The sequence below is a fragment of the Pipistrellus kuhlii genome, unplaced genomic scaffold (genome assembly GCF_014108245.1).
Source record: "Pipistrellus kuhlii isolate mPipKuh1 unplaced genomic scaffold, mPipKuh1.p scaffold_m20_p_1, whole genome shotgun sequence".
Lineage (NCBI taxonomy): Eukaryota > Metazoa > Chordata > Mammalia > Chiroptera > Vespertilionidae > Pipistrellus > Pipistrellus kuhlii.
The window spans coordinates 133610541-133754719 of record NW_023425404.1 but is presented as its reverse complement, the minus strand read 5'-3'; the positions used below and the strand labels follow the sequence as shown (position 1 = coordinate 133754719).

The following is a 144179-nucleotide window of genomic DNA, read 5'->3' as shown; positions in this document are numbered from 1 at the left end:
TGAAATAGATCAAGATGGAAGACGATGAAATCTTTATATTTCTTATCTCTAGGTAATGGGATATTAGCAGTGATTACTTTTACTGGAAATAAAATAGCATAATGTAGTATACAAGCCAAGGCAAGATTTGTAATTATCAACTATGTTGAATGATATTGAAAGGTTAATATGAGGACAAGTGACTGACAAAGAGCATTTTTAAGTAATAAATAGCTTCCATGGAAGCCAGACTATAGCAAAGAAGTATAAACAGTTCCTTAGAGAATTTTTACTGGGAAAGGCAATAGAAAAATGGATGATGATGGAAGACAAATGTAAGTTCAAGGGAGTTTTCTTAGTTTAAGATGGGAATTTTCCAGTTTGTCTGTGTATTGCTGGAAAGGATAGAGAAGGATATTGCATTTTCAAGTATTAGAAAGCAATTGATTGTATTACATTATACTTTAAAAATTAGAGTAAGCTATCATGTACTGAATATGCAGATAATTACTTAAAGTTATACTATCCTAAACAGATTTTAAAAATTATAAAATAATAAATATGCAAACATGGAGACCATACTGAATAGAATTTAATCATTTCTTACTATTTCTAGATATTACAGTGCTTTTGATAGTATTGTCATGAATTGCTATGATTTTGTCAGGTACTCTAAAGTATTAGGTTTTATTAACTTAATAGTTTTATAGATTCTGGGTGAAAGGAAAAGATTTTATTTATGTACAATAGAAAAGTAAACTGGTAGCAATCTACCACAAATTTTTACTTTTAGACTATAAGTTTCTAAAGTATAAAAACCATGCCTTCTTTTTCAAAGGTGTCATTGACACATACTGTGTGCTCAATATGTATATGTCCAATGCATAAATAGTTAAATAGTTGGATGAATCCTATTGATGAATTTGTTTAGAAAAAGCAAATCTTTATTGAAAGAATATTTCTAATATTGCCTAGGTATAAAGTTTTAATTTTTTAAAAATACATGTAATTTTCAGAAATTATTATTTATAACTAGAATTGGAATAATACTAATATAAATGTATTTGCTATCATAGTATTTAAAAACACTTAAAATAAATATCACTTTTAAGGCAAATGTTTTAAAGCATGATATCCTGGGTTTAGATTCTAGACAGCTGTATGGGCTTAGGCAAGTTATTTAGCCTTTTTGTGTGTGTGGTTTTTTTCTTTTTTCTTTTCTTTGTAAAATACTGAAAATAGTGCCTACCTCCAAGAATTTGTGTGAGGATTTAAAAGCCCTTAATATCTGTAAAGTGCTTATAATAATACATAATACTTGCATGGTAAGTCCTCAGAAAATGATTATCATGGCTATTCAAAAAAGATTTCTTTTATTTTAGGACTTAAGTCATACTTTCCAAACAGTTCTTGGTGCTGGTAAAAGTTTATTTTCATTGGAATATACAAAAAACAAAAACAAAAACAAAAACAAAAAACAAAACAAAAACACACACACAAACAAAAACCTGGTATATTAAATTTTTCTAACAAATAATGCAAATGATAAACATGCTTTTTCTTTTTATTTGTCAGCTTGATCTAAATTTAAAACTTTGTTGTAATATTATTAGTGATATATTTTATTTGTCCCATAATGTTATTTATTTTTTAATTTTCCTTATAGAAAATTAATTACAAATACAGAGATTTTATATAAGAAACAATAGCTTTAGATAGTCTTTGTATTTTAAGTATTTAATGTTTGCCTGAAAATAATTGTTTGATTTTCTTTTTTAGATCTTCAAATGAAATATCTCACGAAGAGTGCAAGGTATTGTAAAAAATATATTACCAAAGAAAATAGGAATCTCCTTTTGTTGTAGAGACATTTTAATGGAAAAAGTAATTTGGAAAACAGTAGTTATTCATAAAAGTACTTTTTTAAATAAAAATAAATCCTTTTAAGAATAACTATTATTTTGCTTTTAGGGAAAGGTGGATGTTGATCACCTCTGTACACTTACTGTATATTATAAATATTTGGGGCCATTTTGAAAAACAGTATTCTTTATTTTTAGGTCAAAGAGAAAATGAACTCTGTGGATGACCTTGATTGCTTAACTCAGTCATCTGAAGCAATTTCAGAGCATTGCCTGTCACCTTACTCCAATTATGAGAATTTCATGTTGCTAATTAAACAACTTTGTAAGGATTGTAAAGGTAGCACCATTATATAAATTTAAAGCCTTTTTATATAAACTGTGGTAATATATGGTACATTGTCTAGTTCTGCACCACAGAGAATGTATTATTGAGACATTTATCTGGGAAATATGCTTCATATTAAAATGAGAGTGATTCTATGCATGCAGCCAAAGAGCTATGATGATTTCCACTGACTTTTCTCAGTGAGAACAGTGGCATGTAGCATGTTTCTTGATTTTGCTTCTGTCTGACACCTTCACCCAAGGCTTCAAAGAATTCCCTCATAGAATACTGGAATAAACTCAGAACTGTTTTTCCTACTATTTCACTTTCTGGAATCTTGGTCTACATTGCAACCATAATTATTACATATTTTAAACACTTGGATCTCATCATGTTTAAAACTCAGCTATTACTTCTCTTTACTCCATGGGTATTGGAGAGAATGGTGGTGTTCAAGTTTACTATATGCTGGATGATTTTCTGGATACTTGTTCTTGTTACTTACTGACTGAAATCTCAGACCTTCATTGTGAATTTGCCTATTTCTCTTTAAAGTTTTATCAATTATTGCTTCATGTATTTTGAAACTGCTATTAGTTTGCATGATCATTTAGGATTGCTTTGCTGCTTGTAAATTTAAAATTATGCAGTGACCTTGATAATTGCTGATACTATTTTTACTCAGAAACCTTCTTTGTTTGGTATTATTATAGCCACTGTAGCTAGGCTAAGCTAAGCTTTTGTCAGGTGTTAGTGTTGTATATCTTATTTCTATGCTTTTAAAAAAGTTGTCTTTTTAAAAATAGGTTTTTATTGATTTTAGAGAAGGAGGAGGGAGAGAGAGAGAGAAACATCAATGATGAGAGTCATTGATTGGCTGCCTTCTGCATGCCCCCTACTTGGGATAGATCCTGCAACCTGGGCATGTGCACTGACCAGGAATCACACTGTGACCTCCTTTTAAAGTTCATTTCTTACAGGTGGCATATAGTTGTGCCCTGCTTTTTTATCCAGTCGGACAATTTGTCCTTTACTTGAGGTTTTTATACCATTTTCATTTGATGTGATTATTATTAGTTGTTTTGAGTCTGTCATCATGCTGTTAGATTTCTCTTTGTCCCATCTACTTGTTCCCTTAAGTTTTTGGCTTGTTTTAGATTAATCAATTTATTTTTATGATTTAGTCGCATTTTTTAGCTTTTAGCTGTAATAGTTTTGCTATATTAGTGTTTGCTTCAGGATTGGTTAAAGGTAAATGACTTTAAGTTATCACAGTGCACCTTGAAGTAATATTATATCACATTATATATAATTTAACAAATTTATTATACAACAGTTTACTTCCATTTCTTCTCTCCTAGCAGACTCTTCCTAGATATGTGGGATTATAGTTTCATTAAGTTGTAGAAAGTTTGTGGCCATTGTTTCTTCAAATATTTTTTCTTGTCCTTTCTGCTTCTTTAGGGATTTATATATTAGCCATTTGAAATTTTCTCACAAGTCACTGATGTCCAATTTACTAATATCTTTATTTTGTGATGTCTAATATGCATGCATCCCCATTGAGTGTATTTTTTATATCTGACATAATGTATCTCTATAAGTGCTATTTGACTTAAAAAATAACTTTCATGCCTCTAGGTATCTTTTGAGCTTAATTTTGGGATATAGTTGAGTTACTTGTAAATAGTTTGATCCTCTTCAGTCTTGCTCTTATGATTTGTTAGGTTAATCCAGAGCAGTGCTCACAGAAGGCTAATTCCTCCCCGCTACTAAGGCAAGACTATCCTGCCTACTCTGCTCATTGTCCTGTGAGTTCTGAGGTTTTACAGCCTGGCTAATGGGAAGAGACAGTATTCCTGGTGCTAGGTGAGCATCAGGCACTGTTTCCCTCTCCTCTTTTCAAATGCGTTTTCCCTGGTCTCCTCCCATGTATGCCTCACTGCTAATTACTCAGCAGAATACCCTCTGTAGATCTCAGGGTTCTCTTTTTGTTCTTCCCACTCTTCTCCATTTTTCCAACCTGTGATCTCTATCAGGCTTGGTTTCACCAGACCCCCAGAGTTCTCAACTAACTCAAGGAGTCTGGTGGACTCTAGCTCAGTTTTTTCTGTGTTGTGGCCTGGGAATTCTTTCAATGGAGTGAACTGGGATACACATTAGGCCAATTTCATTTGTTTCAGGACCCGTTGTCCTTCATTGTCTGAAGTCCGTTGTCTTAAAAATACATTTTTAATGTTTTTGTCTATTTTGTTTTTGCTTGTTTCAGGTAGGAAGGAAATCAGAACTTGTGACTCTTTCTTGCTAGAAGCAGATTTTAGTAGAATTTTGTTTGGCACATGCAGACAGTTTAGAATGCTTTCCTTCTTCCTTTGTCTAATTGCTTCCTGCTCATTCTGTGTTTGACATTGTAGCCATCTCTTCTTCAGGGAAATCTTCCCTGGGCCTAATGCTGATCAAGTTCTGTTATGTGACCATATAACTTTTTTTTTTTTTTTTTTACATATAGTATCCATCTGAATTTATAATTATCATTTTATTTGTCTTGCTCTTCTACAAAACTTTAGGCCAAATTAGAGCCAGGTCTCTTATTTGTTTTATCTACAGAGCTTAGTGTCTTCCACACTATATGTACTCAATATATATTTGTTCAATGTGTGAACATGTGTGAGAATGTATAGTACTCTTTATACACAAAAAATTGCTCATATATTTCATTTGTATCTTTGTTTTCTCTTTGATGCAGATTCAGATAACTTATATAAAATCCAGAATGCAGTTCTTTCATATGAAAGATCAATAGAACTTGGGAAAAATCAATGTGAATTACTTATAGAAAAGGTGAAAACAATGGAAAATAGGATTAATGGACTATTCAAGAAGCTATCAGAAGCAAGAGCAATAAAATCACAGTTAGAGCATCAAAAAGTGGAATTAGAAGGAAAACTCTGCAGTTTGAGGTATTAAACACTTGGTTGTAAAGAAATATTTGAATATTTTTATTCTACAGATATGTACACATTTTATAATTGCTAACACATTTGGGGATTTTATAGGGAAGAACACTTCTTTAGTATTGTGGAGTATAAAATTCTTGGAAATAATGTACCAAGTTCTTAACAGTGCATACTTCTAGTAATGTTAATGCAAATTCTTTCAAATCATCATTTGAATGATTATATAGCAGTCTACCATATAAAAATCTTATTTATTTAACAAATTGAATTTTGGTTGTTTTTCATTCTGTATTATATTTAAGGATTCCAGGAATGTTTTTTTTATATAAATCTGTTCCTACATTTTTTATTATATACTCTGAATTAATTATTTTCTATTTTTAAATTATAATTTACATTGAATATTATTTTGTATTAGTTGCAGATGTACAGCATAGTGGTTATAGAATCATACACTTTACAAAGTGTTCTTCCTGGTATTTTCAGTTACCATACATTGTCATTACAATATTATTGACTATATTTCTTCTGCTGTACTTTATGAATAAATTATTTGATAGAGTATTACTTGATTAAAGTATGAGAACTTTTTGAAAAGGCCTTTATTCTATATTTCTAAATTGTTCTCAAGAAAGTTCATATTACCGTATTTTTCGGACCAAAAGATGCACTTTTTTCCCCCAAAAGTGGGGGGAAAAAGTCCCTGCGTCTTATGGTCCAAATATAGCCTACACATATACTTTAAAAAAAAAGTTTTTTTACTTGCCCGGCTCTGTGCGGTCTCTGTGTGCTTGCCCGGCTCTAAAATGGTTCTAAATGCTGCTGTTTACTTTACAGGGTTGATTACATGTGTTTATGACTGTTATGTTGGGTTTTAATGCACATAAAATATTTTAGGACACTATTTGTTTCAGAATCTTTTTTTCTTCATTTCCCTTCTCTAAAAACTGGTGCGTCTTATGGTCCGGAGTGTCTTATGGTCCGAAAAATACGGTAATCTAAATTCCCACCAATAGAATATGAAATAGCCATTTTTTTTAAGCTTTATTTATTTATTTATTTATTTAATATATTTTATTGATTTTTTTTGCCCCCCTCTCTCCCTCCCACACATCCCCTCCCTCCCCAGAGTTTTGTGTCCATTGGTTGTATTTATATGCATGTATAAAAGTCCTTCGGTTGATCTATTATCTCCCCCAGATCTTCCTTCCCTCCCCGCTGTAATTTGACAGTCTACTTGTTGATATACTGTCTCTATATCTATCTTTTGGTTCATCAGTTTATAATGCTCTTTATTATCCACAAATGAGTGAGGTCATGTGGTGTTTCTCTTTCATTGATTGGCTTATTTCACTCAGCATGATGTTCTCCAATTCCATCCAGGTTGCTGCAAATGATGAGAATTCCTTCTTTTTTATGGCAGCATAGTATTCCATTGTGTAGATGTACCATAGTTTTTGGATCCAATCATCTGCTGACAGACACTTAGGCTGTTTCCAAATTCTGGCTATTGTAGATTGTGCTGCTATGAACATAGGGGTGCATATATCCTTTCTGATTGGTGTTTCTAGTTTCTTGGGATATATTCCTAGAAGTGGGATTACTGGGTCAAATGGGAGTTCCATTTTCAGTTTTTTGAGGAAACTCCACACTGTTCTCCACAGTGGTTGCACCAGTCTGCATTCCCACCAGCAGTGCATGAGGGTTCCTTTTTCTCCACAACCTCGCCAACACTTGTCGTTTGTTGATTTGTTGATGTTGGCCATTCTGACAGGTGTGAGATGGTACCGCATTGTTGTTTTGATTTGCATCTCTTGGACAATTAGTGACTTTGAGCATGTTTTCATGTGCCTTTTGGCCTTCCTTCTGTCTTCTTTTGAAAATGTTCTATTTAGGTCCATTGCCCATTTTTTAATTGGATTATTTATCTTCCTTTTACTTAGTTGTATAAGCTGTTTGTAGATGTTGGAGATTAAACCTTTATCAGTGGTATCATTTGTAAATATGTTCTCCCACACTGTGGGCTTTCTTGTTGTTTTGTTGATGGTTTCTTTTGCCGTAAAAAAGCTTTTTATTTTGATGTAGTCCCATTTGTTTATTTTCTCTTTAGCTTCCATTGCCCTAGGGGTAGTATCAGTGAAGAAGTTCTTTTGGCATACGTCTGAGATTTTGCTGCCTGTGGATGCTTCTAGTATTTTTATGGTTTCCCGTCTGATGTTTAAGTCCTGTATCCATTTTGAGTTTATTTTTGTGAATGGTGTAAGTTGGTGATCTAGTTTCATTCTTTTGCATGTGTCTGTCCAATTTTCCCAACACCATTTATTGAAGAAACTGTCTTGACTTCCTTGTATATTCGTGCCTCCTTTGTCAAATATTAATTGAGCATAGTGATTTGGGTTGATATCTGGGTTCTCGATTCGATTCCATTGATCTATATGTCTGTTCTTGTGCCAGTACCAGGCTGTTTTGAGAACAGTGGCTTTGTAATATAGTTTGAAGTCTGGTATTGAGATCCCTCCTACTTTACTCTTCTTTCTCAGGATTGCTGTGGCTATTCGGGGTCTTTTATTGTTCCAAATGAACTTTTGGAGAGTTCTTTCTAGGTCAGTGAAATATGTCGTTGGCCATTTTTTTAAGCTTTAATCTTATAGAATGAAAAGTAAAACAGAAAGTGGTAACTAATTAGTTTATTCAGCATCTTTGTAATAGATAAAATTAATTCCAAAGTCTGTCTTTATTATTGACTTACTGGGGTAACATTGAATAATAAAATTATATAGGTTTACAGTGTACAATTCTATAACACACCAACCATATAGTGTATGTTCACTACCCTAAGTTTTTTTCCATCACCATTTATTTCCCCTATAGATAAATATGTGTCTATGAGGGTTTGTTTTTTGTTTAATCCCTTCACATTTTTTTTTTTTACCAAACCCTCCAACTCCTCTTTCCTCTGACAACTGTCAGTTTTCTATCTATGAATCTGTTTCTATTTTGTTATTAGTTTATTTTGTTCATTAGATTCCACATATGAGTGAAATTCCCTCTGCAAAGGATTTTAAAGTGACTTAGAAAATAGATAATAATGAACAACATGAATTGAAGTGTTACAAAAGAAGAAACATAAAAAGTGTAGGGTAACAGATATTTGACTCCTTCAACTAGTTCTGGATTACAGTAGTATATGGATATGTCTTGTATAAAAGATATCTGCAGATGCTGAATTACACTGTAAATTATTTTTAGGAGTACCTGTAATATTTGTGAAGGTAAAACTTTATTTCTAGTAAATTTATAAATTCATTTATAAATAACAATTTCTGTTTCTAATTAGTAACTAAATCACCTGTCTTAATGGAGGAATGAATAGGATTGTGGAGAAAAAGAAAATTTCAATTCTATCTTCACTGAATAATTCCCCAAAATTTCTTTTCAACAATATTTACTAGAGTTACTATTAAGTAAATTTCTTAAGTAGCAGAATATTTTTTTTCATTGCTGCCTTTCAGGTATAGAGGTTGAATAAGAAATTTAAAAAAAAAATGAGGAACAAAGGAAAAAAATGGAGAACATAAAATTTTTATAAGGATAATAAACTAACATATATAGAAGATCATAAAATGAACTTTTTGTTTTCTAACCAAATGAATTTTAAGATAAGTGTATTTAACTGCAGATTTACTTTAAAAGAAGAAAAAGAGAAAAGACAAAAAGCTGATCAATTATATGAAAAATATAGGGAACAATTAATAAAAAAAGAAGAGCAATATATTAAAGAGACTGAAATGAAAAGAGAACTTGAAACCACTCTTAGAACACTAGAGATGGAATTGCAGATCGTGAGGAAGAATTTAAGTCAGGTAAATTTACCTTTGGTAAATATTTTTATTTCAAATAGTATTTCATCAATATTTATAATATGCCTTTGATTTAATGTACATTGCTAGGTTTAAAGCAAACCAAAAATGTAAACACATTCAAAATATGAACTGTGACATTTATAACTATTATTGGCATCTAGTAAGTGCTCTGTATACATTTTCTAAATGGAAAAATAGAAAATAAATTGACATTACCATGAACATAAATGTTAATTTTTTCTTTTAATTTTATTTAATAGATATTTTTTATTGTTGATATTATTACAGATGTCTCCCATTGATCCCTTTTTTATCTCCCACTCCCAGCCCCTTCCCCTTCTCCCCACCAGGTCTTCACCACCCTATTGCCAGTGTCCATGAGCTACGCATTTAAGTATATACGTTCTTTGGTTTATTTCTTCTCATATCTAAACCCCATATCAGGGTATATCAGGCTGTTCCATGCCTCCACGTTTTGGGTCTTATTTTAATGGTCAATTCATTTTGTTCATTAGACTCCACAATAAGTTAAATCATGTGATATTTATCTTTCTCAGATTGGTTTATTTCACTTGGCATAATATTCTCCAGGTCCACCCATGACAGAAATTTTTTTAATGTTAATATAGAAGCTAAATTGCCTTGAGACTGTGATGAAACTATTCAAATGTTTATAAAGATTTTTTTCACAATACTGTATTTGTGCTCAAAGAATAAATTTAGCTATCACTTACATTACAATTAGAGTTTTTCATGGAAAATAAAGATTCTTGTGCCTACTTACTTTGACAGTTTTTATTAAGATTTTGTTCTTAAACTTTGGATTTTATTTATTGATATGACATAAAAAAAACCTAAATGAAATGTATCTCTCTAGGTTATAGGAGAGCGAAACGACATTCTGAGGCAACTTTATCAAGAACAGAATGCCAGGAAATTACAAGATGAAAATCTGGCTGAGCTCCTTTGCAAACAAAAAGAGTTAGAAAAAACTAATAAGGAATTGGATTCTGAGGTATTTTATTTAGTCATTTTCAAATGCCTATATGTATGTATTTGTGTGTATATTGATATATATTTAAAAACCAGTACTATACATATGAAAAGTATAGAGGATATTAAAAGCACATTTATATATGTGTATATATAGAGGTGGCATTTGAGTCCATTGGATAAGTCGATATTCTTAATTCAAATTCATTTGTCTCCAACAGTTAAGTAGTGACATTCACAATGGCCTTATCCAAAGTGAAGGCTTTTAATGTTTTCCATGGGAATCAATGAACTTCCCATGATCTCAAAAGTATTGCTACTAACAACAGATGTTCCATTTTTTGTTAGTGATTTCATTTCCTAGAGAGGTTAGTTGCTTTTTCCATTGATGGTAAGAAAGAAAGCATAGCCTGTTCAGAGATTATATTTTCTTAGCATACTCTAAACCCCACATCAAGGTATATCTGTTCCATGCCTCCACGTTTGGGTCTTATTTTAATGGTCATTCTTCTACTTTTGAGAAAAGTGACAGTTTGTTCTAAGTAATATCCCATTTTAATATAAGGAGCTTAAAAAGACAATGACATACCATAATATATACTAAGTGTAACTTATTGATAAATGTTTGATTCCTAATATTTTCCCATTTCACATTTATTACTACTTTAAATACCATGAAGAGAAGATAAAAGTTATTGCAGTAACAAATAGTCTCATGATTTTCTAAGAAGAGCTCTATAAGTTTTATCTTAGTCATCATTTGTTTTTTGAAACGTAGGACTTTTTTGTGTTTATATACTCACACTGGAGAAGTAGTTGTGGATTGGTGCAAGAGCACGAATTGTGGAGTCAGAAGACCTGGGAAATCCTAGAATTGCTTATCTTTTTAACCACTCCATTTCAGATTGTGAAAACTGAAAGAGTTCATTGATGTATATAGAAAGTGCTTTAGACAATGCTTAGATTATCAGTTATTAGTAGACTTAGTTTTTATAACTGACTCTGAAAGTATTAGAGAAGTAGAATATTTCTGGAATATTCTCAGGAAAAAAGAATAGGAAAATTAATCTATTCTAATATAAGCAGGGTTAATACTCTTACTGTGGAATAGCTATATATTCAGATGGAAAACTCAATTTTTAAGTATATTTAGAGTGAATATTTTATTTAATGCATTTTGGTTTGGGATGATTCAGAGAAAGGCCCTTTCAATTCTGAAACTCTAAAAAATTCACTTGTGACTTCCTTTTACTTTCAAGAATTCATCATCTTATATTATATTTTTGAACTTTTGGGAATTTATGCTTATACAAAGTTAGAGGTTTAGATCTAACTTTATTTTTTTCAGAAGAATATCCACTTACTGCAAGTCTTTTATTATATAAACATACATATTATTATTTAATTATAGAGGATATTATGCTATGCCATTTCATTGAGTGCCAGCTACAAGTTTTGTTTGTTTTTTAACTTAGGTTTCTTTTCATTTGTTTTTAACTTTTATTTTAAAACTTTTTTCGATTACAGTATATTTTCAATATTATTTTGTATTAGTTTCAGGTGTACAGATAGTGGTTAAATAATCATAAACTTTAAAAATTGTCTCCCTCCCTCCAATATTCCCAGTATGCACCTGCCACCACACATAATTATGACAATATTATTGACTATATTCCATATGCTGTATTTTACTTCCACATGACTATTTTGTTCTTCTCAATCCCTTTACCTTCACCGTTTTCACTCAGTGCACTAACCCTACTTTCCTCTGGCAACCATCAGTGTGCTCTCTGTATGAGTCTGCTTCTCTATGTATGTGTTTGGGGAGGGTTCTTTTATATTGTTCTTTATATTTCACATATAAGTGAAATCACATGGTATTTGTCTTTCTCTGCCTAATTTCAATGAGCATAATACCTTCTAGGTCTATTCATGTTGCTGAAAATGGTATTTCATCCTTTTTTATGACTGAGTAATATGCAATTTTATCCACTTGTCTATTGATGGGCACTTCAGCTGCTTCCATAGCTTGGCTATTGTAAATAACACTGCAATGAATGTAGGGGTGAATTTGTTCTTTAAAATATGTGTTTTGAGTTTCTTTGACTTTAGAGCCAGAAGTGAAATTTCTGGGTTAAAAGGCAATTCCATTTTTAATTCTTTCTTTAACCTCCATTTTGTTTTTCATAGTGGCTGCACCAATTTTCATTCCCATCAACATTGCATGGGGGTTCCATTTTCTCCACATCCTCACCAACATTGGCTGTCTGTTGATTTATTGATGATAGTCATTCTGACAGATGTGAGGTGATATCTCATTGTGGTTTTAATTTGCATTTTTCTGATGATTATTGATGTTGAGCATCTTTGCCATCTGTATGTCCTCTTTGCAGAAGTGTCTATTCATGTACTCTGCTCATTTTTAAATTATATTTTTTGGTGTTGAGAAGTATCAGTTCTTTATAATAAACTTTGGATATTAACCCCTTATCAGATGTATAATTGCTGAATATTATCTCCCATTTAGTAGGCTGTCTCTTCATTTTATTGATGGTTTCCTTTGCTGTGCAAAAACTTTTTAGTGTGATGTAATATCATTTATTTTTTTTTCTTTTGCTCCCCTTCCCTGGGGAGATATATCAAGTACAAATACAATTATAATGCTTTTAGGGTATTAATTTTCATGGGCAGCTCTCTCTTGTATTTTCATTATAATTAATTTGTCACAGTTTTATTATCTTTATAATGCACTTATTTTTTAAACTCTTTCTTTCACTCTGCCATTTGTATTATATGTATTTTATAATATTTACCTTAGGAAAGTAGAGAATTATGCATAATTCCTTATATTATAATAATTAAGAGACTTTTTTTCCCTACTAAGTCATATTTTTAGTGATATCACCATTACCATGATAAGGCAAGTAGATAAAACCAGGCTTAATGGAATATTTTAGAAAGTTACCTTATTTTTTTAATCTTAATGTTTGTGAATGGATATAAAATCTGTATATATTTCATGGATTTTAGAATAACTTGAACATGAAGGTCATTATACAAACCTCTTGAAGTAAATATTTTCTTCATTTTATCTTAATTTTGAAAATGTTATCAAAGCATGGAAATATTCAGATTATTATGATATGTACTTCCACCATAGAGAATTAAGAAAATTATTGAGATCTACCATTGGATTAAAAAACTCTATTGACATATAATTCACATCATATAATTTGCCATTTTAAAATGAACATTTCAGTATCTTAGTATATTCAGAGAGGTGCAGCTACCATTTCAATCAATTATAGAACATTTTCATCACCCCCAAGAGAAACCCCACATCTATTAGCTGACACTCTCAGCTTCTAATCTCCCCCTGTCTGAGGCAATATCCAATCTAATTTCTGTCTCTATAGATTTGCCTATTCTGGATATTTTATGTAAATGGAATCACACAATATGACTGGCTTCTTTCATGTAACATTATGTTTCAAGTTTCAACCATATTATAGAACAACTAGAGGCCCGGTGCACAAAATTCGTGCGAGAGGGGAGTTCCTCAGCCCAGCCTGCACCCTCTCCAATCTGGGACCGCTAGAGGGATGTCTGACTGCCCATTTAGGCCCAATCATGGTAGGATCTGGCCTAAACTGGCAGTCAGACATCCCTCTCACAATCCAGGACTGCTGGCTCCCAACTGCCTACCTTTCTGATTGCCCCTAACTGCTTCTGCCTGCCAGCCTGATCACCTCCTAACCACTCCCTTGCCAGCCTGATTGATGTCTAACTGCTCCCCTGCCAGTCTGTTTGCCCCTAACTGTCCTCCCCTGTATGCTTGGTCCCCCCTAACTGCTCTACCCTGCAGGCCCAGGTTCCCCCCTCCTCCCCCTGTCACCCCCAACTTCCCTAATCTGCTGGCTTGATCACCCCCAACTGCCTTCCCTTGAAGGCCTAGTCCCTCTCAACTGTCCTCCCCTGCTGGCCTGATCACCCACAACTGCCCTCCCTTGCAGGCCTGGTCCCTACAACTGCGCTCCCCTGCTGGCCATCTTGTGGTGGCCATCTTGTGTCCACATGGGGCAGGATCTTTGACCATATGAGGGCAGAAATCTTATGTGTTGGAGTGATGATCAATTTGCATATCATTCTTTTATTAGTTAGGAGGATTAGATAGGATAGAGGTCTGGTGCATGGGCGGGCCCCAGTTGGTTTGCCTTGAAGGGTGTCCCAGATCAGAGTGGGAGTTCCCTTGGGGCATGGGGAGGCCTGAGTCAGGGCCTGTGGTGGTTTGCAGGCCATCCATGGCCCCTGGTGACCCAAGTTGAGGCTCTAGTATCTGAGATTTATTTATCTTCTATAATTGAAACTTTGTAGCCTTGAGTGGAGGCCTAAGCTGGCCAGGCTGTGCTGAAAGCTTGGCTTCCTCCATTGCTGGGGGCAACTCAAGCCTCCTGCTCTCTCCAGCTGCATGGCTGCAACCATTTTTGTTGGGATTTATTTATCTTCTAAAATTGAAACTTTGTAGCCTTTAGTGGAGGCCTGGGCCTACCAGGTTGTGTGGAAAGCTTGGCTTCCTCCATTTCTAGGGAAACCCAAGCCTCCTGCTTGTTTCATGGCTGCAGCCATCTTGGTTGGGGTTAGTTTGCATACCCACTCCTGATTGGATACTGGGCATGGCTTGTGGCTATAGCCGAGTGATGGTTAATTTGCATATTACTCTTTTATTAGATAGGATACTTCATTGTGTGGCTAAACTACTTAACCATTAATCAGTTGATGGAACTGTGCTATTCTCACTTTTTGGCTATTACTAATTATGCCATGAACTTTAGTGTACAAGTCATCATGTGAACATATGTTTCTGCTTTCCTACCATTGGATTTAGTTTGGCTGATTTCAGCATCTCTCAGCCTTTCCTCATGCTGTCCATCTGCCTTTTCAGTTTCTACTCCTCTTGCCTAATCCTACACCTAGTTGGACCCTGGCTCCCAATCTCTCCTTCTTCATGATGTATTCTCTTACTGTTCTAACTCTCCATTAATCTCATTCTTTTCAACACTTGTCATTCTTCTGTGCAGAACACTTTAGTCCCTAATTTTACATTTTTTATTTTTTTCATGACAGATAATCTTGTCTTTCTAAGTATAAATTTGTCTATGAGGCATATTATTTGCTATGATGGTTCCTATCATTATAGAAATTGAAAATGTAGCTTATCTATTGTTAGGATAAAATTAAATGCCTATACCACATCATTACTTTTTCTTGGAGACATTGATATATAATAATTAAGCTTTTATTCTCAATATATTTTAAGCAATTAAATATAAATACAATAGAGAATTATTTAATCAGAAGCTCACTTTTTTTGCCCTCACTTTAAGGAAAAAATAAAAATAAAAACAGAAATCAGCCTTCTTTTACTATGCAACCAGAACTGGGATTTATAGATTTATAGCACCTTGCCAAAAGTAAAGCTCTGGAAATGGCTTTTTTGATATGTTGTAGCATAGCACCTTAATATACTCATCAGAGTACTTGCTAAAGTAGCCCATCATAAGCATTTACTGGGAATGAATGGATTTGGAACTTTGCTTTAGCAATAGAATCCATTATATCTATGCCAGGGGCTTTACCCTACCTGTTAGGTCATGTAAGTGAGGTACTCAGTCCCAGAGGTGCTGTTTGCATTGTAGCTAGTAATGATTGTCCAATGAGTAGTACAGAGAGGACATAAGTTATACATTGTTATAAGCAGAAAAGTACTGTTGGCTAGTGGAATTGGTAATAAGATTTTGAAGTACTGGGGATATATTCTGGGCTTTATGTTCCCCATTTTCTGCCATTGTCAATAGTATGAAGAATGATTTCAAGCTTATCTTGTAAAAATTTGATTGGCATCCTTGTTGAAAAGCACTTGGTCATAAATGCGACAGTTAATTTATGGATTCTTCCTTCTAATTTGTTAATCTATATGTCTGTCATTATGCCAGTAATCAAATTTTATGAGACCTCTTTCCCAGTCTTTTTATATATTACAAGTTGTTTTATGTAATAATAGAAAGTCAGTGTAGTGGAATGTCTTTACACCTGTGGAGACTTTTTGCTTCTTTGTAGAATCCTGTGGCCAACTTATATCTTGCTGACTCTGAAATGAGAGAAAGTAGGCTTACAAATATAACTACATTTCTCCCTCTACTCCCCCATTCAAACCTTTAAATTCAACCCAGTGTCTCTACTTCCCTTCCATTTCCAGCAAATCTTGATTGCTGACTTAAGCAGCCATTTACTTCATTAAGTTTTAACTCATATTTCATAGACTTGCCTATATATTTTACTGCCTAGGAAGGAGAAGATAAAATCCGGACTGTCAGCTTTCCTCTTTGGTAATCTCTCTAATCTATCATTTTGCCATTAACAAGTAGAACATCTTTTGACCTTTTTCTTTTGTATGATACTGGTGCCAATCTTGTCCCCTGGCATGGATCCTATATTTTCAGAAGCCACAGTTCCTGTATCTGCTTCTTTTACTTAAATAAAGATGCATAGCTCTACTTTATAGCTTAATTCATAGTTAGTGGGATATATATTTTATCCTATCCAAAGAAAAAATTTCAAGGTTACAGCTATTAAAAACCAGATAGTATTCCATTTATCAGAGACAAATAATAGATTGGTCATTTGAATTACACAATTTCAAAGCCCAGTTGTGTGCTATAGAGAAATATTGAGGTGTAACATAAAGATGAGATGGTTTCACTTTCCTTTACTAACAAGCCTGAGGGTAAGGTAGAGAAATTATATTTAAATAGTGCCAAAGGGCCCTACTACATTTGTTTCACCACTGAGATTAAAAATGATTCCATAATGTTTTCTGTTTCCTCACTGAGAAAAGGAAGATGAAGATGGAGTACTAGGTTGATTAATAAAGATTCAAAGCTGCCTGTTTCTTTTAGGATTTTTGTTAATTAAAATAAGATAAAAGGTATGATATTGGTTATTAAACTGACTATTTCTAGTGTTTTTCCACTATTACACTTCAAGTCTATGTCTCCTTGCCAGTATTCTTTAATTCTGGAAGATGAAAAAAAACTTCAAAGATATATATCTTCATATTTGTAATTGAAGGGGAACCCTAGAAAAACTTCTGTCTTTCTTCTAGTTAATCACTTCTCTATAGCATTGTTTGTCACTAATAAATTAATAAATTAATAAATCTCAATATTCATTAGATTCTTCTTCAATGACTACTGGCAGACCTTGGAAATATTGCAGGTTTGGTTCAAGGTTAACGTAATAAAGCAAGTGTCATAATAAAGCGAGTCACTCAAACTTTTGGTTTCCCAGTGCATATAAAAGTTATGTTTACACTATATTATAGTCTATTACGTATGCAACAGCATTACATCTAAGGAAACAATGTAGATACCGTAATTAAAAATGCTTTATTGCTAAGAAATGCCATTATCTAAGCCTATAGGGAAATGGCACCTATAGAGTTGTTGGAAGCTCGGTTGCCACAAACCTTCCACTTGGAAAAGAACTCAATATCTTCAAAACACAATAAAACAAGGCGTGCCTGTAATTTCTACTGTATGCGTTATGTTTCTTATTATCTTTCTTCTTCTTCTTCTTTTTAAATCCAAACAGCTTATCTGTTTCCCTAAAAAACTTCCTGAAATGTAGTGGTTTCAGTAAATAACAGTTATTTTGTTTAGAAACCTACACTTAGGAAAGGTGTGGTCAGGACTGCTGTGTCTCTGTTCCCCTAGCTTCTATCTGGACAGCTCAACAGCTGGTGGCTGGAATCATTTGAATGGTGGTTCACTAACATGTCTGGTTGCTGATGATGACCATTGGCTGGGAAGACAGTGGGGACAATGGGGACAGATGGCTAGAACATCTTCCCTGGAACAGCCTAGGCTCTCACTGTGGCTGAGCTTCTTCACAATATCCCAGGCACCTCACTCCCATCTGCACGTCATTAAGATGGTGAAATCTTGGACTGCAGTCTGTGCCTGATGCCACAGTAACTGAGACTTGTGGTGGTCAGCCTGAGATAGTGATCCAGGCAGAAGCTGTGTTGCCTTTTCTAACTCAGCCTTGAAATTCACACAGCATCACTTTCACAGTGTTTTGTTCATTAGGAGCAAGTCACTAAGCTTGACCCATATTCTACCTTGGTTCATGAAATGAATATTTTAAAAGGTAGGGCACATTGAAAAACCAGCATAATCTATGCACTGGCCACATTTTAAAATATTTCTTCCACATGAAAAATACTTTCATCTCTACCCATCCCTGTCCCCAACATGTCTTAATTACTAGGGCATCAGGCACAGGCTCCAGTCCAAGATTTTACCATCTAAATGAAGTGGGGATGATGTGCCTGGGATGTGGGTTTTTAAAAAATACGTATGTTTTTTTTATTGATTTTGAGAGAGAGAGAGAGAGAGAGAGAGAGAGAGAGAGAGAGAGAGAGAACACACGAGATATGGAGAGAGAAACATCAACTGGGTGCCTCCTGCTCAGCCCCTACCAGGGATTGAGCTCACAATCTGGGCATATACCCTGATCAATAATCCAATTGGCAACCTCTAGGTGTGTGGGAAGACCAACTGACCCACATCAGCCAGGGATGGGATGTGTGTGTTTGTTTGTTTTTAAGTGCCTTTGAATACATTTTTTTCTTTTTAAATATGCAGACTTGGGAACCAAAAAGACAAGTTATTTACCATCCACATGACCAACATTCTGCTAAATTACTAAAGATGGTTATTTAGAAGTAGAAAATGGGAGGCACATTAGACCATAGAAATTCTGATATATAGTTTGTATGCTGCTATTTCTTTGAGTAGGACTTAGTCCAACCATATTGGGATGCTTCTCCACAAACCTTTTCTGTACCCTCTGAGTCCTGCATTCTGTCCTGTTTATAAGAAATGTCCTGTGTTAGCCTGCTCTTCCATGTAGAACATCTAAGACCCACAGGCCTCTGTGGTGTACTGTTTGGTCTTCTATAATCCAAGTTAGCAAGAAGGGTTTTTGCTACTACAATTCTTTTAAGGTTTTGAGTTTCTTGTGAATTTTATTGGGGTTTATGCCATTAGAAAAATTACCCTCACAAATCATTTTGTGATGAGTTCTTCACCTTGGGCTTCCTGGAATACCACCTTTAAAATTTTTCCTTTCTTCCTCCCTCCCTTCACTGTTCCTCCCTCCCTCCCTCCCTCCCTCCCTCCCTCCCTCCCTCCCTCCCTCCCTCCCTTCCTTCCTTTCTTCCTTCCTTCCTTTCTTCCTTCCTTTCCTTTTTAAAATTTATTTTTCAATTATACTTTATATTCAATATGATCATCTATGCTCATATGCCTTTACATTTCTTATATTCTGACTAGAGGCCTGGTGCATGAAATTCATGCACTGGGGGGGAGGGATCCCTCAGCCTAGCCTGCACCCTCTTGCAGTCCAGAAGCCCTTGAGGGATGTCTGACCAATGGCTTAGGCCCACTCATTGTGGCAGTTGGACATCCTTAGTACTGCTGGGGAAGAGAGAGAGGCTCTGCCACCACTGCTGTACTGGCCCGCTATAAGCCTGGCTTCTGGCTGAGCAGTGCTCCCCCTGTGGGAGCACACTGACCACCAGGGGGCAGCTCCTGCTTTGTGCATCTTCCCCTTGGTGGTCAGTGCGCATCATAGTGATTGGTTGTTCTGCCATTTGGTCGATTTGCATATTAGCCTTTTATTATATAGGATGATCCTTAAAGGAAATTGAGGCACCAACTTAAATCTTTCTGAGATCTTAAGGGTTTTATAGTATGGGCTTCATCCTTAGACCATGTTTTCCTGGATGAACATGGATTTGATCATAGCCCAGAAACCATTTCTTTATTTTAGCATTATTTGACAATTGATCATGTCGGGGAGGCTATAAATGAGAAACGAACAACTTCTGATCTTTTATATTTAATAGTCTTTCCTTAGCTTATCTTTCTCATCTATTTTTCTTTTAGCTGCTTCATGTGAGCATCCCCTTTCAACCTCATTTCAGTGTCATTTTGTTCATTTGCCTAGAAGCCCTTGCTGGCAGCCTCCTCAAATGACAAGAAGCTGGGGTCTAGAATTATATAAAGGCTTATTCATTCATGTGTTCATCAGTTGCAACAGGCTTTTGGCTGGGATGTTAGCTAGGCAGGCTCAGCTCTCTGTGATCTGACTGCTTCATTCTTCACAAAATGATGGCTGAATTCTTACAGTGAGCTTTCCTACAGAGAGAAAGACAGATTGAAGCTATATCACCAGGCATAGAAGTGACATAGCAGTTCCACCACATTGTATTCACTACAAACCAGTTACTTACTAAAGCCATCACCTATTCCATGGAGACGTGCCAAATCATTTGTAGACATGTTTTCAAAAGTCCACACTACTTACTTTGTGTTACCAAATAATCGTTATATCTAAAATAAATAGTTCTTCCTAAGTCATTACTACTGACATTCCAGCTAGTTTGTTGTTTTTGTTGTTTAATATGTTCTCTTATTTTCTGGGAAATAACAAAGAATTACAAGATAGCACTATTAAATTAAGCTGTGGTTTTTATTTGTTTATAGAAAACATAGGGCTCATCTCACTAAACTTTCACAGTGAAAGATGTGATTTCTCCTTAATCCATTTGAATCATTTCTTTTCGGAATGCAATTCAAATTGGAAGCAAACATTTGTAGTTAAAGAAAAGGCTGTGTCATTAGCATCCATATTTATAAGATTAATTATTGGAATCTGACTTTGAAAGTCTTATTTTGGGAGGCCTGTGTTAACTGAGGCCTAAATACCTCAATATGATGTCCTTAAAACTTGTTTAAAATTATGAAGAGTTAAGAGGGGGAAGAGGTTAGAGACTTTGTACTAAAAGGTGACATATAGTCATCTTGTGGAGGAAGACAATCATAGAAAAAAGATTACAAATTTAAGTACAGATGTTGTGTGGCAAAGGCAACAATGGTAAAAAAAATATATTTTGTGTAACTCCTGGCGGGTTTAACTTTGTTCTTAATTCTGAAAAATTCAATGTTTCACATTCTAGAATTCCTCTATAGTACAGATAACATATTATTTAACTGAATTCATTTCAAACTTTTACACTGGTGTTGTTAGACTATTCTCAGTCTACTTCATAATGAAACTATATTATTTTATTCATGCAGAATGATGATCTTATAGCAAAACTGAAAACTACATCTTCAAAATGTATAAGTCTGGATGGAAAAAATAAACTTCTTCAACAAGAGTTATTATCTATGAAAGCAATAGAAAAGAAATGTGAAAAACTAGAGAACAAAAAACAGAAGTTGAAACAAGAAATAGTAAACCTCAAAAGACATATGGAAATGAACATGGTAGAACTCAGTGAAGTACTGTTGTATAAACAGAAAATTGAAGAAAGAGCAAGAAGGGATGTAGAAGACAAATTAGAACAAGTCAATCAAATTTTACAGGTTAATTTGTTGATCTTTAATGTGCTTTAATTCATTTCACTGCAAATTACATTTTGGATATATACAGTGTTTTTGCATTTCCTCTGCTTCCTTTAATAGCAATTTATTTCTGGAAGGAGGGTGGCACTTATTTTTCCTTTTAAATATTTTAGTTTCCAACATTATTATTACAAATTTGACCTTTCCAAATGATTCTTACTAGAGGATTATTTTATTTTTAAGACTAGTTTATGTAAAATGAGACTATTAAGAAGAAAAGGGAAAAAACATGATTTCAAAATTATTCCATACTCTTGAATTAAGTTATGTTGTTTAACTTTTAAAAATTTTAAATTATTCTATTATTCCTTAAACTATCAGATTACATGAATACTAATAAAATGATTACCTTTATAACTCAGATTTAATTCAGTTGACCTTGATGATAGATATTTTAAATTCAGCTTTTTTTTTTCATACTCAAAGCTGATCTTTGTTGACTCAAAACTAAAGAAAACAGATATAATTGTTTAGGTTATACGTACTTTAAAAATTTATCCCTTTTACTTGCTTTAGATACAAATAGCATCTAAAGAACTCTCAGAGCAGTTAATAGAATATCGTAATGCTTCAATAAGAAGTGATTTGGAACTCAGAAATAAAGACCTGGAATCACAACTCTCCAAAGTGCGAATTGTTTTAAATGATAGCAGAAGCGAATTGGAAAAATATGAGCAACTTTACTTAGAAGAATTGAAATGCAGGAAGTCATTGGAAAATGAACTAATTGAGTAAGTCAAATGCAGAATCAGAGATAATAAATGTAACTCATTTATTAGCCTCTAAACTTAAAGCATAATTTTCATCATTCCAGATTCATGAGATTAGTAGGACATGGAAGCTAACTAAATAGTATAACTTTGGAAAATGATATTAGTAAACAAACTTACCTTTCAAATGTTCTTTTTTTTTTCCTTTTTAAAAAAATATATATTTTATTGATGTTTGTACAGAGAGGAAGGGAGAGAGATAGAGAGTCAGAAACATCAATGAGAGTCATCGATCAGCTGCCTCCTGCACACCCCCCACTGAGGATATGCCCACCACCAAGGTACATGCCCTTGACTGGAATCGAACCCGGAGCCCTTCAGTCCCCAAGCCGACGCTCTATCCATTGAGCGAAACCAGTCCTGGCTCAAATGTTCTTGCAGGAGAGTTTCATCTCTCCCCCTTTTTGCTTTGATGTGCCTTTATTCCCCCCCCCCCTTTAATATTTTCACATAGTTAATCTGATCTGCTAGTCTTTAAGCTGAGTGTCTTGAAGCTCTAAAATGTAGACAGCGATACTATTATAAAATTGCTTGTCAGAATTCCCCTAAACTGAAATATTTAAAGATAACAACTTAAACACAAAAGGTTAAGTTACTCCAACACATTCCGGTACTTGGTAAATTTATTTTCTAAATTGTGATCTTTGTTATTATCACTAGAGGGCACCTTTAGACAAACTATCCTTCATAATTTTTCTACTTTACCTAAAGACATACATGTTAAATAGGGGAAGATTAACGTAAGGGTGAAGGGCAGTACAACTGACAAGGTGGATAAAAATAATGGAAGATGGAAAGGGCAGGTCCCACCTCCAATGCCTTGGTAACAAGGTTATAAGCTGATGGACTAGAGCTGTTTTAGTTCATGTTTTAGTTCACTAGCTAGATTAAGTGTTAGTGTCACCCTTAACTGTTGGCCTGCCTACCTGATCACCCCTAATTGTTCTTCCTCAGAGGTTGCTAAAAAGTATGCCTTGGTGTGAAATGGTTAGTATCTCCTTGTACTACCTGTATTGTACACGGTCGGCGGAAGCAAATAGTTGACGGTGTCTTTAGGGGATTTTTCATTTTTTAAAAAATCTCTAAACTGGTTTACTAAACATGTCCAAGGGCAGCCTCAAGAATCCTGTAAGGACCACCTTTCCAGAAGGCAACAAGTATTCCCTGATAAGCCCTCTGCCTCACTGAGAGCCATCTCTCTCCCTGCCCTACTTAAATTACTTGTTAGTTAGGAATCCCTTCCCCCCACTCCCTGAAAGCATCAGTAATTCTTTAGGACAGTTTAGAACCTATACTTGCATATATTAGTAGTAGGTCTAATATATTGACATATTTTCAATGTTAAAATACTGTTTAATGTGAAATTCCATTTACTATTATGGCGACTTAAAAACATGCAAGTCATTTTGGGAAAAATAAAATACTAAGCTTTTTTTTTTGGTTTGTTTATAATTTTCATAGGACTCAGGAGAAGCTAACAGAAGTCAGAACTGAACTTCTGCTACAGAAAGGGGAGAACAGATTTTTGAGTAGCACTCGTAATATGATGCCAGTCCTGGAGACACCATGTGCAGGAGATAGTAGTGTGCCCAATAGTTTTGTGCCCAATAGATATTCTTCTCCAAGAGAAAACTTGGAGCTTCCAACCTCAAGGCCATGCACTTCAACTTATGTAGTTAAGGTTAGTTTTATTATCATTTTTCCCCTTGGGTTTTAGTGAAATTCTGAGTTCTTAATTGGCTAGGGCACACTAATCAAAAGTCTTAATTATTTGTGCTCATATAGAAAGGAGACAGAAAATTGCAATCTTTTTTAAGGCCCTGGATCTCTCATTTGCAAGATATACCTATCATTAATATTATTCAATAAGTATGAATAAAATAACACATTTTAGATTTCCTGAAAAGTTGCATTAAAGTTGAATTCTAGAAATTAAATATTATTGTCTAGTAACAAATGGTATACTTGGAGATGCTTTGGGTAAGTTGCTGATGGTTGACAATAATTTTTCAGTTTTTTAGAACACAGACTTCTCTGCCCCTAAGCATAAGTGAATGATTAACATCTAAATACTTAACCACATATGGATGTTTGCTATTTAAATGAAATGGACATACATCCTTTTAATGAGTTAAATAAACTTGTAGCACTAAAAGGATTATTTTCTGTCTTTAGGTGAAAATGTCATCTTCTCAGAACATTCTTAATTTCTATTTACTTTGGCATTTTAACTTCAGTTTTTATAAAATGTCTTGTTGAGCAACTGTATATTCCCTAAATAGTTAAATTTAGTACATATTTGAATTTGAATTTTTAACTTACTTTTAATATTTGAATTTTTAAAATGAAGGTTACTTATGTATGCATATCTTGACAGTCCTTGACTGATTCGTGGCAATGATAGGAAGTCTTGAAATAGCAACAAGCTCTTATTGTGTATCATTGTTATTAAAATACTAGAGGCCTGGTGCATGAAAATTTGTGCAGTTGGGTGGGGAGGGGCATTCCTCAGCCCAGCCTGCATCCTCTCACAATCCAGGATCCCTTTAGGTAGGGTCCCGAGGCCTGGCCTGAGGTCAGGTCCTATGGGGGCTTTCCTTCCTCTGGCTGCAGGCAGCTGGCCCCACCCTTGCCGCTGCCACCACTTGCCAGCTGTGCAGAACTGCCCCCTCCCCTTCCCTTCCCTGCCAATAGTTGCCTCCCTTTGCAGGAAACAGGCATGGGGTGCAATGGCTTGACTGGCCTGGGCCTCCCTCTGCAGGGCAATCGCTGGCTGGCTGCACCTCTGCCACAGTCTCACTGGCTGGTGGCCTCGGCCTCCCTCTTTCTTTTCTTTTTTTTTCTTCTTTTTTAAGTAAGAGTAATGTTTACTGAGCGAAACAGAACTGAGTGCTATGAAGGGTTTACTAGGATGGAAATGCACTGCACCCCAACCCTGCCCCCCGCCCCAGCACCCAAAAACTACAGTACTTAGAAGTCACATGCAACAATCATAACAAACCATAGCATATTTATACTGTATCACATCAAGTGATTATAGAAATGTATTTATATATTGCTTGTATAAAATATTTATTTGGAAAATGTATTTTTTTAAAAAGTAAGTATAAAAAACACATGCAGTTGAAAGCCCTGCCAGGACAGCCAGTCTGTAAAGATTCAATGAGTACGTGCTTTGGAATGGTGCCCATGCCTTGTGCCCACAGCAACTCCAGCAGGGCCGGCAAGGGTGTGCCCCACTCTGGGCAGGACTGAGCTGGACCACAGTGGGTAGATACAGCAGGGCCTGGCACTGTGCCCTTATCCAGCCTTATATCAGGGTCAGGGCTGGGGGCAGGCAGATTGCAATTTCACTCTGAGTTCCATCCTCAGCTTAATTTTGGTTGCAACTCATGGCTTTTCCTGGCTGCTTGGAGATCGTTGGGGTGGGTGCCCTGGTGCAGAGGCCGGAGAAGTGTCCACAGCTGTCTGGTTGGGTGTCTCTCTGGCCCAGAACCTCTCTCTGCCTCCTGCAAGCCTGACCCCGGGCAGAGCAGGCCCCACTCAGGACTACTTTGGTCTCAGCACTTGGTCCTGGGTTTCATCAGCCTGAGTTTTTTCCTCTGGTATGGATGATCTGAGTTTCACAAAAAAACCTGGCCAATGCTAGCTGTGCTGAGCTTCACTGAACAGTTTTTCATGCAGCAAGGAAGAGCCGTCTGGGACCCTCGGCCTCCTCCCTTTCCCCGTCTCCTCCTCCTCCTCTTCCTCCTCCCAGCCCATGGTCACTTCTTCTCCAGCTGCTCCAGCAGTGGGTTACGTTCTGGAGTCGGGTGCCAGTTGAGCATCAGGATGAGCTGCTACCGCTCCTGTTTCAGCTCCTCCATCTGGGTTTTTGACTCCGCATTCATGAGCTCCAGCCCCTGAGATTCCCGCTGCAGAAACTCCCTTCCTTTATTCTTCTTGTTCCGCATGGGGCTGCCACCACTTTGTTTTCCCTCCACCTTCCCGCACCTTTTCCTCCGCTCCTCTTCCTCACTTTTCTCAGGTTGAGGCCTCTGGCCCAGTTTCACCTCCAGGAAGTGTAAGCGGACAATCATGTTCCCAAAGTTATCAATGTTAGCTCCTCTGCAGTCAGGGCTGAGCTGGGGAGTCTGGTCAGGGGGCCAAGTCCTGGCAGAGAGCCCGCAGTCATGGAAGGGTCTGGGATCTGCCCAGGCACCCTAGCAGGAGGAATGGCAGTCCAGCCCTGCAGAAGCCTCGGTGGAGGTGGAGGGGCGGGGAGTGGAGGGAGGTTGCGACCCTGTGGCCTGAGCCAGGCTGCAGGTGCTGTGCCTGCTCAGGAGCTGCCTTGGCACCAGCCCTGCCTTGCAGCATCTACACCACCAGCACCTCCCTTCCCAGGCACTGAGCATCCCTCCCGCAAGCTCTGGCCTGGGTCTCCCTCTTTGAGGCAATGGATTGCGGGGCTCTGCTTGCCTGCCTCATTGTCCCTAACTGCTTGCTGGGGGGGCAGCCTGAACCCGGCAAGAGGCCTTCTGTCTACCTGATCGCCCCTAACCACTTGCCTGCCTACCTGTTCACCCTTAACTGTTGGCCTGCCTACCTGATCACCCCTAATTGATCACCTGCCTGCCTGATGGCTCCTTACCACCTGCTGGGGGCGGGGCCAGCTGGGGAGGATTTGTGGTGGTTCTGGTCTCTGGTCGTTCTGGCTGTTATAGTCCTTGAGCTTTTATTATATAGGATTCCTTCTTCATTTTATTATTGAGTTCTTCAGCTCCAGAATTTGTTTGTTTGTTTTTTGTAGTTCTCATCTGTTTGGTAAAGTACCCCTTCTGTTCATTAATTTTATTCCTGAGCTCATTGAACTGAGTTTTGAGTTTTCTTGTATCTTGTTGAGTTTCTTCATGATTGCTATTTAGATTTTTCTATTCATTTAGATCACAATCATCCATTATTTGAAGTTTCTTTCTGGAGAGTTGTCATTTCCTTTCTGTGTTAGTGTCACCATGGCAGTGCATTGATGAATGGTGGCACATTTGAATAGATGAACACTTTTCTTACTGAGGAATGTTGTGATTTTCATAATTCAGATTTGATAATTTGAGGTCTTAATTTTGTTTTCTTGTAGATGATGCTATAGCACAGACTTTGTTTTTTCTTACCTGTACTATTTAAGCTTGGAGAATGGAATATCTTGAGTCATGGTGTGGGAGGCTTAGCCTTGTACTTGGGGAGACCAAGGGAGGTAGCTGCCAATGCTGTATCCGGGTCTCAGGGCACCACCACGATGGTAAGAGGGTGTGGCCAGTTGAGGGGAGCCACTTTGTGAGCCCACTGAGACACTACCTCATTCCCTTTGGCCACTAGCAGCACTGTGCTATATGGAGGCTGGAGATGTGGCTCTGCTGTTGCTACCAGCCTGTGGTGGTGTGAGCACAGCTGCAACTGAGAGGAGTCTGGTTTTGAGGAGGAGAGAGGGAAGGCTGCTGGGCAGTGGTGTGGGGACTGCACTCTGACTCCCCCACTGTCACTGTGTTTGCTGGGGCTGTAAGTTCAGTTTTGACCTTGGAGAACCACAGTAGGGGCCTGTCCCTATACTTCTCTAGTTCCTGCCTTTCCTGCACATTCCAGATGTCCACTTTTGAGGTTGAACAAAGGAAACTTTGTTGGGTTCCAGATGTCCACTAGTTGTAGATCTTAGGGGAGATACAGAAGGACTGTTTCACTTTGCTATGATGCTGATGTCACACATTGAAATACCCATTTCAATTAATAAACATTGGTTTATGTTTTTAAAAATATATATTTTCTTGATTTTTCACAGAGAAGAAGGGAGAGGTATAGAGAGCTAGAAACGTCGATGAGAGAGAAACATAGACCAGCTGCCTCCTGCACACCCCCTACCAGGGCTGTGCCCACAACTAATGTACATGCCCTTGACTGGAATCGAACTGGGACCTTTCAGTCTGCAGGCTGATGCTCTATCCACCTAGCCAAACTGGTTCTGGCGGTTTATGGTTTTGATGATGTTTTTATAGTCTTCTTAATGCAGAGAAAGATAGCTTAGGCCTGTGCTAAATGAGGCTTCAATTTTGTTTTTTCATTTGGCTTCCTCAAAATACATCATAGAAGAGCAAAGCTAAGAATTTTTGGACAGCTTTTTGGCCAAATAGGGTGTGAGTACTTCCAAATTTGTGAAACTGGAATACTGGATACCAAAAGAAGATGTTAAATACTTCTATAAATTGTTAAGGAAAGCTATGATGCAAACTTAAAATATTATTGTTAGTTCTCACCAGAAAAATCAGATGTTTTATTTTATAAGATGAAGACTAAAGAATATGTAAATGCAGAAGCAATGCAAGAGAATATTTTTGTGGAATTTTTTTCCTTGAATTCATATCATATTTTGGGAGGAAAGAGGTGTTTTCTTTTAATATATATACTACTAACAAAAGGATAATATACTAATTAGTCTGGACATCTGGATGTTCTTCTAATCTAGACAAAGCTACTGTGGCAGGGCCAAGTCAGAGGTGGTTAGGGGCAACCAGGCCAGCAGGGGAGGACAGTTGTGGGGGTGTGGGGACCAGGCTGGCAGGGGAGTGGAGTTGGGGGGGACCAGGTTGGCCGGGGAGGGCAGTTGAGGGTGACCAGGCTGACAGAGGAGGGCAGATAGGGGTGACCAGGCTGGCAGGCAGAGGCAGTTAGGGTGATCATGCATGCAGGGGAGCAGTTAGAGACATCAGGCAGTTAGGCAGGTGAACAGTTAGGAGATTGCAAGAGGAATTCCAGGTTAGTGAGAGTGCAGAGTGGGCTGAGGAACACCCCCCCCCATGTTCATATTTCGTGCATCAGGCCTCTAGTTTCTATACAAATTGAAAAAAAAATAGTTGATTTTAAACTTAACATTGTAGTTTTAGGTATACATAGTTAATTTTCTTGTGGGGCATTGGTTCACCAAATCATGCTAGACTTAATAAGAGAAAGTAGGAAACATCAACTGGTAGGAGCAAACCCACAACCCACATATTCCCTGACCAGGAATCAAACCTGCAGTCTTTTGGTCAAAGGGTTGATGCTGTAACTCAAGCATGTCAAACTCAAAGGCTAACATGGGCCAAGTAAACAAGGTTAAATTTGTGGGGGCCGCAAAGAAAACAAAAGCTTCAATTTTCATAGAAAAATATTTCAATAGTTTTATTTTGATAGAGGTATGCTGAATACAAAGAGCTGAAATAAGTGAGTAATCGTTAACATAAAATAATAAAACATTTTAATAAAAATTAATACTTTTTCTTGAATATTAACTTACCAAGACACTGAATAACTGCACAAATTAATAAACCTAGGTTTCTTGTTCTCTGAAAGTGAAATATTTCCTATTGCAAACACCAAACAAGTCAGTAAAAGATTAAAGATGTGACAATTGGCTGCTAAAATATTCTCTGCTAGTATTAGTGGAGAGAAGTGGTGTGCTTACTTGTAAGGTGCTTAAGGGAAATGAATGCAACACAATTTTAGTAATCAGTCATTAGCAAATGCTGTAATTTATTATTAGTAATTATGTATAACAGAATATAGTAAAAATTAAGTTACAAAATTTTTCTTAAAACTTTTCTTACATACTGTTATATTGGCTGGGCTGCAAAAATACTCATTGTGGGCTGCATGTAGCCTACAGGCTGTGAGTTTGTCATGGCTTGTTCTAGTCACTAAAAGTAGTATTTAAAAGATAAACTGTCCCTTATTTAACTTAAATAGTAAAAATAATATTTGACCTATTTCAGATGTGGCAGGAGTTTGAAGAAATACTAACAAGAGAACTAAAAGAAGGTATGTCATAAAAATTTATTAATAATTTTTGATATTGATTTTTGAAATAAACTAAAAATAGTAAATGGCATATGTTTCCATGTTTGGAGAATATATACTTCATTAAATATTTCCTTATTCATGGTGAATGAAAAATATGAAAGCATAAATATAAGGAAGACTATACTTATTTCATATGCAATCATCACATTCCACAGCTTTTAAAACATCTCAGAAGTCCATGTATCTCTTTTCATGTTTGGCTATTCTCTTCCTTTCTTTCTTTCTTTCTTTCTTTTCTTTTTTAAATATATTTTATTGAATTTTTACAGAGAGGAAGAGAGAGGGATAGAGAGGTAGAAACTTCAATGAGAGAGAACCATCGACCAGCTGCCTCCTGCACACTCTCCACTGGGAATGTGCCTGCAACCAATGTACATGCCCCTGACCAGAATCGAACCTGGGACCTTTCAGTCCGCAGACTGACACTCTACCACTGAGCCAAACCGGTTTCGGCTCCCTTCCTTTCTTCTGTCATGCCTATGCACTATTTACATACATACCAAAACTACGGTCAGAAAACTGGGCTTCATACACTTCTCATGTGATATAAGGCCAAATAACCGGACACATATATAGTAATATTTAGTTAAGCATTACAATTCATATAACTGTTACCAGAGGGGTGATATTTAAAACTCCAGTCATTGACTTTGTCATTCTTTTACTTTAATCCTCATGAAAAACTCCAAATTCCTTTGCATGCAGTAAAAACACTGAAATCCACTTAGTTCTTGCCAAATAATTCAGCCTCATCTTTACTACTTACTCTACTCTGCCCTTTTGCTCTACTCTCTAGCTAAACTAGACAGTTCTAGTTCCTCAAATGCTGGCATACTTTTTTTTTTCTTTTTTTTTTTTTTTTTCCCCTTCAGGTATCACACTGCCACCAAAAAGCCAACAATACTGACACAAAACTGGGATGTTTTCTCTATGTGCTTCAATAGTGCCCTGTGTTCCATTGGCTAGTGGAAATTGCCTTTTCATTTTTTTTTTCAGTCTATAGTACACTAGAGGCCCAGTGCACAGATTTGTGCACCAGTGGGGTCCGTTGGCCTGGACTGTGCTCTCTCGCAATCCAGGACCCCTTGAAGGATACCAGATAGCCTGTTTTAGCCCTATCCCTGCAGGCCTGATCCAGACAAGGGAGAGCCCTGTGCATTGAGCATCTGCTCCCTGGTGGTCAGTGAGCATCATAGCAACCAGTCAACCAGTCGTTTGGTCGTTAGGTCACTTAGGCATTTATATATATATATATAGATGATTGTTCAGGGATGGGCTGTGTCCTCTTCATCTTGTAACTACCTTAGTGCATGGTGTTGAATAAATGAATGAAGAATGAGAGAACCAGAAACTCTGATACTTAGCCATGATACCAATTAATTCAGTGTGTAATCCGTGCAATTCATAGTATGCTTGTGTTATGCATAGTACTCAGATATAGATGTTTTTTATTCTTCTTAACACTTATACTTAGTTGTAGTTTAGATAAAGAATATAATTTCTTTTCTTTCTAGATGCTGTTGAGTTTGAAACGGAATCCTATAGAGCTAGTTCTCTTGGAGCAATTGATCAGTCAAATTCATGTCGAGACCTATTTTTGAAAACATCACGAAAATATACAGAGATCTTGAAGAAAAATTACACGATCTGAAACATACAGGAAAAAATTATTTACTGAACTCACATTTTGTTTTCCATTATACACATGATGTGAAATCTTTATTAAAGAATAAAATTTAGATCTTATGTGTATGATGAAAGTGTATATAGTGTTTTTTTATGGGCATCTAACTAAATTTTAAGCAGATTTTATAAATGAAAGCCAGCACTATTGAGTTATACATATTCAAATTGGCCAAATACCAGTTGTTTAAACAACACCCAAATAACCAACTTGTCATTCATACTTTAGTGATGCTTGTTGATAGATTTTTTTTTATATATTCCAATTTTGTCACAATATTTGGTCCTAAGTCTAAGACAAAATTTTGATATCTGTTGCTATGGCTAATAATTGAATGTATAATAATTGGATATATATAATGCCAAAAATATTTCCCATGGGAAATAGTTTGCCTAAGAATTTTCCACTTTTCTATTGATTTATTGATTTTTGATTTATTTTTTAGAAACAGTCTTAAAATTACAGAAAGTTCCTACTTTAATACAAAGGACTCCTTTGCCCTAACCACTTGAGAGTAAATTGCTGACATTATGCCACCATCCCTTATTTCTTTAGTATATTCCACTTGCCTGCCATACCACTTTCACAATCAGAAAATTAACACAAATGCATTCTATTAGTTAATCCTCATATTATTCCTTAAAAAATAGTTTTATTGATTTCAGAGAGGAAGGGAGAGGGAGAGAGAGATAGAAACATTAAAGATGAGAGAGAATCATTGATTGGCTGCCTGCTTGCATGCCCCCTACAGGGGATCAAGCCCACAACCTGACAAAAAAATTCTTCATATGAACCCAATCCTTAGACATATCTGGGCATTACTGGCAGCAAAATGGCCAATTTCCTAAATTTTCTATTCACTTAACAGTGCAGGTTTAAATTAGAATTAATAACACTTAGACAACTATGATATGTATATGCATAATGAGGGATTTACATCTTATTTGACAGGTTTTTTGAATAGAGAATAGTTTACAGTGTATTTGAAAAAAAAGATTTTACAGATTTTATCATACATTTAATATTTGGTGTAAGTTTTGTCATCTGAAGAATGTCAGACAATTTTGAAATAGCCTAAAAGCTCAATGTGTCATTATTTGCTATACAAAGAAATTTAACTTGGGGTATAAACTTTTGAAAAACAATTTAGTATTGTTCAAGTAACTTCATTGCTAGAAAATTTATATGGGACCCTACAATGTATATTCTAGTATAGGTTCTGTCTGAGGTAAATACCTGTAAGCAAGAACACCTATACTAATAAAAGGGTAATATGCTAATTAGACCAGATGTCTTCTGGACATCCATCCTGACATCCTCCAGACAAAGCTTGGTGGTGGGAGCTGAGGCAGAGGTGGTTAGGTTTGATCAGGCTGGCAGAGGAGAGCAATTAGGGGTGACCAGGCCAGCAGGGGAGGGCAGTTAGGGGCTACTAGGCCAGCAGGCAAAGGCGGTTAGGGGTGATTAGGCAAGCAGGCAGTGGTGGTTAGGAGTGATCAGGCAGGCAGGTGAGCAGTTAGTAGCCAGAGGTCCCAGATTGTTAGAGGGATGTCCTAGATTGTAGAGGGTGCAGGCTAAGCTGAGGGATATCCACTCTTCCATGCATGAATTTCGTGCACCTGGCCTCTAGTCCTACTTAATAAAAGAGTAATATGCAAATTAACCACCACTCTGCTACACCCACAAGCCATGCCCCCCAGTCACGCCCACCAGCCAATCAGAGTGAGTATGCAAATAAACCCAACCAAGATGGCTACAGCCACAGAGAGCAGGAGGAAGGCTTGGGTTTTCCAAGTAAGGGAGGAAGCTAAGTTTTGGGCCTGCCCTTGCCCACCTAAGCCTCCACTCAAGGCTACAGAGTTTCAATTATAAAAGGTAAACAAATCCGAACAGAAATGGCAGCAGCCATGGAGCTGGAAAGAGTGGGAGGCTAAGGTTGCCCCTGGCAATGGCAGAAGCCAAGCTTTCCACACACCTTGGCTGGCCCAGGCCTCCACCTCCAGGCTACAAAGTTTCAGATGTAGAAGGTTAATAAATCCCAGATACCAGGGCCTCCGCTTTTAAGTTCTCTTACCTTCTGGGCCATATTTCTCATCCTTAAATCTATGCCCAGAACTGAGTATTAATAATGAACAGGACTACTGACATCCTGCTTGGCTTGGGTTAGACTGTGCTCTGACAACCAGAATGCTGGTGTCCATATTCTAGTGCACATGTGTCAAACACAAGGCCCGCGGGCCAAATCTGTCCCGCCAGGCCTTACAATGTGGCCCGCACCGCGCTGTCATCACTGCACTCTGCTGCGTTTCCATCACAATGACAGTTTATGACTGTTCAGTAAACCATTCGGCCCGCGATTTAGGCTGGATTTTAGATTTTGGCCCCTTCTCTGATTGAGTTCGACACCCCTATTCTAGTGGAATGATCTATGGAAGTCAGTCAATTATTGTGCCTCCTGGAAGAAAACACTCTGTAAAGTTGGTGACAGTGTGGTACAGGGCATAGGAAGACAGAATTCTACCTATTTCTGAGCAATGATGAATGCCATTTCATTTGCCATCTCACACACATGCAGCTGTGAGGACAACCTGGAAACAACACCCACGATCCACATACTCATTCAGGATGCTGGTACTAGATGGCTGAGACAGAAGAGATAAGTAATGATGAATCACGTGAGACACACTAAATTTTCTAAAAGCTTGTAAAAGAGGTCCAGAGGTCTGGCAGAACACAAAAGAATGAACCAGAATGATCTAAAAAATATTTTAATCAATGTGCACCATACATACAAGGCTTGGAGAACATCAGCCAAAGTTTGACTTCCTTCACTTTATTGAGAATTATCTCAGGACTTAGCACCATCCCAACCATATAATGTGTGTAGCACAAATATTCATTGAATTAGACTGTGAGATTTGAAGATCAAGGTTATTGTAATGCAAAAATTTCACATTTGGATCTCTATAAAGGCACAGGATATGGCGTCCATGAAGTGGGAAAAATAAAAGAGCTGTTTTTCCCCCATGGTTTTTAATAATCCTTTTTATTACCTTTCTGTTCTTTTTGTCTTGTTGTAAAATACTTCCTTTATCTAGAGTCTTTAGATATTGCCTACTTTATCTTCCCTTTATTACAGCTGAAGACATTTCTTTGTCTAGATTATGAGGTCTCTGATAAAATCAAAAATCTAGAAAGTCAGTGGAGAAGTTGAGGTAATGAAAAGTGTAAAACAAACCTTTAATTTGTATAATATTAATATTTGCCCATGTTGGGTCACCTGTGCCAATCATTCTGGCCAGAAGATAACAGATGTTCTAAGATTTTTATTCAGAACAACAGGATGTTTTGTTTGGTGTTTTCAAAACTGCAGAAAGATCTTCCGAAAAGTTCCAGTGCTATTGTGGAATATCAGACTATAGACTCCAAATTTTAAATAAGACTATTGTTTCCTAAAGTCTTCAGGAGAGAGGGAACTGGTCAATAGTCCAAATCTTGGAGTCCCTCATATCTAACTTCTTAATGCCTAAAACTTTTATTTTTACTTTTTACAGAGACATAACCAAATAATGTCTTTGAGAGTTGCCTTGTGTCTGGTGGAAACAGGCCTGTGATACCTAGGAAGATGAGAGAAGACTCCATGACACTTGGTACAAGGAGGAAGGGATCTCTGTAGACATAGCTGGCCAACTTCGTGAGGTTATTTGCAAAGGACACCGATAGCATATCTCTGAAAAAGATAAAAATGTTGGTTGAGTTAAACACTACAGAGTTATTACTGTCCTGTGCCTTTAACTTTCTCAAATTATTAAAAGTGGTTCTGTTTCACTATGATTTTTCCCCCCACAATTACATCATTATTGGCTTAAATAAAGTTAAACCAGGTTTTAAATGCAGGGTCTCCTGTGAGTTCTTATTAATTTTGCTTGTTAAGAAATATTTAGACTGTACAGGGTTTATCAATTATATTAAAGCATTGATGCCTTCAAGAGGAATATCTATAAACCTATTTAGGACTAACGTTATGCAGAACATGGCTAGGGAAATATAGTTTAAACAGCTTTTAATTGCAAAATTTTATTTCCTTTGAAACCTGGACACATGCTGATGGAAATAATTTTCAAGACTTTTATAAATCATATGTAGTTCCCTGGTGAGGGTGGTATCAGTGAGGTTGGTAGGCAAATACATTGTATAAATATGGATTGAACACATAACACTGTGATAACAAACAACCCCAAATGTGACTCACTTAAATGGAAAGAGTGTATTTGTCCCTTCAGTAACATGTGCTTCTGAAGTAAAGAGTTGTCTGGTCATTATAGCTATTTAGGGACATGAGCTAGGGGAGCTGCTATCAACTGAACAGAGTTGGTAACTGTCTCAGTTGGAAATAAGATATCTCTTGAAGATCTCAACCTGATAATCAAATGTTCAGACCAGAAGTACCAGGATCCCTTCCCTCTCAGTTCATAGATCAGAATTAGGTTTAGAACTCGACTGAACTGCTAGGGGCCAGAAAGTGTGATCATTTTATTGTACCCAGGGAATTAATAGGAATGTTTGTTCTGTCAGAATTAATGATGACCACAGTCAGTGATAATTCATTCTAAGGAAATGGAAATGTAAAGGCTTTAAAGGAGAAAAAGATAATAAAGCAAAAGAATAAGTGTGAAGGATTTACACTCTCATTATTTGATATTTACCATAATGCTATAATAATCAAGTTAGTATAGTATTGGCCTAATACACACACATAGTTCAATGGAACAAAAGTGAGAGTCCAAAAAGGGACACACGTCTGAGTGGACTATTGCTGTTAATAAAGATAACCTAGAAATTCAATGGGATTTTGAAAGTCTTTCAAAAAATAGTGCTAAAGTACCTATTGGTAAAGAGAAAAATATTAATCTGATTATAATTTCACACTTATACAAAATCAAATCAAAATGTATCCTAAATTTACATGCAAGAGTTAGAATAATATCAACCAGATATAATTCTATTAATTCAAAGATTGTAGCTCTCTCCATACATGCAAAGAATCAGAGAGAATAGATTTGAGTACCAGTAAGAGTTCTACCTTTATCAAAAGCTATGACTGGAGAGGCATTGACCAGACACCAGGACATCAGGAAATGAGTCAATTGCCTACTGGTTCTATAATTGGATCTGTCACATCCCCATGCAACAATAATACCTAGGAATAATGATTAGAGCTGATCTGACTCAGGAATCTAGAGGCCTGGAAAGAGGTAATCATAGAACATTTAGACAATTAAAGATGATCATTAAGTGAGGGAGTGACCAAAAAATAAATCTTTTGCTCAAAATGAGCCTGCAATACAAATTTCCGTGAAAACAACAAGATAAAACCTTGCTTCTTAAGACAGTCAGTAAAATCAACATTTTGAATAATTATTCCATGTACAATTTATTTTATGCAAACATTTTGAAAATGTTGTTTAGATAATGTTTAGAAGGATAAATAAAAGTAAAATTTCTTTTAAAAAGGATTATGAACAAAACCAGTCAAAAATTCAGAAAGGCTAGGTATCAATCATAATTATCAATTAAAATCTCAAGTATAAATTATAGTCATTTAACTGGAAAGTGCAATAATTAAATACATTCTATAATAACAAGAGTCTTACACCTGAAACTTAAACATAATAATATTGAATTTAAACTATAATTTAACAATAACAAAAAAACATAACTCAGGGGGCAGGTTAATGAACTAAGAATATACAATAGAGAAATTCACACAGAATAATTAAGAGATATGGATAGATTGAGAGATTTCAAAATCCACTCAAAATATTTCCAAAAGAAGAAAATGTACAAAAAATACTTGACAAAGTTTCCAAATTTGAATATATTCATTTCTTTTCAGGTTGAAAATGTGCCCTGAATATGAAGTTGGTTTAATCAAATATAAATGAATGTTTACTCAGAAAGTGTAGTGAAATGTTATATCATCAAAGGTTAAAAAATACTAAATTATAATCTTTACAAAATAAGATTGCTTTCTAGTAAAAAATATATATGACTCTTGGAAAAAGTCTACTAATTAATAGTAATAGAATATAGCAATCAATGGTACAATATCTTAAAATTTAAAGGCAGGGTGAAGTGAAACTGTCAAAGAATAATTTTGTTCCCAGTTTCAGAATTTTTCAGAGTGAAAGTAAAATAAAGATATTTTCAAGTATATAAAGACTAATAAATCTATAACAAAGAGATCTTCAGTGAATACTATTAAAGTAGAAAATATGAATACAGAGACATCTAATTAGATACAAGAACATAATGTATACAAAAATTGATACTATATTTTGGTAATTGATATTATATATTTAATAAAACAATATTAACATTTTATGGACTTTTTATATAAAGTTCAAATGGGAGAAAAGGACATACCTTGAATGTATTACTTTTATTTATCATTGCAATTGAAATGACAAACAGCCAAAACCGGTTTGGCTCAGTGGTAGAGCGTCAGTCTGCGGACTGAAAGGTCCCGGGTTCGATTCCGGTCGGGGGCATGTACCTTGGTTGCGGGCACATCCCCGGTAGGGGGTGTGCAAGAGGCAGCTGGTCGATGTTTCTGGCTCTCTATCTCTCTCCCTGCCTCTCTGTAAAAAAATCAATAAAATATATTTTAAAAAAAATAAGAAAGAAAAAAGAAATGACAAACAAAGCAATAATACAAGAATTGATGATTCACATGTAGAATTTGGAAAAAAATAAAATCATTTTTATCAACAGAAAACATTATTATCTATACCAAAAATATGAGAAAATAGAAACTTGCAAAATCAATATAATTGTCTATTGGCATATTAAATTAAGAGCATTCTAGACACCAATAAAAACAATCTAGAGAATACAATAAAAATTATGATTTTAATCACAGGAGAAGTCAACACTATTATGTACCTGGATATAAAAACGAAACAAAATTAATTTATAAGCAAAGGTAACAGAAGAATATTAGATTATATTAATGACCCTAATACTTTGCTCCTGCCTGTTTACATTCTTCACCAGGTGACTTTTTTGTGATCCTTTTTATTAAAGGTTTAGTATTAATTTTTACACCCATTTGAAATCAACTTGGTCATGAGCCTTGCTTTGGTCAACAGGAGAAGGCAGAAATGACAGTTTGGTGATTCCAAACCTAGGCATCAAGAGGATTTGCATATTTCTGGTTCTCTTGAACATCTGCTTTTACCATTAGAAAAATATAACTAGGCAAGATTGCTGGTCCTGAAGGAGAATAGGATATATGTCAAGCAGATGCTCTGAATAAGCAGAACCCTCAGCTGTGTGATATACATTGTCATATAAATATACATCAATTTATTTACCCATTCTTTTGTTGATGGACATTTAGGGATAGCTACCTCTTACCCCTCACGGTGGGGTCCCTCCCATTATGGCTATTAGAAATAAAGCTTCTATGAAGTTTTGTATATAAATTTTGTGTGGATATATTTTCCAAAGTATTTCATTTGGGTTTTCTTTATTATTTTCCTGATGGCTTTAAATGTTGAGCATTTTTGTGTATCTTTTTTGAGTGAAGTCTTTGTATAAAATTTGGTAATTTCTTGTTTGAATTTGAGTTGTTTGGTGTTTGACTTTGTTGTTGTTGTTTTATTTTTGTTAATCCTCACTTGAGGATATTTTCCCTATTAATTTTTTAGAGAGGGTGGAAGTGGGGATGGTGGTGGGAGAGACAGAGAGAGACAGACAGAAACTAGAGACATTGATATGAAAGAGAGAGACATCATCAATTGGTTGCCTCACTTAAAGACCCCTGATCTGCACCAGGGATTGAACCTGAAACCCAGATATGTGTTCTTGACTGGGCATTAAACCACAGTGCGACCCTAAGGTGCTCAGGCTGAGGCTCTAACCATTGAAAGACACCAGCCAGGGCGAGTTGCTTGTCTTCTTATTAGATACCTGTAAGCTTTCTTTAAGCCCGTGTAAGATATATGGATTCTGAATATTTTCTTACAGAATTTCATTTTGCATTTAAATTTTAATGCTTTTGCAAAGTGAAAATGTTGATTTTCATGAAGTACAATAATCTGAATTTTCTTTTATGATTTTTGTTTTTTTGTGTATTGCTAAGAAAATTTTGCTTTCCAAAGTTGATGATTTTATTTATATTTTCTTCTAAAATTTTATAATTGTACCTGTTACATTTATATCCAAACAAATCCTATCATATTTGGATTCTCTCTTTTTGCTTATGCATTTAGAGTTGCTTCCAGACAAATAACTGGGGTTACTGAAAGGCTCATATTATTTGTTTCACTTTTCTTGGGGATCATTCTGGTTGTTGTTGACAAGAGAAAACTTCTGAGATGTCCTAAATTAAAAGAACAATGGCAGGAGAGTAAGAGAAAGAGACAAGAACAACCAGTTAATAGATATGAACCAACTAACAATTAACTGCTCACATTCCTGAATGTGTGTTGGAGAATCGCTGTCCATGTGGCTATCTAATAAAGGTATCAAATTCCCAGAGACCACTGCATACTGCTTATACAAGGGCTTTCAGCCCATGATCAATAAAAAAAATACCGTGTTTCCCCGAAAATAAGACATCCTCCGAAAATAAGACCCAGCACATGGAAAGATAAGACATCCCCTGAAAAAAAGATCTAGTGCAATTTTGGGAGAAAAAATAAATATAAGACACTGTCTTATTTTCGGGGAAACAGGGTAGTTAATACTTCTACCTTATGGACTGTGCAACTATCCTAGAACTGCCTCCACAGCTTCTGTCCAAGCCCCTAATCTGTAGCCAATGTAAATTCTTTCAGAACAACTTACATCTTTCTTCCTAAAGCCATCCTATATAATAAAAATGTAATATGTAGGATGGGTAAAGCCAGCAAGCAGGTGGAGCCTGGCCAGCCATGGCAAATGCCAACAGGCAGAGGGAGGGATGGTGATGGGTGATAGGGTGGTGGTGGGGGTGGGTGGCAGCGACTAGCAGCAGGGCGATGGGGGCCGGCACTATCCTCTGATTGTCTGCCTGGTCGCCTCCTGCAGAGGGAGGCCACTGGCAGCCATAGGGCAATTCAGGGAGCGACCAGCCACTAGCTCCCCCAGATAGGCCCGCCAGGGTAGCCTCCTGCAGAGGGAGGCCAGCATGATAGCAGGCAATTCGGTGCAGGGCTGGCTGCTTGCTGTCTCCAGATTGGCCTGCCAGGGTCACTTCCCACAGAGGGAGGCCACTGGCTGGGGTGGTGCAATGAGCAGAGCTGGCCGCTGGCTGCCAGCACAGTCTCCTGATCAGCCCTTCAGGTCGCCTCTCTCAGAGGGCGGCCTGATTGCAGTTTAGGCCCACTCCTCATGGACATCCCCTGAGGGCTCCTGGACTGCGAAAGGGTGCAGGCTGGGCTGAGGGACACCACCACCACCTCCCCTCCCTCCACTCAGTGCACGAATTTCCATGCACCGGCCTCTAATCATGTATAAAAGAGCCCTTCCACTCCAGGGCAGCAAGCCTTTGTTTCCCCATCAGCCCCGCTGTGGTGGTTCTCCCTGCAGCCCAGAACCTGGTACTTTCCCTAGAAAGCCCAGGGCTCAGAAAACCCCGTTTTAGAAGAGCCTTCAGCTGTGAAAGCTTTTGTTTAACATTGTCTAATGTCTAGACACATTTGTCAAACATATGGATCTTTTTGAGAGAGGTTAAGTCTGGATCTTTTTACTCTTACTTGGTTGGGGATGGAAGTCTATATATTTTCAATGTATCTTTCTCACTTCTCTCTGCTTAATAATTATCTGGTTCATTTAATATTCCCTTCCCCCCATCGCTAGGAATCATCGTGAAAATGACTTATTCTTCTTAAATAATAATAATATAGAGCTATTCCATTTTTTCTGCATGTTCTCATTAGGTTGCTTATGTCATTAAATGATACAACAAATAGAATAATAAAATCAATGCTCCTTTAGCACACAGTTATGGATTATTAGAATATATGCCAACATCCCATGGAGCAAAGTGTGATCTGCAAATCTTCAATAACTTAGTCTCATTAACCTCTGTAATTTTTCTTTTGTCAAACCACTATGCTATCAGTCGCCCTAGGATGGATTTCTCATTGACTCCATTCCTATAATAACAACATTAACTCAAATTATTTCTGTCTTTTGGTTGAAATGGGATAAAATCATAATGCTTTACATTTTTACACAACTATAAATCATCCTTATTCATTACCAGCTTGCATAACACTTTTATTGGCTATAATACTTTTAAATTAAACCTCATCAAAAAAATTCTATGAGGTACAAAGTAATGACTCCATTGCGCAAACACAGACAAGACTTTTAGAAGTTAAGTGGCTTGCTCAAGTTCACACAGTTATTCAATAATTGAGGTAGAATTTATCCAAAGGATTCTAATTCCCAGTCTGGACTCATAATAACAATTTTTAAAAAGGCTTTTAGTCAAACAGGTCTAATTTAAAATATCTCTTCTGCCATTCAGTAGAATATGATTCTGACCAAAATAATGTATTTAAGTCACAGTTTCTACTCCTGGAAAAAAAAAAAAAAAAAAAAAAAGCAGGAATAGTATGTAGCATTGCAGGGTTGTTTCAGGGACTAAATAAGGTAACATGAAGTGAAAGTGTCTAACAATATGTCTGGCATAGTGTAGGCATTGGCTAAACAGAATTGTGCTGAAGGTCTTTTATTTGTTTCTTAAATTGATTCTCCATTCCTCTGCTCTCAAGTCAGGGGCCTGAGGTCTCTTTAGAAAAAAATAACAACCAGTGCGTGAATTAGGCTGATGTTGGAAAGTTTAGGAGATCAAAGGGAAACTAGTAAGTCAGCCTGGGTATTTATTCTGGTTTCCTCTTTCTCTTTCTGAAAGTATCCTGACCCCTCAAAATAGCTTTGATTTATGGGTCAAGACTGTTAATTTAATAATCAGACCCCTGAGTTGAGAGGAGTGATTAAAATCCTAGTTCCAAGAATTATTGTGAGGACCAAAAGATATAATTGAATAGATAAAATATATGTTTTCTAGTAAAAAGTTGGAATAATTTTATTATGGGGAAGGAATCTAAAACATTATGTCTTAGGAACAATTTTTAATTTAGAAAAAGATACACATGCTTACACACACATGTGTAAATACATACATACTTATACATGCATATATTTATATATCTGAATATGTATGTATGCATCTAACTATGCATAAAACAGAGAGAATCTTTGGAAAATGTTCTTGAGGTAAATCTATGCAAAAGAATACCACTCAGCCATATGAAAAATGCAATGCTGCCATTTGTGAAAACATGGATGGACCTTGAGAATATCATGGTAAGCGAAATAAAACATAGAAAGTCAAGAGCCATGTAACTGCACTCATATGTGGGATTTAAAATGGAAAGCAACAAATGGACAAACAGAAAATTTCAGACACAGATAATAGAAGGTTAACAGAGAAAAAGGGGAGTGGGGGGAGTTAGTAATGGGTAAAGGGTAAAAAACATGATGATGGAAGGAGATTTGACTTTGGGTGGTGGGTACAGATGATGTATTATAGAATTGTACATTTTAAAAAAAGTAATAAAAGCCAAAGTTAGAGCCAACAAGCATTTATTTGATATCAATAAGAATTGCAATTTGGGAAGCACCGATTCTAGCAAAAACCCAAATAGAGTTCTGATGAAATGAAGGCAAGGAGTATTTATGAGAAAGGGAAGGGAAACAATTGCATAGGTGGAAGGAGTTTCTATTGGTGCTAATAAGCCAAGAAAGATATTTTTATGCAAGTAAGTTAGCTTTATAGAATGGTATTAATTCTAGAGAATTTCCTTAACATTTAGTCTTTATTTATATCATTTTTTACATCCTAAAAACTATCTTTAGTTAAACTGTTTGCTTGTCAACTTTGAAAATTAATTATAGTTTTTCTTTTATTCTTAATCAAATGAGAAAGCAATAAATACAAAATGATTATTTCATTTCTGTATGCTTATTCAGTATAAAGCTATGGAAAAGGCTAGTAATTTATTTTAAAAATAATTAGTTTAATGTCTTAAGCTACTATTAAATAATACAAATGTAATTGTACATTTTTAAAAAATATATATTTTATTGATTTTTTACAGAGAGGGAGAGGCATAGAGAGTTAGAAACATCGATGAGAAAGAATCATCGATCAGCTGCCTCTTGCACACACCCTACTGGGGAGGTGCCCGCAACCAAGGTACATGCCCTTGACCAGAATCGAACCCGGGACCCTTCAGTCCGCAGGCCGATGCTCTAACCACTGAGCCAAACCAGTTTCGGCCATTTTTTGGTTTTATTTGATATTGTAAAATCATCAGTCCTTTCTCTCTCTTCCTTCCTTCCTTCCTTCTTTCCTCCCTCCCTATCTCTCCCTTCCCCCCAATCCCTCCTTTCCTTCCTTTCTTCACTCTTTGTTATCACCAAAAATATTTTTCCCATTAGTTTTTAGGGAGTGGACGTGAAGGGAAGGAGGAAGATGGAGGGAGATGGGGGGGGGGGGGAAGACATTGATGTGAGAGAGAGAAATCAATTGGTTACCTCCTGCATGCAACCCAGGTAAGTGCCCTTGATCAGGAATTGAACTGGCAACCCTTTGGTGTTTGGACTGGTGCTCTAACCCTGAGAAACACTGGCCAGGGCTCATCATTTATTTTTAAAATGTGCTGAATAATTCTATTATTATGATACATTAGAAATTAGTTTCTTGTTTTCATTTATTCGAAGAAACAGCCAATCAATTGCCATTTCTAGTTAGAGTTTGCTGTCATTTGTAGGAGATGAGTGCCCTCTTCTGGTTCTGTAATAAACTGTCCAGCAAATAATGCTTTATTTAGCTGATAATTCCCTCTGTATAGTGTGATTAGTTTTCCTTTGTAGTCAGGGGCATTTAATAAAATCATGCCCATTTTGCTGTGTTTTATCCCCTTTGCCAGAGCAGCATAATCACTTTAACTTCTAAACAATTTCCACTTCTTGTTCTTAATCTTGTTAGTCTTTCTCCAAGGGCACAGTACAAAAGTTTGTCTCTAATGTTTTTATTCCTTGGCTTAGGGAAACATGGTTCAAGCATCAGACTATGAGCAAGAATGTGATATTCTTTTTCAATTAGTTTGAAAGAAAAAAAGAAGAGGAAGAAAGGTGGCAAAGGAGAGAAGATTTCCTAACTAACAACTTAAGGTAGTTTTAATTACGTGGAGAATATAATAGAAGGATACTAAGACTATGCCTTCTCATTACTCTCTCTCTCTCTCCTCTCTCAAATGCCTAAAAATATTTAATTATTTTTGACCAATGGTTTGTTCATCTATTTTAGTATATTTTTTGCCATGGTAATGTTGACTTCACCTTCCTCAGTTTGCACTTAAAAGGGGAAAAACACACCCACACAAAAGCAAACCAAGTATATACAATAGATGGTGAGAGAATAATGGTTTTTTTGTTTGTTTTTAATTAGGAAGCCTTTCACTTTTCTTGTAATTTTTAGAATTGCCATGAATTCCTCCTCAGTTGCTTGCAGTTGGTCAACAGAATCATCACCAGTTTTGACATGATTGGGATACACTATCAACACATTGTGAAATAGGAGGTAAGAATTACAATTTTAGCAACATATCTTTTGAACACATGCATTCCACATGGGAGGCTCACTTTACTTTAATCTTTAGTTATCAGGTCAAGCCAGAAAGTAAATAAAATTTCTATGTTTAGCTCTAATATCTGGAATTTAAATTCACCAATTAATGGTTTCTGGGTTTGTGTAGGTAAAATTATCTTATAATTCAAAATAGAAAGTATTGTCACATGACGGTGGGCTGGGGTTTCTTGCTCAGCAAAATAATCAACCATGGCAATCAAAGCCATCAGGTGGTTTCCGTTTCTAGTTTTCTCTTTGCTCACATAAAGACATTAGTTCCAGCAGAACCAGTGTAGTCAAGAAGGAAGAGAGGAACTTATTTGCAATTCAATTTTAGGTAATCGCTGTTAAAATTTTAATTTGCCCCATATTTTTTCTCATCAATATTCTTTGAGCCCATCTTGATAAAGTTATTACGTTCTGATTTGTTCTCTCAGGGTAGACAATTGAGATGATTATTCTGATAACTCAGATGTAAAGGGAGGGCTTTTCAGAAATAAAACAAAACAGAACAGACTGGGATTACCTCCTAGTTTCACTATAAACCAAGATTAAGTAGGTATTATTTCCTTCATTTAATTAACAGAAAAGCACTGGGGAAAGTCACTATATATGAAATGAGAATTCAACAGCCTCTGTGCTCTTTAATATTTTAATTAATGGAGATGAAGAGTTCTGAACTGCTTAGGCTTTTAGAAGAATGTTTTGAACGTCAGCAGGAAGAGCAGCAGTAGATGGCACTAGAAGACCATAAGTCCGAGAGGCAAACCCAGGCCTTCCCTCCTTGTCTTTCCTCCTTCAATCCCACAATTCTTGTGAAGGAAGGACTGTCAGGGGGTTGAGGAGAGGAAAAGGGAATCACAGCACGGCGGCAGTGGTGGGACACTGACTCCGGGCCTAAATTTTCTGGAAGGAATCCTGGAATGTGTCGGAGGGGAGGGCACATGACCAATTTACTACCAAGGTTCTGTTCAAGCCACATCAACTGTCCCAACAGTTTGAATAAAAAAAAAAAAACAAGGAAATTTCACCCTGACTTCTGCAGGGGTTCCTGCTGTTTCTTTGCTACTACTGGTAATTAAGGTCTTGCTGTTTAGAGAAAGCTTAATGAACATATTTGTCATTAAGATAATTATTACAATTTTTTCCCCTCAGGCAACCCAAAATCACTTCAGAAATACACATTTCTCTCTCTCTCTCTCTTTTTTTTTTTTCAACAAAGCTGACACGATGTGAGACATTGAAACATTTCTTTAAACCTGAAATGGAGTCCACTTTACAGCCACTGACTTGTTTTGTATTCCCTAGACCCTTCAGGCTGAGCCTTGCCTACACAGAATTCCCCTGCCCCAGCCAGACTAAGCCCATAGCCAGGACTCACCCATAACAGTTGCAACTTTACAGCTCATTCCAGCCCTGCTTTTTCCCACAGCTCTCCTAATCCTCTTTCACATGACCAGGAAGACCGCCTTCAAATCCAACAGAGGATTTTCTGACATTTTTTTCAAGGCTATAAAAACTATTTCCGGATCCAATAGTGGGGAAATGATATGTGGATGTTTGGAGAAATCAGTGGTTATCATTTCTCCTTCTAGCTAACTACTAAGAGGGGTCTTAAAAAAAATCCAACTCAGTATTCTGTAAAAAATATACCTAAAGGAGCATTGCATTTCCAAATGTTATTCAGAAATGGCAAATAAATTCAACAAAATCAGTTCTAAGGATAAATTGTTATTGAATCTGGAATCAGATATTCTATTTTAAAATGTTTAACGACTCAAAGAAATCATGTAGAATATTTCAGCTTTATTTTCTCACTTATAGGATTTATTTGTTTTATCTTATTTTATTTTTGATGTATAATTTATCACAAGCATTGTTTGAAGCAAGAGCAATGGAATGACGGTTCAACTGAGAATTAAACTCAATGCAGATGACACTGCATCGTGGTTTTACAGAGCCATTCCTGCAGCAGATCTAAGCTAAAAAAAAAAAAAAAAAAAAAAAAAAAGTGCTATGTAAGGGAATTGAAACAGGTGTGTCTCTCAAGAACTGTGACTTTAGAAGCCCAGATCAACTTTGGCATTAATTTTTCAGGTATGAACATTGCATTGAAGAGGAAGGATCCTATGCAGTTATTGCGGAGCCTGAAGAATCATCAACTTAGCTTCAGAAGCCTTCAAAGCTGCTCTTGCAATGTTTGAACTCTATTTTGGGTAAGTCAACAAGTGTGGCAAATGGGGACTTTCTACATTATTCTGCTAAGACATCTGCTAAGGAAAGAGTAAATGAGATCATTGGGCTTGGGTAAGTATTCACGGGCATATTTGCCAAGACTTTTTCAGTTGCAAATTGCAAAACTCAAATCAAATCAATTGAGTCAATACATAATATTTCCTGTTGTATGTAACTGCCTGTGGCTCTGACATAAACCACCTTTGGACTCCAAGTCTTGAAAATTACCTGGATCCATAGATTTACTCGTCTCTGATTGTTTTATTCTTCAGACAAATAGAACAAGCTCTCCTCCCCACCTCCAATAAGTCCAAAGGAGAAGTCCCAAGAATGCCTCTGATTGGCCTGGTTTAGATAATGTTTTTCCTAAACCAACTTCTATATTTGGGGGATTACATGTTGTTTGTGAAGGTCTGGGCCATAAGTGTACCCTTTTAACTTGGGGAGACAGAAAGAGGGACTCTTTATTTGAAAGGAAAAAAGATTCTCTAGTCAGACAGAAATAATTTATGTCTATCACACTGGCATCCTCACCTTACTGTAGCTTACCACCCCCAGGCTGGGGCATTCTTACTGATCACCCTTCTCTTTCACTCTTCTCCAGCATTCTTGCTATTCCTTGACTACTAAAGGTTATTTCAGGGCAAGGCCTTTAGAGTGCTGTTACTTTCTGCTTCTCTTTCCCAGATCTCACAGTTGATTTTTCTGGAATTTCAAGTCTTTCCATTTATGATTATGATGATTAAAAATGCCACATTGTCAATAGGTTTTTAAAAAAACGTATTTTATGTGGACCAGATAATAAAATGGCGTGAACTATTTGAAATCAAGTAAGCCTTGACAAAAATATATATTATGGCTGCTGTGATTTCACATCAAGCCTTAACAGTAAGAATCAGGCATTTATTCTTGCTATCATTTTCCAGGCCTGGTAGAGGAAGACACCCACCTCCAAATGAGTATGTGTCTCCTTATTTCAGGAAGGAGAGCCCTGGCAGAAAGAGTTCAGCTGGCATACTCTGCCTGCTCCCCACAGAGCCCGAGAATGCAGAGGGCCTTTCTGAATGGTGGGAGTTTCTGCTGTGTCTGCTCTGTGTGCCTCCTAGGCAGCTGATGGAGATGCATGAGCAGCACCAAACCACTATCCTGTTATCCTTAGGTATTTTCAAGAACTAAACTATGGAAAATAGTTATTAGTTTACTTGTATGTTCTCTGTTTCCTTCCTGTAAAATACTTAATTCATGGAAATAAAGTCTGTCTAACTTAATTCTGTATCTACCAGCACCTATAATAGTATCTGTCATAAGTTGATAAATGTTTGTTGGGTTAATGACTATGAATGACTGACCAAAATATTCAGTTTTCATCACCTTTTTAAATTTTATTTTTTAAAATTATTCTTTATTGTTGAAAGTATTACATATGCCACCTTTACTCCCCATTGACCCCATCCATTCAATCCCCTATCCATCCACCCACCCATGCCCCAGGTCTTCAGTACCCTATTGTCTGTGTCCATGGGTTATGCATACATGCATACAAGTTCTTTGATTGAATACCTCTCACCCACCCACCCTTCTCCACCTTCCCTCTGAGATTCAGCACTCTGTTCCAAGATTCAAGTCTCTGAACCCATTGTTCATTAGATTCCACATATGAGTGTGATCATATACTCTCCAGGTCCCTCCATACTATCTCAAAGGGTAAGAGATCCCTTTTTTTGTTTGTTTGTTTTATAAATATATTTTATTGATTTTTTTTAATTTATTTTATTTTTTTTAACTTTATTTTTTACAGAGAGGAAGAGAGAGGGATAGAGAGTTAGAAACATTGATGAGAGAGAATCATTGATCAGCTGCCTCTTATACACCCCCTACTGGGTATGTGCCCACAACCAAGGTACATGCCCATGACCGGAATGGAACCTGGCACCTTTCAATCCACAGGCCAACGCTCTATCCACTGGGCCAAACCGGTTTCGGTGAGATCCTTCTTTTTTACAGCTGCATAGTATTTCATGGTATAAGTGTACCAGTTTTTTAATCCACTCATCTAGTGATGGGCCCTTGGGCTATTTCCAGATCTTAGCTATTGTACATTGTGCTGCTATAAACATAGGGGTGCATACATCCTTTCTGGTTGGTCCTTCAGATTTCTTAGGATATATTGCTAGAAGTGGGATCATTGGGTCAAATGGCAGGTCCATATTTAATTTTTTGAAGGAACTCCATACTGTTTTCTATAATGGTTGCACCAGTCTGCATTCCCACCAGGAGTGTACTAGGGTTCCCTTTTCTCTACATCCTTGCCAACACTTGTAAATTTGTTGATTTGTTGATGAAAGCCATTCTGACAGGTGTGAGGTGGTATCTCATTGATGTTTTGATTTGCATCTCTCAGATGATTAGTGACTTTGAGCATTTTTTCATGTCTGTTGGCCATCTGTATGTCCTCTTGGAAAAGGATCTATTTAGGTCCATTGCCCATTTTTTAATTGGATTGTTTGCCTTACTTTTGTTAAATTGTAATAGTTCCTTATATATTTTGTATATTAAGCCCTTATCAGATATATCATTTCCAAATATGTTCTCCCATACAGTGGACTTTTTTGTTGTTGTTGATGATTTATTTTGCTGTGCAAAAGCTTTTTATTTTGATGTAACCCCATTTGTTTCTCTTCTCCTTCATTTCCCTTGTCCTAGGAGATGTATTAGTAAACACACTGCTACAAGAGATGTCTGAGATTTTTCTGTCTATGGTTTCTTGTAGGATTTTTATGGCTTCATGGCTTACATTTAAGTCTTTTATCCATTTTGAGTTTATTCTTCTGTATGCTGTAAGTTGGTGGTCTACTTTAATTTTTTTGCATATATCTGTCCAATTTTCCCAACACCATTTATTGAAGAGACTGTCTTCATTTTGTATGCTGTTGTTTCCTTTGTCTAGTATTAATTGAGCTTTAATGGCATGGGTTGATTTCTGGGCTCTCTGTTTTGTTTCATTAGTTTATATGTCTATTCTTATGCCAGTACCAGGCTCTTTTGATTATGGTGGCTTTGTAATATAATTTAAAATCTGGTATTATTATAGCTTTTTTATACACCAATAATGAGTTCTAAGAAAGGGAAACTAAACAAACATTCCCATTTACCATTGCAACAACAAAAAAATTAAGATACTTAGGAATAAACTTAACCAAGGAGGCAAAAGACATGTACTTCGAAAACTACAGGACGTTGAAAAAAGAGATAGAAGAAGATTCGAAAACTACAGGACTTTGAAAAAAGAGATAGAAGAAGATATAAACAAGTGGAAGAATATGCCGTGTTCATGGGTTGGTAGAATCAACATTATTAAAATGTCTGTACTACCCTAAGCAATCTATAGATTCAACGCAATCCCTATTAAAATACCAACAGCATATTTCACAGAGCTAGAACAAATACTCCAAAAATTTATATGGAATTTAAAAAAGACCAAAATATCTGCAGCAATTTTGAGAAAGAAAAACAATGTTGGAGGAAACACCTTTATTTTTTACTTCTAAAGCCTGGAGATAATTGGCTAAACTTGCCATTGCAGATTACTTGGATTTCAAATAGAGTGTGAGTGAAGTGTATCAGAGTAGAGAGGAAAAAAAGCGAGATGGAGAAAGAAAAAAAGGGGCGGAGGGAGAAGAAGGGAGAAGGAGGAAAAGAGAAGAAGAAGAAAGAAGTAAGAAGAGAAGAAGAAGAGAGGAGGAGGAGGAGGGAGGAGGAGGAGGAGGAGGAGGAGGAGGAGAGAGGAGGAGGAGGAGAAGGAGGAGAATGGAGGAGGGAGGAGGAGAAGGAGGAGATGAGGAGCAGGAGGCGGAGATGCTCAGGAGGGGAGAAGGAGGAGGAGAGTGAGAGGAGGAGGAGGAGGATGAGATGGATGAGGAGTAGGGAGGGAGGAGGACGGCAGAAGGAGGAGACGGAGGAGAAGGGAGGAGAATGAGGAGAAGGAGCGAAGACGATGGGAGTGGAGGATGAGGGAGCCGGACGGATCGGCTGAGGCGGGGAGGATCGAGGAGGAGAGGAGGGGATGATGGCAGGCGATGCGGCGTAGAGGTAGGAGGCGAATGAGGCTGAAGTGAGGAGAGGAGGACGAAGGAGGAGAATGTCGGCGCTGAGCGAGTGCTGATCTTCGGATGAGGCGTCTTATTTTTGACTTGCTGCAGCGCCGACTCCTACGTCACTCCTAACCCGCTATGATTAACTCGACCTCCTACTCCTCTCTCCTCTCCTCCTTCCTCCTCCTCTTCCTCCTCCTTCTCCTCCTTCTTCTTGTTCTGATCTGAGGGTATTTTTTCCATTGATTTTTAGAGAAAGTGGAAGGGAGAAAGGAAGGGGGAAGGAGAGAGGGAGAAACATTAATGTGAAATACATTTTTTGGTTACCTCTACAACACAGGTGCATGCCCTTGACTGAGAATTGAACCTGAGACCCTTCGGTGTGTGGGGGGGTGTATGTGTGTGTGTGTGTGTGTGTGTGTGTGTGTGTGGTGGTGGTGGGTGTTGGTGATCTAACTGCTGAATAACATGGGTTGGGGCAGCAATATTATTCTTTTTAAAAAATATATATATTTTATTGATTTTTTACGGAGAGGAAGGGAGAGGGATAGAGAGTTAGAAACATTGATGAGAGAGAAACACCGACCAGCTGCCTCCTGCACACCCCCCACCGGGGATGTGCCCACAACCAATGTACATGCCCTTGACCAGAATCGAACCTGGGACCTTTCAGTCCTCAGACCAACACTCTACCACTGAGCCAAACTGGTTTCGGCAGCAATATTATTCTTAATGTGGAGTATTTCTTATAAAACTAATGTGTTTGTTCAACTATTCCCAAAATAGTCAGAAACCCCAGGAAAGATTAATTGATGTCATAGTAGATCTCTTGGTACAAAAATAATTTCTATTTAATATTTTGTGATGATGGCAAAACTGGTATTTTGAAAATGACCTTGTCTATATTTCATAATGAGAAATCACTTAATCACTTAAGTTATTATATATATTTACATAGAGTGAAATATAAGAGAGAGCATTATCAGTGCCTTTTTATCTGTTTCTGTACCTAAATTTATTGTTGGAAGACATTCTTTTTATTGGTCACTCATGTTTCTATCTGTGACTATAGAGGTGTGGCAAAAGTAGGTTTACAGTTGTGATTATGTTAAACCGTTTATTCTGATATTATTTATTAATTATTGTATTTATTTTCCATACAAACCACTATAAGCCTACTTTGCCCCACTCTTTGTTTTCAAGGCTATTTCTATAGAAAATAATCTTAGACAGTGGAGCAGAGGGCAAGGTGTTGTGTCTGCTCGGTATAATGAAAATAATGTCTCCCTGTGGACAAAGATTGGGCAGATTTCCTTGCAGCCCATTAAAAAAGATTGAGGCTTCCACAATTCAGGATTTCTCAGCAGTGACACAAATTTGCTGAGGGGAAAATATGCTCCTGGGCTGCCCTGCATCGCCCCTATGCCAACTGGGGGGTGAGAAACCTCGGTGTAAATATGAAATTCATGCTGCTTGCTGCAAAGATGACAATACAGTCCTTCATCTCTGATCCAGTCTCTAATCTTTTCAGCCAGCATTTGTGAAAATGTGGCAGGCTAACTTGCTCGCTTCACATAAAATAACAGATCCAGCCCATTATATATATATATTTATTTCTTTTTTTACTGATTAAGGTATTAAATATGTATCCCCATTATAATTTTTGACATTTATTTTTAATGTCAGCTTTCAGTCACTGCTTGCTAATGTAGTGATGATAGCCTTACCTAGAGTTAGTCACTGATTCATTCTGTCTCCTCTTTGGCATGTTTCATGCCATTCTTGTTCCATCCAGATGTCTATATGGTTAACTAGCTTCAAAGATCTAACTCTGTGATCACTGATTTTAATTAATAAAATACTTTTTCTAAGCTTTATCTCTCCCTATTTAAGTATATATGACATATGATATTATTCTTTTATGAGGAAGATGATAGTGGTGGAAGTGATCTTTCTGAATATCACAGGGTTTTTAAACCTGTACTGTCAGAGAATATCTTTGTTATATATAAAGTACTTGTAATAGACCACAGCGTTGCATCTATCACCAGTAAACTCTCCCTCTTCTCAAAAACCTCTAGAATTTTGAATTTATACAGTTTAATAATTTAATGCTTAATATTGAGTGGATTATGGTTGCATCTCCCTTTTTGCCATTTGATCAATAGTTATTCAGATGTTTCATTGATCAATAGTTATTCAGATGTTTCATTTACAAGGTTTGGTATTATTGTAGTTGTTAATATTTCTGTTTTTTCCTTCTCAATTGTTTTTATGATAAGTATTTATAACTTATTATCCTGCTTTCCTCTTTCTGCAGACTTCTCACAACCAGTTTCCTAATAGATTTTTCACAGATGATACTATTATTTAACAAGTACCATAATCTTAGTAGAGAACATTTTTATTAACTCAAATAATTCAATCATACTGTTTTGCTGATAATATTTTCTTATGCTCAGCAATTGCAACCAATAAACTCTTTTCCGTTCTTATAATTAAGACTTTAAAAAGATTTCCTTACAAATATAAATGATTTCTTCCATTTAGAATACTATATTTGAGATCCATGCCAAGGTGGTTGACTCAGTGGTTGAGTGTTGATCTATGAACCAGAAGGTCATGGTTTGTTTCCTGGGTTTGGGTTCAATCCCCAGTAGGCATAATGCAGGAAGCAGCCAATCAATGATTCTCTCTCATCACTGATGTCTTTATCTCTCTTTCCCTCTCCCTTCCTCTCTCTGAAAAAAAAAAAAAAAAAATATATATATATATATATATATATATTTAAAAAATCAGGCATTGTACATCTTTTGTTGTTCTATATATCTATATCTATATCTATATCTATATCTATATCTATATCTATATCTATATCTATATCTATATCTATATCTATATCTATATCTATATCATCTATATCTATATCATCTATATCTATATCTATATCATCTATATCTATATATCTATACTAGAGGCCCAGCAACAAAATTTGTGCACAGGTATGGTCCCTCGGTCTGGCCTACCATCAGGGCCATCTTTCCTGGCTGCCTGAAGTTGGCCCCACCCTGGCTGCCACCCACTCCTGGTTCCCCATTTGCCATCTGGTGATGGCTGGGGAAAGGGACCAAGAGGTTGCTCTTCCCCCCTGCTTACCTCCCCCCCCACCCAGGCAGGTCACCCTCTAGTTCTCATTATTTTTCTGGTAATGTAGTCATGTGTGTGTTTTCTTTAATTAGTCAGAACTTTTGGGCTTCCAGTGACAGAATTCTAAATTGATTTAATTTAAGAAAATCAATTGATATTTTTACTAAAAATAATGATGAATAACAAAGGAAGAAATGAACGTTCCAAAAAGAGAGCCAGAGACTCAAATGCCATCATATAGCCTCTGCCCACCAATCCCTCATATTTGAAAGTGGCCTCTTTCTGAGGACCAACTTTTTTATATAGCAGGGAACTTGAACATAAAAAGTTTTGGACTTACTCCATCTGTCTCTATTACCAGAGATAAAAAGGCTCTTTCCCACTAGTTCTCATCTTATCTAATAAAATAGAAATATGCAAATTAACCTGTCACTCCACAACAAAATGGTGGCTCCCATAGCCACAAGATGGCGGCACCCTTGACTCAAAAATAAAAAGTGCATCTTGTATCCTCACACACAAATATATATATATGGTATAGGAGTAAACTGAGGATTTCTTTTTATTTTTCTCATTGAAGACATTTTCCTTTTAATTCTCCACATATAAACAACATAAACGTTGAAATCTAAGCTGAACCTAACACTTCAAACATTACATAAAGGTATTTTTAGTATCAAAAATTAATATTGCATTAAATAAATATATATATATATAATCCTCACCCAAAGATATTTTTACATTGATTTTTAGGGAGAGTGGAAGGAAGTGAGGGAGGAGGAAGTAGAGAAAAGGAGATCGAGGAGGAGAAGAAGGAGAAAGAGAGAGAGAGAGAGAGAGACATCAATGTGAGAGGGACACATTGATTGGTTGCCTCCCACATGTGCCCTGACCAAGGCCAGGGATCAAACCTGCAACACAACCGAGGTACCTGCTCTTGACTGGGAATGGAACCTACAACTCTTCCATCTGAGGGCTGACTCTCTAAGTACTGACAAAACTGGTCAGGGCTAGTTTCATATTTTTTGTAAATTTTCAAAAATTTAGGAAATATACCTTGAATTTTATATTTTCTTTTACTACACACTCTCTGTTTTTTATTTACCTGTCCATTCATTAGTATTTTCATCAAAGGGTGGGCATGACAGATACAACTTTATTTTGGTTCCTTTGTTACTTACTACAAGCTCCAATAAAAGATTTGGATCTTGAGTCTATTGGATCTAATTAATGTTTATGAAAAAACTATGTATTTCTATTTTTCATTTACCTGATTAGAATTTAAAATTGAAGGTAGGCAGAAATTTAGGAGCATGGGTTATAATGACAGATGTCCCTATTCCCAAGAATTCAATGACTTCATAGTAGTATGTATGAGTTTGTTAATGTTGCTATAACAAAATACCACAGACTGGGTGTGTTAAACAATAGAAATTTATTTTATTATGGTCCTGGAGGCTAGAAGTTAAAGATCAAGGCATCAGCAGGGTTATTTGATCTGAGACATGCCTCCTTGGCTTGTAGTTGGCTACATTCTTCTTCCCGTCTTCACCTGGTTTTTATTCTATGCATGTCTGTATTCGAATATCCTTCTCTTATAAGGACATCAGTTATATTGGATTAGGACCCACTCCAATGGCCTCATTTTAACTTGATTTCCTTTTTAGAGATCCTATCCTCAAATGCAGTCACATCTTAAGGTAATGTTATTAGGACTGCAACATGAATTTTGGAATAAACAATTAAACCCATATTATAGTATAACACAGATTCAAGTCTCAGATAAAATGAAACCTCCTCAGAAAGACACCTTTACTGCCTGGCCAGCATGACTCAGTGGTTATGCTTTGACCTATGACCCAGGAGGTCACAGTTCAATTCCTGGTCAGTACACATGCCAGTTTTGTGGGTTTGATCCCCAGTATGGGATGTGCAGGAAGCAGCTGATCAATTATTCTTTCTCATTATTGATGTTTCTATAAAAATGTATTTAAAAGAAAAAACAAAAGACACATTTATTTTCTTTTTAATCAAGTTTTAATTTCCTCAGCACTGAAATTATTTTGTATATTTATTTGATTATTTGTTTATACAGCCTATTTTACAAAAGGACTGAAACTCTGTGGGACTTGTCCACAACTGTATACTCAGCACCTAGATTAGTGATGGCACAAACATTCAATAAATAATTGTCAAAATAAATCACATTACTCATAAGACAAAGATTCAAAATACAGTTATTTTGGCAATGTTTGACAAAATAATTTCTGTTTCAATCTTGTTGTTGTATAAAATACACATTTAAAACAAATAACTTTTTCAAATGTTTATAAAAGAGTTTATGAAAGTCTTTCAAATATTCTAGCAAATTTTAAAGTGGAAAATGCACCATATTTTCAAACTAGTAGAAAATATAATAATTCTGATAATTTTAGTATATGTGGATTTGTAAATGACTGCAATAGGAAGTTCACATCTGACTTTACAGCGACATGGTACTTAACTGAAATTTATAACAAGTCTCATTTTTCTTAGTAATAACACAAAAAGAATTTAATCATCATTCTCAATTTCTATTTAAAAGTTTTTCATTATAAGCATAACATGAATTTTACTCAGTGCATGTTGGAATCATATAAAAGGAGAAAAATTCTTTGAAAATTAGCTTTTATGAAAGAATTGTTAAAGAGCAGGCAGACAGCACGACCTCCCAGCACTATTGTGCCTTTGATTTGTTCCACTGAGTTCAAAATTATAGATTTGAAAGTCAAGGGGTAAAAATTCAAGAGGTTGGCCCACAGTAACCTAAACACCAATGGTAGCATTAGAAATGGTGTCCTGACTAAAGCTATAATTAATCACCTTGTAGTTTAACTATTATGTTCTCACAAACACGGAATACTGTTCCTTGGGCAGCACTCTGAACCAACAGATTGCAAATACTATTATGAATTTCACCAAATATTTTGGGCTAAATATGGTTTCTGGGATTCAAATTCTGTGTTCTTTAGAGGCTGACGATAAAGTGAATAATTTCACTTCACTTTTTATCATTCTGTTTCTTTGCCTTATAAGACATCTCTTTCTCTCTGGCTTACCTACACCTTATGCACATTCAAAACACTTGTCTTTGCCAGCAATCTTTTGGTTGCAAATGGCAGAAACCCAACTCAAAATGGCTGAAGCAGAAGAGTATATAATGGATGATTTAACTGGAAGAGACAAGAATGACTGAAACCAGCAGCTCAAATGATGTTGTTAAGACCTGCTCTATCTCTCAACTCTGCTTATTTCTTTGTGGTAAACATGACATGGCTCTGAGTGGTGACTTCCAGAAGTGCCAGATTTTCCAGACTAATGGAAAATCAATCCCAACAATTATGATGCTTATAATATTAGTGAGAAGAACAATTTTCCCCTCCCTAGATTTCTGCACAAAATAGGTAGAACTGGATCTCATTGGCTCTGGTTTGTTATAGATTGGACCAATCATTCTAAAATACATGACCCAGTCCTACAAAAAGCATATAGACTAAAAGTAGAATAAGGTAGATGTCAAATGGAAAACCACAGTGCTGTTACTATAAAGAGAAGAAATAGGTGTCACAACCCACTAGTGTCCACTAAATTGTTCATTACTATTGAGTATATGGTGATATAAAACTTTTAAATGATCTGCACTCTAATACTAATGTTTTTGGAATCATGTAACCTATTAATTACCATGTTTGGAATTCCCTTTATTTTGTGCATTGCTTTATATTAGAGTTTATTGTGAACTTAACCTTCTATATTATGAGCATATCACCACCTCAATCTCTACAATATCTAGGATCACTAGAATTCAATACTATTCAATAACTCTTAAACTAATGACTTTTTAAACAATTCTTTATGTTATTATTTAAGATAGGGCAAAATGAGAGACCATATGAAGTTCAAATCAGTCTCCACTTTGTTAACAAGCAATGCTGAACACTATTTGGATCAGCTCCTCCTTTTTTGAAAGAGTTAAAAAAAATAAATGGTGGGAATAGCTCTGGCCATGGTCTCTGTTTCTTAGATATTCTAAATCAACATTGTGGGTAGTTTAATGCATATTTTAGGGAACTGACAGATGATGGGTACAAATCTAAATGAGTTCATAAATACAGAGAATGACATTTACTCCTTTATTTCTTTCTCATGCAGATTATGAATCACCTTGCCTTGTCAAGACAAAAAATTTGATTGTAATGAACTAATTGGGTTTCTCCTATAATTTATCCTGTTATTAAGATTGGGCTATTTCAGTGTTTTTTTTTTTGTTTTTTTTTCAATAGGTGATTGTGACACTTAAGTTTATTATACCCACTAGAGGCATGATGTACAAAATTCATGCAAGAGTAGGCCTTCACAGCCCTGGCTGCCTCAGCCGCCCTCTCAGCCCCGGCTTCGTCTGGAAGGTCATAAAGAAGGTCATCTGGATGGTTGTCCCCCTGTTCTGCCATTCGGTCGATTTGCATATTATGCTTTTATTATTATAGATAAGTTCTACCATCATCTTCTAACCTATGAAGCTTACGACTACTTGTTGATAGTTTTGTTGTCATTTGACATTGTGTTTGACAACTGAAGAATACTGAAGACTATTGTAATAATAGCTACTATGATTACAACATTTAAAAAGTTCTAACAGGCTTCAGGAGATGCTAAAACTATCTGGGGGAAGAAACTTATTTCAAAGTAGTAAGAGGGAAGAGAGAAACAAAAAGCTTGGCAAATTGTTGGCTTGCTCAGCACTCATTTCTATGGAGTGTTGATGGAAAATGAATTCCAATAAGAAAATGAGTACCAGCATTGTTTGGTATGTATCTTATATAGTTTATCATAGCTTGGGTCATGTTTTTTTTCTTTCCTTCCAGTTAGCAATACAACAAGGAACCAAAGGGGGAGAAGAACCACTCTGGATCTCAATGGTTGGGAAATGCTTCCATATTCTCACCCTTTGTTGACTTTCTCCTATTATGGAAGTAACACACTTTATAAGAATATGTCTCAATTTGGGGGATTATAGACAAAAAAGATGAAATATTCATCTTACATACCTTAGCATTCTTTCACATTTCTAACATATAAGACAGGGGACAGATATAAGACAAGAGGACATTTGTACTGACTTGGCTCCTTACAGGAGACTGGATATTTGTATCTTTTATTCTAATTATTGATTATCTATTAGATAGAGCACATCCAATTTTCTTTGGAAGTCTTTTTATTCTTCATTAGATATGGTCTCATTTGGGACTTTTTATCAAGGACACATATCTTTCCCTGGGTAAAAAGATGGGTACCTGACCCAATCTAGGTCAGTCATGGACAACTTCTAGAATTTTAAAATGTGTAAAAGATAATTCAAGGTCTGAAAATAGTCAAAGCTAATTCATTTTGATATAAGAATACTGAGAAAAAGAAACTGTTCACTAGTCCCTGGTATTTATATATCAGGAAATGCTTTGGCCTTCGTCCTTTCACACTTGATGGTTCAACTGCTTTGGGACACCTTCTATCAGCAATAAATAAAAATTTCAAACATAGTTTCTGATAATCTGCAACCCTTTCACTCATTCTACTTATTATGCCTTTTCTTCATCACCTCATACTTTAAGGCTTAGCGCAAATGATGCCCACTATAAAAACTTCTTAACTTTGGTTTTCTCCAGAATGCATTATTTCTGAAACCTTTTGTGTTGCACCATTTTAAAATCTTCCTCTCTGTAGCTTGCACAATATATAATACATGCCTCTTTTATATGGTGAATTCTTTTCAGGGTAGGTAATGCATTCTTTTATTTTTTTTTCGTAACCTGTATGTATATCTCACGGAGATGTGCATGTAGTAAGAACACAGAAAGGCTCTATTGTTGTTTTTTTGTGGAATCTTTCTGGTGGAATGAGTATATGAGTTGTGTGACTCCAGTGACAGGTGGCTATTTTCCCAGATTGTTCCTTAAAATGAAATCAGACACAAATATAAAGTAAACATATCTACCCCTTTCATCATTATAACCAACATTTCATTTTGCATTTGCAAAGCTGTGTGGGTTATCTAAATATACACGATTGTGAAGTCAGAAAAATGAGTAAGCATTGGCTCAGGACAGAGAGGAAGACGTTTAGAATATTTAATTTTCAATGTGAGTAGCTAGTATTTTTTCAGAGTTCTACAGATGCCAAAGAATAAAATGTATGAGGTTTAACTGGCCTCATTCTATCTGGTGATATTTTATTTATAATTTATACCCTGTCTACTTTCAGAATATGAATTTTGAGGTTTCTTAAAATAAAAACATACCTAATAGAACCGACGAAAGCTAAAAAAAGAACACCACAAATCACTTAACTTGGGAAAGAAGTTTTTCCAATAATTTTAGTTTAAACTTCTGAAGGCCTGGGGCTGCAGTTGAGGGTAGGCTGGAGGGGCTCAAAAGGGGAAAACAAAGGAAACATATGTATACTTTCAACAGTAAAGCTAAAAAACCTCCAAATGGAAATTTGATGGTTTGTAAAGTTCATCTGCTAAAATAAAGCACAGAGTTATTAATCAATTTATGAATGTTTGACTCAAATTCTTAAGAGACATTTATTATAAGACATTTTGGAAAGAAAGGCTGGAGTGACATAGAAGACATTTCCTGCCTCCTAATTACATAGTTCAGTGACAATAACAGTGCACAGAAGACTACCAAAATCACAAACCTTCTCGGTGTTTCTTTGATATTTATTTTTAACACTTTAAAAAGAACCATTTTTCTAAAGTTTATATCCTGTCTTGTTTTTGTTTCTTTTTGGGGGGTTACAGTTATCTTCACACTGCAGAATGAAAGACATGTATAAATCCAGCCAACAGAGACAACAATCCTGTATTAGTAATTTTGTTTTGTTGATTATAACAAAATAGTTAAAATGGTGATATATTACCACTTATATCCACAATAAGTATTTCTTTCTACTTAACTATACATCTATTATCTATCTATCTATCTATCTATCTATCTATCTATCTATCTATATATCTATCATCTATCTATCTGTCTATCATCATCTATCTACCTACCTATCATCATTATCTAACTCACACATATACACAAGGTGGGAAACAGTAGGTTTATAGTTGTTCAAATAAAAAAGGACAATAATTACTAAATCAATATTAATGCAAGAATAAACCCTGCTTAGTGTACTCGCAGCTGTAAACTTACTTTGGCCCATCCCTGTATTTATTGAACAAATTAAAAGTAAACTATGACAGTGTCACTAGAGAGGGGCTAAATGTTAGTACTTTTACCAGAAACATCTCTTCAAATTTAATATGCATATATTGGATTTTGGTAGATGCTGCGGAGTGCTACGTTTCTTTTCACTGGGCTATTGCACTCATGCCACAGGTGCTGCACGTGTGCTTCAACAGGCTTCTTTCTCCAGAGAAACGCCCTTGGCCTGAGTATGCTTGGGAGATCACAACATTCTTCCTCTCACAGGACCAATGACGGGCCTATGTGAGACACAAGGGGTGGAAAATTCCAGCTCCTTTTCCTCAAGGCAGGGCAACAGTGCTGGGCAAACTGTGAAGTATTATATACTTCAGGACTTGCATTCTCCCCAGTAGATCAGGCCAAGGCTGGACTTTATGAAAGACTGCATCCTTCTCCAGCCCCTTTCCTCTCCCTGCTCTGCATGATCCTTCAAGTACTTCTCCTCCTGAGTGCATCTTCAGTAAATAACCTGCATCTGAGTCCTGTCTCAGGCTCTGCCTTTGGGGACCATTGGAAATAAAATGCTACATTATGTGTTTTTAGGTTGAGAATCCTATTTATTATTTTAAAAAATATGTATTTTATTGGCTTTTTTACTTAGAAGAAGAGAGAGGAATAGAGAGCTAGAAACTTTGAATATTTAAAGCCAGTGTTGTAGTCACTATACTTTTGTAGCCCAGGTAGACTGACATCGGGCAAATTCCATGAGGCTTGGTATTAGGTATATGCCACCTGCTGAGTTAAGGTCTCTTCTTGGATTCAAAAGTAGAAGTCGCTATTCATCATAGTCACATATACAGGTGTAATAGTTTGCCCTTTCCAGTATTGAGCATTTTTTCTTTAATAAAATGCGAGTTGGATTCTTCAGTTTGATTTTTTTAAAAGCTATATACTTTATGAATAAATGACATATAATTTTGTCAAACTTTTAGCTAGCATGCACTATAGCTCACAGGAATAGAAAAGTAGGAAGTACTTAATTGCAAATAACTTTTTATCCAGATTTGGTAAAGTACTTTAGCTATGAATATTTAGAAGCATAGTCTTAGCTCAGGTAATCATCATTTTTCTTTCTGTAACACTAATGCCTCTAAAAAATTTGTATAAAATATTTTTTTCAAGTCCTAATTCAAATGTTCTAATTATTCTTATTTTGTTCTTCTTCTATTCAGTCTGTTGATTTTTGCAATTTTGGACATTGCCTTGTTGCACCCCAGCCACTGCTTGCATGGCCAGATCTCTGTATATTCTGCTCCTACTGCACTGAAAGAATTTGCTCCTAAATGCAGAACTAAACTTTGTCAGTCCTCAGAGCTCCCATCTAGGGCTGTCTCCAAACTACACTAGTTGGCCATCTGCTTGAAGTATCCTCATTTCTTAATGGGCTCCACTCCACCTTAGAAACATAGCCACCATGTCAGTAACTTCATTAATTCTCTCTAATTTTAGTTGACTCCTCATTTAGAATGACTGGTAGACTCAAGGCCAACATTAACCTCCCTAATTAACCATGATGACTCTACAAGTTCACTTTCTCTTAGGTCTCAGTAACCCCTTTCTGTACACTGGCCAGGGTTACTCATTCTGTCTTTACAAGAGTCCTTTCCGGAGAGGTTCACCTAGAAGGCAGAAGCAGTGGCGTGAAGCACATGTAGGCAGTGCTGGTAGGAGGGTTCTGCATCCCCAACTAAAAAATAAAAAATAAAAAGTATTTGGGGAAAACTTTGTGCCTGGCAGCCATAAGTTTTTTCTTCACAGTCCGCCCCCCCCCCCATCACCACCCCTCCTCAACAAACTGTACAAAAAAGGAGATAAAACAAATCAAGGCTCATATTTAAACTTTAAACTTCTGATGAATTACTAGAAAATTTCTTTTAAATATGTATTTAATTAGCCTTTAATATTGTTGTAACAGTGATAGTAATACTAATAGAGCTAAGCACTTGCCTAGGCACATGGATACAAAGATATGCACAAAATAGTCTACTCTTTAGGTTCAATTTAAATGATAACAGTTATATTAAACATTTTAAAATAATGATTAATGTTTAATAAGAATAAAAAAGACTGCATAGAAGCAAATATCCCACTACTGACAGAGAATTTGGGGATAGCTTTGTAGAGAAAATGACATGAGTCTTGAAAGATATGAATAATTTTAGTCTAACAGACAAGAGACTGAGGATAGGAAATTTGAAGTAGGGATTGATATGTTCAAAGGCATAGAAGAAGAATAGAACATAGATTGGATAAAAATTAGGGGGTTATACTGAATTTTGATGGTATAAGATACGAGGAGGGTAATTTTGCAAAGCAAAATTGGAAAAGCATATTAAATTGTAAATATCTTGTATGACTTACTAATGGCTTTGGCTTATTTTTATAGATAGATGAGTGGTAGGCAACTTTTATGCAAGTGGGCAAAGTCAGAAAACTTTAAAATATTTATTGGCCACATTTTTTTTTTCCAATTCGAACAAAAAATAACTGCTTTTTCTGAGAATGAGATATATACACTAGAGGCAGGTAGGATCCCTCAGCCTGGCTGGGGATTAAGGCTGATTGGGGCTGTCTTGCCCAGACCCTACTGGGGCTGAGGGGGGACAATGGGAGGGCTCCAGGGTGTGTCTGACCCATCTTACCCAGTCCCAATCTGCAGGACCCCAGCAGCACACTAACCTACTAGTCAGAGCATCTGCCCTCTGGTGGTCAGTCCACGTCATAGCGACTGGTGGAACAGCCAAACAAATGATGGAATGGTCAGACACTTAGCATATTACACTTTTATTATATAGGATACATATTACTTATTTTGATGAATATAAGCATATCATTAGATAAATGGTGTTCCATTTGAATCATTAAAATGTTAATATATGGACACATTTGTGAAATAACAGTACAAAATAGCTTTCTAATGTTGGATACTTTACTTTTCTAAAACATTCAAAGAACACAATATGTATCTATATGCATTACTTCTCCTTATTCTCAAAACCAGTCCAAGTTAGGTATTGCTATCATCTCTATTCAATAAAAAAAGTGAGAATCAGAGAGGAGAAATGTTTTATCCAAAATCATACAACCTTTTACCAGTAGAATGTATGTATCGATATGTCAATAATACTACAAAGCACTGGAATCTACCATTGCTCTCAAATATTGGAACTCCTCTTCCTATAGTTTAGATTGACCAGTAACCTCAAAGACAATAAAAGTCACACTCTAAGCATGTTCACTCTCCAGCTGGCAACCCAGAGCAGCATCACAGTCTCTACTTCCTGGAATGCAAGCACCCTGGTCTTCTGTGTTATTCTGCTCTAAATTGGATGGATTCTGGATTTTTATCTCTAGCTGGTTTGAAGTGTTGTGTGCTCTTCCTATGAAGCAATTTTCTCATCATCCCCTACTCTGCCCCACTGTAGCCATATCACAGGCCAGTTGCTCTTGCCTTGGCAAGGAATTTGTTTTAAAGGCTTATTTTTGAGTCTAAGGTGTTTGCATTGAAGACTTTCTCTCCTCATTTCCATGCCCTGGACCAGTTAGCAGGACAGGAGGGATGCATGCAGCTGCATGCTTACAGGTAATGGAGAGACTATCAGTTTGAAGGAAGTAACTCTAGGGACTGTTATCTTTTCTGCCTCAGTACCTTATTCACAAACAAACAAACAAACAAAATTCCCCCAAAACATACCATATATTTCATTTCTTGATTTCAGCCACAGTGCAGGACATATTTGAAGGTGAAACCTCTTAGAAAAGATTTCTTCTTTAAATATGTAAATGTGACAAGAGGGACAAATTATCCTGGGGAATCCTATTGTATCTCCTTCTTTCTCTCCTCTCAGGGGGCAAATTGTGGCTGCTACGGAAGCCCAATGCAATCAAATAGCAAAGATTTGCAGTGAGTTTAAAGCTATTTAAATGAATGAATAAAAAAGATTTATTAACTTATATGACTGAAATGTGAATAGTTTGTGAATGAAATGTATAAAGAAAGATGGGAATAAGGAGTAGAGTATAAAGAATACTGTGGCAAAAGATGTTGACAGCAACAAAATAAAACTGTTTTAATAATGATATGAACTGGGTGATTAGACTATTAATTAGGCAATGTGAGTATTAATTAGATAATTTGTTTCTGCTGCAAAATCCCATGAACCTATAAGGATGGTTGTGTGTGTGTGTGTGTGTGTGTGTGTTTTTGTGTAAAACTGGGAATGGTGCCAAATTGGAGTCTCAGAAAAATTGAAGTCCTCAAACTACCTGGAGAACACATTCAGTGTGTTAGCAAAAACCATAACAGTTACATCAATCTATAATAATAAAAGCATAATATGCTAATTAGACCAGACAGCCAAACGACCTGGACATCCTTCCAGATGATCTTCCAGACAAAACCGGGGCTTCGAGGGCCGAGCCCTCGCATGAACTTTGTGCATTAGGCCTCTAGTGAATTTATATTCTGGATGACCTAATGCAGATATCTCAGGGCTGGGATGTTCTGTTCTGTCCTTCACCTTGAGAGGACAGTATTGTTGCTTAAAGAAATCTTTAGTTACATTTCCTTGGATTACTCAATTTGGGAGATCACTGGAATAGAATCAGTGTACAAGGGCCAAGAATCCTCAGAAATGCATTTTAGCACCTTTTATTCAATTTAGTTGACATTGGCTGACAAAATAAGTTAGTACTTTTCAGAACAAAGGTTCAAGAATCCTTGTGTTTTTCTCTTAAAATCTGAACTGACACACTTTTGCATCTACTATAAACTATAGAGTGCTATAGCTTGGTATATTCATTCTTTAGGTCAAACCATTTCTTTATTAAATTTTTATTAAGTAATTCAACACATGTCTACCTACAATAGCAGTGTGAAAGTAGAAAAGTTGTATATGTTACTGAATCCATAATGTTTAAAAAGCTGCTTTGAACATAACTGACCACCAACCAGTATTAGTTGAATACATAAATGATGAAGCGGTAGTTACAGTTACCTAGTGGTGTAGGCCCCTATCTTAATTGTAAAGGTTTAAAGTGATGAAGTTAAGTTACTGTGATTGAAAATATTTAAAGTGAAAGATGATCAATTAATGAGGACAAGGCAAAAGACAAACAAACAAACAAAAACCTCTTTTGCTAATTAACTCCTTAATTCCCTGATGTACCACTGAGGAGGCTTTAGTTGAGTTTGGGTGTATTTGCCACTTGCCCAGCAGATGGCCTAATTATTCCATTGTATACCAGGCATAGAAACTATTCCATAGAAAGAGAAGCTGTTGATGAGATTAACTCCTCCTGATTTTTTATTTTTAAACAGAGATAATGTTTTAGTATTTTTCCCATTACATTTTTGCTGGATTAAACAATTGATTAGGGATATTGATTTTAATATAGCCTCGTATAATCAATAAAGATAGTGCATACTGTTTTTATACATGCCAAATCACGTAGGAAGATCTATAGAGGTGACATACTAATATCATTGCCTCGGGGATAAATTGATTCATCAGCATCCATGGTAAATGAGGCTGTTTATTTTCCTCTAGACAGTCCTTACAGTCATTGAAAATATTATTTCATTTAGATAACTTTACCAACTTTTCTAAAATTTAATGTAAAAAACTGTTGATACTCATATTCAATTTACCTGTAAAAAAATTTCTGATGCCAAAAATTGGAGACTATTTGCAGATTACATAAAGTGTTTATAAGGGAAAAGAGCTTTTTCATATATAAAATATACTGAATTTTTTCTTTATGAGTAAAAATGGAAAATACTATGTATGAACAAAAAAATGAAAGAGCAAAAGTTAGAAGGGGATTATTAATTAAATACATGTCATCTTGTATAATTTACTTTACAAACTCTTCCAATATAAAAATATTATTCTATTATTTATTTTCTTTTAAATATCATCTATTTCTTCAGGGTTTTATCCAAGTCCTTCCTTCTACTTGAGTGGAAGCACTAAGAGGATAGGAGCTTTGCTTCTCTTGTTTATTACTGTTTACACATGACCACCTACAACACTGCCTGGAATGTGAAAATAATTCATTTCATATTTAAGGAAGGACTACATTTGATTTTAGCACATCCTCCAGGCTAAATTAATAATTGACAATAAAATTGGGCAGAGTGAATGAGTCTCAATCTTAGGCCATTCAGAAATTTAAAATAATCTGGAAAATTATTTTTCAATCATTCACCATTACTCCTGCTTGTGCCCTAGAGCATGAGGCTCATTCGTTTTGATGTATTATGTGTTGGATATGTTATCCAAGTGAGGGGGACATGGGGAGGATTCGTCTTTCAGAAAACCAATGATCTCTCCCTAATCCTAAAATATCATAGCTAAATATCTAAATAAGCAAACTACAAACAAATACATAAATAAGTACATAAAAGTAAAGAGAAAGGAATTCCACAAACAACGTTCATAGTGCACTTGAAATCAGGACCTGGGTCAGGGTGCTTGTTTTCTTATATACTTTATACATATATTAAGTCTTTTTAGACATAATAATCTATATATATAATAGTCTAAGTGACCATCACAACCGAATGGATGACCGAACAGGCTGCATGGGTCAACTAGGCCAAGAGGGGGGTTAGTGAGGGGCGACCAAATGACTGAGCAGCAGGCTGTGTGGAGCGACCAGGCCTGCAGGTGTGTGGGGGAGCAGTTAGGGATGACCAAGCTGGCAGGCGGAGGGCAGTGAGGGGTGACCAAGCCAGTGGAAGGGGCACTTAGGGGCAATCAGGTAAGCAGGCAGGTGAACAGTTAAGAGCCAGTGGTCCAGTGGTCCTGGATTGTGAGAGGGATGCCCGACTGCTGTTTAGGCCCGATCCCCAGGACATCCCCCAAGGGGTTCCGGATTAGAAAGGGTGCAAGCTGGGGTAAGGAGAACTCCCCCCGCCCCTGCATGAATTTCATGCACCGGGACTCTAGTGTTATTATGTAATATTAGAGGCCCAGTGCACCGAGCCGGGGGAAGGGACCAAGGGAGATTGGCTGTGGAAACACACTGACCACCAGGAGGCAGGCAGCTCCTGCATTGAGTATCTGCCCGCTGGTGGTCGGTGTGCATTATAGTTGACCAGTCAACCGGTCGACAAACCGGTCATTCAGTCACTTAGGCTTTTATGTATATAGATATTTTTAAAAGAAAATGAAGAGGCTATAAAAACGTAATTTAATCATTGTTATCCTTGCACAATTGCTTCTTTTCAGTTGTATCTTCACTAGGGTTTTGAAAGATGGAAAATAGGCCCTTTTGTCCCCATGATGACATCTGTCTGATTAGCTTTTTATTTATTTGATACTGAATGGCTATTGCCTTAATAATTAGAAAAGATACTCATATTTGTTTCCCAATGGAACTGTTTTATTTTTTTGACAGTTTACTGTATTGTTTTATTTTTTGCTGACCAAATCATTGGAAAGATATTTTTTGTTAAACATAGATGTGGTTTTTAAGATTTATTAAGGTGTCATTTTTAATCAGTATTTTTGAAATAAAAGCTTTCTCAGGGAAAAAGTATGTCATAATTAAATATATACCAAAACTGATATAATTGACATAAATGTATATTTTAATTAGTGATCAGAATGCTTAAAAATAAAAAATAAAAAGCAGACCTCTCCGTATAAAATTCCCAGAAGCTGTTTTCAAGCTGATTTCTTTAACAACATAAAATTTATTATTTAACTTCAGAGTTTTATCTCCCTTAATCAGTCCTTTGAAAATGTAATATAGAAAGTGTCTATTTTTGTTTAATAAAAAATGATATTAAGATACTGAAATGTGCCCTAGAGGCTTTAGACATTAGTACCCATAAATAAAAACATGTTTATACCTTTATATTTTTAGTATTTGAATTTTTGATTTTTAATATTTCACTTATGTTTTAAAGATTGTCTTTTTTATATAAAAGAGATGTTAAGATTATAAACCCCATGTTATGTCCCTTTCCTTATTCATTGATTAAATGATAATATATATTATATAATATGTAATACATTATATATAATACTAGATTGTATTATACATATATGAAAAACAGGTGAAAATCTCTAACTTTACAGATTTACATTCTAGTGGAGAGGAAATAAATGATCACAACATAAATATATGTTACCAACTAGTAAGAAAGAAAATAAAAATTATTATTGTTCATGCACTAGTAATATATATATATATATCTATATCTATCCAGCTGTGCATGGCTGTGATAGAGCCTCCAAATTGCTTTGCTCCATTGAACAATGGCTTCCCTACTTGCACTAATCCCACTTCACTGCACCTTCTTGGAGAGGAGGAACGTGTCCTGCACTGGCTTTGTCGTGCCTGTGAGATGGCAGTGAAGCCACAGGAAACAGAACCATGTCCCAGTTGACCACTGGTGCCTTTTCCTTTTTTGAAAAATACTTGAATCTTTAGGTTCATGTCAGGCTGCCTGGTCAGCACTTTTATTCTCATTTTTTTTCTTTGAGAGGGCAGGTTGAAGAAAAAAAAAATATTTAAAACAAAAAATAAAATAAACAAAATTTGGAGATACTTTTTTTTTAATTAATTTTTTTTTTTTTTTAATGTTGAAAGTGCTTTAGGCTCATCTGTACTTAGGCCAACAGGTAAATAATGAACCATAAGACTGGTCAGTGCCATGAAAGGGCTAGAGTATATGGAAGAGGACAATCACTTCCAGTTTGGGAAAGTGGGTGGAAGGTTAAGCAAGGGAAGATCCACAGCGGTGGAACCTGAGGCAGTCCTTAAAGGATAAAAAGTATTGTATTAATACCTCACACTTAGTAGGAGCTTCTTTAATTTACTACCTTATTTTATAACACACTAGAGCCCCAGTGCATGAAATTCTTGCATGGGGGTGGGGGGGCCTCAGCCCAGTGTGCACCCTCTCCAATCCTGGACCCCTCAGGGGATGTCTGACTGCCAGTTTAGGCCCGATCCCACAGGGGATCCCTCTCACAATCCGGGACCACTGGCTTACCTGCTTGCCTGCCTGATCACCCTTAATTGCCCTCCCCCCGATGTCCTATCTAAAAAAAAATGATTTAGATACCTCACAATAGATCATAAAAATTGATTTAGATACCTCTCAACTGCTCTCCCTGCTGGGCTTGTTCATCCCCAGCTGCCCTCCCACTGGCATGGTTACCCCCAAGTGTTCCCTCCCACCCAGTTTTGTTGTCCCTCACTGCACCCCCTGCCTGCCTGGTCATCCCTAATTACACCTCCTGCTGTCCTGGTCACTCCATGCAGACTGCTGTTCAGTTGTTTGGTCAGCCCTGCCAGCCTGATCACCCCACACAACCTGCTAGTGATCCCACACAGCCTGCTGCTCAGTCATTGGTCATCCCTCACTAACCCCCCTGCACCCAGTCACCCCGCACAGCCTGTTTGGTGGTCCATTTAGTTGTTTCAGTTGAGAAGGTCGCTTAGGCTTTTATATATGTAGATTATTTTAGCTGCAAAGGTAGACAGATAGATAGACAATAAATAGATAATGATAGATAGATAGATAGATAGATAGATAGATAGATAGATAGACAGATGATAGAGACTGAGAGACTGAACTTACTAGAGGTCAAATACTGTTCTAGACACAACAGTGAACAAAACAGATAAAAATCTTTTATCTTAAAGATATACATTCTAGTGGAGGGGGAGACAAAGGATAACATAAATATATGTCACCAAGTAGTAAGTAAGAAAATTAAAAAAATAAAATTATCTGTCTTTATAGTTGATAGCTAGATGACATTGGTCAAGGAATATATTAATGCTGTAATGCTCATTTTCTGCACTAAAATGAGCCTAATGCTTAGTACAAATGGATATCGTAAAATGCAAATGAGGTGATGAATATAAAGGCTTATTTAAGTACTTGGTATATAGTCACATCTAGATTAAAGCTATTGATATCTAGAAAATGGGTAGCAAAACCTGATTAATAGCTAGATAAAGTTTTCAAAGAGAAGAGATAAAGACTGATTTAATTTAGATGATTCATGTATGTTGTGGGTTTTAAACTAGATTCTACAAACTTTTTTGAGGAGTACATTGACAAAAATTATAGATAAAGGGGAATTTCATACATGAAAAAAAAAATGGTGTGACCAAAAGATTTCTAAGAAGATCTTTTAAGGGATGAAAATCATAGTAGGCAACATCCAGGGCTAGGCACTACACCAACACTTGAAATTTTTGTTGATTGAAAAAAGATACTAGGAGAGTATGTCATCCAAGGAGACAAGAGTTGGCAAGAGAGTTTTACGAACTGGGAAGAAAGGAAAAGGAAGGACAGACAAAGCTTGAGACAAATGGTAAATACATATTGTCTTTACATGTGACTAGAAAAGAATTTTAGAGTTGCCAGAGAAACCTAAATTGTCAATCCCAGAAGGACTAGCTGATGGCAGGCGCTCTATCAATGAACCCTCCACTCCAGTTACCAAGTTTCAGGCAGTTACTATTCTATCAATACCACCCCTGAGAGCAGATCAACATGGTCAATGCAAGCCTCTAGTTGTAGGAAGTGATGATTATATTTGGAAAGTCACCAAGAGATGTCTGAGTTCTTTTAGATGTCCTTCTACATTCTGTGATAAAGGAACATGAGCAAATACTTTAAGCCCAGCTACTTCTTGCCCAAACCACTGTCTATTCCTTCCCCATTGTGTATATAGTAATACTAATAATACATTAAAGTCTAAAACAGTTTAAGTATTCATGCAAGCAAAAAATTTGTCTTAATTATAGAAATTAAAATATACATAGTAAATAGAAAATATAAAATACATAGTAAACAGAGTTTCAATCAACCACCAAGTGTTTGTTGGAAATTACTTTGGCAAGTACTGAAATAAAACACTAAAATCATAAAATAAAATAAGGTTTGATCTTTATTCTTGCATAGCTTAAGCCTCTTGGGGGAAAGATGTATTGGGTCGGCAACTAAGTGATTGCGGATTTTTTAAAGAAAATCAAAGACAATTTTTTCATGGAACTAAATAACTTTATTCTGTAATGTATTGCCCATTTTGATCAATGACCTTTTGCCATCTTTCAGGCAGCATCATATTCCCACGTTCAAAAAACTTCTGGTTTTTATTAGCAAAAAACTGAATCAGGTACGATTTGACATCATCATCATTATTGAAATTTTTACCATTCAAGGAGTTTTGTAAAGATCGAAACAAAAAGTAATCAGATGGTGCAAGGTCAGGACTATATGGTGGATGTGGCAAAACATCCCAACCAAGCTCCATTAATTTTTGCTGAGTGACCAAAGATGTGTGTGGCCTTGCATTGTCATGATGGAATACAACACCTTTTGGATTTGTCAATTCGGGCCGCTTTTCTTCAACTGCATTGTTTAATTTCATTAGTTGTTCAATGTAGACATCAGAATTGATTGTTCGGTTGGGTGGTAAGAGTTCAAAGTAGACAATTCCTTTGTAATCCCACCAAACTGATAACAAAACCTTCTTTTGATGAATATCAGCTTTTGATGTTGTTTGAGTTGGTTCACCTGGCCTGCTCCACGATCTTTTCCGCTTGATATTGTTGTAAACAACCCATTTTTCATCGCCAGTTATCAGTCGTTTTAAAAATGGATCATTTTCATTACGTTTCTTTAGCAAATCGCAGCTGCTAATGCGTTGCGTTAACTGTGATTCTTTCAGTTCGTGAGGCACCCATGTATCGAGTTTTTGAACATAGCCAAGTTGTTTTAAGTGATTTTCAATGCATGTATGTGATACATGAAGCTTCTCTGCAATCTCATGTGTTGTACTGTGACAGTCCGAATTGATTATTGCTTTGATTAGGGCGTCATCAACTTCAACTGGACGACCAGAGCGTTTTTCATCTTTGAGTGAAAAATCACCAGAACGAAATTTGGCAAACCAATTTTGACACTGCCGTTCTTTTAAGGCTTCGTCACCATAAACAGCACATAACTTTTTATGAGCTTGCGATGCATTTTTCCCTTTGCGGAAATAAAAAAGCAAAATATGACGAAAATGTTCCTTTTGATTTTCCATTTTTCAACGAACGCCAAACGAAAACTACAAAACAGATCAAAAAACTTTTTTTTACTGATTAACAGCTGAATAGCCAACTATCAAATAACAAAATGTGTTTTACATTTGTACTACGTCTGCAAACCTAAAAATTCAACTGAAACCATATATGTGTGAAACCCGCAATTACGTAGTTGCCGACCCAATATTACAGACAGATGCAGGCACATGTACACACATGTTACTGGAAGCCAGTATATGATTTAATGCTGCAGGAGTTCAAAGAAGTGATTGAGTCTACACAGATAAAAATTAGTATTTAAACACACACAAAAATCATACGCACACATATATGAATGTATATATTTTAATTTCTACTTTCTCACGATTTACTACTAGCAGTTAACACAACCTTTCTGAAACTCAGTATAACAGACATGGTGGAGTGACAGGTAGCAGAGAATATAGGAAGAGAAAAGAGACTTTTCTGAACTACACATATAAAAATATAAAATAGAAATTATCCACTGCTTACACATTTTAATGAATGTCTGAATACATAGTCATCTATGTGTGTAATGAGATGCATCCACACATTACACTATTGCATTAACCTCACACTTGTATGTACTGCTCGCGTGTGCATGCACACACACACACACACACACACTCACACGCCACAGATTCTGGCACTCAAGTTAAACTAGAATATATTCCATTTGCTGTTTATGTTATTACTTTGTAAATATGGTATATGTATTTACAAAATATATATAGGAATAATACATATAAACTTGCATAGAATTTATTTTATTAAACTAGAAGTCCATCATGTACAATTTACATACATTCCCTTTATGCTTATTATAGAGCAACATATGGGGCATTAGTCTATGAAAAGGAGACTTCCATGTTTTGCTCAAAGGATTTAGTCAGCATTCTGCAACATACCAAACACAGGCACAAACAAATTAAAAAAAAAATTTTTTCTTGCTTATTAAACCTCAGCCATTTATTTGCCCTAGCTTCTCATACTCACCAGGCCTCAACAAAGGCACTAAGTGCTTTCCAGAACATAGATTTAAATGAGGCCACTGCCCAGTGGGCTTACAACCTAATTAGACAGAGACAGTTGACCAACATATGCCCACAGACTACAGTTGGCCACTTATTTATTCTCTAATTAACATAAAGCAGCAGGACAACAACTCCGCCTGTGCTCAGTGAGCAGGAGAGCGTCTGTGTGTGCTGTAGAACTCTGCGGGAAATGAGGCTGCTTCCTTCTGTGGGGCTTTCCCAGGCATTCTCCCCGCTCCCTGCCCGTCTCCGTAATTAATATTCCTGTGCATATCTTGCTGTGACTATCTATGTCCAAGCAAACAGACCCTCACGGCTCAGCGGAACCATTTAGTCCAGCCATCTTGAGGATCAATACAGGTCACTGGATGGTTGACTGGACTGTTGCACATGCAACTCTATTGAGAAGACAGGCTGGGGTAGCTCAGTGGTTTCTCCAATTTCATTTTATCCTTTCAGCCATCCAAGGAAGGTTTCCATCTGATCATATTAGTTTATCCAAGTCCAGTAGCTTCTTTCTGTTGTTCCCACAGCCTTACTGTGAACTCTTTGATTTTTTGACATTTTTCCTGCCTTAGGTGTTTGTTCCTCCCGCCCCCAAAAAGTATTTGAAATGACGTGAAATACATACAGTGCCACACTATTAAACACACACACAACTCGGTGAGAATATTATGATGAGCAAAAGATAAGCACCAGGACCAATCATAGAGTTTGATAAAAAGTTGGCACCTAAAATGTATGTTGAGAAGTCAAAAGTATTCGTTAGACAAAAATCCTTCATGAAGGTTGTGGATGATTTCACTGTTTATTGTTTATTCTGAAAGAAAAATGAAAGCAAGAAATTACATTTTTTCCCTAATTCTGGGGATTCATATGATGGTGGAAAAAGTAAAGTTAATTTTTCTTTAGGTTACAGACACAAGAAATTTTCAGTTACAACCCCTCTAGTGCTTTAAAAAAATTCTAGTTAATGCACTTAATCTAACAATAATCATGATTTATCACTTCTAAGGATAAAAAAACAAAACAAAAAAATCTTCACAATCTTAGAGCCATTAGTTTTTTTAACCTGTGGTTTACAATTTGCTATAGGAAAAACTGATATTCTTTTTTTTGTGGGGGAAGTGGACATTGTTTTCTTTTTCTTATTCTCTGTTATTTATAAAAACAGTGTAGATATTGGAGAATATAATTTCCTAAGATATTATTTTTTGTTTATTTAATTCTGATATTTTGAAACTCACACAATTACCATTGGATTGAATCACTCACTATCATTACATTATTTTAAAATGTTTTTTTTTTCAAATTAAGTTAGAAATAATCCATTAGACATTTACTAGTAAAAATTGAATACTTACAAAGACACTTCTTATATTTACACATATATTATGGATCTATACATTTATTGCTATGTTGCTGAAGTACTGACTTTAGGCAATCCCATTCAACATACATGTAAAGAAATTTTTCAGACTTAATGACATTAATTGGACTTATCTTCACAAGTCAACCGAAGGACAGAGGCCTGAGATAAAAATGTAAAATAATCTATATAATTCTTTATACAACTATTATAACTGTTTCTGGTGGTCCCAGAAACACCAGTATTATTGTTTCTGCATAAATTAAGTTGGTTCAGTCAGATCTCAAACATCTGGTGATTAAGAAATAAATGGTCATTTTAATCTTTTGAATCCTATTGTTGCCTCATTTTTTTAAATGCAGCTGTGAATATGCTGATCATAGCGAAAAAAAAGCCCAAATTGTAATAAATATCTAAAGTTAATGTAGTTGTATTTATTTCTGTTTAAAACTCTATATCTAAAATTGGAAACCATGCAATTTTTTGTGTTTGTTTTGTTTTTACATTTTTTTCTTTCTCTCTTCTCCAGCTTCCATTTTTTATCATGGAAATTTCATGCAGCAAAACAGGAAATTTCGCCCAAGTTGATGTAACCTCAGGGCCTCCTCCAAGCATGCTGGAGAATCACCTCTGAGAATAGAATTCATTTTGGATTCTTGTATTACCTGCCTCTGGTATTGCACACTTATTTGCTGACTGACTGAATTATTTTAACTTTGGTATGATGTAAATATTCTTTATTGGCACTGTTTTCCAATTTAGTATTTTTAAAATCAAGACTAAATTGAATCAGTTCATAATATAATGCCTCCCCTCCTACATAATGAAGTACTTTACTAATGGTTTCAAAGTAAAAATAAAGATAGGAAGCACAATTTAAAAAGGAATTGTCACATCATGATTCTAAAAATTCAAGGTCTAAATTATTTTCATTTATCCAAATACATTTCCTTAAGACATATAGTTATTTGCATATAATTGCAATTTATCAGCAAATCAGCACAATAAAAATGCATTCATTGTGTCAGCATCTGTAAGATTTAGTTGTTCTGATGGTCCTTAATAGGTAGAACCAGCATTTCTGGGCTCCTGCCAGTTGGCCATCTGTCTAGGCAGTCCTCGGAGAGTCAGAACAACTGAACTTTTGGCACACTCAATTACATTGAGCAACTACCAACCCTGTTGTAGGTTACAACAGAAGACAGCAGTATGAAAAGATTGGTTAATTGATTTAATGCTGAGAATTTTAGAAACCTGGAGATATTCATTGGAGCATCTGAATAAGTCATAGTGAGTTGAATCCATAAAAATATAAATTAATTAAAAGGGTATTCTTACAGGGGCTTTGCTAGGTATTTTAAGGGATACAATGATAACATCACCCTTGCCCTTATATGAAATAAGATTTGCATTATATTGTACATTTATCTAAAGGAAGGCAGCCAGTAATTTTTTTTAAGTGATAACTTAAAAAACCACTGGCATATATCAGGGAAAGCAGAACATGAATGACATGTCATTTGTGCCAAGTCTCAAACATGGACGTGCTTTTGATCAATGAAGTAAAAGTTGAAGAATGTACCAGGCAGAGTGACAGGTTGACTAACAACAGTGAAATGATTTAGGGAATTGGAGAAGTTTAAGACTGATTGAGACTCAGGTTGGAGCTAAATCAAATACACTCTTTACACTCTTTAGCACCATGTTTAAAAATCTAGATTTACATTATAGAAAGATAAGAAATTTTGAGCAATGAAGTAGTGGCAATGTGGTAGTGTGTAATATACAGGAGAAAGGGCAGTTAGAAAACTCTGAGAAGAAAATTCTACAATGATACAACTTAAAATAAATATTGTCTGTTGGAGATGTAAATCTAGATTTTTAAATATGGTGCTAAAAGGTCTATTTGATCTAGCTGCAATCTGAAAAAGCTGTGGTACATCTACACAATGGAATACTATGCTGCTATAAAAAAGAACTCTTACCATTTGCCACAGCATGGATGGATCTGGAGAGCATTATGCTAAACAAAATAAGCCAATCAGAGAAAGATAAATATCACAAGATCTCACTCATTTGTGGAATATAATAAGCATTATAAACTGATGAACAAAAATAGATACAGAGACAAAGAAGCATTGAACAGACTGTCAAACTTCAGTGGGTGGAGATTGAGGATAAGAGATCAACCAAAAGATTTGTAAGTATGCATATAAGCACAAACTATGGACACAGACACTGCAGAGGGGGGTTGAAGGCATGTCCTGGGGATGGGGGTGGCTGGGGAGAGGTTAAGGGGGGAAAAGGAGACATGTAATACTATATGTAATACTTTAAACAATAAAATAAAACTTAAAAAAAATAAAATAAAATATTGTCTTTACCAGGGCAATGGAGAGGGAAAGAAAAGGAGTGTGGAGTTCAGAGATGATGCTAAGATAGAAGTGAATTAACTCACTTAGTTTTAGGTAACAGGAAAAAGAGGAAGAAATAAAAATGGTTCTAGGATTTTGAGAAATGATTGTGGGAATGTTATATAATTAAATGAGATACATAATTGAGTGAATAGCATAGATTTGGAGATTATATATATCACCATCATCTATCTATCATCAGGCCATGGAAGTGCCTGAAAGAATGAATAGTAATTTGAAAAGTGCCACTGCAGAAGAGACAGAGGAATGAAAGAGAAAAGCCAAGGGAAAATATAGACGCATCGGTTGAGCATAATGAATGGAAAGTGTTCATAAGAAAGTGTTCATTGAGGTTAACTGTCTAGATATCAAGGAGTCAGAGAACTTAAATAATGCCATTGGATTGAGAATACAGGTCATTTGGAAACTTCAAGGGAATAATTATAGGTGAGTAGGTAAGTTGAAAGTCACATTATATTCCCTTTATTTCTCAAAATGGAGGGAGGTGTGCCAGTGAAAGAGACTGAGGTAAGAGAAAGGCATTTACAGCTAGCTAGCTAGCTAGCTAGATAAGTAGATATGCAGACAGATGCACACTCAGATGCAATGACTTAAGAAAATGATTTACAGAAGCTTTTTGGTGGACATGGTAGTCAGTGAGAGCAATAACACCAGCATTCTATCAAATACAGTCGTGTATTTGTTGCATAACATTATCAGTCAGGGATGGTGGTTCTGTTGTATAATGAAGCAGAACTTCCCATAAGAAATGGAAGAATGTGTGGTTTAGGAGGAATTATTTTTTCTCTGATGGGAGCAATGTCTGTGGGACTTGGCAATAGATTCCCTCTTACTCTCAGCACCTCAATATTGAGTGCACAGATTACACCCCAGTGAGACCAGTCACTGGCCTATTTCAGCACCAAGGAGCCTGTCCCCCCAGTGCCACATATTTAGAGGGTGCCACAGCCCTCCCAGATCTAGCCTGAGGGTCTTGGGGACACATTGCCGTAAATTCTTTGTTGAGGACCTCAGGTCCTGTACAAGGAACCAGGTCCGCAGGAACCACCTGAAGCATTGAATATCACTGCCACTTTAGTAAGAACTTTCTGTGGTAGGGGAGCCAGCCTCTCCTGGTGCTTTGGAAATATTTTCAGGTTGCAAATAATGTATGGCATAAATGAGTTTTATTTCTTCCATGAATCTCATGCTGGGGAGAGAGCCCTCTGTGCTGGATAGGGTCAATAAGACAAAAAACAAATTTCCAAAGTGGAAGTAAAAATACTGAGTCCTCAGTTCTACACCTTTTCTATGTTAAATGCCCTCTTTTTTTAAACGACTATCACAAAGTTTCTTAATCTGACCACTGCTTCACCATGCAACAGTCAAAATCACACTGCCACGGCAATCCCCAGTTTGTTTATCTCTCCATCTTGACTTCTTATTCCTACTGATCCTCAGGCCACCATTCACTCCTTCCTAACGATCATTGTTTTGGTGACCTACACCTTACCTAGTCTTTGTTTTTTCTCAATAAATCTGGCCCACACCTCTGTTTATGAGGTGGCATTGGCAGCTTCGATGTTCTATTTCTGACCATGTTGGGAAGGAGCAGGGGGAGGGCTGTGGAGCACTGTTTATAAAGCCCGTAGTAGTGTAGTAGTGATGTCACAGACCTTCATGTTCACTCCCCACTCACTCACTGACTCACCCAGAGAGCTTCCAGTCCTGCAAGTTCAATTCATTGTAACTGCCCTATGCAGGTGAACCATTTTAAAAAATCTTTTATATAATTTTACTGTACCTTTTCAATGTTTAGATACACAAATACTTACCATTGTGTTGCACTTGCCTACAGCATTCAGTTCAGTAGCATGTTGTGCCTAAGAGCAATAGATTATACCAGCGAGCCTAAGTGTGCCATAGGCTATACCACCTAAGTGTGTGCAAGGACACTCCACGATGTTTGCACAGGGCAAAAAGCACCTAACAATGCATGCATTTCTCTGTCATTAAGCAACATATGGCTGTAATATAAAGTGACTGTTTACAAAGGTTCATATAGGGATAAAGAAACCAATAGGGGATGTTTACCTTCCTAGATTTGAAGAGAAAAAAGAAGGAAATAGAAGATTCCAATGAGCATGGAGTTACACAGGGAACAGCCACTCCAAGAAACATGGCCCACCACAGAGAGGGAAAGCAGCAGAGTAATTACACTTCTCTCCCGATAACCTCCCATCTGCTTTCCTTGCCTTCTATTGACATAAAAATTATAAACATGGTCAGCACTGAGCTGGGGTGATGTAGTCCTTTGGGAGTCTGTCTATCGGAGCATAAATCAAATCAGAATGGACAATGAGAGCAAGAGAATAACCAGGATAAGAAAGTTCCAGCCATGGAAGAAGTCCCAGGAGTAAGAGAAAAATGTATATTAAAGAGAATGAGATGGTGAATGGAACAGAGTTCAGGATAAGATGAAGGCATATATGGGAAATTTAAGTTAAAAAATACAAAAGAGGAAAAGATGAGATGCAAAGCAAATTTGAAGGTGAAATGTCAACAAAGGGCTCATTTTAGAGGCCCTAGTCTAGAATGTTTATATAGAGTTTGCCTTTGCCAACCTAAGCATATAAGGAATGTAGGCAGTTACAAAATCACAAATGTTATCAGAATTTAACCTTGATTATTTTTTGTAATTCTTAACTAATTAATATTTAAAAATTATTACCAAATGAGTTTACTATTAAATTAAAAAGTATCCATAAAAATAAATTCACTTAATGATGTAATATGCATTTGTTTGTACATATGCCTATTTGATATATACCTCCACTATGTTATTTTTCATAATCATTATATAGTGATTAAAATAATCAATGTTTTTATTTGTTAATATACTTTATTTGTTAATATTCTTTATGAACTAGTCTAGAAAGAAAAGTTTTCACAATAATTATTTTTGACAATTCTGAAGAATCTGTGTCTTTCTTAATCTCTGCACAGTGCCAAGCTCCTCTTTAAGCTCTGTGTTCGTTTATTAGAGCATACACAGCCTTATGTTTCGCTGTATTTAAGAATCAATGGAGGGCCCCACCAGTGTGGCTCAGTGGTTGAGCATCGACCTATGAACCAGGAGGTCACGGTTCAATTCCAATCAGGGCACATGCCCAAGGTGTGGGCTCAATCCTCAGTATGGGACATGCAGGAGGTAGCTAATCAATAATTCTCTCTCCTCACTGATGTTTCTATCTCTTTCTCCTTTTTTCTTCCTCTCTGAAATCAATAAAAATATATTTTTAAAAATCATTGGAGAAAAATCAGGGACATCTGTAATACTTTCAACAATAAAGGTATTTAAAAAATCTCTAAGAGTATCACTGGGAGGGGGGTGTGAACGTTTTTTTCTGTAACGATGATGTTCTTATGGTTTGAGGAGCTTTTCCTGCTCCAGTCATCACATTCATGTTTCAAATAGTGAGATGGGAGGGTGTGCCTCACCACTGCGAAGGAGGTTTCCTGAAAACCCACTCAGTGCTCCTGCCTGTATCTCTTGTCCATAACTTCATCACGTGGGCTTATGTAGTTATGAGAGATAATATACGTAGTCTTCTGGGTGAGTGGCAATGTCCCAGCAGGAAATTAGTGTTCTGATTATTTGAAAGATAGGAAAGCATAGATTTGGTGGGCATCTATAGTTTCTGTTTTTCAGTGTAAAAGAAAAAATGCTCCTTGAAGGGGAATGTTTTGTTGCTCACATAGAAAAAGAATCTCATGTGGGTATTGGACAAACTAGGGACTCTAGTCTTAACTTCAACATCACTCCAGGGGAAATGCACTTAACAAGCTAAGGACAACATGAATAGAAAAAATACTTAATGTTTGAAATAAAGAAGTAGGATTGAAGAGTATCAAAGGCAATGTAGGAGAGCATTTTTCTAGAGTTAGTTCTATACTGGAACTTTAAAGTTATTCTGAAAGTCATATAGGTGAGAACATATTTTAAATTAAATATCTTAGGATGAAATCGCTTTACTTTTTCTTAAAGAAATTCTTTTTGAAGAGCATAAAAAACTAGTGCCCTGATTTATAACAAATACCAATCCATAATGAACAGTGTCATAATACGTTTTTACTTAATTATTGGCATTAATGATGACCTCTCTCTCTCTCTCTCTCTCTCTCTCTCTCTCTCTCTCTCTATATATATATATATATATATATATATATATATGTGTGTGTGTGTGTGTGTGTGTGTGTGTGTATACATACACACACACACACACACACACACACACACACACACATATATATGTAGTTAGATTGTGTACTTGGCAGATAATATATACAGAGTTAACTGGCCAGTTGTGAACAGTGTCATAACAAATACATGGAAAACAGTGTTATAATATATTTTCATTTAATTATCAGCAATAATAACAATGATCTCATTTATTATATATATAATTAAACTGTGTACCAGCAGAGAATTTATAGAGTCAACTGCCTAGAAGGGTAGCTACATGAATCATTTATATGAAGGACTTATAATAGAACTAGAGGACCGGTGTACAAAGTTTGTGCATGGAAGCGGGGGGGGGAGGGGGGTGTCCTTCAGTCCAGCCTGCCCCTCTCCAATCTGGGACCCCTCGAGGGATGTCTGACTGCCTGCCTTCTCACAATCTAGGACTGCTGGCTCCCAACTGCTTCCCTGCTTGATTGCCTGATTGCCCCTCACTGCTCCCCTGCTTGCTAGCCTGATCACCCCTAACCACTCCTCTGCCAGCCTGATTGATGCCTAACTGCTCTCCTGGCAGCCCAATTGCTCCTACCTGCCCTGCCCTGCCAGCATGGTCACTCCTAAATGCTCTCCCCTGCTGGCCTGGTCCCCCCAAATGCCCTTCCTTGCAGGCCTTGTCCCTCCCAACTGTCCTCCCCTGCAGGCCTGTTCATACCCAACTACCCTCCTCTGCCAGCCCTGTCACCCCTAACTGCCTCTCCTGCTGGCCTGATCACCCACATCTGCCCTCCCCTACCAGCCAGCCATCTTGTGGCAACCATCTTGTGTCCACATGGGGGTGTCCATCTTTGACAACATGGGGGCAGCTATCTTGTGTGTTGAAGTGATGGCAATTTGCATATTAGTCATTTATTATATAGGATACTTAGTCTGACTTGGGTCTTCTAACATGATGCCCTCTTTCAAACTTTAGTCTAGTTTTACCTTTCTGAAATTGGTGGTAATGTTTGTAAGAGAGCAGGAAATTTCATTCCCAGTTTTTTCAGCTCTCACTATGAAAAGTTTAGTGCCAACCAGAAAGGAGGCATGGCAATTATCACAGTATGTTTGAAATATGAGCATTGGTTCAAGCTTCCTTGTTTACTAACAAGAGACCAAAAATCTGGAACTTAAAAAATGTATTTGCAAATACTGTCACATAAGAAATACCTATGTCATAACTTGAACCAATATTATAAAAGTGGTAAGAAAATCAAAATTTTTACATCAATATTATTATAATTTTGCATGTTTTTTTTAAACATCCATTGTGCAAAAGATATTAATTTAAAATGACTTGAATAAGTAGTGGTGGCAACAACCATATGTTTCTTGGCCAAATATAATTATTCTTAGTGATTCTATTAAGCCTTATGACAAATGATGTATTCAATGGATTAATTTTTAAATTCTGTGTCATCCTTGTGGTAATTACCATACCTAGTTGAATACAAACATATATCACTTGCTTGGACTATCAATTACCTTAAAATTATTTTATATTTGTATATCTTGGAGTTTTGAAAGTTATCCTTCAATAACATTTTTCTTGCATTAGGTATACATTACAGGCATAATGTTATTATAATATTTTCCATTCAGAATACAAATCACTTCTGAGAAAACAGTGGATTGATGAATAATTTTACCCTAATAAATATGAAAAATTGCTTCTTCTAAGTATACAGAATATAAGTGGCACTGTGCAAGCTAATACCGCATAGATAGAGAAGAAATATGGCTGCAGAATGGCAGGACATTTTTAAAAAATCAGTCATACAGACTTTATAAGAAACCCAATAAAATTTGATCAGTTAAGATTGCACAAATATAGGAGACCAGGAAATTATTAATAAAAGCAATGGTAGGTAAAAATCCAGAAAATAATTTTGCACTCTCATGATACCTGGCCAATAAATGTATATCATGACAGAAACCCCCTCAAATAGCAGGAGTGCTGTTTGATTGAAGTGTTTACTTGTTGATCTATTAGCTTTATTGTACTATGTGTTGCACTCAGAGTATTGTTTGGAAAAGAAAAGGTAGTAATTATAGTGTCTAACTTTTAAAAAATATATATATTTTATTGATTTTTTACAGAGAGGAAGAGAGAGGAACAGAGAGCTAGAAACATCGATGAGAGTCATTGATCAGCTGCTGCCTGCACATCCCCCACCAGGGATGTGCCTGCAACAACAGTACATACCCTTGACCAGAACCGAACCCGGGACCCTTCAGTCTGCAGGCCAACGCTCTATCCACTGAGCCAAACTGGTTTCGGCTATAGTGTCTAACTTTTATTAGATACTTGCACATTGTTTCATTAGAGCCTTGTAATAATCATATTGAAAGTAATATTATCATTCCTATTTTACAAATGGTGAACCTGAACCTTAATGAATGTAAACAAAATGAGAAAGATCAGAAAACTAGAAAATGAAATAATAGGCTTGCAACGTAAGACTAGTTGAAAGCTTACATTCAAATTCTTAATCTCTCCTACTACTTTCTTCTGTGCAACTGAGGAAGCTGCTGTGCTGAAAACCCTGGACATGAACAAGAGAACCAAGCACGATGTAGTAAGAGTGTTTATTTTCAACAACACTGTACATTCAGATGACCTTGTGTAGGGGTTAAAATATAGCTCAAGAATCTACCTTGTTTGAAAACTGGCCCTATCATTTGGATAACTCAGATACTACTGGTGTATCTCAGTTTATTCATCTTTACTTTGGCAATAGTAAACGTAATTGTGCTATTGTAGTCTATGGACTAAGGTATGAAAGATCCTTGAAGTTCTGTAGCAAATTAAAAAAAAAAAGTTAGTTAAAATTATTTTTAATATTGTGGCCATTTATATAAATTGACATATTTTCTTTAATTCATGGCCCACTTGTTAACAAGTAACAAAAAACCCTAACTTTTTTAAAAAAAGAGTGTTAAGACATCTGTCAAGGTTATTGATAGTCTCTGAGCTTTGCAAGTACAGGGACTGCAACTCTTTAATCTTTGTGTTCCTAGGACCTGGCACATAAGGGACTTTACATGAATGTTTACTAAGGAAGTTAATTCAAGTGTCTAATGTAGGTTTACTTAAATCTTTGCATCCAAATATGGAAAGGTTGTTCATCTCACATTACTCTAACAGTTCTATGACGTTTCAAGCTGACAAATGACTCTTACACATTCTCACAGTGCTCTCACAACTCTAAAAGATATCAAAGTTTTTAAAAAGTAATTCATGCAAATAATATATGCTGAAATTGACTTATGTACAAGACACTCTATGGGGCGATGATTGGAAAGGAGTATACACTTGCAAAATATACTGATCATTTACTCAGAAGCTCTTAATCTGCTCCCTTAGTTGGAAGTGGGTTTTACAAAATGTACCATGATTTCTTCTTTCTTACGTAAGGAATGTAGAAGTTGCCATTTTGTTCGACCAGCAAGTAAAAGGCTAAATAGCCTGAAAAATGAACAACTCTTCTTAGTTTAACAAGAAGAATGAGGATGCAAAGCAAACCGTGGTCCCTCAGACTGGAGAGAAGATGGGTAAATATAGGGTGTCACAGCTTCCCAGAGTAGCGATTCCATGGAAACCAGTACCTGCTACATCATGTCCACTTAGCCAGAAAAAAATTACAAGCTGCGCTAACAGGCAAGAAACACAATTTGAGAAGTCAGAGAGAGCATTATTAACAGAGATGGCAGAGATGTTGGAATTATCACAACAGAAATATCAAAAAGACCTGTTTCATATGCTAAGGGCTGTAATGGATAAAGTAGATAGCATATAGTACCAGGTGAGGAATATAAAGAGAGAAAAAGAAACAAACAGAAATACTAGAGATAAAATAAAGTGACATGACATGGGGGAGGCAGAGGTACTGAGTTTCTTGTCTGTAAATAAAGACATTAACAACTTCTACATTTGACTGAAATGTGTCAAAATTTGCATCCATTCACAAGTGTGTGAAAAACTTGCAAAAACATGGCAGTTTGCATCACAAAGATTTTTTTTTTTTTTTTTTTCCCAAAACATCATTAACGATGACAATAAAACAAATCAATTTGTGCAAATCTGCTAAGACAAAGAATGGCAGAAATGAAAACAGCAAGTTTAAACTAAGGGAAGCACTGGTTTCTGCTACATCCAAGAGGTAGAATTTAGAATCTGATTATAGGAAAACTCACTAATGAGAAGTGCAGTATGCTTCATAGATCCCTGTGTGTATGTGGGGGTAGGGGGGTTGAGGGGGTGGAAAAGGATGAGTCTAAGATTTAAGAAATTCACATGGTGAAGATGAGAGGAAGTCGATAAATAGTCATGTAATTAATATCTTGATTTTACCAAATAGTTTCTGCTCTTCGTTTCCTGAGCACAGAATAGAATTGCACTTCCTGAAACTCTTGTGGTGGGTAGGCCGTGAGATTCATCTTGGCTAAGTAGTTGTGGGATGAAGTATTCCATGTCACCTCCAGTCTGGGGAAATAGGTAATGTGAATCTCTCCAGATATGTCTCTTCTCTCTAGAATGGTGACCAGAAAAATGGAGCATGATAAACTTCCTATCATTATGAGTCTTCAAATAATGAGCGGGACTGGAACTCCATCTGTGGTAGCATGATTAAGAAATAAACCTTTGTTGTTAAAGTTTCAAAATATGGGGTTGTTATTGTAGCAAAACCTACTCGAGCTTGACTGATAGAGTGCAGATGTGGAATTAATAAAACTCCATGACTTTGTGGACTTGGGAAAGTGTCCGAATTTCCAGGTTAAATCTGGAGGAACTAAGCAGGGAATGTTCCATGTTTAGGGTCATCAGGCACAGTAGAAAGTTAAGGATTAATTTAAGGGCCGAAGTGAAGGGTTTATATGAGATACAACACACAGAATAAATGTGGCTGTTATCCAACATGATAAAGTTGACAAGCAGGTGTGTATTTGTTAGTGAAAGATTTGGAGACTTCTGTGTAGTATTTCATCAACCTCAGAGAAAGACCTACATATACTGTTATTTGAAGTTTCCTTAATAAAAAGACCTGCTGACTACTTTGCTAAAGCAGTGTACCCTTCTCCCACACACTAACCAAATTGTGGTCAATTCAGAGAGAAGCAATATAATTATTTATTTAAATAACATTTAAAAAATAAAAACAACAACAACATAAAATACCATACTGCATGACAATTATGTTAAACATTATTTTTGGAATGTTTAGGTCAGTGGTTGGCAAACTCATTAGTCAACAGAACCAAATATCAACACTACAAGAATTTAAATTTCTTTTGAGAGCCAAATTTTTTAAACTTAAACTTCTTCTAGTGCCACTTCTTCAAAATAGACTCGCCTAGGCCGTGGTATTTTGTGGAAGAGCCACACTCAAGGGGCCAAAGAGCTGCATGTGGCTGGCTAGCTGCAGTTTGCTGACCACTGGTTTAGGTTATAGTTACAGTTTTACTAGAGGCCCAGTGCATGAAATTCATGCACAGAGGGGGATTCCTCAGGTTGGCCTGCACCCTCTCCAATCTGGGAACCCTCAGGGGATGTCTGACTGTCAGTTGGACATCCCTCTCAAAATCCAAGATGACTGGCTCCTAACCACTCACCTGCCTGCCTGCTTGATTGTCCCTAATCCCTCTGTCTGCTGGACTGATCAACCCTATCTTGCCCCCTGCTAACCTGATTGCCCCTAACCTCTATGCCTGCCTGCCTGATTGCCCCTAACTGCCTCTGCCTTTTTTCCTGGTCACCCCCAAATGCCTTCCCCTGCCTGCCTGATTGCCCCTAACGGCCTCTGCCTTGACCCCCACCACCATGGCTTTGTGTGGAAGAAAGTCAGAAGTTTGGAAGATGGCCAGTTGACCTGGTCTAATTAGCATATTACCCTTTTATTGTATAGATGGATTATATAGGATAGGATTGCTTAAATGGGGGTGGGAGGGAGAGATCCTTTTTCAGCAGGAGGAGATGCTCTTGGCAAACAAAAACACATAATCCCTATATCTGAACTGATAGCCAGCCAAACCAATCATTAAAAAATTGAATCACTTTCTTACACCTTATACCAAACAGCTGTTGCCCTTAAAATCCCTCCTTAGCATCAACTTAGGTTCTGCCTTCACAGTTCACCCAGATTAAGTTCTGATTGGTCAGTTTCTATGCCAGTCAGCGTCAAAAGCTCTGCCTCCTAAACAGCCAATTGGCTCCTCACAATTCAACCAGATTTGGTTCTGATTGGTTGGTTTCTATGCCAGTCAGCATCTCTGGGCCTATCTCTGGGCCTGATCATAGAGGCGGGGCTGACCAGCAGCTACCCAGGCTGCTGGCAGTGGGCTGAACTGCTGACCTCTGGGAGAGAGGCTTGACTGCTGATAAGGTTGGGAGAGAGAAGCACAATCTAATCACCCTTTTTTTCTCTCCAGGCCTCGCCAGCAGCCATTTCCTCTGCTGATCAGCCCCACCTCTCTTTCTCTCTCCCAGAGGTCAGCAGCCTGCTTGCCTGTTGCGCACACAGCCTGGCATTTGGTCAAGCCTCTGGTTATTGTGGCTGTTACAACCCTGGATCTTTAAATATATATATATATATATATATATATATATATATATATATATATATATATGTGTGTGTGTGTGTGTGTGTGTGTGTGTGTGTGTGTGTGTGTGTTTGCGTGTGTTTGTGTATGCTAGGATATGATACAAAATATACTTATTACCAGGGTTGCTAGATTTAGCAAATAAAAATTCAGGATGGTGAGGAAAATTGAATTTTAATGTAATTTTGGAAATTAAAAAGATGATACTGCACATTTTAAAAGATAAATAGAAAAATTGCAAGCTTTAACTGAATATACAACTCTGAAAGTAAAAGAAAACACACAAAAACACACAACAATGTAGGAGTTTACAATATAAGTAAGCAAATTTTTATGCTATACACCTGAAATTTCTATATTGCTGTGACCCAGTGGTCCAAATTCTGGGAATATATACTAAGAATCCTAAAACACTAATATATATATATATATAATATATACACACCCCATATGTTCATAGCAGAGTTGTTCACAATAGCCAATATCTGGAAATAGTCCAGGTGCCCATAGGTAAACAAGTGGATAAAAATGCTATGGTACTATACAGCTCTTAAAAAAAAAAATTCTTACCTTTTATGGCAGTAAGGAGGGACCTGGGAAGTATTATGCTAAACAAAATAAGCCAGTCAGAGAAAGACAAGTATCACATGATGTCACTCATATGTAAAATCTAATGAACAAAATAAACTGATGAACAAAATAGAATCAGAGACATGGATACATGGTATAGACTGAGAGTTGTAAGAGGGGAGGTGGGTGGGGTGGACTGGATGAAAGAAGGTAAAGGGAATAGCTAAAGAATATATATGCATAGCCCATGGACAGGCAAAAATGTATTGAGGGCCAGAGGGAGGTCTGGGTGGAGGGATGCAAAGTGGGGAAAATAGGAAACATCTGTAATAATGTCAACCATAAAAATAAAATATAGTCTTTAAAAAAAGTAAAAATACAAGAACATTTCTAAAAGAAAAAACACAAGTCTTTGTGTAGAAAGTGTCCCATACTACAAAAAGTAAACCACCAATGTTTGATCATATTATTGTGAAATTTTTTAATGTTAGGGGTAAAATAAAGGATCTCCAAATAAAACCACTATTTATCTTAGGCTCAAGAATAAAAAAAATAAGTAAGAATTTTTAACCTTACTAGAAGATAATACTGCAATGCCTACACATTCTGCATTAAAAATGTATTAAAATCTAGAATTCTACACCAATAAAAATGCACTATCAATTGTGAAGTAGAACAAAGAAAATTAAAAATATATAAAGATTTCAAAATATACTTCATTAGGGTAAGGGAGCAGACTCAAAATTAGACACACAGGAAACAGACACACAAACCATGAAAGTGTTGAAAGGAGTTGCAAGATTGACGGCTTAGAACAGCATAGAATTTAGATCAGAAAAGTAGAAAGAATTGTTCCAGAAGAAAGATATATAATACCTTCTACTGTTTTATTTTAATTATGCACTGTATAACAACTGACAAGTTGGCTAGATGTTTGTCTTTTATCATGTCTTTGTTTCAAAATGCATTCTACAATAGCAGAAGAATCCAATAATTCTGCAATTCTATGTATATTATGGTCTGAACAATAGCTATCTAACCAGTTAGGTAATATTCGAGCCTAATCTTTTCTGTAAAATTTTAGTAATATACTGTCTACAGCATCATTCAGTACCACATAAACATTACAGTACAATAATACCACACACACATACACACACACACACACACACACACACACACACACAATTTATTGTGTCATTTATTATCACGCATTATCTGAATTTATAGGAGGCTTGATTTTGGTAATACAGGTGACCCTTGAACAAAGTGGTGGTTAGGGGTAACAACTCCCATGTAGGCAAAAATAATCCACATATAATTTGATTTCCCTAAAACTTAGATATCCCTTGGTATCAGGAGTGACCAATTACAGAAACTTCTGCTAATATCAAAACCTATGGATTCTCATGTTCCCTATATAAAATGGCTTAGGTCAATGTATCTACAGATACCCAAAGAAAAAATAGCACAGGTATTTAAAATATGCATATAAGTGGAACTGCACAGTTCAAACTCATGTTGTTCTTCAACTGTAGTTAGAGTGTCATTTTATCCTATGCAATGGGTAAGATATGGGTAAGAATAATTGAAATGATTTTTGTATGAATTTTGTATTATATTGCTTTTAAAATTTATGATATTTTTTTTCCTGTTTTATTCCCATCTCAAGGGAATAGTGTGAATGACCTTTGATGTCTTGTGTCTATAATATACAATGTCATGTTCTGTAGTTGTTAATCTTTGGACTAGATCAAATCTTCAAAGTCAATCATTTCTGTTACATTTTAATTGGAACAAATGATATTTTACTTGTAATTTTAGGTGCAAATGGATGTTGTTTCTATAAAGTTTGTGTTAAGATCTCCAATATTAAATATGCTCATTTAATAATATTTTTATGTTATCACTGCTCATGCACACACATTAACTGTATTGACCTCAATAACTTCTACAGCTTCTCCGTAATTGTTATGAAGCTCCCCTGCTGACAGCTAGAGATTTCTAATCTTTCTTTTGCATGAAGTCTATAGCATTTGACTTCTAATGACAAGGAAATCTTACAGGACAGAAATAATTCTTTCATGTGCTCCATGTAAAATCTTCTTTATGTCAATTTTTATATGTCCTTCCCAAGTCATGTTTTGTGTGTATGCTTAAAATTGATGAAACATAGTGGTGTACAAACCATCACAGTGTCCTGTAAAAATGCTCATTTTTATGTCTGGAATATGTTTCTATCCTTCTATCACTACTACCACCACCACCTTAGCCAAACCTGCCACCACGCCTCACTGGACTACGGCAATAGCTTTCTGGCTGTTTTATGGGAACCTGCAGGTTCTGTATATGCTGTTCCCTGTGCTCAGAAACTCTTTCCTTTTCCATCTTGTTGAGTTGGACTCACTCTTCTTATCTCTACTCCAGGGTGACTTTCTGTTCTCCTAACTTGGTGAAATGCCTCTCCCACAGGGCCTTTTGTTATTTACCCCTTTTGCAATATACTTGCCCCTCACCCACATATTTTGCCCATTTTACCCAAGGCCTTTCAGCTCCATGCGTGCAGGGACTAGTTTGTGTACACTCGTTTGTGTGCACAAAGTTAATACACGCTCATTGAAAAAGCAAATGATAGTTTAGATTAATAATTCAATTCCAGTTAATATGTCTCTTGGTCCTTAATCTTCTAATGCCAAAGATAAAGGGCATCACTGTTTTAACTACTATGGTAGGCAAATACACTTAATTGTTTTTCTAATATCCAGACAAAATATGCACCTATTACACACTCACACCTTATCAATTACCTTTACTTTCGTCATACCCATTAATATTACATAATTTTTTTTTCTATTTAAGAGATAAGCATCTTGAAAACATAACTTGCATGCATCAGTTTCATTTTCAAAGAGAACCAAACTGTGATCCCGACAATCATCGAAAGCTATGGCTTTCTCCAGATCCAAGCACACTGTGATCAAAGGGCAAGGTAGGTGTCATACAATGGGCACCAAATAAATAGCTGAATGCATGGCTGCTATTTGGAAACTATTATTATTCAGCAATAGGACACTTCAGCATCTTCAGTGGGCATAAGGAAATGAATCAAATAGGCATTTTCTCTTTTTGAAAATTATAATTTTGCAGAAGAAATAAAAGCAATTTATATAAAAATATAATATGCATACAACAGCAAGTGCCATAAATATTCTGATATCTGAGAACCAAATGTTACTGTTTTTTTACTTTGTGTTTTCAGAAAAAAATTTTTAGTAAAAATTGCATTTCTGGTTTTCAGAAGTTCTCTCTGACTAAAAATAAGATACTAATTTGTGCCTTCCCTGAAGCTTACCCACCCTCTACTTTCTGGAACACTGTCAATCTTATCCATGGTTTGAAATCTCCTGTATCTTCAAACTAAAATTGATTGCTTTCATGAAATGGTGCCTGCTCACTGTTCTACATTAATAAATGAATGATATATTCTTTTAAATGTGTTTGCCAATGTGTATTTTATAGGACACATTCTCTCCTCCCATTCATAATTCTTTCTTTGTATGATTTCAGGAAAAATGCTAAAGGGGTTCCAATTTTGAAGTGTTAAATTATCAAGTGAAATCATAAGAGCAATTTATAAAAGAGATTGCTGGGAATTAAAATATGTGTACCGCTCAAGGTATAACTCGTGGGGGAATTTTCTTGTCACCACCATTAGGCCCTCCCTGCAGAACAGATGGAACTGACTCCAGATTCAGCTTGGGTACCTGCTGTTTAATTACACCCTAATTAATTAAAGGAAAGACTCCTGTGTGGTTTCAGTAGTAGGGAGCAGAAGTATCGTCAAAAGAGACACTTGAACTCAAAGACTTCTAAATTAAAACTAATAATCTCAGGAAAGCAGTTGCTCTGTACTAATTGTGGTCATCTCCCAAAAGCAACTCTTACAATAACCATTTGGCTCCCCAACACCCTCCCCTCAAAATACATAGTTTGTTCTCTTAAATGACTAAGTTTCCTAAATATTTTATTAGTATTTTAAGGATCACAATAAATATTTCAAGAAACCAAATGAGGACTTGTAGGACCGTAGCATCACACATCAAGTTATATCTCAATGTGTGTTCCTTCAGTGGCTGTTTTTAAAACAAATAAAAAATAATGTTTACACTCCCCTGCTTTGAGAAACTTGTTCAGCAAATACTGTTTTCAGGTTTGAGATTTTACCCACCTAATTTCCCATCTAACTGCCCATGAAAATAGCAGGTAAATGCAAGTGTAACATACCCAGAGGAATGGAATGGTAGTAGAGAGGCATAGTACTAATTAGATGCTCAGTAACAATTTGCGGCTTTGCCATCCATATTTTGTCTGTGTTTGTTTGCTTGTGTATATACAGTTGTTCTTCTAGTTCTGTGATTTTTTATTCTTTAGCATGATCATAGAGTGTCACCAACCTTTTGGCTATCTGTATAAAGAAAGACAAAAAGGTACTTTTTGTTAAAAAACAAATATCAGTCAACAGATAAAGAGAACAGACTTAGTTTCTTAGTTTGCATCAGAGAGGGCTTGTGGATTTTCATGTGCCCATTCGAAGTGTAACCATTGTGTAAAACAAAACAGAAGACCAAGTTATATTTGCTAAAGTAAATCTTATATCCATCAACTGTCCTTTATGTGTGGCCTGGGAGACATTAAATGATATATTTATTATTTTCTTATTGAATGAGAGGACTTCATAGAGTAGTAAGAAATAGAATCGTAGAGATCTTGCCCTGACCTGGTGGATCAGTTGGTTGGAACATCGTCCCATACACCATAAGGGGTTGATTCCTGGTCAAGGTACATACCTAGGTTGTGGATATGTGTATAGTACTGAAAGTGCTAGCAACAGCAATTAGACAAAAAGAAGAAATAAAAGACATCCAAATTGGAAAGGAAGAAGTAAAACTATCACTGATCTCCCTTAACTGTCCCATGTTGGCCTGGTCTCCCCACACAGCCTGCTGCTTGGTCGTTCGGTCACCCCTCACTAAGCCCCCTGCTGGCCTAGTGCCCCTCTCCTTCCCCCCATACAGCCTGCTGCTCAGCCATCTGGTTGTTCCTCACTAACCTCCCTGCTGGCCTAGTCACCCCACGCAGCCTGTTCGGTCACCCATTTGGTTGTGATGGTCGCTTAAGCATATATGCATTAGTAAAATCTTGGACATTTCTCATAGCAATATTTTTCCTGATACCTCTTCAGGCATCAGGAACAAAAGAACAAAAATAAACAATTGGGACAACATTAAACTAAAAAGTTTTTACACAGTGAAAGAAACCATTAAAAGATGACAGGATAAACCACTGAATGAAAGAACATGTTTGCCAGTGATATATCTGATAAGGGGTTAATATCCAAAATATATAAAGAAGATATACAACTCAACACCAAAAATATAAACAATCCAGTTTAAAAATGGGCAAAGAACCTGAATAGTCACTTCCCCAAAGAGGACACACAGATGGCCAACAGACATGAAAAAATGCTCAATGTCACTAATCACCAAAATATGCAAATTAAAACCATAATGAGGTATCACCTCATACCTGCCTGAATGCTATCATCAGTATATCAACAAACAGCAAGTATTGGCAAAGATGTGGAGAAAAGGGAACCCCAGTATACATTGTTAGTGGAAATGCAAATTGGTGTAGCAACTATGAAAAAACAGTACGGAGGTTCCTCAAAAAATAAAAAATGGAACTACCTTATGATTTGGTGATTCCACTTCTAGAAATATATTAGAAGAAGTCTGAAACTCCAATTTAAAGTAATAATATGCATATGTATGCTCATTGCAGTTTTATTTATAATAGCCAACATTTGAAAGCAGCCCAAGTGTGCATCAGTAGATAAGTAGATAAAAAGTGTGGTATATTTACACAGTGGAATACTAATCAGCCACACACACACACAAAATATATTAACCTGGATGGTTTGGCTCAGGGGCTAGAGTGAAGGTCTATGGACTGAAGGGTTCCGGGTTTGATTTCAGTTAGGGGCACGTACCTGGTTGGGGGCTCGATCCTCAGTGGGGATGTGCAGGAGGCAGCCTATCAATGATTCTCTCTCATCATTGATGTTTTTTTTCTCTTTCCCTCTCCCTTCCTCTCTGAAATCAATAAAAAATATATTAACCTTTGGAACAGCATGGATGGACCTGGAGGTTATTATGTTAAGTGAAATAAGCCAGTTGGAGGAGGACAAATGCCATATGCTTTCACTTACATGTAGAAACTAATGAACAAAATTAACAAACAAACAAAATAGAAATAAAATATGTTATAGATAGAAAAACCAGGTTAGAAGTTGGTTGAAAAAGGTGAAGGGGTTAAGAAAAAACAAACAAACAAACAAACAAACAAACAGACACAGACAACAGTATCTGATTAAAAGTTGGAAATTGGGGTGGAGGGATGTAGAAGAAGGTAAAGGGGGGATAGATGGTGATGGAAAGACTTAACTTTGGATGGTGAACACACAATAAAATATAAAGATGATGTATCATAGAATTCTACACTTGAAACTGATATAATTTTTACCAATAAATTTTATAAAAGATTTTAAAAAGGAAATTAAACATAAATAAAATAGTATACAGTTTAATACTAATTTACTTTTTAAAGGTGATAGGGATATATCCAGATAATTAATAATGGCATTTTTAGACTCATAGAATGCTGTTAAATAGTTTTATTATATATTTTTTTCTAATGAATTGAATTCCAAGCCAGAAATGTATTAGGGACTGGAGGGAGTTCAGACTGACAACTATTAGAATATAAATACATTGGTGATACAAAAAAAAATAATTCATGAATGAAGTAAAAAATAGAGCAATTTTATGTTGTCCCTTTCTTTCAGGCAAAATCCAAAAAAGTATGCATTTTTGAGGATACATGTAATAATAATTCAACATTAAAATATCTATAAATTCTAATTAAATGTTTCCCTGTTCTTTAGAGCTATGAGAATTTTAATATCTTAATGAGACATCTAGCAATCTGCCCAGTCTTAAGGCCTGCAGGAGATTACTTAGTCTGATTTTTAAATGACAGCTTCTCACCAGCTGAAACTGCCAATCATGCTTCGCCGGGGCTATGCCGTTATGTGTAGAACCACCATGGCTTCATGATGTGAAGTTTTCAGAGGAAAAGTGGTTGGGATATTTGTGCAGTTTTCTCCATATTCAAACTCTGGTCATCTATTTGGTTGGTGGTTCATTTTTCTTTCAAAAAAAGGACCAGGTTTTAGAGACAGTCCAATAATTTTATGAACTAAAATATTTACAAGAATACTTTCTAAAATGTATAGGAAGACAGTATTCTAAGAACTCTAGTTTTAGGAGGGGATAGAGGAAGGAAGAAGAGGAAGAAGAAGAGGAGGAGAGAGAAAGTGAGAAAAGGAGGGAAAGGGAACGAAACAACCCAGAAAATTACAAATAGAAAAAGCAGACAATATCTTTAGACTTTCCTAAACTTTGTTTTTAATGTCTTTTTTCCCCCTTATTTCTAAAATTAACCAAGGTCATAATTTCTTTTAAATATTTTATATTAAAAGCTCAGCATGGGCTGCTCCACTGTGGTTTGACTTGTTATATAATTTCTGAGCATAAACTGAAATATTCTTTACTCTGGAGTCTGACTTCAATTAATTTTTCATTTAATTTTTCTTTAGAAGACCATCAAGATCTTTGCTGCTGTAACATATGGGAGGCTATATTAGAGACTGGTTGTTGATAGTGTTCTTTCTCAATTCCATTTTCAAAATGCATCTTCATAATATATTTAAGTATTTCAGATTCAATCAAATTGCCTCATCTTTGTAGTAGTGAGAAAATTATTAATTTACTAGAGGCTCAGTGCACTGAGGAGGGGGGTTCCTCAGCCCAGCCGGCACCCTCTTACAGTCCTGCAGTCCTCAGGGGATGTACTACTGATGGCTTAGGCCCTCTCTCCACATGGAGTGGGCCTAAGCCACAATCTGGCCTCCCTCTGCTGGAGACAACCAGATGGGCTTATCGGGGATGGTGCGGCCCTCACCCCTATTGCCCCTCTGCCCCTGCTGGTCACCACCCCCATAGCGATAGCGATAGCCATTCCCTTCCTCTGTGCACTGGCATGCACCTTGGCTGACCTGGTGCCGCCTGCTCCCCCCCCCCTCCCAACTGGTTGTTCCGCCATTCGGTCAATTTGCATATTACTCTTTTATTATATAGGATTCTCATGGAGACCATCCAAATTTATATGGGAGCTGGTGGCCACTGGAGAGGAAGGTTTGCAGATTTAAAATTTATTATATTCAAAGATGGGTGGAGAAAGTGTACTAATTTTTCCACCCCTGCTCTTTCAAATTAATCCTTTCTTCTGCCCCACTTAATTTTCCAGAAGCTTACCCTTTGAATTGTGTCACCCACTTGGTTTCAACTAATGGGAAACAATGGCAAGAGATTGGAGGGTGGAAGGAGAGAGAGGTTTGGGGATTTCTTACTGGCTCCTTTCTGACTTTGGAGCAGCACTCTAACAGTACCTGCATTCTTCCACAACTACAGATTCTGCCAGCACTTTGCTTTTCCCAGACTGGGCCTTACTGTGTTCCAACAACACACTTTCTCTCCTTGATCTTTCAGGACTAGAAACAGCATTTCTCACTCTAGCATTTCTGCTCAGTGGGTAGAGCACAGGCCCACAGACTGAAGGGTCCCAGGTTGGATTCCGTCAAGGACTTGTATCTAGGTTTCAGGCTCTGTCCCTGGCCCTCGTTGGGGCTCATGTAGGAGGCAACCAATCTATATCTCTCTCACATCTGATGTTTCTCTCTGTCTCTCCCTCTCCCTTCTACTCTCTCTAAAAATAATCAATGAAAATATATCCTCAGGTGAGGATTAAAAAAAAAGAAGAAGAGATAGCATTTTCCAACTGTTGCTGATCTCAGCCTGTTTCAGTAACTCCTATTGGCTTTCTCAGTCCTGCCCAAACCTTTTTAAATCATCCTTCATGAATGTCTCTTCATTTGAACCACTCGATTTGAATTCCTTTTCTGTTGAGGCCTTGACTGCTGAAAATAGCAGAAATATTAATATCTAGGCATTGTGGAATACTTACCATTTATTTACATTATGCTAAACTAGAGGCCCAGTGCATGGAATTCATGCCCTGGTGGAAGTCATGGCCTATGGGGATCAGCCCACTGGGAGAGCACCACTCATCTCCATCAGCTGAGGAGCTGTGGACCCTCCCTCTGAGCTGCTGCTCCCTGGCCTGGCATCTTCCATGGAGCCAGAGCACTGGCCTCTCCAGGGGACTTGATTGGGGCTGGGCCCAGGGACAAGAGCACTGAGAGGTGGTAGAATAGTTCTCAGTCCTGCAGTGGCCACCCAGCTTCATGAGTCAGCTCTGCAAGCCTGGCGGTGGCACTGTGCAGCCTGTAGGTATCTGGAGGAGGCAGCAGGGAGTGAGAAGGAGGAGCCTCGTATGAACAGCCCATGATTGCAACCTGGGCTCCTACCCATTGGCCCGGGGTGGTTTGCAGTGGGAGCAACTGCTCATCCAGGTCAGCTGAGCGGTGCTCCCACTGTGGTAGCTCACTAACCACCAGGGAGTGGCTCCTGCGTTGAGGGGTCAGTGTATGTCATAGCAACTGGTTGACCAGTTGTTCTGGTCATTCTGCTGTTTGGTTTCTAGGCTTTTATTATACAGGATATTTTATATGCACTATTTAATTGAATCTTTTAAGAATTCTTATGGGATGGATATTATCTCTATTTTTTAATTGGATATGAGATTAAATTGAAGTTCAGAGAGGGCATCTTGCTCAAGGTCTCCCCAGCTAGGGAGGGAGACTCAAGACTCTGGACCTCACCTGTACAAATCTAGGGCCCTTGCTCTTAATCACTATGCGATGCTGACTGTTGTGTGAGACTTGAGACTGTGCTGATGGCTTAGAAGCAGCAAATCTACATCTTTGAACCGTGGTTTATAACCAGAAAATAAGAAAACTAGTAGTATTTAGTTCAATTCCACTAATGTTTATTAATATTAACATCAATCTGGGACTTGGGAATGTGGGGATAAAAATTTTCTGCTTGCAGGTAGATTTATAGATTGGTAGGAGCATCAGACACCATACACACATAAATTAAATAATATTTTACATTTAAAAATATACATAATGAAAAGCTACAAAGAAAGAATATTGGAGTAGAATGCTGTGAATGTCTAGTGACTCTGGGGTTTCATATTCAAGTTGAAAAATGCGTACTCACTATGGAATTCCAGTGCTCCAAGCCTAACTTGTGTGTATCCAGTGTTTCATGTTCTCATTGGAAGCAACACCAGGTGATTATCTTTGTCAATAAAACATGCATTTCCTCTCTTTTTCATTAACTGATTTATTTATTTACTTACTGTAATTCTTTGGGGATTTAACTGGCCAACCTCCCAATTATACTTAGATATAGTAAGTAATGGTATAAGAAATAACAGTATATTTTTCTTCTGAATCCACTTTTTATCTTTACTGATGTTAAAATACTAAGAGTTGAGTAGATTACATGTACCTCCTTTGGTCTAATGTAAAACTCACACATTATAAGACATCTTCATTCCTTGGTAACAGTGCTTTCTCATTACTTAGAAATTGTATTTATATTTCTTGAAAAAGTTGTTTTAAGATTAATTGAATATTTTTTATGCAAGTAATGGCCTTGGAAATACATAAAAGGAGAAGGTAAACACAATAATTGGATTTAAGGTATTTCTAATTTCTTCCCCATAAGATTGACTTTTTTAAAATCACTTTATAACTGAGTTACACCACTGTCTGAGTTTTGTAACACATATTTTGGAGTTGGAATTTACTTTCCTCATCTCTAAAATAATAACATCTTTACCCCTGTGTTGTAAAATGAGAGACACAAAGTGTTTAACATAATGCCTAGTATATAAAAAGAACAATGAAGTCAGTTGTTAATTATATTATTATTTATGCATCTTTTTAAGCCAGTATCTAATAAATGGCCTAAAAGTGGTAAAAACAAAAATCTGTTAATAAGCAGAGGCCCTTTTGTCTCACTATGCCCCATCTGACTGCTCTCGGCTGTTAGCTATTTTGTGATGAGAAATACAAATAAAGCCAGGACAGCTGCTTGTTAAGTCAATAACTTCTTTGGTTTGAAAATGATCATTTGTAAAAAAAAAAAAAAAAAAAAAAAAAAAAAAAAAAAAGGAATAAGAAAAATGTATCCCATATATGCATTGCAGAACTGAAAGATAAAGAAATGTAAACATACCTTATATGTTTTGAAGAAATATATAATGGTCAGCTATTATGAATATTCATTTTATAAATACTGGCTAAGTCTGTTTTGAAAGAAGAATAGAAGAATACAGGATGTTGCATTCATTTTCTAGAAAGACGATGCAGCATTTCCCTGGAGCCTCAACATAAAGACTCATGAGGGAAAAGAACAGGATTTTTATTTTTCTCCAGCACCTTCTAGTTAAGTCCCAAACCTTAGCATGGGGTAAAAGTCATTTTTCTTACATAACCTCTGCAATCATGGGGCAGTGCCTGTGGCAAACAACACACTGTAAATTAAGATGTAAATTAGAATGTTCTAAGCAACAGCAAACAATATTTGGAGATGTGGTTGAGTTGTGGCTTACAGGGCAGAAAATCAGAAGACAACAGCTCTGTCACCCGATTGCATCAGTGAGGTGATGGGAAGGCCACCTGCAACCCCGAGCACTCTGACCAGTGATGCTGGGAATGCACTTCCTGTTCGGTACACCTTCCCTGTTCAGAGATCACGTGGATGCAGGAGGTTGCCAGGTACAGGCTCTGTAGATTTTTATTTTTATTTTTTATGTTAAAATACTGAAAATTATTTTCCAGCAAAATGGACTCCACTCCTCTAATTTTCTCTTTAATAATTCTTGTTTTTTTCTGCTGGAGGCTAATTCCAGCATGTCATCATAAATGCAAGAAGTTCATCAAAAGGTTGGTGGACCTTGAGCTTTCAGCAAGGGCTGAATAATTATATTATTGCCTGCTGGAATGGCTGAAAGCATTTCTCCAAACCTGAGAATCTGCCTATATTATTGTTTGCTACTGGAACAGCTGAGGGCAGTTTCCCCTGCCTGACAATGCCTACTGTATACCAAACCTTAACCTTTGATATGTATATCTGCTTTGCCTTAGGGAAATTTGTGTTATTAAAAAGTCAAGGGATCCAGAGATTCAGGGAAAACTTGGTTACTGAAGCTAGGTCTCCTCTGGCTCGCCCATGTATCCCAATTTATATTTCTAGTCTCTTTATTAATTTATTTGCAGCCCTTCTCCAGATCCCTGAGCCCTTTTTAGATGCTGAGAAACACCCTGGCATTGTCATCCCCCTAACCCCCCCAAGAGAATAGTTACTATTGTTTTCTCCTTTGATTGTTTTAAAAAGAGGTGGTGAGATGTTACTTAAAAATTAGTTCTAATTTGAAGAAGCCCGCTTTCATCCATTCTTATTCTCCCATTCTCTTAACTTTAGGCAAACAATGAAATGAATACCTAAATAAAAATCTTCATTGAGCTAACAGATACTTTTAACAAATATGCTACCAAGAAAAATTTTATTTTAAGATGAATACATAAATAGACAAGTGATGTATAATATTTATTTTAGCCTCATCTGATTTTCTAAATTTAGGATACTCTAATTTCTTTTATGCTTCAGGCCACAAAATCTAGTGTTTCCTGTCATGAATAGTGCATTCTCTTGCTTTAGAATGGTTGTCTAAAAATAACTGTTCCTTCTAACGATGGTTATGAACAGAAATAACAGAAGGCATTTAAAGGGTTATTGGCAAAAATAAAGAGGATGCATGTGCACTGCCTAAACATTTCCCTGAATCTTATCTCACTGAAGTAAAATTTCAAGGAAATCTCTGGTGATTTCAGAGATGCTGTAGGAGGTTTTGGGAGGAGCGATGCTCTTTATTCTCTATATATCAATATAAAATTCTCTCCTTTGAACTTTTCTGCTTTAAAGTGTGTAACCTCAGTGTATTTCCATTGAGGATAAAAATAACTTTAAAATTTTCAGTGTGTCTTGCTTTGGAGTTACATGATAACATAAACCCACAAAAAGAAATATAAGGCTTATTTATAGTAAAGTATAGGAACCTTTTGATTAAATATATAACTCTAAGTATTTTAATATCAGAAGTTGCTGAACATTAGCATTGTTTACAAAAAATTTACTTAAAGTTATTAGGATTGGTAAAGAAGGGACAAACAGCCGAAACCGGTTTGGCTCAATGGATAGATCGTGGGCTTGGGGACTGAAGGGTCCTGGGTTCGATTCCAGTCAAGGGCATGTACCTTGGTTGCGGGCATATCCCCAGTAGGGGGTGTGCAAGAGGCAGCTGATCGGTGACTCTCTCTCATCGATGTTTCTAACTATATCTCTCTCCCTTCCTCTCTGTAAAAAATCAATAAAATATATTAAAAAAAAGAAAAAGGAAGGGACAAATTCTAAACTAAAAATTTAGGAGTAATTGAAACTTAAAATTAAATCAGATATATTCATAAACCTGTGCATAAAATGAATCAATGTGAGATGTGGTTTGATTTATAAAAATGTACAGTCTTTAGTCAGTTATTCTACTTCATAAAAATATATCACACTTGAATTATATAAATACATAACTCATTCCTATAACTCCTCTATAAGAAACATTTATTAGATCTGTACAGATGACTAAAATACAATCACAAGTTTTGTTATGTTTTCAAAATTTTATTTCATAATATTTCCTTACCTTGATTTTTTGTATTAATCTTTTTTCTTTTGCATAATATTCCCTATTTTATTTATATGATTGTTAAATTAGCCTACAGGTTTTTGAAACTAATAGTGTTATTTGAAGATTTTATTAGTTTTGGGATTAATTGGAGGAGCAATACATTTCTAAAAGGTGGTTATGTAGACTTCTTATAACATGAGTTCATGAGATGCATATCTGTAGTTATAAAACTTAAAAATAAATGTTAACTTTTTCTTCCATTGTAAATTTTCCCATCAGCATTTCATCCTAATAATTTTAGCATCATAGATTTAAGAAAATTATTTAATTAGATTTTGTGGCTTCAATTTTAATGTTTTCCCTCCATATGTTAGCTATGATTATTTTTTTTTTAAAAAACATGTTACCAACTATTTGGTTCACTTTAAATACAGATTATGCAAAAATAATGATAAGTATTTATTCTTTATCTTACCACTAAATTTTAGAATGGTGTTTTGGTGCCTTAGAAATCTTCAATGCTGATCAGTGAGAGTATTGTTGTTATTATTTGTACTTTTAGCTATTCGATATTATTCAATCCTTTGTAGGTGCCTTCTTTAGGATGCTTAAATTGTTCCATCTGATGCCAATGAAAACTAATTCTTATTGGCACTTTTAACATGACCATATTAATCCTTGGAAATCCATTACTTCCGGAATAACAACATATTCTAGGTTCATCTTGCACATTTACTACCCAAACGTGAAACTGAGCATTTCTCTAAGTTCCTTATTATTTTATTGAGAAGTGGCTTTAGAAATTAAATTATAAGCACTAGGGCTGCCCAACACTACGTGGGTTTTAGAATGGACATATTTGGAAATACATAGTTTTCAGGACAAAATATTAATGAATTCACAATATTTTATCTTTTTAAATGTAATAGGTAAGAAATGGTAATTCAATGTTTATTTTTTATCGCTCTTATTTTGAGTCCCTCCCTACACCCCGTATATCTCAGGATTAGTTGCATGTATTTTTGTATTAAATATATATATATATATATATATATATATATATATATATATATACGCTTTTTTCTTTTCTTTTTCTGGCATATTGTTAATACTACCCTGTACATTAGGCCTATGTGATACTATTTATTTGTAATTCATCCTTTTTGATTTTTAGAATAATGTACAACTTTTTTTTTCTGGTTTCTTTATGGAAGTTATAACATGCATATTTAAACTTTATATATATAATCAATATTGACAGATTTTTTCATTCTGATAATGCTAGATTACAATGTGAACTGAAATATGTACCTGAGAACAGTAACATTTGTAAAAGTATATGAAGCATCTTCTCTAAAGCATCACAGAGGCAAAGAGATAGTGAAGAATTAGAAGGACCCAGTCCACCTAGTGGGGTGATCCTAGACTCAGAAACAGTTTTTCCTGCTGCCAATTCCTGAAGGATAGATAAGCTTTACATATAGGAGAGAAAATGGCATTGGGACCCAAGGCTGCTTGGAGTTAGCCACATTGTGAAGGTTGATGGCACAATCCTCTGTGAGACCACTCTTGCTTCAGACACCAGCTGCGGGTTCAGAGGGTCCAAAACTACCCTCAGGTTTTAGAATTCTCTAATGACTCGCAGAACTCACTAATAACTAGTCTGCTCCTGATACAGTTTAAAATCAGCCAGAGAAAGAGATGCATAGGATGCAGTCTGGAAGGAGCTGCCATTGTCCTCGCATGCGGAATTAGGCATGTTACACTGCTGGCAGCCTGGAGTGCTGCCAACTAGGGAAGCTCATCTCAGTGTCAGTTTCAGAGTTCCGAGTTCTCATTGGGGCTCTATTACATAGGCATGATTAATTGATTAAATGCTGACATAATTGAACTCAGTTTCCAGGTTAATTAATACTGCATGACCTGAAAGTCCCCACCTTAAATCACATGTTTGGTCTCTCTGGGCTGGCTAGCTCCACCCTAAGATTATTGGATATGACCAACCCCACCCTGAGATCCTGTGTGTCCAGTCACTACTTTAAATCACACTCCTATGAAGTATGATGTAGATCATCTCCCAGAAGCTGATAAAAAAAAATCTGGTTCTTTTCAGGCAATGCTAAATTCTTTATTATGCAAAATTCAATAGGGAAAATGAACCCTGTCAAACCTCCCCCACTTTGAGTATGAAAGTTTATACTCTGGAGTAAGAATGAATGGAATTGGAAGCATCCTCATAGGGACCAGGGTCCTACTGTAATTCATGTTAATTCTAATAATGGGTTAACTGATCTGAAATTGCTAGTACCCTTAGCCACATACCAGAAGGAAACTAAAAATCTCATGAAGGAAAACAAAAACTGCCTAAAACTCAACCTATTCTACATTTTTAAAACATTCAATAGAAGATACTTATATAAAAAAAAATACCATTCAAAACTCAAATAATATGATCAAAATTTAAAGCAAATAAATAAAACATATAGTAGAAACAGATCCACAGGGTATACAGGAAATAAATACAGAAAAAGTCAAAGATTAAAATAAATGTATTGTATATATTAAGTAAAATATAAGACAATATTGAGAAGTTTTACAGAGCATTGGAAACATAAAAATAATCAATGGACAATTTAATGTTATATATACACATAGAATTTTTAAAAAATCAAATGAAAAATTTAGTGGATAGGTTTACAGAAGGTAAAAATAAATGAAGAAAGAAAATTTAAAAAAGGGCAGAAGAAAATATCCAGAATGAAGCATGGAGTGACAAAGCTCTGTAAAACACACATGCAAAGGTTTAGGGATGTCATAGTGACATGGGTGCAGGTTGGAGGTTGAAGCTTTGCCATTGGGATTGCTGCACTTTTCTAAGAGTCCTTTGTTCTTTACATGGGAGAAATAATATGTGGGGAAATGTGTAAACCATGAATGTGTAAACCACCAGTATTGCCTGATGATTGTGGTCATAGAGATTTCTCCTCAAAATCTAGAAAATAATTCCTCAATTATTGACCACAAGTTCCAGGGTAGTCAACTTTAGCTTTAAAGTTAAATTCATTAAAAATAAAAGGTGAAAAATATTTCTTACATCTTATGGCAATGCTTACTGTGGTGGTCAGCTATTCTAAAACTCGAGTTTCCAGAATTCCTTTTCTTGTATGGTTGTTGGCAACAAGAAAAATGTGCATGCGATTGGGAAGGTGGGAAGGAAGCACACCTGCTGAGTTTGGAAGGTTGTATAGGGCAGCGTTTTTCAACCGCTGTTCCGCGGCACACTAGTGTGCCGCGAGATGTTGCCTGGTGTGCTGTAGGTGCAGACAAGACAAGAATTTTATAATTTTTCACTATTTTGTTTACTTAATATTTCATAATAAAGTAATTATAAAATACTTTCTTTGTGTTTATTTGATTCCTATTCAAGAGAATTACTTTATATATAGTCAATATAGGCACAGAGTTAAATTTTTAAACATTTTCTAATGGTGGTGTGCCTCGTGATTTTTTTCATGAAACAAGTGTGCCTTTGCCCAAAAAAGGTTGAAAAACACTGGTATAGGGCACCAGACACTCCTGGAGCTGCTGCTGTGGGACTGAGAGTGAGTGTGGGAAATGGTACGTACACTCATAAAAGTGTCTTTTATTTTCCTGGAAATTTTGGTTTCAGAAGCAAAAATCTATAGTCTTTTTCAATCCATAATTCCTGCTACAGTTTTTCTTCTTCTTTTTTTTAAATAAATATATTTTATTGATTTTTTACAGAGAGGAAGGGAGTGATATAGAGAGTTAGAAACATTGATCAGCTGCCTTCTGCATACCCCCTACCAGGGATGTGCCCGCAACCAATGTACATGCCCTTGACCAGAATCGAACCCTGGACCCTTCAGTCCCCAAGCCAACACTCTATCTATTGAGCCAAACCACATTCAGCTCCTGCTATATTTTAAAACATTTTAAATATGTTTTTATTGTTTTTTAGAGAAAGAGAGAGGGGGAGAGAGAGAAACATCAGTGATGAGAGAAAAATTTTGTTGGTTGCCTCCTGCATATCCCACACTGGGAATTGAACCACGACCTCCTAGTTCATAGGTCAGTACTTAACCACTGAGCCATGCCAGCTGGGCCAAGAACTTTTTTTTTTTTTAGAATATGGTGTAAAGCTATCGGAAGGTGGAGACTAGGCACTTGGCATGATATGTGTTCTATTTCATATAGTTCATTCTTGCTTTGTGGGGAAAATAAGTTATGGGTGGGATGGAGAGAGGGGCAGAGCTCCTTGCTCCTTGGTCTAATTGATTTTGTATCCATTCTCTCCTTTCCTGAATTCTGTTCTGTATCATTTGAGAAAGGGGATGGTCTTCGATACTGTTTTCCCTAGGCAGCTCCTAAAGAAGAAACAGCTGGTGAGACACTGGCAGGTAAAGGGAAGAGAGAAGCCAGGTCATTTTATAAATCTTGTTTCTGTGCCTCGTCACTGATTAGGAGCGCAGTGAATTATGGTGCTTCTGCTGCCGGAGGAATACATGAGCGGGATTCCTCCGTTGTTTGTGAGAGTGTGATGCTTGGGCCATTGCTGAAATAAGATTTTTCAGAAGCCCCAATGGGAGGATGAGAAGATTTTTATTGACGTGGAATTACATTCTTTAGTTTCCAATATCCCATTTCCCTCAAGCCATTCCTGAAAAGGGGGCAGCTGGGAGTTCAGCAGAGCCAGAAGGAGGGCCAGTGTCCAGAGTTTCCATTCCATTTTGCAGGTGTGGTTTAGCATCCAAGATAATTAAAGCCAATTAGTCTATGTGAGAAGCTCCACATGGCCAGGAACCCTGTGCATGAGAGAGAGAAAAAGAGCTCTTTGTTTAGAAGTTTAAATAATTAGGTTTTCTAGTGCTTGCAGTGGCCACACTCATCCTAGCCAATTACTTGTTTTCAGGTGTGATTGACAGACAAACACCTTACTCCATCATTCAGACCTTTACTGGGCATGCGTATAAACTGCCTTTGTCCAGCTCCTTCCTCCAAAAATTAGTGGGGAATAGACTTGGAGAATGTTAAATGAAGCTTCTTTGGCACAGCTGTATAAATGACATGCCTATTTTCTTCCCTCCTTTCTTGTTAAGTATTCATCAGGTTATTACAATGGCATCAGTTCTGCTTTCACTTGCATTGGCAATGAGTATACTGTTGGGCTATGGTTATGCCTCCTTATTTTTAAACCTCAGCCCATGGTTATGAAATTCTCTAGAGTGAGCAAAACTTGAAGCAGGAATACTTCCAGGACACTATTCAAGTAGACTAGACCAAAGAAGAACAAGTTAAGTAGGTTTCTGTAACAATAAAGAACAAGGTGGAAATGGTAAGATTTTGGGATCTCTTTTGAATGTAGAACTAACAGGGCAGGTGGAAGGATTGGAGGACTGGTATGAAAAAAGAACTATAAAAGTCTTCAAAGCTTAGTTTCAAAAATGTAGTAGAGGTGATATCATTGGTAGATATGGGGAAGATTGAAGAAGGAAGAGATTAGAAGCAAGGGTATATGATTCTTGTTTGGTAAAATTTGCCATTGACATGGCTATTTGAAGTCTATGTGGAGGATCAAGCAAAAAGTTAAGCATATAAATCCAGAGTTAAGGAAAGATCTTCAATTTAGAGCTCTATTAGGTTGGAGTATTGGTATAATGAAATCATGAAATTTGAAGAGATTACATAGGAACTGGCTATACATAGAGAACAGTCAATAGCATTGATGACTAAGCCCTAATGCACACTGATATTTAGAAAATAGAGAGAAATGAAACTAACATAGGAGACTGAAAAGCTACCACTTATGAGGAAAAAGAGGAGTATTCCTAGAAGACAAATGAAAAAAAATGTTTTAAGATGTGGAAAAATATTTCTCTCTCTCTCTCTCTCTCTCTCTCTCTCTCTCTCTCTCTTTCTCTCATTATTTCTTTCATTGCATTATTTAGTTACTTGACCAATATATATTGAGAACTTGCTAGCTACATTATGCTAATTAATTCAGAGTTTAGATACAGGAGGCCTTGAATAAAAATTGTTATTTTATTTTTAAATATATTGGGGTGACCTTGGTTAATAAGATTTTATAGGTTTCATGTGTACATTTTTATGATACATGATCTACATATTGCATGGTGAGCACACCCAAAGTCAAAATGTTATCACCATTAGACAGACATGAGCAGAGCAAGGGCAATGGGCCAAGAATAGAAAGCATTAGGGCAGAAAGCCCCAGATGCTTAGCAAGGAGCAAAACTGGAAATATAAGAACCTCGTTCCCAGGATTACCTATCCTCTCCTATATCACTGGTCATGGGATTTTGGACCCCTGAGCTTTCATATCACTGGCCATGCGTTTAGATACCCTTTTCCTTCCTAAAGAAAAAATCTAGGCCTCAGTTATAGTTCAGTTCCAGGCCCAGAAAAGCAACAAAACCAGACAAGTGATGCCATGGCTGCCTCATGATCAGCTGCATTGACTAATGACCCCCTGCCATGGCACTAACCAATCAGTGGAGACCAGGACCATGAAAGAGCACACCTGGGAAGTCAATAAATATTCTACTGAGACCCTCTCCTGAGATCTCCCCTAAGATTTCCGCCTGCAAGAGAGAGAAATATGCTCAGAATAAAGGACCTGGCGAGTGCTCTCCCCCAGGGGAGCATGTCATCGTCATTCCCTTCCTCCTGCTCTGGCTAAGGGACCCCATGAGACTTGCAACCAGAGGAGCAATGGGCATAGGCAGCTCATCTCAGGCTAACTCCCTATCCTATCTCGAAGGCACCCTTTTCTCTGACTTCTCTGTGAGCCCAAGCAGCCCAGCCTAGGCTCTCCTGTGGCTTCTGTGCCCTTCCTTATTTCACTGTCCTAACTATATTTTTGCTGCGGCCAATGAAATCTTACTTACTTTGCTACACTTTGTTTCTTTTCTTTTCTTTTCTTTTCTTTTCTTTTCTTTTCTTTTCTTTTCTTTTCTTTTCTTTCCTTTTCTTTTCTTTTCTTTTAATATATTTTTATTGATTTTTTCTATTTTGTTTTCTTTTTTACAATTTTTTTTATTAAATTATTATCTGTGTACATATTTTAACATTGCCCCTCCCCTCCCATACATACCTTCCCTCCCCAAAGTTTTATGTCCATTGGTTGTATTTATATGCATGCATACAAGTCCTTTGGTTGATCTATTATCTCCCCCAGATCTCCCTCCCCTCCCCACTGTAATTCGACAGTCTGACCTCACTCATTTATGGATAATAAAGAACATTATAGACTGATGAACCAAAAGATAGATATAGAGACAGTACACGTTGTTTCTTAATTGAAATATTTCCTTCAAGAAGACAAGATTGAAATGAGACAAGAACTCAGGTCTCATTACCTCAACAGTAACAAGAATCATCTTCTGTCACCATACATTTGACCCCCTTTTTCTTTTGGTAACCAGAACACTGTTGTCTGTGTCTATGAGTTTTTGTTTGTTTGTTTTTCTTGTTTATAGTAGTCTCTTGAACAAGAGTCAATTTCCCCATACTGTTACTTTAAGCAAAGAATAATAAAACTTATTTCTAGGCAACAAAGCATAATTTAACCTCCAAAACCAAACTCATTATCCTGAAATTTTAGGTTTAGGAAAAGAATAAGATTTACATCTTACTTCACACTCTATACACATTTACCCATTCAAATACTATAAATATTTTACATTTAACTCTGCCGTATTTACTCATAGCATTTGCAATACTATTTTTAAAGAAAATGTTTTCTCATATCACTTTTCAATAATTTTATTTTATTTTCTTAGCTTGAAAATGACAAGCACAATAGAATATTCTCCAGAGCTCTTTATTTCTCTGTGACATTCATTCCAAGGGTTAAGTTACTCAGCAACTGGTCCCGGGCTCACTGGACAGCTAAACTATCGCCTGGATTTATTTCATTTACATTTTGTTTTGTTCTTTCCTCTTCTAGGGCTGAGCATTTTTTTTTTTTTCATCTCAAGCCAAGATGCACCTCTAAAGTTGGGAGACATTCAGAATATGGGTTGGATTTAATTCTTAAAATCAAAGATAGGTAAGCTCCAAGGTTAAATTGGAAAGCTCAGGAAATCCTAAGTGCAAATACCACCTTTCAGTCACCTGCAAATCATTTCCTGCTCCCTTGTCTCTGAAACGCAGGACTGTAGCCTCACTGCAATTTTTCTTTCTAAATTAAGCAGCACATTTCAGGTATCTAAGAAGCAGCTGAGTGAGGCAGGGGATTTTAGAACTGGATTCCATTCAACTTTGCTACTGGTTTATTTTATCATTGCATTTTCACAAGTGGGGTGAGAATTTTAGGATTTAATGAAGGTTTTTAAAAGAATAAAAGTGGCAACAAAATAGGCTTGATGTTTTAGAGTAAAAAAAAAGTAGAAAAATTGTAAAATCAAACTTTGCTATTAAAATTCTACACTGTTATTTCCTCCCTTCCCCCATAATTATGAACTGCATGTGAGAAATAAGATACATTAAGCAGACTGAACCTGGCAAAATAATTGTGTTTAACTACAGAACTTTTTGTTTTCAACCTTATTCAAACCATTAAAAGTTTATGTTTATAGGTTTATACTCTTTAGTCATTAGAATTGGGATTTAAATGCTGCAGAAAAGACAAGAACCAGTCCCCAGTGTAAACCGACTGTTAGCTGATGGGAACAGCCAAGCCCCTGAATAAAATGCAAAATACATATTTTAATCTTTTAATAACAGTGGGTTCTGCTGTGGCTAAATTTATTTCTGAAGTATGTGTACCCAGAGTGTGCCTAGAGAAATTCAATCTACAGAAGGTTTTAACGACCTCAGACAAAAATGGCTATATTTAGCTAGGTTAAAAAATCAGACAAAGGAATAACATTTCTCCCTTAATTCCTCTCATTAGAAGCCAAATCTAGCAGAGACCAAGACCTTTTGCCTTTTGTAAAGCTTTCCATCTGCCCAATTTGCCTAGATAGTGATGATGTATGGTAAATGCCCTCCAAAGAAGGTCAAAGCGTAAAGAATCAAGATTAAGATGGGCAAACAGGGAGAAAATGGGAGACATCTATTAATATAATACTGTCAACAATAAATTTTTTAAAAAGATATAATTCAGAAAAGCAAAGGAAAATAAAGAGAAAGCAAAGTCTTTATATATGTAGAAAAATAGATAAAGACATGAGTCCTGCTATGATATATTAGGAAATTAATGCAATCTCAGAGGACATAGTCATGCCTCCTTTAGTCTGTCCTGAGGTTTGGAATACAGCTACAGTATTAGAGTTACTTATCCTTACCCTTGGGTTCGACTATTTATTTTTAAATTCTCTGATAATGTCCAAATATTAGAGAAGACAATGAGCCTCTTCCAGATGTTTAAGAGGAAAGGGAAATATATCTATTACCACTGAGGGTCATAAGTAGATACTCTCTGTGCAGGGCAGACCCTAAGATTGCCCCTTAAGATCTCTGACACCTACTTCATATTCACACATTTGTATAATAGTTGCCTTGAGTATGGCTAGATTTGACAACTCACTTCTAAGGAATTGAATACAGCAGAATTGACAGATGTCAGTTCAAAGATCAGGTTTAAAAAAGATTGTGGCTTCCATTTTGGGCTCTTTATCTCGAAATCTGTATTCTGGGGGAAACCAGCTGCCAAGATGTGAGAAACCCTATGGAGAAAGCCACATGGCAAGGAGCCAATACTGCCAGCCTTCAGCTAACAAGAACCTGAGACTTAATTGTAAATAGCCACCTGAGTGAACTTTGAATTTCCCTGCAGTTGCGATGACTGCAGCCCCAGATAGCACCTTGATTGCAGACTTCTGAGAGACACTAATCCATGAACACCCAACTAAGGCACAGCAGGATTATATTATTGACTGAGCGATAATAAGTGTTGCTTAAGTTCTAAGGTAATTTGTGACACAGCAATAGATAATCAACGTGATATATTTTTGAATTCTCCACTTATAGAGAATTTTATCATTTTCTTTGATAAATTTGGAATTGACCTTCATTGATCCACAATTATTTAAGATCACTATTTTATAACAAAATAAAGTTATAAAGTATTGCCTCATTTATTTATTAGTTGTTTTTTTAAAAAATTGTTTAAGACCTTGGTGAAAACAATATTTTGTTTCTAAATATTAGGTCCAAATTTTTCCCTCTACACTCACCTAATTCAGCAGAGAAAAGTCATTGAATTCAATTGTCAATTAACATGCATTTGTTTTTTAAAAGAAGTAAGAACCCAACTATCTGTTTTCTTTATTAGCATTGGGAGTTTATGATGAATGCACTTTTCCAATAAAGATAATAAGAAATATATAGAATGATGTCAAGTAAAGATGTTAGAATATGTTTGAATATAACTAGCCTCAATAAATATAATTTTCCTTATTTATGCTATCATTTATTTCTTATTTATGTTATTACTAGAGGTCTGGTGCACAGATTCCTGCACCTGTGGCGTCACTCATTTGGCCTGTGGGGATTGGGCTGAAACTGGCCATCTGGAATCCCCTGAAGGGTCCCAGAGTGCAAGAGGGCACTCTGCAAAGTTGCTGTTGCTAGGCAGCTCCTGCATTGAGCATTTGCCTCTTGATGGTCAGTGTGCATCACAGCTACTGGCCAGTCACCCGGGCAACTGGTCACTTAGACTTTTATATATATAGATTATTTATCTTAGCTGAATATTATAGTGACTTAAAGGTTTTGTTAGACTGATAGAAAATAAGAATACTTCTTTTCAACTATGTAGATGTAACATACTTCCAATCAAAGAGAATAATTATTTATTACAGTGGCAAAATAATTTTCTTAGAAGATAAAGTATTTTATCAAAAGACAATGGAATTCATTGCATAACCCTCTGACTACAGGTTACCTTGTAGAGAAGGGGAGAGTTACTACATCAGAATTTGGCATCCTTTATATAATGGCTAAATTTTTCCTCTCTATTATTTTAATTGACAAATATTTAGCTAAGTTAATAAAAGAGAGAATACTCAAATAAATAAAACAAAAAAATGAAAGAAAAGTCGTTATAACTGATGTCACAGGGAAAAAAAGATTATAAGAAACTATTATAAAAATTATACACCAATAAATTGTATAATCTAGAAGAAGTACATACATTCTAGAGACATGCAACCTATCAATACTAAATCATAAAAAAAATAGAAAATTTGAACAGACTAATTACAAGTAAGCAGATTGAATTACTAACCAAAAAGCTCTTCACAAAGAAGAGCCCAGGACCAGATTGTTTCACTGGTCAATTCTGTTAAACATTTTAAAAATAATTAGCACCACTGTTTCTCAAAATTTTTCAATAATTTGAAGAGGAGCAAACACTTACACACTCATTCATGAGACAAGCATTTAAGCCTAGGTTGAAAATAAACTTACTAATTTTCAGATCTTTCTCTTCTGTTTCCTCTTTTGATAAGCTGTCAGGTTAACGCAGGGATCTTTCTTGAAATCCTGAATGAAAAGTCTAAGGATAAACTGCATTGCTTTTTTAAATATTAGCTGTCTCAGAGATTCAGTTGGTGGGGTAGTTTGTTGTTCCGTTATTCAGTATTGTCATTACTATAGATGATACCTATTATATATGTAGTGAGATATTAGAGCTTAGCCATTAAGTCAGGTATGGCTGAAGTTGCACTCTCTTTTACTTCTGATTGATTGTGTGCTATTGAATAATGGAGTTAACCTTTCTAATCCACAGTTTTCTCATCTGCAAAATACATAGGTTTTTAGTGAGGATTAAAACCACATTACTATACCCATTTCCTGCATTATTGTTCCATTGTATTTATATAAATCACAGAATTATTTTCTTATATAGAATCCTCTATATTTCATAAAAAATTATTTGTATCTATTCACCTCTATACTATGAATGTAAGACAGTGCACATATATAGAAGGAACTTAGTAAAGGGTAATGAATAAATTGATACATGAAATATGATCAATGTGATTTTTCATGCACAAATGCAAACTATTATAATTAACATAAATATGATTAACCTTTCTTCTCCAAATTTTATCAACTTAAAGCTATTATTCCCATCCTAATATATAAAAAGCCAGGGGCCATCATGACTGAACCACATCCCATATGGAGCTCTGCAATGTGGATGGAACATAGATTTATCCTGCCTTGAAGTGAGTAGGTTGGGATGCAGTTTGGCATCCCTATATTAACCAGAGTGAATGGCTATTTTTTTTTTTTTTGGTAAGTTCTCATATATCTTGTAGCAAGTCAGCTTCTGCCAGCCAAGGAGACAGTTCTCTACAAAAGTGTGCAGTTGTACCTAATAGTAGCCAACATTCATGGCTCACAGGTGATTGATGAATTGACCCAGTAAAGGGAATCTAGGCAAAGCACCAGCAGCCTCTCCTATTTCAAAAGCGAGTTGGTGAGCCTGAGAGGAATCTTGAGTTTTCTGCTCTCTTCCTTTCATTTTACCCCAGCAGCTTGCATGCACATTTCCAGAGCCTTGTATCAGCCTCAGGTCAACCTTTAATTAGTTCTTTATTTTGAGCAAAGCTGAGTAAAGTAAAGGAAACATGGAGAAATTAAGGAAATATTATCCCTTTATTATCAATAAGATTTTTTATAATTGGTCCTACTTTAACATGATACTATAGTTGCCAGTCACTGGGCTTGTGCCTCTCTACTCTCATTATCAGATAACTGGCCTCCAGAATTATACCATGTTCAAAACTTGTTGGGCCTCCAAACCATGTTTTCTCTGCGAAAGTCCACTCATGTTTTGCTGTTTTGATCTTCATGGAATGTCTCCCCTGCCTCTTTGGACTCTGCCTGGAACTTACCTACTTAGGCTTACATCTTCTTCAGACTATTTTCTATGTTAGAAATTCACATTCCTGAGCATAATCTTGATTTATACTCAGTTTCAGAGACATTACCTAGTTCTTTGTATCTGCCAGATTCAAGGTCCAGGCTTCTCAGGTCCTGTAGCCAATAGCTCCCATTGATGACAGCATCTTTCTTTCCAGAAGCCCACTCACAGTGGGCTCCTTACGAAGTGGGCACTAATTTAGAATTGCAAATAGCCGAAAAATATTCTGAAATACAGAGCACTTAATTATAAAGAGAAGGTTGATCCTAGAGTTTTCAATCCCTTGAGAACTCTTTACTTGCCATTGAAAACCCCATACGTGTCAATAAACCACAGTCTGCAAATTAGAAAGTGAAAAACCACCTCTGGAGGCAGCTGAGGTTTGGGTGAACCACAAGAAAATACTTTTTCCTGGAGGTCAAATAATCATGATAAAAAGGCAGGGAATTTTGATGAGCATAATTGTAATTCATTGAGACTAGGGGACTGTGGGCTTTATAAAGATAAACCTTTTACTTTTTAATATCCTACACTGAGGACACTGGTGTTATTTATATTTATTTATTTTAAATATATTTTATTGATGTTTTTACAGAGAGGAATGGAAAGGAATAGAGAGTTAGAAACATCGATGAGAGAGAAGCATCAACCAGCTGCCTCCTGCACACCCCCTACTGGGGATGTGCCCACAACCAAGGTTCATGGCCTTGACCAGAATCAAACCTGGGACCCTTGAGTCCGCAAGCTAATGTACTATCCACTGAGCCAAACTGGTTAGGTCGATGTTATTTATATTTAAAAATTCAAATGTAAACCTACATTTAGAGATCATGATAGAAAATAATTACAATGACAACTGAAAAACATAATAATAATAACAACAATAACAGGAAGAAGAATGAGAGAAGTATAAGATGAAGGAGGAGAATAGGAAAAAGAAACTGCCATTGCCATCAGTTATCAATCTTTTTTTGAAATATGTGACTAAAATTTAAAAAAATATTAAAAAGCAACAAGGGAACAAGGGCAACAATAATAAATAGTAGTAGTAGTAGTAGTAGTAGTAGTAGTAGTAATCTATATATATAAAAGCCTAACAACTGAGTGCCAGAATGACCAGTCAACCAGATGCTATGATGCACACTGACCACCAGGGGACAGACAAACAATGCAGGAGCTGCCCCCTGGTGGTCAGTGGACTCCCACAGTGGGAGTGCTGCTTGGTTGACCAGGATGAGCAGTACTACTACAGCGGAAGCAGCTGCTCAGAGGGTGGTTCCACAGCTGCTCAGCTGACCAGGATGAGCAATGCTCCCAAAGCAGGCTGATTCCTGCAGGCTATGCCTCCAACCAGTGCATAAATTCATGCACTGGGCCTCTAGTAATCATAATAAATAACAAACAGCATATCTTACAGCATCCTGCCTTCTCTATTGGAATTTGAGCCTATGAAGCACTAGTGCACTTCCACATATGATGAGCCCATTATGTATCAATCCTGTGCTATATACTGGAGATACACGTCCAAAATATTCATAGGACAATTTTCTTTTAATTATTGGGTTTCAAGTTTAGTCATGGTATGAAAAATGTGTGAAAACTTACCTGTTATAAAATATTCCATTTGTTTTATTGTTTCCCTTACAGAGGACAAGACAAGAAGCATGAAGCCAAAAACTACCTGTGGCAAGGTGAGGAGAGATTTCGTAGCATAGGCAATTCAAAGTGAATCTTGGAAAACGTTTTTCTCCCTGTCTTCTCAGCTTTTGATTATGTAAAGTAATTAAGGATTTGGACTGTGACTTTCCTCTGTTGGGAGAATGTAAATAAGATAGCTCTAGAGGTAAAGAAAATAGGAAATAAATTATAACACTGGGTAAATATGAGGATGGTGGTGGTGACCCAAAATAAAGAGACTTTTAGAAAAGAGATGAAATACTGTGCATTAGAGAAAGCATCATGATGCTCCCCTTCAGTGAAGTGGCAGAATTGCTATCTGAAAGCAGATGAATTGTGCTTAAGGTTATTAGTACTGACAATAGAAGTACAAGTATGATAAAAATTCACAAAATTGCTAAATATTTCTTCTTTTGAAATTGTTATAAAAATGTATTATTTATCCATAATGCATTTAGGAAACCAAACTCTTACTGCTTAGGAGTATGGGTGTTTTTGAAAGCTGAGTGAACACTTTCATTAGCCATATGATTTCCTGTGTTCAGAGTTTACTGTCCCAATAAAGAAGACACAGTTTAAAATTAGACAAATACTCTCTCTCTCTTTCTCACACACACACACACACACACACACACACACACACACACACACACACACACACACACACACACACACATATATATATATATATATATATATATATATATATATATATGAATTGTTTTCTAAGTGTGACTCATACTTAACTCATCAAGAACATCTTAATGGAGATTCTACCATTTACCGGAACTTCTAGATTCCACAGGGAATATAAAAATGAATCAGAAGTAGATTCAGCTTCATAGGAAATGTCAGTCCATTTAGAGTAATAGGGCAGATAAGTTATGATAATTTGAGATATGGAAAATGTGACATAGATATATAGATTTTATATAGGATTCTGAGGAGAGATTACATTTTAGTGGGAGAATATATACATATGTATGTATATTAGGGGCTTGAAGCATGAAATTCATGCAAGAGTAAGCCTCCTTCCACCAGCTGCTAGCACTGGCTTCCTCCTGGCACTTGGAACCCAGGCTTCCCTTGCAGTCCTGGCTTAATATGGAAGGACATCTAGTCTAATTAGTATATTTTGCTTTTATTATTATGGATATTTGGATGGAGAATTGGCAGACCTATCTAGAATAAAAGTTCATAGTTTGGATATGTGCAGAGGAAGGTAGGTAAAAGGAGAAAGGTGAATAAGATGGGCTGGGGCTAAGGCTGCTACAATTATACACTGCAAATCAGTGGACTTAAACCACAGACATTTATTTTGAGACCAAGGTGTCAGCCGGTTGGTCTTTTGAGCACCATGAGAGGAGTATCTACTGTTTCAGGGCTCTCTCCTTAGCTTATTGATGGTTGCCTTCTCCTTGTGTTTTCAGTGTCTTCCATTTGGACATGTCTGTGTCTATGTTTCCTCTTCTTAAAAGATCATCAGTCATATTGGATTAAGGCCCAACTAATGACCTCATTTTAACTTAATTATCTATATAAAGCCTTTATCTCTAAATACTAACACATTTTTTGATAATGGCTTAAAATTTCAACATATGAATTTTGGGGAAGACATAATTCAACCTATAACAGGTAGTGAGGCAAAGAATTGTGGGATATACAGGGAGAATACTAAATTTTAATTTGACTAAAATATATTTGCTAATAAAAAAGAAATATGCAAATTTGCTAATAAAAGAGAAATATGCAAATTGACCGTATCTCCACAACACCCACCAGCCAATAGGAGTGAGTATGCAAATTAACCCAACAAAGATCAAGGGTTAATTTGCATATGCAGGTATGGAGTGGCTGGAGACAGGCTAGCCACTTGTGCATGCATTGGACCAAGCAGCCTGCATCCTGGGGACAGGCATCCCTGGGACCCAGACTGCTCTGAGCCTAAATGCCTGGAACAGCCAGGGTCCAGGAATGACCACTAGTTATTGTACTCTGAGCCTACACTCATAGGCACCGCAGTCATAGTTGGGGGTGGGGCAGGAACATCTGCCACATCACCATGGCAATGCGGAAGATGTTCCTGCCCCATGGTAACTTACATGTGTGCCAGTGCCAAGCGGCCTGCATCCCGAGGAGAAGCGTCCTTAGGAGCCAGGCTGCTCTGAGCCTATAGGCTTGTGTGAAGGCCTAGAGTGGCTAGGGGTCAATCCGGGACCCTGGCTGCTCCCAGAACGATCTCCCAGCTACTCTGAGCCTACGTGCGCAAGCACGGAGCAGTTGGGGGCAGGGTAGGAAAATCCCCCACAGTGAGTGAGCAGACAGCCGGGCCCTGGACAAAAGTAGACACCAGGACCCTGCTTGCCCCTGGCCCCAGTGGCTAAGGCCAAGCAGGCCCCCACATTGAACAGACATCAGGGTCTGCACTGGCATCAGGCAGGCAGGTTCCGCAGAGAGCAGAGAACCACGGGGAGCAGGCCTACGCTGTCAGTAGGACATCCCCTGAGGGCTCCTAGATTGGAGAGGATGCAGGTTGGGCTGAATTGGAGAGAGTGCAGGTCGGTGCATGAATTTCATGCACTGGGCCCCTAGTAGTTATATAAAGTAACATAGAAATCAGGCTGACCAAAAAAGACTGAAGTCAGATTGTATAGATTTTGAATACCCAACATAAAGTTTGGAATTTATTCCTCAAGCATTAGGAAGCCAGCAATCAATCTGAATTCAAAATCATTGCCTGCTTACAGTGTACCAGACACTATGCTAAATGATTACATTATTGTCTCATTTCATCATTATCTTATTTTAATCTTGGCAGCAATACCTTTAATGAGGTTTTATTAGTCTTTTTTTATAGAGTAGTAAACTAGAGTTTAAAAAGTTATTATAGCTTTTAAATATTAGAGCAGATAATTAAAGTCTTCAAAGTCTGGCATCACATTCAGTGTTGTTTCAATCTTAGACATTGTAATTTTCATCTCTAAAATTTCAAATTGTTTCTTAAAATATATCTTCAATATCTCTACTTCAATTTTTGAGCATATAGGATAGAATTATAATAGCTTTTTTATGCCCTTGTCTGATAATTTTGTATCTGTGTCAGTTTTCTGGGTCAGTTTCTAGTGATGGAATTTTCAATCATGGCTCATCGTGTTCTGCTTCTTTTATATGCCTAGTAATATTTGACTGGATAGTAGACATTGCTAATTTTACCTGATAGGGTTCTGGATATATATATATATTCTGGATATATATATATATATATATATATATATATATATATATATATATATTTTGGATATATATATATATATATATATATATATATATATATAATCTTGATGTTTATTCTGGGATGCAATCAGATTACATAGAAATGGTTTGACCCTTCTTTGAGACTTGCTTTTAGGAGTCATTAGGTGAGAATGGAGCATGGCTCTTAGAAATAGGCCTAATTATGTCGCATTTCTGAAGCAAACCATCTCTATTTTGCTTTACTCCATATATCTTGAGAGTGCTAAATATGGCTGATGGCTACAGAAACTGTTCTCCTTGAATGTGAGCTGGGCACAGTTGCCTCTAATCTTTTCCTCTGTTTCTTTCCCTAGTCTCAACTAGTGTCCTCAAATGTACAAACTGATCAGTATACTGCTGACTACTTGAGGGGACCCTTGCATATCTCTGAACTCCTCTCTCTGTGCATATCTCTCCTCTCTAGTACTCTGTCCTGAAAACTGTAGGCACTTGAATCTGACTAGACCCTTCGGCTCATCAAATCAGGTTATGCTCCGAGTTCCACCTCAGCTCCTCCTCCTGTGCCATGAGTGGAAACTCTTCAGGGCATTACACTGGACACTTAGAGATCTCACCTCATTTGGTTCTAATTTCTCAGGAATCACTACTCCTCATTTCTGATGTCCAGGGTCTTAACAAATGATCGCTCATGGCTTTTGTCTGCTGCAGACAGAAAGGTAAATTTGATCCTTTTCATTTGATCTTGGTCTGAAGTAAAAATCAATTGAGGTGCTTTCATTTTAAAATATTATTTTGGACCTATATTTTAAGGTAGAACATAGAAGAGTAAGATTGTCAGCAGCAAAATTAACACATACTTCAATCAACGGAGATAAATATGGTATAACTGTATGTGTAATTAAGGGTGGATCAAGTAAGGAAGGCAGATGCCCAAGGTCTCTCTTCTCCTGGGAGGAAGGGATGAAAGAGAGGGCTGCCTTGTGACTAGTGCTGCTGAACAGCTGGGAATCCTGCCGCAGGACTCTAGCCTTCCCAGAAGGAGCCTTCCTTTTCCCCTCTTCCTTTCCCTTCTTATCTGAGCTCAGGTAGGTCTTGCAGCCATGCCACCCTTTTATTTTCCCTCTTCCTTGCACTGAAAACACCACTCTAAATTGACAGGGCCTCTGATATTATTTTAGTTTCTATTTAATGTCTTTTATATCATCAACTTTCTGTTGCTAATGTGCTCAAATGAATTCTAATATCCCTTCAGTATCTACTGGAAGTCCATTTGTGAATATGATCCTCATTAAAAGAGACATCATAAAAATTTGGTAAGCATTTCTTAACATACTAAAAGAATGAACTTCATGGACACAGTCCTGAAAAATGATGTGTAAATAATCTTTTTAAAATTTAATTATATTTTGAGTATATTAATAGATATTGGTTTGAAAAATGTAATTTTCATGCTTGATTTTGCATGATTATATCTGAGTTATCACTTTGAGGAAACAGAATATTTTGTCTACTATATTTCTTATTAGTAATTTTCATAATAAAGGTTAGGCACCTCTAGATAAATGGTATGCTTACCTCACTATTTGATGTAGTCAAGAAATCCTCTAATGGGAGGGATTATTTGAATTATAATTAACATTGAAGAATGAACCTTATTTTATTTTTGTCTTGAACAGAGTTATATTAAATGAGAGCTACATCTTGCTCAGTTACATAATTATAATTTATGGTAACACTTTATATGTAAATCATGTAAACACAAAGAGGTATCAATTTGTTAGCTCAAATATCTGAAATATGAGAAAAACATTTTACTTATTTTGAGGGATTTTGTGTTTCCTCACTCATAAGATTTTAAAAGTATAATTAATTGAATTTGAATATAGATAGTTAATAATATAATTGATAGATATTGATAGAAATAATATATTTGCTAGTTACTTGCTGCATTTGATGTTCATTATATATATAGCATAGCTTTGATATATATTGTTTGACTGATTAAAATAAACATTCTTTGACTTTACACAACTTTGCAATAATGCTTCAACTTCCTTCCACCGCCAATTTTAGTGTGTTCTACTCATTTAAGGGAATATTCTGAAAGCCTTTGGGGCACTCTTTTTTTTAGTTAAAAAGTTAAATATGTTATAAAAATTTTTAATATCTTTCTTTAGTGTATAAATTATACTTAAAATTGCACAATATAAGTCTTATTCACACAAATGACACTGAAAGTTAAAAATGATTTTTTTATCTGTTAAATTACATATTTTAATATGGAGATTAGGTTAATTGTGGTATGTTGACAAAATAAAAGCTTCACAATTTGTCTCATTTTTGTTATCATGGTTTCTAAATGTTATGACCCAGACACAGGTGTGCATTAAGAAAGCAGTCCTGTATGTGTGCCCCTAAATTGAAAATAAAGCAAATGTACTCTACTTCCTTTTTTTTTCTTCCTCTCTGTCTGTCTTCTCTGTCCTTCCTGAAAATGAATGCTTGAGTACAATGGTCCATCCAGAGGGACCATTTCTCTTGGTGCCTGTACAACATGGACATCCCACAGCCTGAAGCAATGTCTCCTTTAGAAAACTAGGAATTATTTAGAGAGTGCATCTATCCTGTGATTGCAAGGGAGAATTCCATGGTTTCGTAAAGGCAAAAATAATGATCTTAAATCTACATATAGGTTACTATTCAAAGCTCAAAGCTAAGTAGAAAAAAAAAAAAGCAGCCACAATATTAAGAATCTAGGCTGAAAGATGATATATGAGGTGAAATTTGCATTTTCACTACCTCGGTAATAGTAATAGAAACGAATAAAGTCTATCATATCAATGAATCAAAAACATAGATATGATTTTATACTTACTAAATAACAGTTGAGACAGAATTGCTAAATGTTAATATTTTAGACCTCAGAAGATTATTAATTCATTTCAATTTAGTGAATTAAAAAATGTTATTTCATCACCAAACTCTCTTCTCCAGTCTTTGCTTTCATTTCACTTAATCAGATGTTTGAAATGTCCTTATCCAACTTAAAAATTAAGGTATGTTTTTGGGGGTTCATACTATGTCTTTAAGATAAAAACATATGACAATAGCCAAACTAACTTTGTAGACTTACTTCAAACAGCATATGTGCTATATATTTAGGGATCAAGCATGGCGTAGGAGAATCGCGTCCAGCCCCAGACTAGGTAGAATGGGTCTGTTCACTGTCACAGGCATCCAGGAAACCAGGCCCGGCAAGAGCAAGGGGCTTCCGCATGAAATTAAAGGGCGAACTGGCTCGTTCCCTAAGAGGGGGAAAACCTGGAGTGAGAAGAAAAGAAATTTTAGGAGATAGGTACAAGAGAAAAAGCCAAGGATAAAGGGGAAAATGACTCTTTCCAAAGAAATCATCCTGGAGATAAGCAATTTCTCTTAAATATTGATGCTTTTGAAAAATGAAAGTGCATAACGTATGATCCAAAGGACTCCTGAAACTCGGGGCACACATTTTAATATCAGGTAGGAAGAAAAAGGTAGAATTTTGAGCGTGGCAAATGTTTTTATTAAAAAGATATATGGCTTGTCCACGAGGCAGGTTTCACTAAGCTCTCAGAGTTCACTGCACATCCTCAGCAGTTTAGCCGGCTCTGCGGCAGAATCATCATAAATCAATGAGAGGATGTCTCGAGCCATGGGGAATTAGCTGACTCTCGCTTATGTGTGAGGCGATTCACAGCGCTTCCATCCGAACCCTGGAAATCTTTTATGAGACCACATGCTTGCTTGCCTGAGCCACACCTACGTCTAAGCAGGGAGAGCTGTGGCGAGATGGTGTTAGTTTTCTTTCTGCCTGGCTGAAAAAAAAAAACCACATTTTTTTTTTTCCTAGCCAGATCTTCTCTCTTTTATGGGCAGGAACCCCTGAATTAATTTCTAGTTGTCTGGACCAGATCCAATACTGTAGGTTACAATTAATATTATCAGCTTCAGAACACACAAGAATTCGAATCTGACTGACATGAGGCAGTGGAGAAGGTGTTCTATTTCTGAAATGATAGATAAAACCAGAAATCCTCTGCTGGAATCCACCAGGGGGCAGCTCCCTTGTGATTTGCTCACAGCATTTGCCTCAGAACCCGCAGCCTGTCCGAAGTCCCAGAGACAACACCTGTTTCTGTCCAGCGTTATTGTAACCCATCAGAAACCCTCCCTCAAATTCTTGTTTAATGCAGCATCACAGGTGCCAGCGAAAAAGTATTGTGTACCTTAAAGGAATTTTAGTATCAAACAATTGACAGTGTTCTTAAAAAAGAAAGAACCTCTTTAGCTGGATAATGTTGTTGTACATAATTACTATTACTATAATATTTCTCAGAAAGGAATTGACATTATCTTGCAAATAAAGTTTCAGCTTCCCCCACCCCCACCCAGAAATTTACAAACCAAATAAAGAAAACCTGGAAAAGGAGACTTTTAAAATGAAGATTATGGTAAAGAGAGCAAGGACCTCTTCAATGGCACTAAGTCTCATTTAACAAACTTTACTGAAATCTGGAGGTGAAGAGTAGTGAGAAGAATTGTAGACACCATCAATGTAGAAAATCACAAAGTCAAAGCAGAAGCAAAGTCAATTGTTCTATTTCAAATGTATTATTCTATATACGTGTATACTTATACTATAGTTTACTTTTTTTTTTCATAATAAATCACTTTATAATGTTTCAGCCTAAAGATGTCTCCACCTCTCCTCTAGGGCAGCAGTGGACGAAACTTGCTTTTCCATTAAGCTTTTGCATCCTGAGAAGGCCATTGAGATACATCATTCATCACGTCCAGAACACCTGTACTGTCAAACATTCTTGTTTTAAAAATGTGTAAATCGTTGGCAAAAACTCCAAGCAAGTTGTTGAGAGAGACCAAGAAGGGGGTAGGGTGGAGGAATGCTTGAGACATTCTTCAAATTAACATTGTTTTTTTCAAACAGCACTGTCTAATGTAATCAAAGGAGATGGCAAACATTTCTGGACAAGCATCAAGACCTTATTGACACCATGCATCTTCTATTCTAGTGAATTAAATAACCATCGCACTTAGTATGTGTCAGGTGAGCAGACAGGTCGCCTGGAACAAAGTGTGGGTGTTCCTAACGCCAACATGCTATTGGCCCTTAGCAATCTGCTACGGAAAAGCATGAGAACAGCCCTGCTCACATATCCTGGCTGCTTTGTAAGCAGTCACATTGTTCATATCATTGAAACTAGGGAATTTGTATATGTCTCCCAGACTACCTTCATCGCAAGTTATATTAGGATACAGGCTAGGTCACGGTGACCAGGTGTACTGAGTGCAATGCTGACATGAGATAAGCATTCATTTCACCACGAACAAACTCTTGAGGCAGGTGATTTAGAATTGCCGAGGTGCCCAGAAGTATCAAGGACATAAAGCTCTCCTATTTCTTTGTTTCTGACATCCCTAGGCTATTGCTTCATCAACGTGGTTGAAATTAGTCTCTGCGTCCACCTTAGAGCCCACAAGAAGCTTGAAAGAGGAGAGGAAAGGTCATGCTGCAGAGGTTTCATACCTCAAGTCTGCGCATACACTGTTGGCCAGAATTGGTCACATAACTCTATCTGGCAAGAATGGATTTTAGAAATGTCATCGTTAGCTCCGTGGCCAAGTATTTGATTACAATGCCTATTTTTATAGGTGGAAAGAGGAATAAATATTGGTCAAGGCAATTGGCAATCTCTGGCACAACAGTGTTCGCAGATTAAAGGTACAGATATATTAATTCATAGACACAGGTGCCTTTATTTTAGCAATTTAAATCCCTCAAAAGATTTTATGTAGTATTAGGTTTTATATAACTAATAGTTTGTCTTGCTAGAAATAACCATAACATTTTCTGGATTTTAAATCCAATAACTAGAATTAGTGGGGTGATCATATTGTAACATAAAAGTGGCAAACTACTATATTGTACACCTGAAAAGAACTAATATAATATTGCATACTAGCTATACTTAAATTAAAAAAACTAAAAATGAATAAAAGGGGGAGGAATTAACCAGAGAACATATATGCATTACACATAGACTCAGATGACAGTGTGGTGATGGCCAGAGGGAAGGAGTGGGGGCTGGGTAAGGTGGGCAAAAGAGGATAGGGGATCATCTGTAATAGGGTCAACAATAAAAATAAAGTAAAAAAGTAAAAATAAAAATGGAAGAAAAAGAAAACTTTCAAGATTTTTTTTTTTTTCCATAGCCTGGTGTATCCTAAACTACTTCCTCTAGGTAAATTCCATTAACCTCATTTGGAGTTCTAACCACCAACTCCTGTTGAGCAATTCTAAACCATCCATACAGTTGACTGATATCTGCAATTGCCAGATAAGAGAATGGGCATTCATTATTGTTCTTTGCGTCTTTTTTTTGCATCTCTTCATTTAAGTCTACTTCACTTTTTATCATCAAGAAACAGTCATATTTTCCCCTTAGGCACAAAAAACACAAATATTAAAGGGGCAGCTGGAAAATGTGTTCTCATGGCCAAGTTTCTAATGCCTTTTTCTCCAAATCACCTTCCTCTAAATGATCTTGTTGGTTTTTCTGTGTGTGTGTGTGTGTGTGTGTGTTTTAAGATTAAAAAAGGCAGTGCTCATCTGTGACCGGAAGTTGCAGAGTAGGAAGTCCATGTGATGATAAGTGAACACCCTCAGCACAGCAGAAGGACAAGCATTAGGCAGCTTCTGTGGCACTGTACAGCTTCCTCACTCTCAGCATAAAGTGCTTACATGAACAACTGTCCAAAGTGCCGGATGAGGCCATTAGCAGCTAGCCTGTGTAGAGCTAAATGAATATATTTCACTCCATTTGAGCTAAGAAAGGTTTGGAGCTTTGGTGACGTAAATTGGGCTCCAGTATCACTTAGCAGCTCTTTTGGCATTCCATATCCTGTGAATAATCTTTTAGTATGGACTGGAGGGAGAGAATTTCATAATAGACTGTGGCCATTTTCAAGAAGTAATAGTACTAATGAGTGTATCTGGAGTTTAGAAAAACCCACTATCCACTTTTGTTATGTGTTTACCTAATAGAAGAGTTTTAAAGGTATTTATGTAATATTCATGTTACATTAGAAAATTATGGTTTAGTTAATATTACCTTTACTTGATTTATATTACAAACCAGTCTTAATGTAATTACAGGCCTAAGGATTTTTGTTTTTAATTTCCTCTATGATCTTTTGTAAGGCTGTCTTCAGTGAATAGTTAGCATATTTCAAGAATTATAAAGCATACTATACACATATTTGCTATGTTGATTCAAATGGCAATATAAGAGTTTAGGTTTCTAATAATCTCTATATATCTTACAGGACATTAATTGTAGAAGAAACACCCAAAACCATAATGATTTATTTCCCTGCATTGTTATTCAGGTAAAACTAAACTAAATTTTTCTCCTCAGTTTAGTATGTCTCATTTCCCCTCTAGGTAAGATTTCAAATATTTCACTACAACTTTTCTTTAAATTATGCATATCTAAATTTATTTTTGTTTAGAAACTAAAAAAGTCATACATTATTTTTAGCTTAGCCAGACTTTTAAAAATACAGTAAATACAGAACTCTCCCTTTTCTCTCATTAATTAAATTAGTTTTTTGAACACTTCATATATTGTTTCAATATTGCTGCTATCTTAGAGTGTTTGGGGCAGAGCCATTTATTTTTTTATTTTAATTTTTAAAAATATATTTTTATTTATTTCAGAGAGGAAGGAGGGAGAGAGAGAGAGAGAGAGAGAGAGAGAGAGAGAGAGAGAGAGAGAGAGAGAGAGAGAAAGAGAGAGAGAAACATCAATGATGAGAGAGAATCATTGATTTGTTGCCTTCTGCATGTCCCCTACTGGAGATTGAGCCTGCAACCTGGGCATGTGCCCTTGAACTGAATCGAACATGGGACCCTTCAGTCTTCAGGCTGATGTTCTATCCACCGAGCCAAACCAGCTAGTGCACCATTTATTCTTTTTAGATAGCATTAGATTTAACATTGATTCCTAAATGCTTTCTTTACATATTTTCCCAGTCATTGTCAACTCTCTCTAAAAGTTTTTCATTATGGCACAGTCAGAATCAAGTGTGGCTATATATGCTTTTAATAATACTTTTTCTTAGAAAGATTCTGTCATTGTTTTTCAAAACATGTCTACAGACTATTACTAGTGGCTTATTGAGAATAATATTCACATTTCATCTTTCTTTGCCCTTTAGTTCCCATTTTTTATAATCTTTCAGAGATAGTTATAACACTGTTGTGCATAAATTTCTATTTTTATGAGTACAGATGATTTTGAATATTTCCTTATATGTAAGTTAGCTAGACTCAATATTTTAATCTTTAGCATTAATCCCCAACTTCTCTACATTTTTCAAAATACTTTTTTCACATACCAATTTGTCCTTCCATTTGTCATGAATTTTCAGCAAGGTTTACATTCAAATTATTTTGATGAGGTGGCATTTAGAATTTAAAATGTGTTTCCATGCTTGACATGTTGGAAAAACAACAAAAATGCATGATACTATGAACATAATTCTGTTTCTTCATAACTATTCAGCTTCTTCCATGAAGAGATATTTGGATTACTTTTTGTTTTATCTTTATGTTATTGCAAAATATAGACAAATTTAAAAAGTCAGACTTCTTGTTATAACTAAGATTGGCAGGCACCCTCTACAAAAAAAATCTACATATTGTCACAAATTGACAAAAGCTATTACTTCATTGCACTGGAAATTAGTCAAAGGCATACAAGTAGAGAAACATTTACACTTGGCAGACATTAGAGAAGAAAAGTGGGAGTGGGAGCCATTACTCCAGGTCAGTGCGGTGTTTATGTCAGGACTGCAAAGCTATAAGGATTGATACCCATCTCCATCAATATTATTAGTGGAACTTACTTCTTGAAGGCAAGCGAACAGGTGAGAGCCAATTCTTCCGTTCTACTTGCCTGAGATGTGAGTGGGCCAACCATGTTCTGGCTGAAGCTGTCTATGTGTCTAGCTGACACTAGAAGAGTCCCAAGACATTTAAACATTCCTGGTCCATCCTGTGACCACATGTATATGTGCAGAAGACTTGAAAGGGACTACAGAAAAAAGTAAAATGGGGGAAACTTGAAAATAGCATGACCATTGAATGTGTTCCTCTACCCAGGCACAGATCCATCTACCGAAGACAGAAACCCTACTTGCTCAAAGTGTTTAAGAACAACTTTCTTGCAATCATTCAATGACTACTAGGTTACACAGACACAGGGGTATCTCCTAGGAAGCCAAATTAAAACAAACAAAAAGAATAAAAAATATTTTTGAGCAGAGACATACTACAATGGAGACAGGTGTCACAGATTATGTCCAGGAAAATTTAAAAAACAAAAATAAAGAACTATGTAACCAAAAATAGCTACCATTGGGGCAAAATATTAAGATCCAGACATGCTACAAAATACACAATAATCTAATAGCAATAGATATAGAGATTATTATTTTTTACAGGTAGGTGTTATTTGTTAAAAATTGGTATTAAAAATTAATGAGAAATAAAAACACACACCAAAAGACCCAAAACAAACAGGAAACTGTGACACATTTACAGGGAATTAAAAACAAACAAACAGTGAATAGTATCTGTCCCTGAGTATCCAAAAATGTTAAGTCTAGTAAAAAAAATGCTTCCAATGTGCTATTTAAATATTTTCAGAAATAATAGAAGCCATAGTAAAAATTAAAAGAAAACTATGGCAGTGTGACAATAATGGGTCAACAAAAAATTCAGCAATTATATGGAAGTTATAACAAACAAACAAATAAAAATTCTGGAGTAGAAGCATACAAAACTGAATGAAAAAGACAGGATGAAAAGAGACTCTACAGCATGTTCCAGATGACATAAAAGAGAATCAGTGAAAAAATAATGGAAAAAGACACCTAAAATTTAATGAAAACTGTTAATTAACAAATTTAAATAGGACAAATACAAAATATTAGGTCTAGTAATAATTAATGTCGTTTCTAATACTTTTTTTTAAAATCGAATTTATTTAAACAATACAACAAAATTTAATCAACAATATAGTTGCCATTGTTTTCTACTACTTGTGCCCAACGCTCAGACAATAAAAAAGAAAAGAAAAAAAAAATACCGCTTGGAACAATAAATACTATTCTTAAAGAATTCATATTATTTTTTAAAAATTCACATCTTTCTATCATTATACAAAAAATGTACACACAATTATTTTATAGTGCTATGAAAATCATGGAAAAGATTGTTAAGAAAAATAAAAATTCATATGCAATAAAATGTTTGCTACTACACATACACATAGATGTTACTATTTAAAATATTGACATCTCCCAAAAAGAAATATCCCACCAGTTTTCCCACTATAAAACAAATGTGGCCCATCAATACATACTTTATATATATTATACTTAGTATATACTATGATAATAGTTTTAACAAGCCACATCATGGCTTATCTATTTAAATCCAAATTCAAAAAGAAAATCTTGAAAACAGCAAGATCAAAAGGACTCATTTTATACAGGAAAGCTTCAATGCAATCAATAGCTACTTTACCATCAGAATCAGACTGAATTCAAGAAGTCAGTGGCATGACATTAAAAGTACAAAAAGAAAAGACAAACAAAAACAAAAAAAAATTCTTAACCAGAAATTCTATATTAGCAAATCTCTTCTTTCAATATAAGGTAAAATATAGATATTCCAGGAAAATAAAGGCTGGGGATATTTGTTGCTAGGAGGTTTGCCTTACAGTAAATGCTAGACTTTACAGTAAATGCTAAACCTTACAGTAACTGCTAGGGGAAGTCCTTCAAGCTAAAAGGAAATGACACCTGAGGAGCAACAGAATCCTTTGGAAGAAATGAAGAATGTCATGTATGGAAGTATGGGCTGTAAAAAAAGATTTTACAGATGCATTTTATAATTTCTCATAATTAAAAAAAAATCAGAATATACAAAGCAAATATAATAACCCTCTATTGTGTTATAACATACTAGAGGCCAGGTGCCTGAATTCATGCATGGGAGGGCTCTGGCTGGCCCCGCACCTGATCGTGGTAGAGGGGCACCAATTAGGGCTGGGCTTGCCAGGGGGAGGAGCTGTGGCAGGTTGAGGTGGCTTATTGGGGTCCCAATTGTGCTGTTTGGCCACTGTTGTACAGCACATCATACCAACTGGTCATTCTGGTTGTTCTGGTGGTTCCGATGTTCCGGCATTCTAGCATTCTGGCTGCTTGGCATATTTATATATAGAAATAGATATAGATATAGATATAGATATAGATATAGATATAGATATAGATATAGATATAGATATAGATATAGATATACAGATATACAGATATACAGATATACAGATATACAGATATATAGATATATAGATATATAGATATATAGATATAGATATAAGATATAGATATAGATATAACATATGGCAATAATGGTACAAAAGAGGAAATGAAACTATATGAATCAACATTATTTTATTTTATCAGAATCAAGTTAGTATTCCTATAAAGTATACTGAAATAAATTAGAATACATATTGTAATCTCTAGAGCAACTACTAAAAACACCCCTAAAAAATATAGAATAATTAAAATAATATATAAAAATATTTATTTAGCACTAATGAAATTAGAAACAGAAAAAAAAACTAGAGACATGCAGAAAACAAATATTTAAGTGATATATTAAAATGCAATAATAGAAAAATTACATCAACTGTAAATAGCTTGAATACCTTAATTAAAAGGCAGAGATTATAGAGTAGATTAAAAAGCAAAAATCCAACAATGGAAAAAAATATATATCATATAATCCAAAACCATAATAAACTGGAGTGCCTATACAAATAGCAGAAAAATGGATGTTGGGACAATACATTTTAATATAGAAAAATATAATAGTCTTTTATGTTGTTCAAATAGCAATTGTTTATTTTTAAATTATTTTCTTAATTGTTAATTATAGAAGTGTGATTATGTATTTATTCTATAGTAAATAAGACACTTTTTGTTTTCATGTGCAGGGAATTTATCCAAATAAATATGCAAACCTTCCAACTTTGGGTTTAACAAATTATAGTAAAATTAAAGGTGAGCCAAAATAATGAAAACATCTACAAAATACATTTTAAAGAACTTAGATATACAGTGCCCAACTTGCATATTCTTACTCAGCTGCTATGTTAGTACTTAATTTAATTCTTGTATGCCTTAATTAAGCACATTTGCTAAAGAAGTGCTTGGGAAGAGCTCATGTATACTAGCAGCAAAACAGTTTTTGATATCTTACCTTTTTATTTTCCCACAAATTTTTATACATCCATGATCCATTGGTGAAACTATTGTCTTTGAACACTTTCTTGTTTTATGTTTTTATTCCATTTTTCTATTTAAATTGAAAATTAACAATTAATTTTGCTGTGATTACGGGCAAAAATGAGAAGATAAAATCATTACCGATGTAGTTTAAGAGCATATACAACTATTTCAGGGCCTATATACACTCAGGAGTATAACTTGAAAAGAATTAGGGAAGTATTTTTTCCTTTGTTGTTTTATTTTTAAATTTCTTTTGGATTTAGTTTATATGTCTTAGGTCTCTGTATTGGATTTAGAAAGATGAGAGTCGATATTCCAATTCTATAACTTCGTTGCTAACTGAGCTTTGGTCAAGTTTTTCAGTGGTTCAACTTTGTCTTCTTTTGTTTCAGTATTGGAAGAATGGAAATAACAACTGCCAATTTCACAGTGTTATTTTGGTTTCCAACATTTTCTACTCTAGTAAATGGTATTCTTCCTTCTTGGGGTAATTCATTGACAGTGAAGCAGAGTTTTAGCAGTGAGAAGTGAGAAATATTCAGCTTTTCTCTTACTGCTCAACAGTTTCAGCTCTGAACACTGTGAATAAAAATATGCAATATCTCTTGAGTTTATTTGTTTAATTCGGTATGTTTAAGTCAGAATAGATGTCTTTCAGTGGTAAAGAAAATCCTTTCTAACGATGGGAAGGAAAATAGCATGTAGTTTAAAAAAAAGTAAAATTCTAATAAAATATTCTTCAGAAATTTTTATTTTAAATATCTAAATTTAGATTCTTTGTCAGAGTAACCTGAAAGTATGGCAGTTGTTCATATATACTCATCTTCTTGAAGTTAGGATGTTATTGTAAAAAGTTTGGATAGCTTAAAGATAACTGCTATTTTATACTTTTATATCTATTAATCTGAAAGAAATGCCTTCACTGATGATTTTGGTAAGGTAAATTACCTGTTACTTTTTTCCTCCAGTAGCTAAGAATATATTGATGTTACAATTGATAAAAACTAAACAATACTTTTTGAAGTCTAGTACATAGTGAGATGACTTTTCTTTACAATTCCATCCTCCAAGAAAAGGCAGTGTTGCGTGGCCTGGATAATATTGTGTAGTGAATGTTGGGTAGACCCTGTATTTCTTTCTTTCTTTAAAAAAAAATATTTTATTGATTTTTCACAGAGAGGAAGGGAGAGAGATAGTTAGAAACATAGATGAGAGAGAGAAACATGGATCAGCTGCCTCCTGTACGCCCCCTACTGGGGATGTGCCCACAACCAAGGTACATGCCCTTGACCAGAATCGAACCTGGGACTTTCAGTCAGCAGGCCAACGCTCTATCCACTGAGCCAAACCGGTTTCGGCGACCCTGTATTTCTTTACTGCGGGTTTAATAGAGCAACTCAACCTACTGGCAGATGGACAGTAAGTACTGTATCCTGGGAAAGTCACCACTTTGAAATGTCAAGCTGCAAACAGTACAGAGCGGGAGGCAGATTATGCAGTTTCTCTGAATGCCGATTTTCAGGCTTATAGGTAGCAAGATGAGGTGGAAGATAATGTTATCTCATCCCTAGCTTACTTTCTCTGATTTTAACTTACAAGGAACAGAAGAAGGTCATGATAATAAGGAAAGGTACTAGAATCTGTATTGTGAAAATGTTCATACTGAGTCCTGTGGAATCTGAAATTTCTTCCAGTACAAACAAATACAGTTTTAATTCTGAAAGACACTGTTACAGACTGCACGCTATACTGAGAATGAAATGCCTCTAGAAATCAAAATCATGAATTCAGCCTTCCTTTCTCCTTCCTTCCCTATCCCTTTCTTTCGTCCTATTGTAAGGACATTTCTTTCTGTTCACAAATGATATTTCACACTATCAGTTAGAATCTGGATCAGTCTCATCTCACTCTAGTATGGACACACTGACACACACACACACACACACACACACACACACACACACGCAAACTGGTACCATGTAAATGCCAAATACAATTTAAGTGAAAGTATTTTTACTAAGAAGATCCACAGAAATATACACTTTAAAAATTGGTTTTATTGTAAAGGAGAGCAAAAAAGAAATATCTGCTTTAGGAACTTAACATTGTAGGAAAAAGTGACCTTAAGAAATCATCTGTACAGCAAAAGGAGAGATGGAAAAAGTGAGATGGAATGTCACTGGACAGAGATCCTATCAATGTGAATTGAGAATCACTGGCTACAGTGATGAAAAGACATGGTCTCTGCATATAAACAGTGAGGAAAAAACAGTGTTTCCCTGTTATAGTGATGTTATTGTTTTATTATTGTTGACTAGAGGCTGGTGCACAAAATTTGTGCATGGGGGTGTGTGTCCCTCAGCCCAGCCTGCACTCTCTCCAATCTGGGACTTCTTGAGGGATGACCGACTGCTGGGTTAGGCCCTATCCTGAACCGGCATTCGGGAATCCCTCTTACAATTCAGGACAGCTGGCTCTCAACCACTTGTCTGCCTGACTTCCTGATTGCCCCCAACCACTTCTGCCTGCCAGCCTGATCACCTCCTAACCATTCCCCTGCCAGCCTGATTGACACCTAACTGCTCCCATGCTGGTCCAATTGCCCCTAACTGCCCTCCCCTGCCAGCCTGGTCACCCCTAACTGCCCTTCCCTCCAGGCTTGATCACCCCCAACTGCCCATCCTTGCAGGACTTGTCCCTTCCAACTGTCCTCCCTGCTGGCCATATTGTGGTGACCATCTTGTGTCCACATTAGGGTGGCCATCTTGTGTGTTGGAGTGATGGTCAATTTGCATATTACCTCTTTACTAAATAGAATGAGGCCAATCAGGAAAAGCCTCTCTTAGAAGTGACATTAAAATCAAGTTCTTAAAAAGGGAAGTTGTTTTAGATGCTAAAAAAGACCCAAAACTACACATACTAAAGAGTTTCTTGGATATAAATAAAGAGAATAAAGCATGAAATCATAAGATATAAGATATTATTTAAGAATTATTATATTAAAAAAATAAATAAAATATGAGTGAAATCGTTCCTGAGTAAGAATTTTCTTAAGCCTACTACATTCTAGAAAAGGATAGAAAAATATTAAAGCACAACAAATAATGTATATTCCAATCATAATTTTTAATTTAAAAGAAAGAAAAATACCCAAATATACAGAGTGAGCAAATAATTATAGATCCAGAGACATAGAAACATAAAACAGACTGAAGAATCTCAGAGGAAAGGGAGATGGTGGGGGTCGGGGGAGAGAGATTAACCAAATGAATTTATATGCATATATGTATAACCCAAGGACACAAAGGATAATGTGCTGAAGGCCTGGAGGGGGTGAGTGCAGGGTGGAGGGGGTCAATGGGAAAAAAAGGGGGACATTTGTGATACTTTCAACAAAAAAAGATACATTATAAAAATTGCACAGCAATTCTGTTATTGCACTAGTATTGACCAAAAAAAAAAAAAAAAAAAAAAAAAGTAAAACACAAACCAATGATTGTGGGATTGTGGTGCCTAGCAACAGTAAGAATATAAAAACAAACAAACAAACAAAAAACTAGGAAAATTGCAAAAACACACACACACACAAAAAAAAAACAAAGCAAAAATCTGTCTCATGATTACAGGTTTCTGTTAGAAAGTGCTCCAAGTCATACCTACAAATCCTGAATAACCCTAATAAAACTAGGAAAAGTTACACAAAGACAGAAATTTGAAGAGCCATAGCAAATAAAATAGATTCTATAATCTATTTTCATTATTCTGTTAATGCTACAGGTACCTCCCTGTGTTGCTATAAATACCACTGGCTTGATTTTCTCCTTAATGGTCAAAATCTTTGTCTTTCCCTGTATCTCGTATGCGACAGTAAGAATTGCAGCAAGCATTCTGGCCATGTTGTAAAATTGTTACAGGCAGGGGAAGTGTGCAGTTAGTCTCAGAATCGTGATTTCGGATCTAGAGAGACTGGAGCAAATGCCTAGTACATTCCTGGAGAAATGCTGGTAAAACCAAAACAGAGTATAAATCACCTATGACAGGGGTGGGGAAGGAGTTGGAGGTGTTGCATATATTCACTGCAAACAGAAAAGTACAGTTTGTAATTTCTTGGGAGGAAATTACTGTCTATTGGATGGTATACTTTACCTGAAAACTATGGACTAATAGCAGGACTAATGGCAGCTAAAGCTCGTGTACTCTTAGACCCTAAGAGGTCATCTTTATAAGATGTAAAAATAAGATATGAAAATAATTGGAGAGGAAATCACTTCTTGGAATCTCCAAATAGAGCACGTCTTCCTCACCTATTTCTATTGATTTAAATATAACCTTAAAAGACAAAAAAATATTTTCAAGAGTTTTTTTTTTTTAATTGAGGGCAAAAAACAAAGTTCCTATCAGCAAATATCTAATAATAAATGCTAATGTTTATTTTAAAAATATTCATTAATAAAAAGTCACTTTATATTTTTTAAAATTTGAGAAAATAAGCAAATCAAAGTTAAGATATGCGAATGGTGAATTTTTTAGAAGATAATTTTACCACTTTTGTTCTATCCATTTCTCAAAATGCACACTAGAAAAGCCACTGATTTGATTTTTGGGAAAGAATTAACCCAAAAATATTTTTAGATCCTTTGGAGAAAATACCCATACCCATTGCTGCAGGCTGTATGTGTATTCATTGAAGTTATCAGACACCTTCATTTTTCGGTAGCATAATTATATGAGAGGCAATCTAACAGGTCTTTTAGGGTTTTGGTCGATCTGAATCAGGGCTTTGTTCTTACCAGGTCATACACTCGGTGGACCTTAAAGATGCTGAAATATATTTTGGCAATCAGATCCATGCTATCTGTCAAATTTCAAATCTCTGTAGTCATTATGTGTCCACATTTAATGTCATAAAAAGTTACGTTAAAAAATTTAAAAAAATACATTTTTCAGTCAATATTTCCTTATGTTAGGAGCTTAATTTTGATGGCATCAATTCAACTCATTTCTCAGTGTCTCTTCCACATTGTACATATGTCTAGTTTTCTAACTTTCAGTGTTACCTATTTCTTTTTTTCCCCAGAAATAATCATGTTTCACCTCATCATTTTTCTTAGAGTTGCACACCTGGATTACTCCTTACCATAAACCTCTCTCTTTCCAAATCAAATGTAAACATGTTTCCTAGCTCTGTAATAATCTGTATTTACTTTCTTTAAAAAAAAATTAAGGCAAATCAATTTTAAATGGTCATTTTATCCAATAAAAATAATGCCTATAATGATTGAGAAAAAAAATGAATTATTAAGCCAACTTCCCACAGTCACAGCATAAATATGGACATCTAAAGATCCACTTCCCTTAAAAAAAAATCATATTTACTTTTTAGACCAATAAGCAAGACGGTGTTTTTGTGTCCATGCCATTTCCAGCTGCTGCAGGGAAAGACCACATTTTCTCTGCTATTTCTCCCTTTAAACTGTCAAGCACACTGCGGAAAAGTATATTGCCTATGCTAGCATCAGGCCTATCATTTGCTCTCAGTTTCTCACTGCAGTTTTGGTAGTTGCATTCCCTCCCCCGTGCCTTTGAAGGGGGAAATACCAGGACTCCTGAAAAAGTTCTCTAAGTTGCCATTTGCAAAAGCAGTTCTCCCGGCCCTAACCTTTTCCTGCGGAGAACAATGTTTGCTTCTCCAGTGCTTCAGTGGATCAGAAGGAAATTCTGCCTTGGTCATTTCACATCTCTATTGCGCTGTAGGAAAATCCTGAGCTGGAAATCAGGGAGCACACATTTCAACCCTGACTATTACAAACTAACTTTAGATTTTTTTAAAGTTCCTTATTCATTATTTTTTTCCAAAAATTGAAATGACGTGGACTATATTATCTCAAATGTACCTTCCTTGTCTATGGATCTATTCTTCACTTTCTCACAAATGTAGGCATATTCTGCATATCCTATATTTAATTCATGGTTACAGCTTTTGAATGTCTCCTTGTGTGTCTCAATTTATGAATTCAGACTGTCACAGTCTTATTAAGAAATTATTTTATTCCTATTTTGGTCTCCTGCCCAACCACTGAGTTAATTAGTGCCATCTCAAAAACTATTTGAAGTAAATCAGGATGCCAATTTAAATAAAGAAAACAATGAGTAACTTGGCAGTGATATAAACTATACATTCACAAGTGACAACTTTGAGCATTATGCACTCACACCAAAAATAGAGCATTGGCGATACCGTGATGGATGTGAAAACACACTCTGAATCCAAACACTCACATCCTCTGTCATACATGTTTCCTAAATGTGTAAGTCATTTCTCAAAGTTTGTAAACTTGAAATGGCTATATCTCAGGACAAATACACTGAGTGGCCAGATTATTATGATCTCTGAACACATAATAATCTGACCTCTCTCTCTCTCTCTCTCTCTCTCTCTCTCTCTCTCTCTCTCTATATATATATATATATATATATATATATATATATATACACACACACACACACACACACACACACACACACACACGCGCATATATATATATATATATATATATATATATATATATATATATATATATATATTCACATACACATTAGAGGCCCTGGCGCCTCTAATTCATGTGTGTGTGGGATCCATCCAGCCTGGCTAGGGGGAGGGGACATGGGCGGTTGGTCGATCTGCCTGCTGGCCAAACTCCTGGTTGAAGGGACAATTTGCATTTTAGCCTTTTATTATATAGGACATACACTTGAGTGACCAGATTATTTGATCTCTGAACACTTAATAATCTGGCCACTCAATGTATGCTGTTTTTATAGCTTGTAGCATAAGAGATGTTTCTGTATTGGTTTGTGTTCCCTCTTTGTGGCAGCAGTCAGAAAACCATGGTTAAGATGAGGGGTTTTAGATGAATGTTTCCATAACTTTTCATTGCATACCAAAGAAAAGATTCCAAAATGTTTCAGAATGGACTCAGAGTTTCACTTCAACCCAAGCCTTTACCAGCTGGCTGCATTGCATGTAGCTCGTTGCTAGGTTCAGCGGGTATTTTATAGTCTCAGAAGCTAAGGATAATGGAGCCCGGCCCCACATGCTGCGTCAACAGGAACTGGGAGTCAGTCAAGCTGCAGATATTTGAGGGAGGAGAAAATACGCCAGGACTTGCAGGCTAAAGTGAATCAATAGGAAGCTGTTAAAGAGACTTGTCAGGTACTTGCCATGCTTAGGTTTTAATTCTTGCATACTCTTCATCATTGCAATGTCGTACTGAAACATTTCCAAAGGAAGTGTTTCCCGTTGGTTTATTTTTCCTTCCTCTAATTGGTCAAAACTTCTACTTCTCTCCACCCACTCCTACCCTATCTCCTCTTCAATACGTAGGAAATAAAAAGGCACAGATTTTGACATTATTTTAGTCCCAGAGTCTGTTTACTATATCATTAAAGCATTAGAATAAACTACATTTACTTACAATTTTTAGATCAATAAACAGTTCAGTGACTTTTATAAAGTTCAACTTAATATTAGGAGACCCCAAGGAATGGTGGGTATCTAACAATTGACTTAAAATGTACCACAATTTTCTACAATGTGTTGGAGTCAAAGATTTTGTAGTTTTTGCATTTATAAAAGAGATGCTTTGTTTTGAGCTCGAAATTATGAACATGAATACTATCGAATAATGGTCAATATCCCTTACAACAATATCTGGACTTCCCCTAAATGTATACCAATGTTGACTAATAGGGCCTGAAACCTATGCCTGATGCCACTTTAGCCACACTAGAAGTATGATTTGGGGCAAATTTGTTATCTTTTCTGTATTGCTTCTCTTCATCTGTAAGAGTGGGTGAAAAATGGTTAATATGCCTGAGTCATAATATTTAAAAAAAAATTCTATTATTACAAACATACATGTTGTAGTGAAATATTGCCTTGAACATTTGAAAATGCAGTTACAAGAGTAAAGAAAAAAAAAGTTGAAAGCCTAAATTAATCTTGTTTTCAGATTGGATACTTTGGGGCCTGTTTGTACCAGGAGTCAGGAAAAATGACTTAGTTTTGTATGTGGGGTGGAGGGAAAAAAGCATCCAAAAAATGAAATTGGATAAATTTAGATGTTTTATGATTGTAGCTACTGAACATGTTTTATACTGGCAGAATACGCTCCCTGATGTTGGAATACTGTGAAAACCCATTTAAATCATGCCAGAGAAATGTTAACGGGTGACAAAAGGCCTAGATAACAGTAGTGAAGGCCTCCTCCCCATGGCAAATGTGATGGGAGAATCTGACCTCGCAGATCACTCAAGGAAGGGAGAAGTCTTCAAGCAACAGCTTTATCCCAGAATTCGTAAGCGATGGCACTTTGGCAAGAAGCTGTTCCCACCTCCAACCACAATCCCTGCTGGAATATTTGAGATTTTACAGTCAAATCACATCCAAGGGAAGAGCCAACATGATTTATAATCTGTGAGAAACATGAAGATAATACTATAAATGTGTATGACTATCAACTGGAACGCCAAGTTATGTATTTAGGTGATGGATACTTTTTTCTTCTTCAGATGGGTATTAGTAATTAACTTGCCAGAACAAAAACTTGTTTCTCTTTTTAAATAAACCCAATGAAGAGAAACAGAAAGAAGATATATAGGTTAGAAGGAAGAAGAAAGATAGAAGGAAAGAAAGAAGAAAATTATGAAGACAGAGATGACAGGAATGAAAGAGGGAAAGTAGTAGAAGAAAGAAGACAGAAGAAACCTCCCCTTCTTCCCAAGTAAAGATGGAAGTAGCCAATGAAGGAGAAAGGGAAACAGGCATTGTAGCTTATAGTTCCACAGGCAAATATAATGTTACTGTAGATGCACCTGGGAAGGCACATGGGCATTTCTTTAATTATTGTCAGCTGAACTTAGGGTGATAGGCCACACCCTGGGAACATGCTTCCCCAAAAAGGCTGGACATGTTATCAGTACTGACTCTTGAACCTTGCCCAGGTGTCTGAGGTAGTGGGCTTAGATATGTAAATCCAGTTAAGCACCAGGAATGCTAGGGCCTATTCAAGAATGCAAATAAGCTCCTTTGATCCTAAGATTTGGTGATACTTCCTGGTATTTGGCAGTATAAAATAAATTTGCTGCGTGGGCTCAGGGTCCTGTCCCTCCATCAGGGTGGCAGCATCCCACCTGGCTCCCAGCTTATTTCTATTTATGCTTCTTGTCTCTTTCTTTATTTTTTAATCTCCAGCTTCTCCACTCAGGAATCAGACCTGTTCCTTTTCTGTGCTGGAAGAGAGAACACCTCTACAGTTACATTGTTAAAAATTATCAAAAGGCAAAATGAGAGCAATTCTTTTTAAAATCAAGCTGTCTCATTGTGTGCTAAGCTCAGAGGTTGGAGCCCTGGCCCA

The 144179-nt window shown here is 36.3% G+C and overlaps 1 pseudogene; it reads right to left on the bottom strand.

Annotated features, from left to right (window-relative positions):
- Window positions 1-26050: 26050 nt before the first annotated feature.
- LOC118721197 lies at window positions 26051-133654 on the bottom strand (annotated as a pseudogene).
- Window positions 133655-144179: the final 10525 nt, after the last annotated feature.